This window comes from Thalassophryne amazonica, chromosome 20, assembly GCF_902500255.1.
Source record: "Thalassophryne amazonica chromosome 20, fThaAma1.1, whole genome shotgun sequence".
Classification (NCBI taxonomy): domain Eukaryota; kingdom Metazoa; phylum Chordata; class Actinopteri; order Batrachoidiformes; family Batrachoididae; genus Thalassophryne; species Thalassophryne amazonica.
In genome coordinates this window covers 59,121,917-59,266,095 of record NC_047122.1, presented here as the reverse complement: position 1 = coordinate 59,266,095, position 144,179 = coordinate 59,121,917, and the positions used below count along the sequence as shown (strand labels likewise).

Sequence of the window (144,179 nt, the reverse complement as noted above, 5' to 3'; positions counted from 1 at the left end):
GCACTTGATTCCATCACATGACACACAGGTTTTATATGAATAGTATAATACTAAGATAAATTAGGATAAGATGAATTTAAATATTGAATTAATGTACCAAAAGGTTTAACAAGTGACGTTAATAATAAATAGTTGTATAAGGCAGTGGTCCCCAACCCCCGGGCTGCGGACCGGTACCGGGAAAAGGCCCAGTGAAGAAATTAACATTCATGGAGTGTTTAATAAAAATTTCAATGTTGTGTAGGTATATTTAGATAATAGAGAAAGAAATATGGAATTGCTGGTTCTTGTTGTTTATTTTTTCCACGTGTATTTTTTTTAATAATTTATTTAGGGGGCAGAGAGGATGTTAACAGACTTTGATGTTAAACAGATGTTATGTTGCATACGAGTACACAATGGATTCACGCTTATTATATTCGCAATATAAACAATCTACGTACCCCCCCCAGGTCCCCAGTAAAATTGTCAAACATTGACCAGTCCGCGGTGATAAAAAGGTTGGGGACCACTGGTATAAGGAATATAACGTAGGCGTACATTAATTTGGATGAGGTTAAAATGACTTATTTAAAATATTGAAATAAATGAAACATTTAAATAGGACTAGAGTAACGGTGAAGACAATTAAATACTATGAATAAATAAAAGGGTTCAATGACTCGGTAAAATTGATCAAATTTAAAAAAGACAACTTTTGCATTTAAAAACAGACTTGACAGATAATTGTCTATTACTTGCTAGTGTGATGGAGGCCAGCAGGAGTCACTGTGCATGTGGTAGTCGATTCAGACCCCCACAGCCAAAGGATACTCAGGCTAGAGCTGGGGTTTTTAGTTGACACGTCAGAGCGTCCGCCTCCCATGCTGGAGATCACGAGTTCGTGTTCCAAAGGGAGTGAGTGGGAGGTGTCAAAAAACAACACAACGCATTCTTAGCAGTGACTGCTGCATCTGCAATGAGTGTACAAAAGACTTTGCAGAGGGGATACCAAGGGACATCTGTCCAGAGCAGTTACTATGGTGAGAATGTTGAATCGGTGAAATTGGGCCCCTAGGGGCATTACCAAAGTATGTCATGTATGTAGTTTAACCTCTTAAACCCTAGAGTCCCCAAACTTGGGGACTTGCCTTGTTTTGGAACATTTGAATACTCATAACTAACCAATGCTGACACCAACATACACATATTATACATCAAAATGTCAAGTGAAATCTCCTCTACAAAAGTATCTACTTCAATCACATATCAGCTAACCACAGCTGAAACGCCAAGCAAATAGACATAAATCGGAATTCATTTTTTGGGGGGGAAAGAAAACCCCTCATTTACTCCTACCAAATATTATTTACTTTCAATTTTTTTTTGCATTACAACATCCCTTAGGATCTGTCTTACAGCTGATACAAACTTCTGCATTTTTGACCTTGTACAAGCTGAGAAATAAATAACAATGAAAATAATAAAATACATGAAAATATGTATATAAATATGGTTTTAGCAGCTAAAATGTAGCATAGACAATACATATACATTTAAAATTTAGGTTTATTTTGACTGCTCTTGATTTGATTTAGTACAAGCTTTAATCTGGCTGCTCCAGATCTTTAGGGAGACTGGGGACAAATGGGCTTTGAACCTCAGATCTTGCTGTGAGGAGAGACTGACATATTGCAAGTTTATACTTAAAAAAAAAAAACCAAAAAAAAAAAACCTGATATGATCTATGGTAGCGTCCAAGAACTGTTTCCAAAATGAGGTGAAAAGGGAAGAGATGTTCTTTTGCACACTTTTTTTTTTAAACAGAAAACAACTTGCTTCAATATCAAATTTGAATTTAAAAATGCACAATAAGGATGGAAATGCTCATCTTACAGAAAGTGTCATGCTTCACTTCCTCATCAGCTGCCATGACTGTGTTGCCATTTCTCCCAAAACAAGCAGCTGCAGCTCCGTGGTGTGTAGTGGTTAAGTGCTGTGCTTGAGACTGGAGGATCCTCGGTTCAAACCCCAGTCAGGCTGGAATCCCCCAGTTGCTCCCCTGTCACCTTCATGTACAACTTCCTCCATTTTCAGAGCTCATGAGTAAGTGAACAAACAATCTCAGGGCTGTTTTGAATGCAGTTAATGTGTAGATGACATGATATGTAATGGTTTTTGAGTATTTAACACTAAAATTAAACAGCTTGAAATTTATCCTTTCCTGGTGCGCAGTTACTGTTGAGATATTCAGATTTTGAACTGCGCACCACTAAAAACCAGGAACTCCCCGGCGAGTCCTGACATGGGAGAAGAGGGAGGAAGTGACATCAGCGCTGCAGCGATTATCTTAATAGTCCCATTAATTTATGGATTTTTACAGCCTACTGACAGCCCTGTTTCCATCGAGTGGTTTGGGTCCGTGATGTGTGTTTTTTTTTTATTTTTTTTTTTTATACGTGTCAGAGTGGTTAATTCTCGGTGGCAGAATCCTTTTGATTGGCAGGTGGAACACTTATATTGACGAGCGCGCATGCACGGTGTCTGCGGCTTCTCAACTCCACACAGGCAAAACTGAGTATTTACACTTTATTTTATTTTGTGAGTCATGGGATAATTTTGTCCCATGCAGATTCAGATGTTATGAGCAGATGAGGCGCTGTGAGTCTTAACTTATGGCGCAAAGCGCCCATGGTGGAACAAGAGGATCTATTCACAGCAGAGACTCGATCCCTCAGACGCAATGAACGGATTACATTTATAGTTGACCTTGTCAGTCTGAGATCGGTACAGCAGAGACTTGACGCAACGTGGACTTTTCTTCAGCCAGGACAAAGAATTAAATTATTTTCAGATGTTTTCATCAGACTGAAGATGATCTCACTGAAACGGACAGGTAAGAATATATTATTTACTCCTTGTGTGAATGGTTTTAATATTTAATATGTTACACTACTAATGTACAGTAGACTAATTATTCAAGAAGGAAACTATTTTAAAAATAGCTGATATTTTCAGTCCCTCGTGACATTTTTCAGATTTGAAATGTTTGTACCTGTTTCTCAGGAAAAAAAAAACACTTCCTCATCACTTTTTTCTGATGTCACAGATAGGAAAACTATTTTTTTGTAATCAGTTGATTGTGACCAAAGAGCTGGTAAAAAAGTTTATCATCTCCACCTGCATGCTGAAATCACCTGCTTTATTTATTTTATCATCACCATTCTGTGTTCTGAACTCTGCCAATATCGTCACTGTTGTCAGACTGAAGGTCTTCCTCTGTTTCTTTTCCCTCGTGGTCAAAATACAGCTCAAAACCATAAGGATGTCCCCGCCCCATAGCTGCTTCAGAATCACCTTCAGACTGGACTTAAAAAAAAAAAAAAAAAAAGCTCTAGAAAAAAAAAATGTCTGGGGAAAAAAACTAGCTTGACCATATTTACAATTGATTTGGGCTTGAATCGGCAGGTCCCATTCCAGTGTCACAGACTGAACAGTCTCCCCTAAAAATTGGTCCGCCCTGCCTTCACTGCACATGCGTCATTAGCCGCGGTTAATGAATTATCTTGTTTCTGCTTCAAACTGCACTCTAGTCACCATCTATCTCAGTGACACATCTGAAGCTTTTGTACAACAATCATTTACACATAAATTCAGCATTATTTCATCATAAAAGACAGAGGAAGCAATCAGAGCGACGCGGCTACACGGGGTGCTAGCAGATGCGTTTTCACTGGGCGTCTGTCATTTCCAAGCGTCACGGAATATCGCCTTGTTTCTGCTTAAAACTGACTTTAGAATGATTTAAGAGGTTTTATCGTGTCATGTGATTGTTAATAATCCACTTCATCGCTTTGGATGAAGAGACGCTGGCTCAGACGTGCTGTGGTCCGAAATGACGCATGCACAGCAGAGGCAGGGTGGACCGTTCGGTCTGCGACACTGGTGATGACGTAGCAACAATATGGCCGTGGCTAAGGGCTGAAATAGAGCACAGGCTTCAGACAGCTGTTATCCTTCACCTTTGCACTAATGAACTTTTTTTTCTGGATTTTTTAAAATATCAACATTTCATCATTTTAGTTATTATTTGTGCACATTTTTTGGTGTCACCTAAACTTTAAGTCAGGATGGATAATGAATGTTTTGGAGTCACTGGATATGTTAGGACAAACAAGAAGAAATACAAACTGGGGTAAATTGGAAGTAGATTTTCAAATACAGAGTGACCATGCAAGAAAGACTCATGGCACCTCGGAAGGAGTTTGAGGCTTCTTCTGCGGCTGTGATGGGAGGATTTTCTTCATTAGACGTGAAATATCAAGCTATGGTTTATCAGAAGACGTCTGGGAGACCGGAGCTTGGATTTGATGTTTTCTACTGTTTTGTTTTTGTTTTTTCCCCTCTGAAGCGACATAAAAAGGGCCAAACTGCGTATTATAAACGCACCTGGCAACTCTACCTATCTCGTGACAGGTGACGGGAATCGGTGTGAATACGCTAAACTGCGTATAATAAACGCACCTGGCAACTCTACCTATCTCGTGACAGGTGACGGGAATCGGTGTGAATACGCTAAACTGCGTATAATAAACGTACCTGGCAACTACCTATCTCGTGACAGGTGACGGGAATCGGTGTGAATACGCTAAACTGCGTATAATAAACGCACCTGGCAACTACCTATCTCGTGACAGGTGACGGGAATCGGTGTGAATACGCTAAACTGCGTATAATAAACGCACCTGGCAACTCTACCTATCTCGTGACGGGAATCGGTCACGAGGTAAAAACAAGCCTCGACGCCGCGGCTTCAGCAGGAAGCTGCAGTCTGGACTCGGCGTCGAATCGACCGTTTTATTTTTGCCGTTCGTCACTTCGGGGTGGCTGGAGAAAGTTCCTCCTGACTTGATGCTAGCATGTTAGCCGTAGCTGTAGCCTTGTTGTCCGGCGCTCTGGCGCTCCGGGCCGCGGCTCTGTACACTCCAGACTGGGCGAGTTTGGACTCCAGGCCGCTGCCTTCCTGGTACGACGAGGCCAAGGTGGGCATTTTCGTCCACTGGGGTGTGTTTTCCGTACCGGGCTTCAGGAGTGAGTGGTTCTGGTGGGACTGGCAGGGCCACCAGCCTCCGAACCCGGACTGTGTCAGCTACATGAAGAAGAACTACCGTCCCGGCTTCAGCTACGCCGCCTTTGCGCCCCAGTTTCACGCTCAGTTCTTCAACCCGGATCAGTGGGCTGATATATTCGAGGCTTCTGGTGCCAAGTGAGTCGTTTTCTTCTTAACACCTGACGTTCGGGCTTCTTCTGTTTTTCAGTTTTTAATAACATCCTGTTGTTTGTAGGTACGTCGTGCTGACTTCCAAACACCACGAAGGCTTCACCAACTGGGAATCTCCAAACTCTTGGAACTGGAATTCTGTTGATCTTGGTCCTCATAGAGACCTGGTTGGAGACCTGGGAGAGGCAGTGCGCAAGAGGTTGGTCCGCATCTCTTTAAAGGGGTCACATTGTGCAGGATGTGGTTTTAATCTGCTGTTCACAGGGTAAAAATGCCAACGATCCAAAGGGCCCACTCATAAAAACAAACTGATAACATTACAGTAGCGCAAACACGTGTTATTAGGTTATTATTATGGTGGTCCCGTGATGCCCCAACTCTAATAGCCCAAATAACCCAATGTTAGGGAGATGAACAAGAAATGTTGGTTGACATAAATGGAATGAGAAAATAGTCTCGTTCTCCTCGTCGGTGAATCGAACCCCGGTCCCCCGCCTGACAAGCCGGGATACTTATTGCTGTACAGAGTCACAGAACATCAATTACGGCGGCTGCTGTAAGCATAGCCAAAATTTGGGGGTTACGGCTGCCGTAACTGTAACCACCGCGTTAATAATGGTAAATTCTATTGGAAGGTTAAACCATTATAATAATGTGTGTGAGAAAGCCACCTCTCTGAGATCTTGCAAGATTTTCTCAATGTGTATGTGTAATATATATGTAATTATGAAATTGTTTGTGTGCATACGTGTATATATTTCTTATTTTACTGTTTATCTATCTATTATAAGAGGTGGGTATTAGTATAAGGGTCTGCCCTCACCCTTTCTGCCACACGGTATCTTTGTAAAGTTGTTTTGTTATGAGTTTTTATTTTAATTGTGCGCTGAATAAACTTATTTATTCAATAGGGTGAATTGGTTGCTGGCTACGGAGAGTGTTGCTTTCCGTATCCGTTTAATGGCTATGACGTCTCGGCCAATTCTAGTTATACGTAACACAGTTTACGGGTTAGGGATTATAGTTAAAATAGACAATATTATAAACAGTAAATTTTGCTGAGTAAAACTGACTCTGCCTGGATAACGTTTGGTCCCAGTCTCGAGTAAAATACACTATTATAGAATGAAATCAGCTCTACTGTCTTGTCAAGTGTTTCTACTCCAATAAAAGTTGATTTAACACTGTGATAGAGTATATTAAACGTTTTTTGGACTGAGACCAAGTGTTATCCCAGCAGCGTTAATTTTACTCAGCAAAATTTACTGTGTATGATGTGCTGTACTGACTTTACCTGGCGTAAGGTTGAAACAAGTACATTATAATTGAACATGACGAAACGTGTCATCTGTTTTATATCAGATATAAAAACAGACAGATGACATGCTTTATCAAGAAAAAAGAAAATGAGTTATTTTCTGTAATGAATGAAGATATGAGGTTAATAAGCTTTCACTTTTAGACATCTTGTGAGTTGTGAAAGAGACCGACTGACGGACATTCTCATTGTTTTTATGTACATCTCAAAGAATACAGTAAAATATTTGATCAAATCCTTGTGCTAATATGTCACACATGAAACATTCTTTTGTAAAAGACAATGAATTTCAGGTTGTTTTTTTTTCATGTTTCGTTGAGATTGAAGAGATATGAGCTGCAGAATGACAATACCTGCAGTGATCAATCTGTTGTTGTAAGTGCAACTGTGAGAGGTATGAATACGAAGAGTTTAGTCAAACATTTGGCCATATTTTGCTGTGAGTTTTATTATATATTTTTTAATAAACAGAACGTGTTCACTTGTACTATTTTGCTCTCAAAAGACACCAGAATGCATCTTGGACGGTGTAGATTTTCAACAAAAAATGTTAGGTTTATCAAAAAGTTTTTCTGACCTCACATTCATCACCGTTGTATTGAAATTAATTTTGGAATTAAACCTTTCCTCTGTTCCATCATTTGTTATGATCACTCAGTAATTTGGTACTCATCGATTAATAAACTGTTTCATGGTAAAATTACACTTAAAAAAACAGTTGAGTAGCCTAACCTGTTCGGTGTAATTTTTTTTATCTTCATTGTTGCACACTGATGTGTTTCCTCTTTAGGTCATTGCACTATGGCCTCTATAATTCCTTGTATGAGTGGTTCCATCCGTTGTACCTGTTGGACAAGAAGAATGGATTCAAAACACAGGAGTTTGTGTTCTCCAAGTTGCTGCCGGAGCTTTATAACCTGGTCGTGAGGTATGAAGAATTTTACTTGATTTCACATTTTGCAGCAACAGTGTGTTTGAAAACACTTACTTTTTTCTTTCTTTTTTTTTTGTCTGTCTTGTAGATACAAGCCTGAGTTGATCTGGTCTGACGGGGACTGGGAAGCACCTGACACGTATTGGAATTCCACTCACTTCCTGGCCTGGCTCTACAACGCCAGCCCTGTTAAGGTATCCGTCTTCATGCCTTCATGAACGGAACGGTGCAGTGCTTGGCTGGCTCCATGTGCTCATCAGGACCTCTCTGTTTTAGGACACTGTTGTGGTCAATGACAGATGGGGTGCCGGCTGCTACTGCAAACATGGCGGCTACTATAACTGTGCTGACAAGTATAATCCACCCGAGTTACCCAAGCACAAGTGGGAGAAGTGCACATCTGTGGACACTTTGTCCTGGGGTTACCGAAGGAACATGATGATGGTTGAACTGATGGACTTGAATACAATCATCAAGGTGAGGCTTTAGTTTGTTTACCTAATCTGTATTTGCAGTGCTACATTTAGTGTATCTGTAACAAATATTCTGACCAGGACTTTTTTCTTTCAAGTTGTTGGTTTAGTCATAAAATCTGCATGTACAAGCTGTTATGTTGTAAATGCACTAGATACAGTAGTGTTCAGAATAATAGTAGTGCTATGTGACTAAAAAGATGAATCCAGGTTTTGAGTATATTTCTTATTGTTACATGGAAAATAAGGTACCGGTAGATTCTCACAAATCCAACAAGACCAAGCATTCATGATATGCACACTCTTAAGGCTATGAAATTGGGCTATTAGTAAAAAAAAAAAAAAAAAGTGGAAAAGGGGGTGTTCACAATAATAGTGTGGCATTCAGTCAGTGAGTTCGTCAATTTTGTGGAACAAACAGGTGTGAATCAGGTGTCCCCTATTTAAGGATGAAGCCAGCACTTGTTGAACATGCTTTTCTCTTTGAAAGCCTGAGGAAAATGGGACGTTCAAGACATTGTTCAGAAGAACAGCGTAGTTTGATTAAAAAGTTGATTGGAGAGGGGAAAACTTATATGCAGGTGCAAAAAATTATAGGCTATTCATCTACAATGACCTCCAATGCTTTAAAGTGGACAGAAAAACCAGAGACGTGTGGAAGAAAACGGAAAACAACCGTTAAAATGGATAGAAGAATAACCAGAATAGCAAAGGCTCACCCACTGAGTAGCTCCAGGATGATCAAAGACAGTCTGGAGTTACCTGTAAGTGCTGTGACAGTTAGAAGACGCCTGTGTGAAGCTAATTTATTTGCAAGAATCCCCCGCAAAGTCCCTCTGTTAAATAAAAGATGTGCAGAAGAGGTTACAATTTGCCAAAGAATACATCAACTGGCCTAAAGAGAAATGGAGGAATATTTTGTGGACTGATGAGAGTAAAATTGTTCTTTTTGGGTCCAAGGGCCGCAGACAGTTTGTGAGACGACCCCCAAACTCTGAATTCAAGCCACAGTTCACAGTGAACACAGTGAAGCATTGTGATGCAAGCATCGTGATATGGGCATGTTTCTCCTACTATGGTGTTGGGCCTATATATCACATACCAGGTATCATGGATCAGTTTGGATATGTCAAAATACTTGAAGAGGTCATGTTGCCTTATGCTGAAGAGGACATGCCCTCATGCCCTGTTTCAACAAGACAATGACCCCAAGCACACTAGTAAACCAGAAAAATCTTGGTTCCAAACCAGCAAAATTAATGCCTCACAGATGTGAAGAAATCATGAAAAACTGTGGTTATACAACTAAATACTAGTTTAGTGATTCATTTTCATAGCCTTAAGAGTGTGCATATCATGAATGCTTGGTTTTGTTGGATTTGTGAGAATCTACTGAATCTACTGGTACCTTGTTTCCCCATGTAACAACAAGAAATATACTCAAAACCTGGATTAATCTTTTTAGTCACATAGCACTACTATTATTCTGAACACTACTGTATATGGCAAAGCTTTCAAAAAGCAGAGGTGTTGCAGGATAATCTTCTGCTTCCTGTATTTGAAACTGTGGTTTTTGCAGATATTATTGTAACTTATGCAAAAACTCAGCGGCCTTACAGTCCATATGATGTTATGTGTAGAGGGCCTCACTTAATGTAGTGTATTAATACACAGTATTTCAGTGAACACAAGGCACATTGTGTGTAGAATACACTGATTTCCGCAGACAATGATCTGAGAAAATATAAATATAGACCAGTAGTTTCTTCACAAGCCAGAAAATATTCTCTGCTCATCTTCGTCCTCCGTCACGAGTGTGACAGGAATCTGTGAGATGATTTCAGAACCACAACTCGGTGCTGTTGAAGTGGGAACACTGAGGGTCTGTGACAAGTTGAAGATGAGTGTGTGTCTGAGATGACTTTGGTTGGTTTACGACTTATGAATTTCTGTGGTCTGTTTTGTTTTTCTCTCGTTTCCAGTAGCTGGTTCACTGTTGTTGAGTGTCACATCACAGATTGCTTTGTAATTTTTTTTTTTTTTCCTTCCTTCCATGGACCCACCCACCTGAATCAACTGTTTAAATGTGCATCCCCACTTGAAGTTAGCCATAAAAAAATGGCAGTTTTTTGTTCTAATCTATACTAAAAGCCAAGTGGCCTCTGTGTACGTGCGTGCCAACATCTCCAATCACGGCGATACTGGGGAGAGCTGACGTTTGCAGTTTGGTATTCTTATGTATTTTGGGTCCAAGATGAATGTCGCAAAAACAGAACGTTGATAGGACAAATATTTTTGGAGAAAAAAAAAACAGTGAACAGTGGATGTTTATCACCATTAATCAGTCCCTGGTAACCAATCAAACTCTGAACAAAGGAAATGTTTCAACTTTGCCAGATATAAAACATGACAGCAACTAAATGTGCCATAAATACAATTATTCACACAACTTTCTCATTTTAATTTCCTGCACTTTACGTTAAAATCATTATAGCAACTTTGCATAATTTATTACCACCCTTGAAGAATATCAGCTACCTATTTTACAAATGCTACCCAATGTATCACCCTTGGATCCCCATGGGTGATACACTAGTCATATATGATCACTGATGTGTTTTATTTTCACCTTGTAGGATCTGGTAAACACTGTAGCTCTGGGTGGTAACTATCTTCTGAATGTGGGTCCCACATCTGATGGGATGATCCCTGTCGTCTTTGAGGAGAGGCTCAGGGGCCTGGGCGCCTGGCTGAAGATCAACGGGGAGGCCATCTATGCTTCCAAACCTTGGCGAGTCCAGAGAGACAACACCACCATACCCGTCTGGTAAGGAGGAAGGAGAGCACCCTGGAAGAAGTGAGAGTTAAAATCTAGAAAAATGCAGTGAGTGAAATGTTTCCGGAAAGTGTTGTCAGCCGATTCCGATTGTGCACAGCGTCTTTGTACTCGTTACGGTTGATGCGACCTTCCAAAACACTCGAGTGCGGAAAACTAAACGCTGGATGATTGTATTTCACCAACACTCCTTTAGGACTCAGTTTCATTCCCCAGCCCTAATCAATCAATCAACCAAACAAAACACAGAGGCTCTGTCTGTTTTACAAAATGTCCAGCTCTGTCTACATAAATCATAAAATTCTTGCTTTAATTGTTGGAGGCGTGTCTATTTTTATTACAAACTTTTTTTTAATGGGATTGCTTTCATATGACACAATAAGCAAAGCTGAGCACCCAGCAGCTTGATTGTGATGTTTTATTGTGGCAAAAGCTGTAAAAAAAAAAAAAAAAATTAACTTTTCCTTTTAACCTGGAGTATAGCTCAAACTGTGAGGCAGAGTTGCAAAAGAGGGCCTGGCAGAGGAGTTAAGTTATTTTTCACATTGCTAGAAATGTTTATATATATACACACACGAAACGTTTGGGTAAAGGTTTGTCTTTTCCAAGAATAATTATTTAAAAAATGAAAGGGGCGGAGCTAGGACAGTGATTATGCAGCCTGAATGGGTGATTTCACAACATTGAGTATTAAGGTTTCATATTGCAGCCATATTGGTATCAAACTGTGGCCTTACACGAGCTCTGGTTGCTTTGTCCCGTGCCTGAGTGTGGAGAGACCTGAAAGTACTCATAGGCCGGCCGTATAATTTCCAATATTTCAAAAGTACCCTAATTCCATAGAAAACTGCAGATCTGGCAACGCAGCTACCACCCAAACACTAATGGAGTTAGACCTGAAATGTTGCTGACTTCATATCTTATTTTCAGCCACCACGGCCTCTAGCTTTCTTAACATGATAAATTGTGCAAATGGACTTATCAGTCAATCTTGCTGCACCTATGAGAATGAAGTATTTTGTGGTTTTGCTTGCTGATGATTCACGTTGATCAGAAAAGTAAGAAACTGACTCGCTTTTAATCCAGATGAATTGAAGACTGTAGTAATAATGATATGAGTCGTAAGAGCTGTGTCAGTGACACGGTGTCAGAGATCCATGCTCTGGAGCTGCAGTCACACTCGGTGCACGAGCGCGTACGTTGAAACAAAGGAGCAGTTCCTTTGTTTCAACGTGTGCGCTCGTATGGTCGTGTGTAAAACAGTGTGTGAGTGACCGATCCAAAAACCAATTTGTCGGATTTCTCAAGTTACCCACTCAAGACATTTTGTTCAGTCCAATGACTCTAAAATGCGTTATGTCAGGTAGTCGCGTTTGCAGGGAAGCTAAAGTTGTCCTGCTTGAGTTGACAAAAACACAGAATCACAAACATGTTTGTGCAAGTTTTTCAGGAATGTTAGCTTACCCGTTCAGTAGGATAAAAGCTAACTCGGGGTCTGTGTTTACTGCTCTGCCTTCGCTGTGCATGCGTCATTAGCTGCAGTTCGCCAATTATCACGTCGTTTCTGTTTAAAATTGCCTCCAGTTATCTATCTCAGCCACAGATATCTGAAGCTTTTGTACAACAGTCATTTCCACATAAATTCAGCATTAGTTCATCATAAGACTGAGGAAGTGATCAGAGCGCTGCTGCTACACGAGCTGCTAGCTGATGTGTTCACAGTGTCTGTCATTTCAAAACATCACTGATTATCGACTCATTTCTGCTTAAAACTGACTTGAATGATTTAAGAGGTTTTACTTTGTCATCTGATGGTTAATAATCTCATTAATCCATTTGATTGCTTTGGATGAAGAGTCTGTCTGAGACATGCTGCTAAGCTCTGAAATGAGCATGCGTAGTGGGGGCAGGGCGGACCAATTTTTAGTGGGGGACCGTTCGGTCTGCAACACCGGTATGGGCCAGTATGAGATTTGGACAGTATAATCGTGGGCAAAAATACAGTGGTTTCACAGTATGTATAGCTTTAAAATGTGGCTATTTGCATATGAAGCTCACGTGATTCAGGTGCACTAATTGACGCAATGTCTACCACTACATGTTCACTGTACCACTGATAACTTTAGAGACAATACCAAAATGATAATTTCTCTTTTAGACATGTAGCATCTGCCCCGTGGGAAACATGACTTACTTGCTTAGGGAGAAACGTGGCTGGAATAACGTCCGGAACTCCGGATGCTCAATACTTGGCCCAGCTTCACCAACAAAGTGCTTGGAATATGTCCGTCTTGGCATGTTTGTGAGAGACTCGAGTCCACCGCTTGTACTTCTCAGATTGGATAAAGTTGACTCCTTCCATGTAATCCTTTGCAGGTATCTTGAATCACAGAGTCCGAGTGTAGTTTGAAGGGTTATTCCGTGGAAAATAAAATGAAAAAGCCGGTAACGTTTTCTATTAAATTGGTAGCCAAAGTAATCCCATATAGCCGACTTCGTCCTTTTAGATGGAGGGAAACATTAGCTGCCTGTTTGTAAATGGAGACAGAGGTGCGCACCAGGGGGAAGGGTGGCAGCGGCCACCTCCGCTCTGCTTGTCAAGAATTGTCGTAACCCACTCATACTGTAGGGTCGGTATAACAGAAAATTTTAGTGGTTTTCATACCGCGGTATACCGTGAAACCGGTTATCGGCCCATGTTCCATGTCGGACTATTGGTGTGGAACTGTCTGTCCTGGAGGACATTTACAAAAAAAGGCTTAAGTCCTGGTCTTTGGCTATTGCTAGGGACCTGTTTGAGCTTCTTCCCTCGGGTAGGCGCTATCGGTCTATTAAATGTGGGACATCACGTTATAGAAAGTTTCTTCCCACAAGCTGTGGCAATGATCAACACTCTTTGATTAGTTTTAAATATATCTTAAATTATTTTGTGGCTTTGTTGTTTTTATGGCATTTTTTACGTCTTTTTATTGTTTGTGTATGTCTTGCTAGTGCACTTTTGAGCTCCTTACACCATTTTTCCAATGTGGTTTTAATACTGCAAATGGCAAATAAACTTGAACTTGATGTCTGTTGAGAACATAATTACAGGGTATTGGGTGGGCTGCAGTATGCAGACCTTCCCACTAGATGTCATGGAATCCTCCTTCAGGCCCCTTTAACATACAAGATGTGCTGTCATTTGGGTCTTAACTGGTATCTTGAAAGATTAAATTTTAAAGAGACACATGAATGTGTTAGAATTATTTTTATTTTTTTTATGAAAATGTTATGATGTACAGCATTTTACATAAAGTAGATTAATGAACTCTGAGGTGTTTGTTCCTTCTTCAACAAATATTTGTTGGTGTAATGTTGACAAAATATTTGTTATAATCCCCGTGATGTTTAGGTACACATCTAAAGGCAGCAGTGTGTACGTCACCTTTGCAAATAAACTGCCGAAGTCCACGCTGCTCCTGGCTGATCCCCGCACATCAGCGCACACACAGGTAAACACATATCTGGAAATTCACACACAAAAAAACTGAAGAGCAGAGATGAAATTAATAAAGTCCTCAGTAGGCCACAGCCCTTTTATAAATTTATTGTTCAGCGAGTCATTCTTTGTCTGTGCTCCAGGTGACGCTGTTGGGGAATCCTAATTCTTTACCGTGGGCCCCAGCCGGCCCATCCGGTGGCATTATCATCCTTCTTCCTGAACTTCCTGCTGTTCCCGGTCAGGCCTGGACACTCAGACTGGACGGTATCCAGTGAGCCTGACAGTCACATGTTTTAGATTTTTGACACACTCAGGTTTTGATTCAAGAGGGAAACATTTGCACTATGATTTTACCTGGGGGGGCAGTACAGCTGTAATGGATAAATATGATTGCCAAAATGAAAGCATGGAACACTTGCTCTCAGGGGGTCTCTTGTTGCTCTGTGTGCTTTGGTAATTGTCCTCTTGTAATGATGAAGCGATTATGAATGTAAACTGGAATCTGCTGTCGGGCTCATGAAGCTTTTCTCTCCCACTTTCAGACGGCTAATTGTTCTGTCTCAAAAATGTCTCCTTTCAGAGGGAATTGTGAGGAAAATTAAGTTTCCACACAAAAATGATCTTTACTACATTTTTCCTGTTTGTTTTTTTAAGTGATGATTAAATATTGTCATATGTCTGACATGAAATAAAAGTATAAGTTTCATGATTTGAGGATATGTGTGGTGATTTTTTTTTTTTTTTTTTTTTTTTTTGAGAAATTTTCTGTGTTAATTTACTCTGTCATGCTTGAACCAAATTCCACCAAATGTGCTGTGTGCATGTAGTTGACCCCAGAATTGCTGTTCAGGGGTTTGTTTTGGAAAAACTCCCTAATTATTATTATATAAAAATCATTACAAAACTGCAAGGGTTATGAAGCTGACAATGTTTCAGTTTTACACAATGTTTTGAGCATGAAAATGCTAAATTTTAAATACATTTTAATTGTTGTTCACCCTCATGTTTGAGATCTGACTTAAGCTTTTCAAAAAATTTAAGTTGAACTTTGAAATAAAACTGAATTAGATAGGAACTCTAAAATGGCTAAAGTCAATATGCAATTTTCACCACCTAATAGTAATATTAAAACACGTCACTGGTATTAAATCAGTCAAATTTGAAAGTCTTAAAGACTCTTGGCCATCATTACGGACTTTGGTGGGCTTAATGAAGCTTCCTGGACAGAGAATAAGAACCCCCATTTTGGTGATTAAAAAAAAAAAAAAAGCTGTGTGGAAAAACTCCGAGCTTTAATTGCAATTTACTCCAAGAAGGAAAGAGGGTAGAAACAAATTCAAAGTGATTTTCTGAAAGCTCAAACAATTCTCTTTAGCAGTTGGTGACTTCAAATTTGACCTGTCTTGCTTCCTTCGGGCCCAAAAAATTGGGTTGAAAATATCTTTTGCAAAAAATTCCCACGCTTAATAAGCAGCTTTGGTGACCTTTCCCAACCACCCTACTACACACAGTCAATGATCTGTTAAATGTTGGGTTGCAAAAGGCTGAATGGTTCCTGAGTATTAAGCATTAGATTATGGAACATTTTGCCATCATCCACCCCTGTGTGTACGGATCAATCAATATATGGATCTGGCATCTAACATTGATTTTTCATGCATATGGGGTCATATTTGCCAAATGTCAACCATTGTGGTCATAGCCCTTTAGCTGTTTTCCACCACATTTAGAAGGTTGGACCCCTTATCAACTTATAAATGAAATAAATACATTTTGGGAAAGGGAACGTTATTTTCTGCCTGATTTTGGATTAAGTATGGCATACACTTATGTGGATTCCAAAACTGCACTAGTAGTCTCACCCAGAGGTCAATCATTTTGGTGAAGGTCAAGCTCACTGGTGTGAGATGTTGCCCTCAAGTGTCTGTGCGCCCGAGTATTATTACCTCCTTAATGGATCAGGGAGACAGACACCCTCTCTACTTTTAAGATTAGGCTTAAAACTTTCCTTTTTGCTAAAGCTTATAGTTAGGGCTGGATCAGGTGACCCTGAACCATCCCTTAGTTATGCTGCTATAGACTTAGACTGCTGAGGGGTTCCCATGATGCACTGAGTGTTTCTTTCTCATTTTGCTCTGTATGCACCACTCTGCATTTAATCATTAGTGATTGATCTCTGCTCCCCTCCACAGCATGTCTTTTTCCTGGTTCTCTCCCTCATCCCCAACCAGTCCCAGCAGAAGACTGCCCCTCCCTGAGCCTGGTTCTGCTGGAGGTTTCTTCCTGTTAAAAGGGAGTTTTTTCTTCCCACTGTCGCCAAGTGCTTGCTCACAGGGGGTCGTTTTGACCGTTGGGGTTTTTCCATAATTATTGTATGGCTTTGCCTTACAATATAAGGCACCTTGGGGCAACTGTTTGTTGTGATTTGGCGCTATATAAATAAAATTGATTTGATTTTAACAAAATTTGATGTCCCTAATTGGGTTTGTGCTCAGAAAAAGCTCTTGGGAATGCAGTTTAAAGGAGGTCATGGATTTTGTTTGAAATTGGTCTTCTCTAAAGTATGCGTGATGGCGTTTTAAACGTCTTTCACGTCTAATCCTTACACTATTTTGTGCTCGCTGTTCTCTTGTTCTGTGGAGGAGTAATTACTTCCTCTCCAAATTTAAACTGTTGGAATTTCTGTCGTCTCAGAAGAGCTGTGAAAACGTTGAGGGCTTTACACACGTAACTGCTCACTTGGGGATTAAAGTTCCAGGAACCTCAGCCAGTATCCGTGTAGCATGTGCACGTCTAATGGCGCAAGTACTGCTTGTACAGTAGTGTGCAGAATAATAGTGCTATGTGACTAAAAAGATTAATCCAGGTTGGAGTATATTTCTTATTGTTACATGGGAAACAAGGTACCAGTAGATTCAGTAGATTCTCACAAATCCAACAAGACCAAGCATTCATGATATGCACACTCTTAAGGCTATGAAATTGAGCTATTAGTAAAAAAAAAAAAAGTAGAAAAAGGGGGTGTTCACAATAATAGTAGCATCTGCTGTTGACACTACAAACTCAAAACTATTATGTTCAAACTACTTTTTTAGCAATCCTGTGAATCACTAAACTAGTATTTAGTTGTATAACCACAGTTTTTCATGATTTCTTCACATCTGTGAGGCATTCATTTTGTTGGTTTGGAACCAAGATTTTGCTGGTTTACTAGTGTGCTTGGGGTCATTGTCTTGTTGAAAAACCCATTTCAAGGGCATGTCCTCTTCAGCATAAGGCAACATGACCTCTTCAAGTATTTTGACATATCCAAACTGATCCATGATACCTGGTATGCGATATATAGGTCCAACACCATCGTAGGAGAAACATGCCCATATCATGATGCTTGCACATGCTTCACTGTCTTCACTGTGAACTGGCTTGAATTCAGAGTTTGGGGGTCATCTCACAAACTGTCTGCAGCCCTTGGACCCAAAAAGAAAAATTTTACTCTCATCAGTCCACCAAATATTCCTCCATTTCTCTTTAGGCCAGTTGATGTGTTCTTTGGCAAATTGTAACCTCTTCTGCACGTCTTTTATTTAACAGAGGGACTTTGCGGGGGATTCTTGCAAATAAATTAGCTTCACACAGGCGTCTTCTAACTGTCACAGCACTTACAGGTAACTCCAGACTGTCTTTGGGTGATTCTTAGACTACGGGCACTTATGTCCTTTGATCATATTGTATGAAAAACAGAAAAATGGGGAAATTTCACACTTTTATAGTTATCTTTACAATGAAAGTGTGTTAAGAAATTTGTTCTAGTAGTCTGATGACTTTTTCACCTTTTTTCAGCATCATTATATGCAAATATTGCCGTTTTGTGCTTGTCCCACACCCAGACTTTTGATCCTCAATGATAAAAATGAATGGTAAAGAAACATTTTTTCTAATGTTTTAAAATATCTCTGAATAAAATATCAGTAAAATAATCAAAACATAATTGGGGTATTCAATGTCATACAACTGTTGTGATTTTTTTAAACAAAATGTAGTTGTCCCACACTATTGCCGTAATTTCCACCACAACACTGTAATGTCCCTAAACAGTTTGTATGAAAGATTGTTTGGGTAGTTTCTATGGAGATAAACAGTGACATCAGAGCACATGTATATAGTGCCAAATCACAACAAACAGTTGCCCCAAGGCGCTTTATATTATAAGGCAATGGTGTGGTGGAAATTACATTTACAAGGCTAATAGTGCCCGTAGTTAAAGAATCACCCCATTGATCATCCTGGAGCTGATCAGTGGGTGAGCCTTTGCCATTCTGGTTAGTCTTCTATCCATTTTGATGGTAGTTTTCTGTTTTCTTCCATGTGTCTTTTTTTTTTTTTGTCCATTTTAAAGCATTGGAGATCATTGTAGATGAACAGCCAATCATTTTTTGCACCTGCGTATAAGTTTTCCTCTCTCCAATCAAGTTTTTAATCAAACTACGCTGTTCTTCTGGACAATGTCTTGAACGTCCCATTTTCCTCAGGCTTTCAAAGAGAAAAGCATGTTCAACAGGTGCTGGCGTCATCCTTAAATAGGGGACACCTGATTCACACCTGTTTGTTCCACACAATTGACGGAACTCACTGACTAAATGCCACACTACTATTATTGTGAACACCCCCTTTTCTACTTTTTTTTTTCTTTTTTTTACTAATAGCCCAATTTCATAGCCTTAAGAGTGTGCATATCATGAATGCTTGGTCTTGTTGGATTTGTGAGAATCTACTGAATCTACTGGTACCTTGTTTCCCATGTAACAATAAGAAATATACTTAAAACCTGGATTAATCTTTTCTGAACACTACATGTTCTTCAGTACAACCACTGGAAAAGCTTCAGTGGCCTGCAGAGTAGACAAGGAGGGAAGGAAGTGGAATGTCATGAGATTGTGTTTTTGGATTGTAGATAAGTTTTCTTACACAGAGGCTGAAAATCGTGCACCCATCCCTGAATCACACATTCCCTACAAATCTGAATTTGTGTGGATTTTGCCACCGCTATTATGTGACTGAAATATTTTGTAGATTTGCCAGGTTTTAGCGTGAATGGGGTGTGGAATACCCAAGGGGTTTATCACGCCGAAGAAGCACCACCATCTCCCTGTCCCCTCTGTTTAACCTTTCTTGAGAGAGTATCGGTGGTGGGTTTTAGGATTTGCATTGCAAGATCCTACATACAAAGTTGGAAGAAAATGTGGTAATGAAAATTCTTTGAAAAGCTCCATTTACTTGCAGTTTATAAAGTTATTTAGCCTGATACACTCAAGCTATTTTTATTATTTTTTAAATTTTCTTTTTTTTGCATGACTTTTGACCTTGAACAATCCAACTGTGTCATACACTCAACAAAAATAGAAACGCAACACTTTTGGTTTTGCTCCCATTTTGTATGAGATGAACTCAAAGATCTAAAACTTTTTCCACATACACAATATCACCATTTCCCTCAAATATTGTTCACAAACCAGTCTAAATCTGTGATAGTGAGCACTTCTCCTTTGCTGAGATAATCCATCCCACCTCACAGGTGTGCCATATCAAGATGCTGATTGGACACCATGATTAGTGCACAGGTGTGCCGTAGACTGCCCACAATAAAAGGCCACTCTGAAAGGTGCAGTTTTATCACACAGCACAATGCCACAGATGTCGCAAGATTTGAGGGAGCGTGCAATTGGTATGCTGACAGCAGGAATGTCAACCAGAGCTGTTGCTCATGTATTGAATGTTCATTTCTCTACCATAAGCCGTCTCCAAAGGCGTTTCAGAGAATTTGGCAGAACATCCAACCAGCCTCACAACCGCAGACCACGTGTAACCACACCAGCCCAGGACCTCCACATCCAGCATGTTCACCTCCAAGATCATCTGAGACCAGCCACTCGGACAGCTGCTGAAACAATCGGTTTGCACAAATTTCTGCACAAACTGTCAGAAACCGTCTCAGGGAAGCTCATCTGCATGCTCGTCGTCCTCATCGGGGTCTCGACCTGACTCCAGTTCGTCGTCGTAACCGACTTGAGTGGGCAAATGCTCACATTCGCTGGTGTTTGGCACGTTGGAGAGGTGTTCTCTTCACGGATGAATCCCGGTTCACACTGTTCAGGGCAGATGGCAGACAGCGTGTGTGGCGTCGTGTGGGTGAGCGGTTTTCTGATGTCAATGTTGTGGATCGAGTGGCCCATGGTGGCGGTGGGGTTATGGTATGGGCAGGCGTCTGTTATGGACGAAGAACACAGGTGCATTTTATTGATGGCATTTTGAATGCACAGAGATACCGTGACGAGATCCTGAGGCCCATTGTGCCATACATCCAAGAACATCACCTCATGTTGCAGCAGGATAATGCACGGCCCCATGTTGCAAGGATCTGTACACAAATCTTGGAAGTTGAAAATGTCCCAGTTCTTGCATGGCCGGCATACTCACCGGACATGTCACCCATAGAGCATGTTTGGGATGCTCTGGACCGGTGTATACGACAGCGTGTACCAGTTCCTGCCAATATCCAGCAACTTCGCACAGCCATTGAAGAGGAGTGGACCAACATTCCACAGGCCACAATTGACAACTTGACCAACTCTATGCGAAGGAGATGTGTTGCACTGCATGAGGCAAATGGTGGTCACACCAGATACTGACTGGTATCCCCCCCCCCCCCCCCCCAATAAAACAAAACTGCAGCTTTCAGAGTGGCCTTTTATTGTGGGCAGTCTAAGGCACACCTGTGCACTAATCATGGTGTCTAATCAGCATCTTGATATGACACACCTGTGAGGGGGGATGGATTATCTCAGCAAAGGAGAAGTGCTCACTATCACAGATTTAAACTGGTTTGTGAACAATATTTGAGGGAAATGGTGATATTGTGTATGTGGAAAAAGTTTTAGATCTTTGAGTTCATCTCATACAAAATGGGAGCAAAACCAAAAGTGTTGCGTTTATATTTTTGTTGAGTGTAACTGCTTAACTCAAACAATTTGGTGCCAATATGGTGATGGAAGAGTTGATCTGTTAGTTGAGGATAAAGTGGTTTATCGCTAAAGATTGACCAAATATCAAGGGCCAGGAGAATCATATTTTGGATGTGTAACATGTTTTATTAAACATATTGTATGTATGCAACTTGAGTTGTATGTAAAATCATGCATACGATATACGAGGCAATTGAGAAGTTACCCAGATAACGTAGTGCTTGGTTCTCCATTTTTGGCATTCTGAAAAGCTGACATTTCTCAATATTGCAACCAGTGAGTCAAAACTTCACACATTCTTGAAAAATGTTGGTTTCTCGGACTGCAACAGATGGAGAACCACACCCTACTTCTTTTGGGTCAGGATAAAAACTTCTCAATCGCACCTAGTATGTAGCATTTCTCAAAGATGTAAGATGAGGGTGTTACACCCTAACACCTATTTATTATTTTTATTATTATTTAAATCAATGTAACGATGCCACTTGTCTTGAAATTCGCAATACAAAAGCCGGTGAAAGACAAAATGGCCGGCAGTAGTTCCCATTTTTGGAAGTTGTTGCTTAATGTTTTTTTTTTTGTGCATTCAAATGTCAGAATATACACAGTACTTAAAGCATTTACTGTAATCAGACACAAACAAAGGATAAAAACCACAGTAGTCCTGGTTTTAAGTCGCTAAAATAGCTTTATAATAATCATTAATCATATTAGCTTTTAGAAAATGTTTCAACAACAGAGACAGTGTTACATTCTGTGTTTGGGGTAAACCACGTCACAGTGTGCCATCTTTCCACACATCCAGACCCATAAAACCCTTGACGATAGATAAAGTAATTTGTATGTACACAATGAGAACCGTAACACAACAAACCGAACCGCATCTCGACTTCGCCGTCCTCTGGCGTCCAGCACGTGTTCAGTATGTCGCCTCACTTACTGCGATGTTCTCATGCATCTTGTGTGTCTACCGGTAACGTAATATTTGTTTCTTATGGCATCGCTATTGCTATATGCTTCACTCGTTGTTTATGTAGGTGGTGGAGAATCATAAAAGCATTTAATATTTGTATGTACAGTATGCTGTCTTGGCACTGGATTAAACAAGTACAAAACAAAAGAACTCAAGATCAGAACCGAGCTTATAGACAGAAAAGCCCGCTGTATCAAACCCGTCTGGTTAAAAATCATGGCGGCGTACGAGAAATCGGCAAAAGGACAAGTGGTGGAAAGAAATGAGGGCACAGTTTGCTTTTGCTACATAACAGAGTAGGATACAGAGGAGCGTCTGTCAGTTGGTGGTACTTTTCTGAAACAATTCCGAGTGGAATAAACACACGGATAAGGTGTTCTGACCTTCCAGTCGATCCGTTCTTCTTTCGGCGACCTCATAGGAGAGTCCATCGGGGATCCCAGGTGTTTGAGGGGGTATGTGGGATGGGAGCAGATCTTCTCCATCTCCATAGTAGCAGCAATTTAAGACTCGTCTTCAAACTCTTATTATACAACAAGACTCGCCCTTAAGGACAGTAGTCGCCAATAACTGACGAGACCATTTATTACGGGGTAATGGCATTAATTCATCTTTTTTTAATGGCATAATCATTCTAAGCATACTGTAGTAGGAATAATATGTGTAATACTGAGTAATGTCCATTGGCACGTATTTACATTTTTTGTAAATGTGATAGTGGCATGGTAATTACACAGTAATTGCTCAGTTGTCTCTGATCCACGTGGTTACTGGCATCTTTTACAAAGCAGTGTAACAGTGTAAATACACACACAAAGGCACATCAGAGTTTCAGCCAAACATCATCTCTGGGCAGCTGAAAGTAAACCTGCAAGAGAAGAGCAAAGGAACGCCGCTTCCTCACTCTCGCTGATCTCAACTGAAACTCTGACCTGCTGCTACAAAGTCCTTCCTGCTCGCCTTGTCGCCGATGCATGGCATGCTGCCTCTGTCAGGTCTCAGAAAATGGCTACGAGTGGCTCTGAGCTCAACAGCCATGCTTCCCCTCCCTCTCATTCAGGGAATACGGGCAGGATTCCCACGGGAACGAGCTAGCCATGTGTTTTCAGTGTCTGTCGGTTGTATGGTGTGGTTGGACAGTCCCCCTGAGGACAGAGGCCTGGGTCACCAACGGAGACACTGCTAGAAACTGAGGTACTCTGAGTCGACTCCGGCTGCACACGTGGAGTTTTTGCACTTCTAGAAAGAGGTGAAACAGTTTATATGGTAGTACGTCTCGAGATGCTTTTGTACGTTATTCAGTGTCTTCGTTGAGACTCTGCAGATGGGTCTGTGTCATGGACCAAACGTCTAGAAATTACCACCAAAATTGTCTGCAACAGAACACACTTCAAGGCAAAGGTGGCTGCGTAACACCACTGTTGCTACCGTGGCGAAACAATACCACTTTGATTTCTGGCGTCCCGCAAGGACAGGTTGAAGTGGGAAAAAAAAAAATAGTCTTTGTCTCTGTCATAATGTGAGGATTGTGAGGGTTTAATCAAGAGTTCTTCACAGTGGAATAACAGTATAAAAGCAGGATTTTCCACCTTCTTTTTGTGCTTCGTTTGCTGAGGGTTGCATTGGACACCGGCGAAAAGTTGCCATGTGTGAGCGCAGCAGAGGACGACGACAAGGACAGATGTGCCTGCCATCGCGGTGAATTGATTAAATATAACTTGGCACCTTGTTTTACGTGGAGGACGTTGAATCGAACTTACGTGTTTGAGAGATTCAAATCAATGTTTGGTTGTTGCGTGGTAGCCGGCGCCATCCTCCCGAGGTCATTTTTGTAACAAAGAAATCTCTCATTGAAATAGCTGCGTTGTAAACTGTATTTTTCAATCACACACACAAAAAACAGTTTAGAAACTTCACTGATTTCAAAGTGAAGTTCCACTTCATTGTGTCATAAACATGCAACGTTAATGTCAACTAAATCATCCGGCGCCGATTGCCAAGTGAGAGGGTGAAGGAGATACAAGGTGGTGTGTCGACACGCTAAAAACTTTTTTCTTTAGCAATATTCTCTACTAATATTAGCTACCTTTCTATTTACATGTCTTTATATAGTGTAAACTGTGTTTATAAGAAACCACATACAGCTGGTTAGGCACGTGTAGTTGGTTCTCGAGAGAAAAGAGGCGACGAGGGGGGGATACATGTTAGAACCACAGAGGATATGCAGTAAGTCGAAGAAGAATCATACCCTGTAAACTCAACCCAGCACTCATAAACAAGATAATTTGAACTTCATAGTACATGTACTGAGTCTGGATATGCCACACAATGCTATATGCTATCGTTTTGATACAGTATTACTTCACATCTGATATATTGTACTTGATATTCTCTACTAATCTAGAAATGTAGATTGTTTTATAAAATATACATCTCCCATTAAAATATTTCATTTTTCCCCCAATACATAGTCCTTTTTTTGTTGTTTTTCTTTACAGGATGGTTGAATCGGACCTTTTAACAGTCCTTCATAAGTCGTGACATGGCTCAAGCAAACGCACAGAAGCCCTGCGCGCAACTTCCATACAAAAGGCTCAAATTCGAAGTTCTTGTCTTCACACAAACATGAAATTGAGAGCCAGCTCAGAGCTGTGAAAGAAAAACAAAACATGCTACACGTTGAGTGGAAATAGATTCCACGCGTGACTTTGAGAAGTAAATGAAGAGAAAGTGCCACAACGACTAATATTTGTACTTCCAAATCCACTGACAACTTACCTCGACAACATCTTCAACACAGGAAATTTCACGACTTATAGTTCTTGTCTCGTTTCCGACTCTGGATGGGATTTCAATGGAGCCACAGCAAATTTGCGCATCTCCGCTCTGACTGATGAAAATGACAAGGGGTCAAAAGTGGAATGGGTTGACGAAGAACAGCCATTCGTTTTCAGGTGGGACGACTGTTCTATGCACGTCTTGGAATTGATGGGTTCAAGCAGATCTCCAGTCTGCAGAACTCTGTTTATCATTTGTATGATTGTGACGCAAAAATATCTTTGGGGAAAAGTTCCTTTCAACTAATACTGTATGTTTGTGAAGAAAAACTGAGAAGGGCAAGAATGAAACTTAATTTTCCTTATGGCTGTTTTGATCACATTTGTTCAACCTGACTGACAACTGGTGTTGATTTGGGTCCTTGTTGTACCTCTTGGTGGTGCTATAGTCTCACAGTGAAATGGGGGCGTTTTCAGTAAAGACTTAAAGTTCAGGTAATAAATAGAATTCCTACAAAAAAACCTCCCCCACCCATCTGTGAATACTCACTGTAACTTCAGAAAGACTACGTTAAAAAGCGAACTGCTCTGGTTTTGTGTGTGATGCTCTCCAGCTGCCAAGGCTGTGATGCTACACTGCAGCTCCTTTTTGCAAATATGAGTGTGCACACCATGTACAAGTGTCAGTTGCACATTCAGACAGCCTAGCTTGGGCTATGGGGGCAGCAGGGAAGAAACCCAGGACAGATCTACAGATGGCGCCTGGGAAAAAGGCTGATTGTGCTTAAAGAGCGTCCTGTGGCCGAACATATACGTTTAAGGGCTTTAAACCGAAGGTGCAAGTATCGCCATCCATACCCATGGCATCAGTGAAGGCTGTGGAAAGATCTTGCTCTAATTCACAGGCCGCATAAATATAGTTGTTCCTTATAAATGGCATTAAAATGATGGCAACAAGGAAAATTTCTGTCATGTCTGCCTTTAAGCCCTTTTCGGTGGTGGAGAAGGTGAACACGCGCATGCATGCTACTACTGTGTGAGCCTGCATTGATTATTCTCATAAAAACAATTTATCGGCAGCAAAAATGAAAAAAAAAAGTTTGTAAATTTGATAGCTACCTTTTCAGTTCTACGGCCGCCTCAGTACAACGCCCATATGTCAAGACACGTGATGGCTGTCATTGCTTGTTTGGAGTCTTCCACCAATGAGAACTGAGTTTGCAGTCGCGCTAAGTGCACTGACAGGAATACCGAGGTGAGATAACAGCAGTGACCCGAGAAGATGCAGAACCAGGCTTAGAGAAAGGTTAGTACGTAGGCCGGCTTTGCAGTGGGTAAGGGTAGGTGGGGAACCTGTGCATGTCCTGTGTTTACAGTCGAGTTTGGGCTTCGGGGATGTAGATCTCAATGCTGTCGGCGCTTTCTGTGGCTGAGTTCTGCCTGAAAGAGGTGGTGCGCTTGGTCTGCAGCAGCCTCCTTCTTGCCTCTATCCTCTGACGGTCCCCGATCTCCATGGACTTCTCCCTCATGGGTAGGGTATGACCACCCACACGAGGCACCACCAGACCGGCCGAGCTGCTTCCACCGCCTCTGCCGCCTGCACCATCGCTGACGCTGTCGGTCCGAAGGCTACCGCTCACTCCACCTGCTGGCTTCTTTGGTAAGGGAGGAGGAAGCTTCTTATCCTCCTAGCACGGTGACCGTGATGCGTGGACACAAGATGAAAACCGACAGTGGAGGTAACGTGCCGGGTGGTATAGGGGGGTAAAAAGGTTAATCCCATGATATCACAGTGGAGACATTATTGGGAGAAACCAAGAGGATGACAAATCATAGGACAAAACCAACAATGGATTGAGGGGAAAGAATTCAAGTGCGTTTTCAGGAAAGTGCATGGACAAAGACGTTAAACAAATAAGTCAACAAAAGTTATCCCAGCATGCATTTGGTGATGCAAACGGAAGTAACATGGAGGGAAAACAAGGTAAAGAGAATGTAAATGAAAAAGGAGAAAAGAAACAGCTGTTAGTTGTTGCTGTTAAAAGGGTCATGTATAGGGTGTCTAAATATATATATACAAAAGTATTTTGACAGCACAGAAAAACCAATCAGTATTATCAGACATTTTCTGCATGACCATGTGGCTGAAGCATGTAATTTTTTTCTCCCCAATGCACAGTTTTTAGTTCAGTCTTTCCTTTTTTATGTTTCAACCCTTTATCTTTTACACCACATGATCAATGTCACCTCCTCGTCTGAAGTTTCCTAAGAAACAAATAATCCGTCCCAGTTTTTTGGAAAACCACCTAGAAAATTCAAGTCTTCTTGCCATTTGCTGGGGAGTTAGTTTGCTCTGAGACTGAATTTTGTATGTAAAGAGATGCAAGTCAGCCCTTAGGATGCGTTGCACAGATCTCGACAATTTTTGTTCTCTGAATTAGGTTCAATGACACCATTTTTCCTGGACTTTGTCTTACACAACAAATTTTTTTAGGGTTCCTGAAATGAGAAAAACACCATTATTTCCCAGTAAAACCATTTCCTGGTATTCATATTTGGGTACATTTTTTTTGAGACACCCTATATAGAATCCAAAATAGGGTACAAAACCTTTTCTGCGCATGTACGAATCTTCTGCTGAAAGCAAAATCCAGGCCAAAAGTAAGTCATAGATACCTGAATAAAATTGCGACTCTAAGTTTATACACACTGTGGTTAATGGTGCATTCCAGTTATACTCAGAGGTCTTGATTTCTCAGGAATGCCCTGAAAAGTTGGAATTCTCATTCATACACCACATACCCCAAGTGAACAATCCCGAATGGCTGCTTCAAGTATAGACAGTAGCGAAATCTGTAGTTATTAGTTAAGTCATAACGTGTTATCAACTGGTGCTGTTAATATTGGAAAACTCAGCAGAAGTTTGATTAGTCTTTCACCTCTATACCCAGGTTGGAGGACTGATTGGCCCATCAGAGATACTGTGATAGAGTGTTGGCCTGTCTGTTGTAAGGCCAACATACTCAGACCTACAGCCAATTTAGAGTCATCAATTCACATAACCTGAATGCCTTTGGAACTGGGAACCAGAGCACCCGGAAACAATACACACAAATGCAGGAAGAACATTCAAACTGCATACAAACAGGGCTGGGTGGGAATTGAAGATGGGACCTTGTCACTGTGAGGCAATAGTGCTAACCACTAAGCCACTGTGCTGCCCCCCGAAAATACACACACACAAAATTATAATGAAGGCTCTGCATTTTTTAAAGTTGATTTTCAAGTAATACCTTCACGGTGGTCACGGTGATAGAGTGGACTCTTAAATGTGGAGGATTTCATTTCTAACAATTGCCTCCAGCGTTTTCAACAATGTCTTAGTTTTGATTCAGAGGTTCTGCTGGACCTTCAGAACAAAGGTTTGTAAATTTGTGAGTGTCCTCAGTGAGGTAAAGTCTGTATGGCCCCAGTGCTTACCCATTCTGCCCTTTCTCCTCTGACCTCTGACATCAAACAAGGCATTTTCGACAACTGCGCTTACTGGATAGTAAGCAGTTTCTGAAATACTCAAACCAGCCTGTCTGGCACCAACAACAAGGGGGGCAGGGCTAGCAGCAGCTCCTCTCCATTTAAAGCAACAGGCACAGAAACAGATCACTTAAAACACACACCTTTTGTTTGCTTTTTTTTTTTTAAGAGATGCATCACTTCAGTACCTGAGGTATTTTTTGGCTGTAGACCTGATTTCCTCTTAATTCACACAATCAGCGATACATATATAATCTGACCCCTTTAAACTGGTGGAACATAATGTCAGCAAGTGTAGTCATTCAGCGAGAACGCGAACCTGCTCTGTGGTGCCATCACAGGCATCACCGTTGCAAACAATAATATAACAGACAAATGCCACCAGTTGCAATAAATAGGAAACAAAATGTTTGCGCTCCATAGTGTTTCGAGCAGTTCAGCTCAGTTCCTGTTGCTGTTCTGTATTTCCACAGCATATAAAGGCTTAGAGGGCACGGCCATGTGTGCTACTCTCCTGCACGCTGCCATGTTAGCTGTGGGGACGCTCTGAAAGGAAACCAAGCCTGCCCGGACCCCTGGAACTCTCACCTTCTTTTCGAGTGGGAGCCGCCAACCAGAGTCCTTGAGCTTCTGCAGGTCCTGGAACTTGACCCTGACGTCCTCTATGTTGAGCTGCAGCAGGTCCCAGACGCCTGCCAGGTCCTGAGAGCTGGGCTGGGGGTATGCCGAGGAGTCCTGGATCCATGAGAAGGTAGAATTACATGCACGAGACTGAACACCAAGGACTTACCAGGACCAGTCTGGTGCTTCTGCAGCAGAGCTGAGGTACCACAAACCGTGTCTGATGTGCGTTTTCGTGCAGTCGCTCAACACTTACCATATTTTGTTGGCACAGGTGGAAGAACTGCTGGACTTTCTGTGACATGAGCATCTGGGCGCTGCCAACTACATTACGGATCAGCTCAAGAACTACAGACAAAAAGACACGCAAATGAAAACCCACAAAGCGCAGACATAACCGGTGTTTGAAGCAGTGCTGGATTGAAAAGATCGATTCGCTGATTTTAAATCGAATTTCATTTAAATTCCCACAGATCGATTCATACATCCAAAGATTGATTAATATATATATATATATATATATATATATATATATATATATATATATATATATATATATATATATATATATATATACTCAACAAAAATATAAATGCAACACTTTTGGTTTTGCTCCCATTTTGTATGAGATGAACTCAAAGATCTAAAACTTTTTCCACATACACAATATCACCATTTCCCTCAAATATTGTTCACAAACCAGTTGAAATCTGTGATAGTGAGCACTTCTCCTTTGCTGAGATAATCCATCCCACCTCACAGGTGTGCCATACCAAGATGCTGATTAGACACCATGATTAGTGCACAGGTGTGCCTTAGATTGCCCACAATAAAAGGCCACTCTGAAAGGTGCAGTTTTGTTTTATTGGGGGGGGGGGGGGGGATACCAGTCAGTATCTGGTTTGACCACCATTTGCCTCATGCAGTGCAACACATCTCCTTCGCATCATCCGTGAAGAGAACACCTCTCCAATGTGCCAAACGCCAGAGAATGTGAGCATTTGCCCACTCAAGTCGGTTACGACGACGAACTGGAGTCAGGTCGAGACCCCGATGAGGACGACGAGCATGCAGCTTCCCTGAGACGTTTCTGACAGTTTATGCAGAAATTCTTTGGTTATGCAAACCGATTGTTTCAGCAGCTGTCCAAGTGGCTGGTCTCAGACGATCTTGGAGGTGAACATGCTGGATGTGGAGGTCCTGGGCTGGTGTGGTTACACGTGGTCTGCGGTTGTGAGGCTGGTTGGATGTACTGCCAAATTCTCTGAAACAACTTTGGAGACGGCTTATGGTAGAGACATGAACATTCAATACACGAGCAACAGCTCTGGTTGACATTCCTGCTGTCAGCATGCCAACTGCACGCTCCCTCAAATCTTGCGACATCTGTGGCATTGTGCTGTGTGATAAAACTGCACCTTTCAGAGTGGCCTTTTATTGTGGACAGTCTAAGGCACACCTGTGCACTAATCATGGTGTCTAATCAGCATCTTGGTATGGCACACCTGTGAGGTGGGATGGATTATCTCAGCAAAGGAGAAGTGCTCAGTATCACAGATTTAGACTGGTTTGTGAACAATATTTGAGAGAAATGGTAATATTGTGTATGTGGAAAAAGTTTTAGATCTTTGAGTTCATCTCATACAAAATGGGAGCAAAACCAAAAGTGTTGCGTTTATATTTTTGTTGAGTGTATATATGAACTTCTTGCCAGCGTTCTAATAGCGTGCCTGAAAAATTACACTGCACTTTGGCCATTATGCTGTAATGGTATCATTTGCCTAAAGTTATTGTGGACGCACTGGTTCTGATTTAGAAGCAGTGCGTCTACAATTTATTCATCAACCTCTGTCAAAGCCACTTAAAGATATCAATCATGACTACCAGGACTGTTGTTGCAGAAAAGAGAATCATCCGCCGTTTATAATTCACACATAACGTTTCGTTTTCTGTGGGACAGCCTGCGAAGGTTCTCTGGATTCGACTATGGGAGAACTTTTCCCATAGCCACATTCTCCTGCTGCAGGAGAAAAGTTCTCTGGCAATGTTCCAATCAGCGAGTGCTGAAGTCATGAGTTTTGTAGGGGAGACCAGGGCCATTATCCCCTGGAAAATTTTTAAATTTATAACTCTCTGAAACACTACTGCCTGCATTTTGAGGGCGAAATTTCGTTAAGTAATATTATGTTGCAGAACTAGACAATCAGGTAACAGCTCAAAAAACAGTTTTAATAACACAATCCCAAATCGATATCGGATTGGATCGAATTGACTCGAATTAATCAATTCTGAATCTTAAGAATCTGAATTGAATCGATTCTTGAAATTTGAAGCCTTCAGACAAACTCACCGTCCTCCGGCAACTCGTTTTCCTCGGCCTCTCTCTCCATCGTCTGGCACCAACCCTCCATCCTCTCCACCTCAGTCTGCAGGAGGCGTAAGAAGAACTCCCCATCTCTCATGCAGGGCGAGGCTCTTCCTGAGTCAGGCAGGCTCCTGGGTCCTTCCAGCGAAGGTGTCCCCACCCATGCCCGCTCTGTGGTGATGGGCAGTGGGGAGTGGGCACGTGGAGGTAAGTGCGGGTGCTGGTGGGGCCGGGGGTCTGCTGGGCACGGCTCAGTGGAGTATCCACTCTGGATAAAATCCTGGGAAGTGATTAAAACTCTTAACTGTAGCTTTAAAAGCAGATTTTGCAATGTAATGCACCAGGGTGAGGAAACATAACAAGAATTCAGATCTACTCTAACACTGAGCCCATTTACATGACCAAAATAATCCAGTAACAGAGTAATCAGATAACAATAATAATCTGATATGACTTATTTACATGCACTTCAGAAATGCGATGATCGGAAAAAGCGCCATGTCTTGAAGAAAAAGATATCTCTCTCTCTCTCTCTCTCTCTGAGGTGTAGTGGAGTTGTTTCATGTCCTCACGTATGAACAGTGAGGAAATATGACGTCTTGCTTTTAGACCACGGCAAGCTCCACTTAAATCCAGCATATATATCCATAAACCACAGGGATCATCACGAATTTTGTCCTTTCAAATGCTTAAACAACACTCAAGGGATGTGGAAGCACTTACACAGAAAGGTGTTTTTGCATCCCTTGTAAATCTGCTTTTAAAAACCGCAGTCTGTAGGTTTTGCTGTCATCTAGTGGTGACATTGCAAATTGCATAATGCTGTTTCACCTCAGATTTTTGCTTCTATGGCGACTGGGATTCATGCAAATTCCTGGCAAATTTTTTGGACGCACAACAGACTTTCAAAGGTCACCATCCTGTGTAAGGGACCTGGCACGATGTGCATTCAGCGTAAGGACTAGTGGGAAAGAGTGATGCTCAAGGAATTCACAGACGTACAATGGACTGAGAACATAAGAATATCTCAGAAAGCATTCATGGAACTTTGTGATCTGATGAAGGATGGTATAAACCCCGATGAGATGACAGTGCGTCACACTGTACCTCTGGAAATATGAGTGGCAATTAGTTTCACACATATGCAGATGTAAAAGAACAAAATAAATCATATTAACGGTATACATAGGCTGAATAAATCGGACTACTGGGGAGAAATCTAAGTGCATTAATCCACTTTCACATAATGAGATAACAGTCCTTATATGATAAAGCAGATCATATTTTGCCGTTTACATGACCACTTGAATAATCAGATCACTCCAGTAATCAGATCAGGTTTTTAATGCGCATGCAAACAGGCTCATTAACGTTGATGTTAATTTATGGAAAACAGAACATATTTTCATGGCGCATTTCTGAAAACAATGCAAAGCAGATATTTGAGAGTATAGTTTTGTATCCCATCATTAGCAGATTAAATAAAGACTAACATTAAAAAGACACATATCACAAAATCTATACATCACTACTCCAAAACCCCCTGCCATCCATATGTGTGAAGCCTCATGAGTGTACTTACCAATCTGGCTGTGACTCTTGCCAGATTGTCAAGTGCATTTGAGCCTCGCTTTGCAGCCTTTGTTATGGTTTTTGACTTGTTGCCAGGTCCCTGGATCTTGCCCTTGGATGCTTCCCTCATTCCTGCCTAACCTCAACCTGGCTTGGTGGACACTGTCATCAGCCTGTTCTTTGATAAGTGACCTTAACTTTGCCTGTGCTGCTTTTACAAAACAATGTCTGCTGTGTGCTGCTGTTAATGTGTCACTGTGCTCTTGCTAAGGTTAAGTCTCCATTTCTCTTATCGGTGTTTACACCACTTTTAAGACTTCTTGTAACTGCCAGTAAGACTCCACTTCTCTTATCTGCATGAGTGGGTCACTGTGCTCTTGCTATGGTCTCTTATCTGCATGATGAGACACAAAAACAGGATACCAGTGTGATGAAGAATCAACTGAATCACCAACCAAAGGTCCTGTTTTAGTGTGTTCCAGTTTGAAATAGTTTAGTTACATGGCATTTAGTTACATAACATACCACCACCATATGATTCAGTATGTTTCTGATCACGCGCTGAGCATGCGATATGGGTGGACCGCCCCTCTGTCACTGTGTATCCAATAGGAACCGGTTGCGTGAACAGGTTTATCCATTGTAATGCGGAGAAGACTCCCACACTCTAAAAAACAATGTATTTGTGTTCAGGGTTCTTCATGAAGCAGTTCCTATGTGAGCTACGTTCATGAAGAACCCAGATCTGTCTGACTCTACATGAGATTTCAATAAATTGTCTTTTCTGCATTTAAATTATAATTCTAATTTTATAGGGGAGGTGATTGTCTAGTGGATAAGGCGTTGGGCTTGAGACCAGAAGATCCTCTGTTCAAATCCCACCCTCACTGAAAAATCACTAAAGGCCCTCGAGGAAGGTCTTTAATCCCCTATTGTCCCGGTATGTAGTGAGCGCCTTGTATGGCAGCACCCTCACATCGGAGTGAATGTGAGGCATTATTTGTAAAGCACTTTGAGTGTCTGATGCAGATGGAAAAAGTGCTATATAAATGCAGTCCATTTACCATAACCGCCTGAGCCCTTTGTTCTGGACAGTTCCACTAAAGGACTAAAGAGCCCAGTATTGTAGGCTTACCTCTCTGTAGGCCCACTGTCCCTGTGTGTGCACGGTGCGGTGGCACTCTGTGTACTGACTGGCTGACTCGGGTTCTGACGAGTGCCTTTGGAACGAACAGCCGAACTGCAGTCCTTTGTCCTGTGTTGGCACAGCGATGCTGAGACCAGGGAAACCCTCAGGGTCCAGGTCGGCTTGCACGCTCGCTGTCACGCTGTTTGAGCGTTTGAAACGAGCCCACCTGCAACACACAGCAGGGTCAGAGCCATCTAGTTAGTCAGAGCATTGCATGCAAAACGTCTTTATAAATCCGCTTTTACATTTGAATCACTGCATATTCCGAGTGCTGCTGTGATGACAGTCACTGCCCACTTTCTTACGAAAAGTCCTGTTAAATCCTCTGGCATATGATGGACCCATGTGTGGTAATGTCATGCCAGTGGACTTGGTAATTTGCAATTACTCAGTTGCAAGTTTATGCCCGACATCCACTCGTCCTTCTCTTCTATCTGAGGAGGCGTGAATCAGATTTGTCTTTTGTCTTGATGGCATACTGTCATCTCAGATGATTGCAGGAGGTGGGGGTGGATGATCAGGTACTGCTTCAGCCACGGTGTGAGAACCCGCACGCGTGTGAAAAACCTAACCCCTACGTCGTACTTAGATATAATTAGGAAAGCTGGGGAAAGTCATGCTGAGTGTTTGATTTGCAGTCGCCATGGATACAGAAAAACAAAGACATTATCGGAATACAGTTTGCATTCACGCTGTGAAGTCTGATGAAATGTTAAATGAAATAATAGGATCTAACCTAGAAATCAGAAAGAGGTGGCTACACTGTTGGGTGCCCGTTTTCAAGTTATAGATCAGGATTAGTCACATAAATTACAAAAGATGTTGATGAGCACATATTTTTGGGTGCATAAATAAATTACTAAATAAATGACGATTTTTCAAACAGTAGCATCTTATTAGTATAAGCTGTGCTTGTTCACAGAACCAAATATAATTTTTTATCACGATACAGCCTTTTCTTTCAGGCAAAAATAAATAAATAAATAAATAAAAATAAAAAGAAATTAATTTGTTTTTGAGTGATGCAGGTGACATCCAATCAGAGCCAAGCTGCACCATGACATCAGTCGCTGGTCTCTTCAAAACTGTTTTGTTTTGTGTATTTATATACATATTTCTCATATATTATGTAAAAGCTAGCAAAAAATAAGCACTTCTAAAACTGAAAATGCTGTTTTTTAATCTAATAACACCTCTGAACTTATTTACAAAACATTTCGCAGAGGTTAGCATGGTGATATCACTTCCTGTTGTAGCTACTTGCTAACAGCTTTGTTTCTGCTATTTTATGTAAAAGCTAGTGAGAAATAAACACTTCTAAAACTGAAAACGCTGTTTTTGTAACCTGATAACACCTCTGGAGTCATTTACAAGACACTTTGTGGACGTTAGTTTGCACACTAACTTTCGCTAACTCAATACTAACCTATGGAGTTAAATTTGTCTCATTAATAACTGCAAATGCACAGAGGCTGATCTACAAATATTCCTTGATTTGCACAACATGAACAAATCATGGTTTGATTTGAACTTGTACAAATTTGTACGCAAGACAATAGGATCTTAATAATTAATTAACCCTCTGGGGTCCGAGGGCATTTTTTAGACAGTTACTGTTAACAGCTCTCCCTGCATCCCACAATCAAGTTTTATGTCTCTTTTTTTCAGGACATCCTGTGCTTTCATAATATATATGCTTTTGTTGTGTTTTATAAGTGTAATAAAGGTTTACAATCAAAAATAAGGAAGGAAAAAGTAAAGCGGAAAATAATTTTCCACACACATTTATTCAAAACACACAGCAAACTATAATAAACAACTGTTTTGACACTTTATAAAGGTAATTTGAGGTCTTGTGTGAAAGACTGTACAACAAAAAAGTTCAAACAATAAACATAAATGCACATTTTGAACAATATATACAAAATGGTCTATGCGTTTTTTTTTGTCTTCATGGTAAAAGCAACAGAGTTATCCAGTAACATTCACATGCAAACTAGTGGAGCAATCCTGATAGTTACACACTCTTTGTTTGAGCACGTGAGATTGTCATCAGAGGCTCTCCGTGTGCTCCTGCTTTCACTGATCGCTGTGCGTAATGGCGCAGGGTGCATTTGGAGCCCAACAGTATGTACTCATTAGAGCACCCAGGGGGCTATTCAAACAGGCCAACTAGTAACATATCACTCCTGAAAACGATCTTGGGCTTTTCACATGAGGTGAATCTGCCCTGCGATTGGATTTTGGAAAACCATGTGACAGTGAACCAATTCCAATTGGACACTCACATTGCGCACGTCATCACACAGCTTCTATGAGGAGTACAAACATGGCCCATGGCTGGCTTGAAAGTCAGTGGAGTTAAGTTTTCAGCAAAAACATGTATGTTTCTATCTCATATCATTAAAAAGTTATTTAGAATTTAGTAAAGCTTGGTCTTAGCTGTCATATATGAAGGCGTTGGCCCCAGAGGGTTAACAACTGCAAATTATAAAGAACACAATGCTCATACGGCTGAGGGTATTTTAGCATTGCATTATATTAAAAAACAAACAAACATATATTTACTCAAATGTTAAATTCAGCCACCGATGCAACAGAGTGCATGCTGAGTGCCTGTACCAAGAGTGGATAAATGAAGAGGACTGTGTCAGGAAGGGCATGCTACATAAATTGTGGTAAATCAAAAATGTACATCACAAATCATGCTGGACCGGACCCGCCACCAGTACTGTTGCCCAGGAGGAAACCAGCAGAAACTACACTATGTTTAGGCAAAGGAGGAGAAAGACAAAGGGGTATGCATGTTTGGAGGTAGTTGGAAGAGGACAAAATATAGAAATGAGAGTCAGAACTTTGAATAGGAGCAGTATGACTGATAAAGGGAGGGGGCTGGCAAATAGGGGAAGAGAAAGGTCAACATACTGTGTTAACAAGAACTAGTTGGAAGGGCAGTAAGGCCAAGAGCATTGGGGGCGGGTTCAAATTGTTGCATCAGATTAGGTCAGATTAGTCAGGTAGGTCAGAGTATCAAAGTGAAAGTAAAAAGAAAAACAGTTTGCAAATGTAAATCCACAATATAAATCCCAGACATACTGATCAATCCCGGTTTACTGGCTACTACTGTTCCTCTCATTCCCGACCTCTGTCTTCCTGTTACTCCTCCTCCCCCGAGTGAGTAGTTGGTGTGGATGGGAGGAGAAATGATATTGGAGCAATCCTGAAGGAAAAATACATTAAGAGTGTGTTGGAGGTCAAGTGAGTGTTTGCCAGTGATGAGTGTGAAGCTAGAAATTGAAGGGGTGTTGATTTAATGTCACAAGCGCATATGCCCTGTGAGTGGGTGGGGAGATGAAGGAGGAAGAAGACTTCTGGAGTAAGTCCAATGAGGTATTAGAGAGTGTACCCAAGGAAGAAGGAGTGGTGATTGGAGAGGACAACAATGGGCATGCTGGTGAAAGTAATATAGGTGTTTTTTAAAAAGGATGGAAATGGCGGTAGTGAATGTATATTTCAAGATGAAAGAGGAGTACAGGGTGACATAAGAGTGGTCTGATGCAGAGGATGCATGCAAACCTGAAATAGACTAGAGACTGTAAGGTAGTGGCAGGGGGAGAGCCTAGCTAGATAGCACTGGATGTTGGTTTAATGGACAACTTTGGAGATGAAGAAGAGGAAAAGAGTGACTGCTGATCCAAGGATCTGATGGTGGACACTGAAGGAGGAAGACTATCTTAGGAAATTGTGTGACGAGGTGAGACAGCCCTGGATGGAGGTGATGTAATGCTAGACAAATGGACAACTACTTCAGAAGTGATAAGCAAGACATCCAGGAAGGTAGCGGGTGTAATCTGGGCAGATGTAGGAAGGAAAAGAGACTTGGGGGTGGAATGAGGAAGTGAAAGAAAGTTTAAGGAGAAAGAGGTTGGTTAAAAAAGAAATAGGATAGTTAGATGATAAAAGTAGATAGGTGTGCAAGGATGTGCAACATATGATGGAGAGAAAGGTGACAACAACATAGCATTTGAAGTTGGAGACTAAGGAAGGAGAAATCCTTGTACTTTGGCCAGACAGAGTAACCAAGATGGAAAGGCTGTGCAGCAGGATTGGGTAATAAAGGATGCAGGAAGAAATGTCCTGGCAATCTTGGAAAGTGTGTTGAGAAGATGGAGGGAGTACTTTGAGGAGCTGATGAATTAAGAAAATGAGGCGGAGAAAAATTTGAATGATGTGGAGAGAGTGAAATCAGAGCAGGATAAAATTAGGACAGCTGTGAAAAGGATGATACATGAAAAAGCGGTTGGTCAAGATGACATACCAGTGGAGACACAGAGATGGTATCACTGAAGACAAAATCAGGAGAGATGATCATGGAATTTTTAACCAGACTGCTTCATAAAAGGTTAGAAAGAGAAAGGACATCTGAGGAGCAGGGAGGTATTGATTTCCAAGAAAATATTTTTTTGTTCTTTGGCAGAGCTGTAGTATCCACAGAGGCATAAAGATGATCAGTCATAGCATGAGGTTATGCGGAAGAGTAGTGGAAACTAGAGGAGCTGTGAGCAGCAATATGGTTTCATGCAGATAAAGAGCATTAAAGCAATGTTTGCTTTGAGAGTCCTGAGGGAGAAGCATGAAGAAGGGCAGAAGGAGTTACGTTTTGTGTTTGTGGATTTTGAGAAAGTTTATGAGAGAGTGCCAAGAGTTACTGTGGCAGAAAGGTATCACAGTAGAACAGTTTGGAGACAAAGTGAGAGAGGCGAGATTGAGAGGTTTTGGGCATGTGTAAAGGAGGGATGTGAGGTATATCTGGAGAAGAATGTTGAAGATGATGCTGGCAAACTATGAGAAGAAGGAGGACAAAGAAGAGCTTTATAAATGTGATGAAGGAGTACATCAGGTTGTTGTGACAGAGGAAGATGCTGAGGACTGGGACAGATGGAGGCTGATGATCTTCTGTGGCCCCCAAAACAAGAACATTTCTTCAAATGCCATTTGCTGCAGGAAGTCAGAATGTCAAGTTATTATCATTTGTTTTCCTCCAAATCAACATCCACTGTCTGTCGCTCTCATACTGTGTAAATTCACCGCGCGGCTGCACCTTTGTGCAGCAAGAACTCGGTCACAGTGTGGAACTGTGTTAAAAGTGATCACGTTCCATTCACAGAAACAGGATACCTTTCTGGAAAGCATGATGCTGGTGGCATGGCTGTGAGGATGATATGGTTGTCATGGTGACGCCTCCAGATTTATCCCATGGCTGTTACGTCATGCATGATAGATTGGAAATATATTTTATTCATGTTTAAAATAAAAGGCACAAGTGTCCAAATTGCCAGGGTGCTTAAGGGTTAAGGTCAATGTCAGGCCTCTACTGGTGGTTGGCTCTCACTGCGGTATTGTATCACTTCCTGTTCCGGAGCACAGCGGTGTTTTTCTGTATCTGTTAGCTGTTTAATCTGCGCAGTTAGATTGATCTAGTTATCTAGATTACGATTTGTTTCCCAGTGTAATCTTTACGTGCCTTAACTAAAGCACTCCTTCTGCTGAATCACCTCTAAATTATTTACACATTATTCACTTTGCGTGTTTTTAGGAATCCGCTAGCTTAGCGTAGCTACTAGCTCTTAGCCGATTTAGCATGGCGGCTTCTCCTGTCTCTCCCGCACTTTTCTGCTCTGGGTGTGAAATGTTTAGTTATTCCTCGGCCTCCTTTAGCAGTAATGGTACTTGTAATAAGTGTAGCTTATTCGTAGCTTTGGAGGCCAGGCTGGGCGAATTGGAGACTCGGCTCCGCACCGTGGAAAATTCTACAGCTAGCCAGGCCCCTGTAGTCGGTGCGGACCAAGGTAGCTTAGCCGCCGTTAGTTCCCCCCTGGCAGATCCCGAGCAGCCGGGAAAGCAGGCCGACTGGGTGACTGTGAGGAGGAAGCGTAGCCCTAAACAGAAGCCCCGTGTACACCGCCAACCCGTTCACATCTCTAACCGTTTTTCCCCACTCGACGACACACCCGCCGAGGATCAAACTCTGGTTATTGGTGACTCTGTTTTGAGAAATGTGAAGTTAGCGACACCAGCAACCATAGTCAATTGTCTTCCGGGGGCCAGAGCAGGCGACATTGAAGGAAATTTGAAACTGCTGGCTAAGGCTAAGCGTAAATTTGGTAAGATTGTAATTCACGTCGGCAGTAATGACACCCGGTTACGCCAATCGGAGGTCACTAAAATTAACATTAAATCGGTGTGTAACTTTGCAAAAACAATGTCGGACTCTGTAGTTTTCTCTGGGCCCCTCCCCAATCGGACCGGGAGTGACATGTTTAGCCGCATGTTCTCCTTGAATTGCTGGCTGTCTGAGTGGTGTCCAAAAAATGAGGTGGGCTTCATAGATAATTGGCAAAGCTTCTGGGGAAAACCTGGTCTTGTTAGGAGAGACGGCATCCATCCCACTTTGGATGGAGCAGCTCTCATTTCTAGAAATCTGGCCAATTTTCTTAAATCCTCCAAACCGTGACTATCCAGGGTTGGGACCAGGAAGCAGAGTTGTAGTCTTACACACCTCTCTGCAGCTTCTCTCCCCCTGCCATCCCCTCATTACCCCATCCCCGTAGAGACGGTGCCTGCTCCCAGACTACCAATAACCAGCAAAAATCTATTTAAGCATAAAAATTCAAAAAGAAAAAATAATATAGCACCTTCAACTGCACCACAGACTAAAACAGTTAAATGTGGTCTATTAAACATTAGGTCTCTCTCTTCTAAGTCCCTGTTGGTAAATGATATAATAATTGATCAACATATTGATTTATACTGCCTAACAGAAACCTGGTTACAGCAGGATGAATATGTTAGTTTAAATGAGTCAACACCCCCGAGTCACACTAACTGTCAGAATGCTCGTAGCACGGGCCGGGGTGGAGGATTAGCAGCAATCTTCCATTCCAGCTTATTAATTAATCCAAAACCCAGACAGAGCTTTAATTCATTTGAAAGCTTGTCTCTTAGTCTTGTCCATCCAAATTGGAAGTCCCAAAAACCAGTTTTATTTGTTATTATCTATCGTCCACCTGGTCGTTACTGTGAGTTTCTCTGTGAATTTTCAGACCTTTTGTCTGACTTAGTGCTTAGCTCAGATAAGATAATTATAGTGGGCGATTTTAACATCCACACAGATGCTGAGAATGACAGCCTCAACACTGCATTTAATCTATTATTAGACTCTATTGGCTTTGCTCAAAAAGTAAATGAGTCCACCCACCACTTTAATCATATCTTAGATCTTGTTCTGACTTATGGTATGGAAATAGAAGACTTAACAGTATTCCCTGAAAACTCCCTTCTGTCTGATCATTTCTTAATAACATTTACATTTACTCTGATGGACTACCCAGCAGTGGGGAATAAGTTTCATTACACTAGAAGTCTTTCAGAAAGCGCTGTAACTAGGTTTAAGGATATGATTCCTTCTTTATGTTCTCTAATGCCATATACCAACACAGTGCAGAGTAGCTACCTAAACTCTGTAAGGGAGATAGAGTATCTCATCAATAGTTTTACATCCTCATTGAAGACAACTTTGGATGCTGTAGCTCCTCTGAAAAAGAGAGCTTTAAATCAGAAGTGTCTGACTCCGTGGTATAACTCACAAACTCGTAGCTTAAAGCAGATAACCCGTAAGTTGGAGAGGAAATGGCGTCTCACTAATTTAGAAGATCTTCACTTAGCCTGGAAAAAGAGTCTGTTGCTCTATAAAAAAGCCCTCCGTAAAGCTAGGACATCTTTCTACTCATCACTAATTGAAGAAAATAAGAACAACCCCAGGTTTCTTTTCAGCACTGTAGCCAGGCTGACAAAGAGTCAGAGCTCTATTGAGCTGAGTATTCCATTAACTTTAACTAGTAATGACTTCATGACTTTCTTTGCTAACAAAATTTTAACTATTAGAGAAAAAATTACTCATAACCATCCCAAAGACGTATCGTTATCTTTGGCTGCTTTCAGTGATGCCGGTATTTGGTTAGACTCTTTCTCTCCGATTGTTCTGTCTGAGTTATTCTCATTAGTTACTTCATCCAAACCATCAACATGTTTATTAGACCCCATTCCTACCAGGCTGCTCAAGGAAGCCCTACCATTATTTAATGCTTCGATCTTAAATATGATCAATCTATCTTTGTTAGTTGGCTATGTACCACAGGCTTTTAAGGTGGCAGTAATTAAACCATTACTTAAAAAGCCATCACTTGACCCAGCTATCTTAGCTAATTATAGGCCAATCTCCAACCTTCCTTTTCTCTCAAAAATTCTTGAAAGGGTAGTTGTAAAACAGCTAACTGATCATCTGCAGAGGAATGGTCTATTTGAAGAGTTTCAGTCAGGTTTTAGAATTCATCATAGTACAGAAACAGCATTAGTGAAGGTTACAAATGATCTTCTTATGGCCTCGGACAGTGGACTCATCTCTGTGCTTGTTCTGTTAGACCTCAGTGCTGCTTTTGATACTGTTGACCATAAAATTTTATTACAGAGATTAGAGCATGCCATAGGTATTAAAGGCACTGCGCTGCGGTGGTTTGAATCATATTTGTCTAATAGATTACAATTTGTTCATGTAAATGGGGAATCTTCTTCACAGACTAAAGTTAATTATGGAGTTCCACAAGGTTCTGTGCTAGGACCAATTTTATTTACTTTATACATGCTTCCCTTAGGCAGTATTATTAGACGGTATTGCTTAAATTTTCATTGTTACGCAGATGATACCCAGCTTTATCTATCCATGAAGCCAGAGGACACACACCAATTAGCTAAACTGCAGGATTGTCTTACAGACATAAAGACATGGATGACCTCTAATTTCCTGCTTTTAAACTCAGATAAAACTGAAGTTATTGTACTTGGCCCCACAAATCTTGGAAACATGGTGTCTAACCAGATCCTTACTCTGGATGGCATTACCCTGACCTCTAGTAATACTGTGAGAAATCTTGGAGTCATTTTTGATCAGGATATGTCATTCAAAGCGCATATTAAACAAATATGTAGGACTGCTTTTTTGCATTTACGCAATATCTCTAAAATCAGAAAGGTCTTGTCTCAGAGTGATGCTGAAAAACTAATTCATGCATTTATTTCCTCTAGGCTGGACTATTGTAATTCATTATTATCAGGTTGTCCTAAAAGTTCCCTAAAAAGCCTTCAGTTAATTCAAAATGCTGCAGCTAGAGTACTGACGGGGACTAGAAGGAGAGAGCATATCTCACCCATATTGGCCTCTCTTCATTGGCTTCCTGTTAATTCTAGAATAGAATTTAAAATTCTTCTTCTTACTTATAAGGTTTTGAATAATCAGGTCCCATCTTATCTTAGGGACCTCGTAGTACCATATCACCCCAATAGAGCGCTTCGCTCTCAGACTGCAGGCTTACTTGTAGTTCCTAGGGTTTGTAAGAGTAGAATGGGAGGCAGAGCCTTCAGCTTTCAGGCTCCTCTCCTGTGGAACCAGCTCCCAATTCAGATCAGGGAGACAGACACCCTCTCTACTTTTAAGATTAGGCTTAAAACTTTCCTTTTTGCTAAAGCTTATAGTTAGGGCTGGATCAGGTGACCCTGAACCATCCCTTAGTTATGCTGCTATAGACGTAGACTGCTGGGGGGTTCCCATGATGCACTGTTTCTTTCTCTTTTTGCTCTGTATGCACCACTCTGCATTTAATCATTAGTGATCGATCTCTGCTCCCCTCCACAGCATGTCTTTTTCTTGGTTCTCTCCCTCAGCCCCAACCAGTCCCAGCAGAAGACTGCCCCTCCCTGAGCCTGGTTCTGCTGGAGGTTTCTTCCTGTTAAAAGGGAGTTTTTCCTTCCCACTGTAGCCAAGTGCTTGCTCACAGGGGGTCGTTTTGACCGTTGGGGCTTTACATAATTATTGTATGGCCTTGCCTTACAATATATAGCGCCTTGGGGCAACTGTTTGTTGTGATTCGGCGCTATATAAAAAAATTGATTGATTGATTGATCACACTGCTTCTGAGGTGTTTAGGACAGTTTCTACCAGACCTGCTAGGTGCATGTTGGTTCACCTCAGAATTTCCCTTAATTGTTGGGGAGGTGGGTGTCCGTTTGTTCTCCCACTCCTCCTCCAGGGTCCTTTGGCTGATTTCCACCAAACTTGACATTGACAATCAACAATAGAATTGACCTTAAATGGATTTTTTTTTGGCGATGATTCAAGGTGACTGGGGTCCAAGGTCAAAATTGAAGGTTATCACCAATCCCCGCACACCTATGGAGCTGGGTTCTGGAATTATGTGTCACAGTCAAGTCTGCCGGTCTGTTTGTTGTCAGACTTCTCTGAGGTCCTTTTGGTGATTTCTATCAAACTTGCAAAATTACCAAAATTGCATTTAAAAATTGATTTGGGTCAAGGTCAAAGTTAAAGAATTAGATTTTGAACCTGATCTGGACCAAATGTGGCAAACATTTTAGGTTTATTGCAGAATTGTCCTGGCAAGGTTAGCCAGAAGACAATCATTTGAGTGAAGGTCAAAGTCACTGGGGTCAAATGTCAAATTGCTCTAGCCACGACAGTCTTCACGCCGGAGGGTACTGTTACCCAGTATTCAAGAATTTTCCAACCATCTGCAGAGATATTTTTCTCTGCTTGTAGTTTCTTTTGATACCTTTTGTTGTCTTCCACTTGGACTCCTATAGAGTGGACTTCTGTAAGAGTCTTTCCCTCTCCGTCAGAGTCCGACAGTGTCTCCGAGCTGTCAACCTGCAACAGCAGAATTCACAAAGAAGCACATCCACTCCACAGAAACCACCCGGCACAAACATGAGCTTTGACCGTACTTTGATAAAAAACACTTTTCCTCACCTGCACAGCTATAGATGGTCTCCACTTTCTGCCACTACGCCCATCATCCTGCCCTCCTCCAATTTTACTCAACACCATGCTGTTCTGGATCAGAGAGGACGACTTCCCTAGGCTGCCTCCAGCCCTACCATCCCTCTCCCTGGCTGGTCTCGGATGTCCCTCCAGTAAACTGTCAGCCGAAGTGCTGTGTTTAGCTCTCACCCCGACTCCCGGTCCCGCTCCGTAGGGCACCAGCTCTCGTGAGCTCCTTATCCCATCTAGGCTCTCTGCCGAGTTGCTCTGCTGTCGGGAACGTCCGGGTCCTGCCGCGGTGTAGTAGCCTGCTCTAGAGGAGCGACCGGAAGTTACGTCAGAGCTGCCCAGGTCCACGGAGTTGCTGTGCTGTTTGGGGTGCCCTGGACCGGAGACCGAGGGCATCTGTCCACTGTTTTGAAAGTAGGCATCCTGGGTAGACTCCGTGCTGCTCTGGGCTCGTACTGACAGTGAAGACTTGGACATGCGAGGTGGGAGCGGTGGAGGAGCACCTTTACGATAAGGAAAGACTGAAGTGTCAGAGGAGGAGGAGAGAGGAGCACAGAGGCATAGCGGGCTATTAAAAACAAAATGGACAGTGTGTGAACGGGGAGCTGGGGTGGATACTTACAATGGGGAAACACTATAAAGAAAAGGTGGTTGAAAAAAGAGGGTTGAACCAACACAGAGAGAAAGAAAGAAAGAAAACAACAAAATCACAAGAAATTTATGGAGTTGCCAAATGTGACCCATTTTACACCCAGTGGGTTAACTTTGAAACCCATTAGCAGACCGATTACCTTAAAGTTAGTTGACGTAAAAAAAAGTTTAATGGTTAAAAATGGTTCAAAACCATAAATCATAAATGTTTGTTCTTGTTGGATCTTGTACACAAATCCAATAAGTGAAAAAGCAGTAAGCATCGCCTCAAGAGTCTTTTGTCAAGAGTCCATCCATCCATCCATCCATCTATCTATCTATCCATCCATCCATCCATACCCGCTTATGTCAATTAAGAGTCACAGGGAGCCTGAGCCCACAGTGGAATAAAAAGTATTTAGTCAGTCCCTGATTATGCAAGTTCTCCTACTTAGAAAGATGAGAGAGGTCTGTAATTTTCATCATAGGTACACTTCAACTGTGAGAGACAAAATGAGAAAAAAAAAATCCAGGAAATCACGTTGTAGGATTTTTCTGTTTGTTCTGGATTTTTCTGAAGTTTTTCTTGCTTTTTACGATGTGTTGGGGGGGCACAAAATGTATTTATCTTAGGTGGGCATTTAATAAACTTTAATAAAAACATTTAATTTCAGGTGGGCGTTTATCCAACTTTCTTCAAAAAAGGGGGTGGGCTGGTTCACCCTGGGCATGCCAACTGCATATGCTATTTCTTACTTGTTTAATACTTTCGGTACTGGGAATAAAAAGTAAGTCCCTTCGGCTGCTCCCTTGTTTTATACTCGGGGTCGCCACAGCAAATCCAAGGTGGATCTGCATGTTGAATTGGCACAAGTTTTACGCGGGATGCCCTTCCTGACGTAACTGGAGAAATGTGGTAGGGGCGGGATTCGAACCGGGAAACTTCTGCACTGAAACCAAGTGCATTAACCACTTGGCCACCACCCCTACTGCTTTCTGTACTGGGAATAAACTGTTGAATATAAGCTACAGTTTAATTCCATTTGTTCATTCAGCTATTTATGTGCATCTTAATCATCATGTGATCTTGGCATGCTAAACACTTTCAGAAACCTCCATATTTTACATGACAACATAACATATTAGAATTTCAGCTCTTTAGACCTGTTTTAAGGGTTCATGCTTCACAGTTTGTGGTTAGCGGTTAGAGGTAGCCTCAGCTAAATGTTTAATCAGAGCACGATTTATCTTGGTTTCAGTGAACGTCTCCGTTAACGGATTAGCAGTTATTGACGCTAACTTTTAGCTTAGCTCTGCTTGTTGCTCACATGCACACACACAAAAGGGTATATACAGTATAGTCTCAATGAATAAAGGCAAAGATTCAGTTTTATTTCCACACTTCATATCTTCCTATCAGCTTGTGTCAAAATGAAAAAGCTGTAACTTGTGGGAAGCTCTTGTTTTGTGTCTATATTGTAGAGGTGTGAGATTGGTGAACACAATGCTTTACAGAGGCTCTGAAAAAACCTCAGGGGGGATTTGCAAGTCTAAGCCTGGACATTTTAATTCTGTAAGGCACCAAGGCGGCTCTGCAGTGTAAGAATTACAGCATTTTTTTCAATTTGGTGACAGTCTGCCAATGTTAAAGGGGGGATCATTATTATGGCTCCACTAAAAAGCTCCACTAGCACGCTGCTCTGCCGCTAAGAGGCTTCTCTGTTGGGCATTACATTATCCCAACATCCAGCTTGATGGGCCTTCGGAAAAATGGGCCTTCAGAATATTGAATAGTCACCTTTCTATAAGGACCAACGGTAACTGGACGATGGCTGCTTCATCACATGGGGTTTGACATTCTCAAATCAAATTTAGGTTGAAGGCTCACACATGACCTCTGACAAATTTTGCTCTTGCAGTGATTTAATTTATTGTTTCTAACAATGCATTTATTTGCCCTACTAAACCACAGCATTGTGACTGGTGGATCAGCAGGTAAAAGTGGTTGTATGCACAGTTTCTATACATTTGCTCTCCTTCCAAGATTCCAATTGGTGTCTTGGTGGCTTCCGTTACTGGTGTCTTTCCTGTGGAGTCACTCAGTTTCTGAAGACACCCTCTTCTAGCCAGATTTAACATCTTGATTTCACATAGCGAAATGCTCCAAGTTAATTAATCAGGCATAGCATTAAAATTATAAATACTAGGATGTGTAGGAGATTAGGTGGGTTTTTTTTCTTGGGGGGGGGGAGCACTATGTTTTGTGGAATGAAGCACACAAATACTTCACATCACAGAACAGTCTGGTCTGTAGCATTTGGTCTAAATTCTGTTTTCAATAAATGTATTTCTGTGTTTTCCGTTATCCACATAAACACACAATAATGTCTGGCAACGGATACAAAATGAAAATATCACAGAAAGCACCACCTTTTCTCCAGCAGATGAACTGGAAAGTGCATTTAGATCGGATGTCGTAAATACTGACTCAGAATTAACACCTTTCAGTGTGCAATTTAATTCAACATTGCTCATGCGCATGCACCCACTCACCGGCCCCGCCCTTGATGCTGCCCTGGGGGCCTGACATAGAGAAAACTGACAGGCAGTCGTCATCCTGGGAACAGCCGGCCTGGATCGCGCGGACGTAGCTGTGGCTCCGGGTGCGAAACACCCCCGGAAGATCCAGGGCCTCGACCGCCTGAGACTCCACCTCCCCAAACATGGTCTCACACACCGCCTCAAACTGCCGGTTCAAACTGTCACCAATCTGGAAGGCGTAAAAAAGTGAGGGAAAACAGAAATAAGTGTATTGTCTAATTTGGCTCCAGGTCCATCATATTTGAATCCACCAGAGTGTGAATGCCTGGAAACAGTGCACAATTTCACACAAGGGAAGGTAAAGATCAGCCAGTTTTTAGCTTCTCTTTAAAGGCAAAAATTCATCAGTCAAGAGTCATATTTAGGGTTAAAAGTTTTTAGATTGCTACCATTCATTGATTCATTGACAAAGACAACTTACTTGATCAGCTGGTCTCTGAACGCTATTGACACCATTTTTCAACAAGGAAATCAGGGCTGGGGGACCCTGCATGCCCAGATGGAACCTACCTTGTGGGCTATGTTCTCGACACCTGGGAGAAGTGGTGCGTTGCGTGCTTGGTCCCACTCTCGAAGACATTTAAATTTGGTTTTATTGTGGGAGGGCTGCCTTGACCTACCGGAGAATGGGCAAAATGGCTGCTACCAGAACCATGACCCCTCACCTGTCCATCATGATTAATGAGTTGGGCAAGGCGATACATTCTCAGACTGCGTTAACCCTTGAATTTAGATGTAAGTTGGAAAACATCTCGGCGCAAATGTACGCCTTGCAAAGGAAGATGTCGGAGACCAGGGAATACTCAAATTGGATTTGGTCGGTCAGAGAAGCTGTAAATGTGTTTCTCTGCTTAACCATAAACATGGCAGGCTTACCAGCCTCTGACGGTCAAAACGCCCCGCTGTTTTCCTCCAGAAGAATCTCTACGGCCTTGGTGAACCATTCGACTGCCTCTCTTATCTTTCTGCCCTCCCCTACAGTCTGATGTTGTCAAAGCAACTCCAGACATTATGAACACACTGACAGAAACTGATACAAAGTTATCTGACTGATACAGACTCAACTCATCTGCTCACATGACTTTGAATCTTGAATCTTATGCTACAACACACAGCAAAAACAAAAGGAAATGTATCAAATACAAGGATGCATTGTGAAATGAATTAAAGTTGAGTTTCTTTTGTTTGATTTTGAAACATCAAAGGGGGCATGCAAACTCCACCTGTTGGATTTGATATCTCACTCAAAAACACTTTGGCGAAATGACTGCTTATAAAGTCTGTAAGCATATCTTTCCATTTAAAGGGTGACGAATAATGCAGTAAAAATATAAAACAAACCCATGAATAATCAACTAAACATTAGAAGTTATCAAGCCAAGTGGCAAAACTTGCAATTCCCTGAATGACCACTTGAGGCTGGCTGCAAAAGCAACACAGTTCTCCACACAATCCCATGTTAAAATCCCTTTACAGTGGAAATATGCATGCAGAAAAATCACAGGTATATAGAACCCAGTTTTCATATCGATTATCATTAAAGTTGAAATTCATCACACATTTATTTATGAATATTTATCAGGTTTTCATCATTTTTTATACTTTTATGATGCATTAAAATCACCAAATACATTTGCACAGTACTGTGCATATTGTCTGTGGCACTTACCTGTGAGCTGGTGAGAGAGCGGGTGTAACTACGAGAGCGGGTCTGATTTTTGGGTGCTGTTCTGGTGTTGGGGAAGGAGTCCGTACACTGCTTACACGAGTACCTGGATTAAAAAAAAAAAACACAACTGGCAAAGATTGCAAATGTACAAATACATCTAATAAAATTCAGTAAGAGCCTGCAGTTCAGTATTTGTTTAACCCAAACTATCCAAGAACATTTATTAATATTCTGTGAGTTGTTATGGGTGTCATCTGGTTTCATCACACTTTCCTTCACTTTCATGCTAATGCTGGATTTCATGAAAAATGGAAAAGTCTGTCAGTGTGACTGATACAAACCTGCTTCTTTTTTTTTAATTAGTTTGATCTTTGAATGTTTCTGACAACAAGTTATTTTCACACCAGATACAATTTCACTGTACCAAATTATGCATCTGTTGATATTTGCATGATTTGAAACCAATCTGTACAGCTGCATGCAGGTGTTTCAGAGTTTATTACAGCACACTGTCAGGTAGATGTGACATTCTGAATGTGATACCAAGCTGATGATTCTATGTATTCAGGATTTCAAACTGCTGTGCAACCCACCACCATTTTTTTCATGAACCAAAGCAAATTCTGCAATGCACCGTACTGTCACCAATATAAGACGGGCTGCACTAGACATTTACATGCCATATACATATAAACCAGTAGGTGCTGACCAAAAATCACTGAAAAGCACATCTACAGTCCTCCTCCTCCTACACCTTTATTAACTGTTGAAGCCCTCTTCTGCATCCTGGTCAACCTTTCATCATATTTTTATTAATAGCTGATATGTTTACAAAGTGTTTTACACATATATGTCTCACATTTGAGAAAGTTGAGATTGTTCTGAATATTTTGATATGGAACACCTATACTTAAAAACAAGTCTCTTAAAAGGAGAATTTTTTAGTTCTAATTTCTTAGTACCTGCAGCACTATTATCTATACCATGTGTATCCTGTCAGATACACACACACACACACACACACACACATATATATAAAATTAGGGATGGGTATCGAGAACCGGTTCTTTTTGGGTATCGTTAAGAAATGATTCGATCCACCAACATCAATAACCTTTTTACTTAATGGTTCCCTTATCGGTCCTTCAGAGTGGCCGTTGTTTTTGGGGGTGTTTGTCAGGAAAATTATAATTTCTCTACATTGATTACAGACCCTGCAGCAGGTCTGTAATCAACTTTTCTGCAGCACGGCTTTGCTTTGAACCTTGAACCAATCGAAGCAGTGATTCGCAGATCGAACCAGTGCTTCGATCATTGCTTCGTTGATTAATTTTTTTCTTTCGCTTTCCCCCGGTAAAACCCTAAAGAGCATATGGCTGTGAGTATTATTTACCTTTTTTATGTTAAAGCGACCTGTTATGGTCTTCTGAAACAGTTAATAGATGTAAAAACGGGACCGATGCTAACACATTAGCATGTCTATGGCATTTTCTATGTTAATGTTAGCATTAAGCAGTTGCAGCTGTCAAGCGTTTGTTGTCGTAAAAGAGTCAAATGTATTACAAATTGTAACATTTTTTCAATTTATTTTGTTTATATATAAATAATAATAGCAAGCACAACAATAATAGTAATAATACCTAATCTAATGATTATATATAATTTTAGAGAAAGAGACAAAAAGAACCTGAATAAAAACACAACAGAAAATATAAAACCAACTATCAATGAACATACATAAATAAATAAATACATACATACATACATACAGAAATAAGTGTTTCCTGTGAACACCTAGTGACTCTCACACCTCCATTTCATCCCTGTCTTATTTAAGTTTAATGACAGTTTGTTTCGGTCAAACCATATTTTCAATGTGTTAATTTCTTCAGTGATTTCCTCCAGAACTATCTGTCAAGTTAGAAAACTGCTGCATCCTAGTAAGAGCAGAATACTACTGGAATGAATCTGAATAAGGAAAGTTGTTTTTTTTTTCTCACCTAAATGGATGCTGCACTCGCTCCAGTTTATTGTCTGGAATAGTCCCAGATTGCATTTCAGAGCTTCTAGAATTCAAACATTTTCATGCAGGTGGTGTTTGGGGGGTAATTTTGTGTTTCAGCTTTTTTTGTTTTTCACCACTTTCATCCCTGAATATGTGAAATCGTGAGTCACTTTTGTGCGGATTAAAGTTTCTAACTGGGACTCCTGTCTTGTTGCGAGAAAGAAACGAGAATCGTCCTCCGTTCTGTTCACACAGCTCCAAACGCTGCGCGGCTCTCTGACAAGTCAAGTTAGAACGATACAATCCAGTCAGAATTAATAACTTCAAAGTGAACCACCGTTTTGTTTATTTTTATTTATGTCCAGAGATCAAGGATACAGTGACTAATTTCAGATTTATTTACTTTAAGACTCAATGAAATAAATAGAAAACATGTAAAGCCTACTTTTAGTACAAAATTCACAAGAGGTATCGATAAAGGAATCGATAAGGAATCAGATCGATAAGCAGAATCGATAATGGCATTGATATGGATAAAATCTTATCAATACCCATCCCTATATATAACTGTCAAGGATAACACAAAAACACTTATTTTCTTTGTGGTTCTATGCATTTTAACACCACAATCACTTATCTACACAACTTTAACAAACTCACCACAAGAACCAGCGTAATAAATAACACAATATCTCAGAATTATTTTCCACTATTTACAATCCTCTCACGAGCTTTTGCACTCTTGCATCCTCGTGAACACCTCTCCCAAACTTATTCTTAAGTAGGTATTGGTTGTTATGAGCTTTTGATGGTATGATAATCTTAGGGGAAAAATACTGCAGTACACTGTATAATTTAGGATTGCATATCTCCGCTTCAGTGTTGCAGCACATATCCTCTCTCTCTCTATCTGCATATCTATTTTGTAACTCTGACAAAAATTATCATTTAAATGTATGTTTTTACTTTGATAATTCCACGAATTTACTGAATTAACCACAGCCAGCTTGTTGGACTTAAACGATCACAGAGTAGCATGTTGTTTAATTGTGTTAATTGCATTTGAGGGAAAAGGTTCACTTACTGCACATCAGATACAAATTATTTTCCACCAACAGATCACAGGAATCTGTCATGATTCAAAAGCATAAAGCAATTTGTTAAACAGCTCTGTGGTATTTTATTTTAAACTCTGACCACAGCGAGCAAAAAGAGGAAAAAATTGCTCATGTCTTCTTCTTTGTCTTTCGGCTGTTCCCGTTAGGGGTCGCCACAGCAGATCAATCGTTTCCATCTCACCCTGTCCTCTGTATCTTCCTCTGTCACACCAATCACCTGCATGTCCTCTCTCAGCACATCCATGAACCTCCTCTTTGGCCTCCCTCTTCTCCTCCTGCCTGGTGGCTCCATCCTCAGCATCCTTCTCCCTATATACCCTGGGTCCCTCCTCTGCACATGTCCAAACCATCTCAATCTCGCCTCTCTGACTTTGTCTCCAAACCGTCCCACCTGAGCTGTCCCTCTGATATGTTCTTTCCTAATCTTGTCCATTCTTGTCACTCCCAAAGAGAATCTCAACATCTTCAGCTCTGCCACCTCCAGCTCTGCCTCCTGTCTTTTTGTTAGTGCCACTGTCTCTAAACCATACAACATAGATGGTCTCACTACTGTTTTGTAAACTTTCCCCTTCACTCTTGCTGATATTCTTCGGTCACAAATCACTCCTGCCACCTTTCTCCACCCACTCCACCCTGCCTGCACTCTCTTCTTCACCTCTCTACCACACTCTCCATTACTTTGAACAGTTGACCCCAAATATTTAAACTCATCTACTTTCACCACTTCTACTCCTTGTAACTGCACTATTCCACTGGGCTCCCTCTCGTTCACACACATGTACTCAGTCTTGCTTCTACTGACTTTCATTCCCCTTCTCTCCAAAGCATATCTCCACTTCTCCAGACTAGACTCAACTTGCTCTCTACTCTCACTACAGATCACAATGTCATCTGCAAACATCATAGTCCATGGGGACTCCTGTCTGATCTCATCCATCAACCTGTCCATCACCACTGCAAACAAGAAAGGACTCAGAGCTGATCCTTGGTGTAATCCCACCTCCACCTTGAATGGGTCTGTCATTCCGACTGCGCATCTCACCACTGTCACACTATTCTTGTACATGTCCTGCCTGTAAATTAACAGTTCACACTGCAGAACGAGAGATTTTATTCTAAGAAGGTGAGCGATGGAGTTACTTCATCTCGTGCCCTGTTTTACTTCCTCTCTTTATCCACCTCTGACCAGATTCTGCAGCAGGGGCTGGTGCTTCACTGACATTACAGAACAACTCATTGTCCTGTATGCTTCTGGCCACTGGAGAAGTTAAAGATTTTAAATGTTCAGCAACAACACCTTCTCTTCTCTCATCCTTTCACTGGAAAATCTTAAATGCTGGAAAGGTCCTCAGAGCATGCTGTTGAGTGCACACAGAAAGTTCTGCCTGTACAGGACAATCTGACTGGGTGTTTATATAGCTAATACCGCCGTATCTAATGGACAACCTCCCCACCCTTCGTTGGGGAGAAGCTCGAGCATTTTGGCTTTTTCAGATAAAACCTGGAAGCCATTTCTTGCAACTTCAGCTTTACATTTTATCTAAAATTACAAACTAAGGCCACGTATACACAGAAAAGGATACCATCTTTTTATTTGTCATTTTCAAAAAGTGTTAACTGAAAACGCTTTAGTATATATGCCAGGACTGTTTGTGGCGCTGCAACGCTCCCACAAAAAAATGGAGATGGAGGTGACGTGGAGCATGCATATAACCGGTGTAAAGAGCAAATCACTGCAGCAGCAGAAGCTACATCTTTACAAAGCAGCACACTGAGTAAAATAAAGTTATTCCACAGGGTGCCATTCGACTACGATCGCTCACGATCCAAGAAAGTGCAAAAACGGAATGAAACACCTTAACTGGGTTTGGCTTGTAAAGCACAGACCTGGTAACTAGCTGGCTTATAAAGTGCAGACCTGGCAACCCATCACAAGAATGAAATAAAGGAGCTGCACCCTCGGTCAGACATAAACAAAATCTCAACAAATGCTGCTTCAACTTCAAATTTTTACCCCGATGGAGCACGATCAAACAAGCTCCAACTCATAGCCTCTACGAATTCCCCGCTTAAGGAAATTTGAAAATAACTGATTCGTTAAGACTATGAATACCCCAGTGTTACCACATACTATCAACAATTTCAAGAATTGGGATCAAATTTTTAAACAGTTCAAAAATTGGAACCCGATTTCAAATCTGGTGCTGCTGATGGCTGTGACTACTACATATGCCAAGTTTGTTCAAGATTGACAAAGACGGCTCAAGAAATTACTGTGATGCTTCAAAACACGCCCCTGTTTGCTATTCGGGATTACATGGGAAGTAACAGCCCTCTGTGCAATAGCTCCATAAAACCTTTAAAGAGAAAGATGGTTTGCTGGCTGTTCTTATCGACTCCATGCTGATCATCTGAAATAGATTTATTGTGTATTTAAAGTGAAGCATTGTGTTTGTGTATTTTTAAAAAACATGGCGTGGTGTGTTGGTCCACTGGTTGCTCACCACCTCACAGATGAAGCAAAAGTAGCGCACTTTCAGTCAATCGAGCCTAACTATTCAAAAAAATGCCTTTATTGGTCTGATTCTTGTCGGATTCAATCAGAGTTTTCATGTATTCTTCAGGAGGGTGCAACGCGGATTCATCAATTCTTTTGCGGAAAAACTGTACTCCACAGTCCAGTTTTTCATGCGACTGAGGATTTTGATGACCACTGGTGCTTATGGTCCGGGATAACCTCTGAAATTCATAACAACACAAAAATTAATTATTATGTGGGAAAACAGAGAGAGAACACCCTAAATGTGAAAATCTGCATGATGGCATTGACATACAGTAGTGTTCAGAATAATAGTAGTGCTATGTGACTAAAAAGATTAATCCAGGTTTTGAGTATATTTCTTATTGTTACATGTGAAACAAGGTACCAGTAGATTCAGTAGATTCTCACAAATCCAACAAGACCAACCATTCATGATATGCACATGCTTAAGGCTATGAAATTGGGTTATTAGTAAAAAAAAGTAGAAAAGGGGGTGTTCACAATAATAGTAGCATCTGCTGTTGACGCTACAAACTCAAAACTATTATGTTCAAACTGCTTTTTTAGCAATCCTATGAATCACTAAACTAGTATTTAGTTGTATAACCACAGTTTTTCATGATTTCTTCACATCTGTGAGGCATTCATTTTGTTGGTTTGGAACCAAGATTTTGCTGGTTTACTAGTGTGCTTGGGGTCATTGTCTTGTTGAAACACCCATTTCAAGGGCATGTCCTCTTCATCATAAGGCAACATGACCTCTTCAAGTATTTTGACATATCCAAACTGATCCATGATACCTGGTATGTGATATATAGGCCCAACACCATAGTAGGAGAAACATGCCCATATCATGATGCTTGCACCACCATGCTTCAGTGTCTTCACTGTGAACTGTGGCTTGAATTCAGAGTTTGGGGGTCGTCTCACAAACTGTCTGCGGCCCTTGGACCCAAAAAGAACAATTTTACTCTCATTCTTCCATTTCTCTTTAGGCCAGTTGATGTGTTCTTTGGCAAATTGTAACCTCTTCTGCATGTCTTTTATTTAACAGAGGGACTTTGCGGGGGATTCTTGCAAATAAATTAGCTTCACACAGGCGTCTTCTAACTGTCACAGCACTTACAGGTAACTCCAGACTGTCTTTGATCATCCTGGAGCTGATCAATGGGTGAGCCTTTGCCATTCTGGTTATTCTTCTATCCATTTTGATGGTTGTTTTCCGTTTTCTTCCACATGTCTCTGTTTTTTATTTTTTGTCCATTTTAAAGCATTGGAGATCATTGTAGATGAACAGCCTATAATTTTTTGCACCTGCGTATAAGTTTTCCCCTCTCCAATCAACTTTTTAATCAAACTACACTGTTCTTCTGAACAATGTCTTGAACGTCCCATTGTCCTCAGGCTTTCAAAGAGAAAAGCATGTTCAACAGGGGAGACCTGATTCACACCTGTTTGTTCGACAAAATTGATGAATTCACTGACTCAATGCCACACTACTATTATTGTGAACACCCCCTTTTCTACTTTTTTTTTTACTAATAGCCCAATTTCATAGCCTTAAGAGTGTGCATATCATGAATGCTTGGTCTTGTTGGATTTGTGAGAATCTACTGAATCTACTGGTACCTTGTTTCCCATGTAACAATAAGAAATATACTCAAAACCTGGATTAATCTTTTTAGTCACATAGCACTACTATTATTCCGAACACTACTGTATAACATGATAGCACAAGCGCCATTGTGTCATTTGCTGAGGGAGATCCCTGGATCATAAAAGGGCCGAACTATTGTCATTACAGTTGGATGATTATTATGATTATTAAGAGATTATTAGTGTCTATGTAAATGTAGGTAGCCACTCTTCAAACACACTCTTTGCAGACTGAGTGGCTTCCCTCCTCTCAAGAGATTTCATCTATTTTTTAAATAATCAATGACCTTCAGTGATTATGGGTGTTCTATTGGAACAAAGAGAAACTTGGGGTCTCTGGGTAATTTAAGTCCAAAATCTGCTGAGATCTGAGCAATGGGTGAATTTTGTTATTTTTGTCCTTTCCATAGTTTCTATCAAAATCATAGTAGAACCTAGAGAAAGTTGCATCTTGAGTAGATTTGACAATAACGATTATGTGCCCACCAATTCATATGTAATAATATTCATAGCAAAACACAAGGACAGATGGAATATAGTGGACTTCCTCTGTTTGTGTGGGTTTCAGAATTTCTGGAACTCGACCGCAATAAATAAACATCACGTCAAAACCCTTTGGCAAAATACCAGCTATCCATTTGAGTAACCTGATTTGTTACCAATTGGAGGTAATAAAAGGGCGTCTAGAAAAGGGAAGGCTGTGTTCATGCAGAGCTTGAGTCTTGTTTTCCATCATTCCATAATCACCTTTGATCCATGCTGATAGATCGCCGGAAGGCGTCCCTTTGTGCAATCAGCGTGGACTTTGGAGAAGCTTTGGGGCTTGCGTCTGATTCACCGCTGTCATCATCACCCATGGCCTTTATGTAGCTGCCACTCCGCATGCGCCGGCAGGGAATCTCCCCTCCGCTGTCAGCTGTGCCACCTCCGGCATATCCGCCTCCCCAATCTTCTGACGGGACCTGAGACAGTCAGAGGAAAGGGGTATCAAGGACGAAGACTAAGGAAGGTTGAGCAACTCTCTGTGCTGTTAAAGTGAATGCAAAGTAAGCACAATTACAACCCCAAATCAGAAAAAAAATGGAACATGTGGAAAATGCAAAACAAGCAAACAAATGCACAAAAACTAAACCAGTGATTCTCATATTTACTTTGAATGTAATTTCATTGCAGACAGCATGAAACCAAGACATTTCATGTCTTGTTTGATCAGCTTTTCATTTCTTCATATACATCTATTCCTGCACTTAAGGCCTACAACACATTCCAGAAAAAGTTGGGACACTAAAGCATTTACCACTTTGTACCATTGCCATTCTTTCTCACAACACTTAAGACATTTTGGTATTGAAGATACCACGCAGTGAAGTATTTCAGGTGTTATTTTGTCCAATTCTTCCTGCAAACATGTCTTAAGGTGTGAAACAGCATAAGGTCATTATTGTTGTATTGTTCATTTCAAAATTCTTTACACATTCTGTATTGGAGAACAGCACCCATACGCTGTTCTTCTGCAACCATGAATTTGTAATGTGTGCAGAATGTGATTTTGCATGGTCTTGTTGAAAAATGCATGGACATCTGTGGAAAATTGGATATGTTGCTCTATAATCTCAACATACTTTTCTGCATCATTTCACTGAAATGTAAATGACAAACTAATCCCCTGCCCGTGTGGTTATATCAGCTATTAATGAATACCTGTTGGTGTTCACCTTTGGTTTGCGCCCTGGCCCTTTATGCACTTTTTAATGTTATTATCCATGGTAGAGGCAAAATGTCTTTGAGAAACATTGTTTTTAAGCATTTCAATGATTTTCTTACCCATTTGTTGACAAACTGGAGAACATCTCCCCATTTTTGCTCCTCAAAGACTCCTCAAAGCCATTTTTGAATACTGCTTTTCTATCAAATCATTATTACAATCACCTGTTGACATCATCTGTTTGAAACAATATCATTATCTACATATTTATTGATTTATTGATAGGAATGGATGTATTTAAAAATTAAATGAATTTGACTACACAGAACATGAAATAGAAGTCAAAGTAAATGTTACTCCATTTTTTATTTTATTTAAACATTTTTTTTTATTTTGCCTTGTCCATACAGTCTGATTTGGGGTTGTATTTAGAGCAGATTAATGGCCAAAGTTTTAGTATGATTTTTTTCTACTCCATAGATGGGTTAAAGTGAAAATGAGTTAAAGGGGTCATATTATGCAACTGTTCAACAAACTAGGGAAAGACACCAGGTTCCTTAAAGCGGAAGTCTGGGGTTTTTCAACTTAGGTCCTATTTTCAGATGTTTTTGGATTCAAATTTCCTTGTAGGGAAGAAGGCTAAGGTAAGCCACTGCCTGTATAATTAGTCATTTTAAAAAGCTTTCTTTACATTTACTGAGGCAAACATGTATCATGTACAAGTCTGTAGTAAATCTCCATGCAACAAAATATTTCAAATGACTTTTTGCCTATTCAGTGGTGACAAGAAGCAGGTCACTTAGCTTGCTCCAAAGGCTTCCATTGTATCGCTGTTTAGCACGTGGTGGTGTTAGCGTTCTAACAGTACTGGACTGATTATCATCATTTTTGTCCTGAATGAAAAGATGAACCTATAAACACCCAAATATATTGAAAAAGCCTAGAATTCTCTTTAAAAAAAAAAATTAAAAACAGATTTTTTTTTTTTTTTTTTTTTGGTTTCTGTATCTGTCACTTTAAACTGAAAGGACTTGCTGCTGACCACGCCCCCTCTGTGTTTTGAGAAGGTGTGTCTTTTTATCTCACAGACCATGTGGGGTATCACAAAAAGACCTGATTCGTGGGTGTGTCTCAGAGAGAAAGTAGGAGTGCAGAGATGGACTTCTGTGACATATGTCACAGAGATTTACACCAAGCTATTTTAGCACAAAATGTTTGCTTGTAGCGAGAGAGTTACCACAAGTACATACAGAGATTTATGGGACTTTGAAGATTCCACATTTATGTGTAAACAATACAGTAGCTAAAACTCAACTGTGCACAATATGACCCCTTTAAAATTAAATCTGTATTCTTCCTTTACCCGACTGTTAGTAGAAAACCATGTAATCACAATGTGAACAAATAAATGCTGAGATATTGAAGATCTGACCAGATCACAATATCCATCCATAATTACATATATTTTGAAATATTTTTCAAAGATGAAATATATTTCAACTGCACAAGCAGGACGCCATAATCGTCATACGTGCACGCAACTTTGATGACACTGCAAACTTACGATTGCCCACATGATTAGCGCTCACCTACACATGCACATACACACGTGGATGAGAGATTATGTCAGAGGAGGAGAGAAAGCGACAAAAGCACTTACAGAAAGAGAGAAACTCTGACGGCTGGAAAAACACTGACACAGAGGAGGAAAAACAGTTTGAGCCAGAAGCCGACAGACGGAGAGCAAACAAATTAACACACCGAAAAGGCAGGTATCAGGAGACGGGACTGACAGGCACAGCCAATGTAAATCCCAAAGACCAGGACGGAGGCAGACAGAGAGACGGGCAGATGTACAGGATGGCAACATGACAAACAAGCAGACAGGGAGACAGATGGAATGACAAATTAAAGGAAAGACTAAATACACACATGACAAACATGATCAAGACAAGATGGCATGAAATGAAGAAGAAAAACAAAAAGATGAGGACAGAGAAAAATGTACACAAGTCACAATACTTTAAGGAAAACTCATTGTTTTTTTCTCCCTAAAGATAAAACAGTGAAATTCAATGAGAGAAGTTGCCAGATATTTTCAGGTGTTCTCCTGTAAGTCATTTTCCATATTTCATTTCAGAACTGACCAAAGTTGCTCGGAAATTACAGCGACGGTCCATAAAATCGTGGAGTTTTTGAATCCCGATCACGACTGAAATCATGGAACCCCTGTGTAGAAAATTTCATTTCTCTTGTGGACCGTCAGTAGTGAAACTTTTATTCGTGTGTGTGTGTTGGTTGCTGCACTCTAATTCCAACTTTTATTACACGATTCGTGCACGGAGAGACCCCAGTGTTGCCTGCAGCCTTTAAGCCTCAGGGGTCCATGAACTCACCAGCACTTCTACATCACTCATCACTCATCTTCAACCGCTTATCCAGAATTGGGTTGTGGGGGCAACAGCTCCAGCAGGGGACCCCAAATTTCCCTTTCCTGTGCCTCAATGACCACCTTTGCCTGGAGGATCCTGAGGTATTCCCAGGCCAGTGTGGCGATATCATCTCTCCACCTAGTCCTCGGTCTCCTCCCAGATGGACGTGCCTGGAACACCTCCCTAGGGAGGCGCCCAGTGGGCATCCTTACCAGATGCCCAAACCACCTCAGCTGGCTCCTTTCAACGCGAAGGAGCAGCGGCTCAACTGCGAGTTCCTCACAGAGGATCAAGCTTCTCACCCTATCTGTAAGGGAGACACCAGCCTCCCTCCTCAGGAAGCCCATTTCAGCCGCTTGTACCCACGATCTAGTTCTTTCGGTCATGACCCAAGCCTCCTGAGAGAGGAGCTTCTACGTCAATGTTTCTTTATCTTTATGGGCTCATAGGGACTAAATACGAACTCTTTATTTCTTTTGGCTGCACACTCCTGAACCATCCAGCAGGTGGTGTTGTAATCGAGGAGACAGCAGGGCATTGATGTATTCCTTTCATTGAGTACTGCACAATAATGTTCAAAGGATAGGGGCCTCAAAGGATTGGACTTTGAATCTAAGCCTCGTTTCCTTGGTCCAGGTCGTCACGGCACGGTATGGAATGCTATTTTGTGCATTTCCACATTCAAAACAACAACAAAAAAACAACCAAATACAAAAATAACCAACCTGTACTGTACCACTTTTTAGCACCCTTCACTTGGGTACAAAATAATGGAACGGTAACAAAAGCGAGGAGCTAACTCACTGCTGTCCATTGATTGGCTCATAGCAACATCGGAATGCATCAAGAATATATGTGGCATTTTAAATATCCACATAACGAAGAATGTCAGGAAAAAACAGCCACGTTTGGTCAAACAATAAATGGACTGTATTTATATAGCACTTTTCCATCTGCATCAGATGCTCAAAGTGCTTTACAATAATGCCTCACATTCACCCCAATGTGAGGGTGCTGCCATACAAGGTGCTCATGACACACTGGCAGTAACTAGGGGATGAAGGACCTTGCCCAAAGGCCCTTAGTGATTTTCCAGTCAGGCTGGGATTTGAATGGATTTGTCTGGATTCAAGCCCAACGCTTAACCACTGGACCATCACCTCCCCTACACAGATGAAGTGCAGACTTTCCCGGTGATCAAGGAAACGATGTACCACCGTCCATCTTGATAACATGTATGTCAACATCTACCATGCTTCACCTACCAAACAAATGGTACTTGCTGGCAGTGGAAACGCCAGTCTAGCCACGCTTAAACGTTCCAAACCGCTCCGTACCGTGCCGATCCGGACCGTTCGGTGGAAACGAGGCTTCGACTGACATGGTTGAAAATAAATTAGCACACCAAGAACTGTAAATGGAAGACATCCAGGGAGGACAAGGAACAGAAATGGATCATATTATGGCACCGTTTCTCTTCCTTAAATACTTTGGGTTACTAGGATTGTTGTTGTTGTCCATTTTGTTCGGGGTTGCCACAGTGGATACAGCCAGATCCGCAGTGGTATTTGGCACAGGTTTTACGCCGGATGCCAACTCCAGTTTTACCTGGAGAAACACACACAGCCGCTGGCATCCGAAGAGGTCTCCCATCCAAGTACTAACCAGATCCAGCACAGAGCAGACCGGCTGCACTTTGGGTTACTAGGAATCATTTCTTTCTTTCCTTTCTTTATGTAAGAGTTATACTCTAAATAACTGTCAATAAACTGCTAGTCGTAAAGGTCTCTCTCTCTCTCTCTCTCTCTTTCTTGACTGGAAAATGAGACATTTGCTGCATTGACGCGGTTTGCCTTTGATCAATTACGTGATATATTTCCTCTGTTTGGGAAGGTGGCAGCGTGATCGAACACAAGTCTAATAAATATCAATGAAGCTTTTTTCTTCTTCTTTTCTTCCTTCTGTTGAGCTAAGAGGGTTACCCATTGACAGTATTTTAATGTTGCCTCACATGCATGTAATCACATAAACACCTACGTGTACACACTCACACACACACACACACACACACACACACACACACACACACACACACACACACACACACACACACACACACACACACACACACACACACACACACACACACACACACACACACACAGTTAAGGCCCTTGGGCCAAACATCCAGCTGAGTGTGTGCTTTTAAGGTCATCACTTAAACGATGATTCAGCCTAATCTTCCGATCCCCTGGCCTTTCTACAATCGCTCTCATTTTCTCATCTTGCTCTTTTTACAGCTTTCTCTCACTTTGCCCCTTGGCTACCATCACCTTCTTTATCTCAATCTATCCTTCAGCTTCCTTTTCTATCTCTACCCTTCAATTTTGCTCTTTCTTCCCCACCATTATTTCTCCCTCTCTCCCTGCATATATATATATATATATATATTTTTTTTTTTCCCCCCCGTTCCTTATCTGGCAGACACAGGCCAAGAGAGAAAAGGATGAGACTTTTGTAATAAAGGAGAGTTTGGAAATAGAGGCCACCAAGTTCTAATAGTGCACATCATGACTGGTTGACACCACAGTGGGGAAAACCTGCACACATCCCGTTGCCTTTTCCCAAAGTAATTCAAACTTGTGATGATTCATTTTTGTTACTTTAGGTTTCCTTTAACACTCTTCCAGTTGTTTCACACTTTTCTATGGGAAAATTAATTCATGACCAGTGTGGATTTGTAAAATCCATAAGCAGCATAAAGAATGTACCTTTTTTGTACAATAAGTTGTGCTTTAAAAAAAAAAAAAAAAATTGTATTCATCTAAGGCCGCAATATGATAACTGATTGCTGCTCCTCTACACTGATCTGAATAAGGAGAAGGGGCCGGGTCTTAAAGAATGAGCCCCTATTTAGCACTCGACTTCTTTGCAACTGCAGCAGAGGAGGACGGCTAGGCTAAGGTAAGTCTAATTGCACAACTGGTCATTTTAAGAAGTTTCTTTACATTTAGTGAGGTAAAAAGGCACACGTATAGCTTCACTTTGAAGCGATCTCTGCATCAATTTCAATTTAATTTACTACCTCCGCCAAGGAGGTTATGTTTTCAGTCACGTTTGTTTGTTTGTCTGTCTGTTTGTCAGCAGGATAACTCAAAAAGCTTTGACCGGATTTTGATGAAATTATGTGGAGTGGTTGGAAATGACAAGAGGAACAAGTGATTAAATTTTAGTGGTGCTCTGGATCATGATCCGGATCCAGGAATTTTTTAAAGGATTCTTCACCATTGTGGGATAGGGGGAATTTTGACATTGTAGTTTCTAACTCCACAAAAACAAGGCAGAAAGGCTTGAAAAAAATTAGGGTGTAACATTGTCAAATGTTCTATCAAACAACAAAGTCTGGTGATGATCGGATCCAGATTCCAGATCTGGTGATCCAGAATATGCAAAAATATAGGGAAAATAGAAAATGTGTCAGTGTGAGGTGACAAATGAAGCTAGAGATGCACAGCTAACACCAAATTGTAGCTGAATCTGTACTGATTCAGTAAGGTGTCATCAGATTTGATGTATCTTCAAATGTTATGGAGCTAGATCCAGAAGAAAACCGCCATTACCGAAAAATCGTTTTTATACAATAACCTTTGAACGAATAAAGACATAAAAGTGATTCCAAGTTCTAGTGGTATGTTTTCATGGTCAGGGATGTCAAATATAAAGGAAAGAAAAGTGTATGTATCATAGTTTTGGTTGTAACACTGAATTGTTGAATAGATCACTGTGCCAAGGAGGGAATCTCTTTAGGGTCAGTGACCCTATGGCCTTGTTTAGAGAAGTGTTTCATAAATGTTAAAAAATTCATATATTTGCAGTTTAGTTGAATAATAAATTGAATTTTGTCTCATTTGTTTTTGTCTATAAGCACATGCAATATCAATATCAGTGCTCAGAAGACAGTAGCTTCTGGGAAAGGTGCAAGGTGCAATAAACTGTGATGCCAAGCGCTAAGGATACATGCTATCCAGTCACAGCAGATTAAACTTTTTTTACTACTGAGCAAACATCACTGTTAGACTTTTTTTAGGTTAAATGATTCCACGGCGTGTAGATGTTATGGTGTCAGTGACCCCATGGCCTTGGCGGAGGTTTGCACTCTCTGAATGCTTCTCGTTAATTTATATAGCCCCAACACACGACAAAGTCGCCCCAAGGCGCTTCACACAATTCATAACAACACAAAGTAAATTAAAATCAAAATTAAAATCAAGAAAAGCACAATAAAAAGATAAAACACAGTAGAATAAAAAGAATTTACAAAGCAAACATAAAAACGAATTAGATTAATGATAAGACAGCCTAAAAAAATGGGTCTGCAGTCTTGATTTAAAAGTCTCCACCATCTCAGACTGCCTAATAACTGCAGGCAGATTGTTCCAAAGAGTTGGACCACAGTAGGAGAAGGCTCTATACCCCACAAATGTCTTGTTCACCCTCAGAACACACAGAAGTCTTGTGCCCTGCGAACACAAGGGCCGCGCAGGTATGTAGGGCTTAACCAAGTCCGCCAGGTAGGAAGGTGCCAGGCCGTGAACAATTTTATAAACCAACAATAAGACTTTAAAATCCGATCTGGCAGAAACTGGAAGCCAGTGAAGGGATGCCAGAATGGGTGTAATGTGGTCAAACCTTCTACTTTGTGTCAGAAGTCTGGTAGCAGCATTCTGCACCAATTGAAGACCCCGAATGCTAGACTGCGGCAGACCAGAAAATAAAGCATTACAATAATCCAGTCTGGAAGAAATAAATGCATGCATCCAGGCACTTTCAATAATGTTTTCATCTCTTCTTTTTGCACAATAAGACTAATTAGCCCATTAGTTTCTGCTTGCTAACATGGTGTTAACATAAATCGGTAATAATAGGCCTCATTCACTAATATGTGTGCATACATGTTCTTTTCCTCCATGTAAAATAAGTGGGTGCACAAAATCACCTCCAAATTCATGACATGTGCATATCAGCCAATTTTGTTCTCAACACCTTGTGTGGATCAGAATCATTCTAAATTGACAGACGCCTGCATGTGGGCTCAAATGTAGATATTGCCATGCCTCAATTTCTTTATACAATGTAATCCTAAATAATGTATGCCGTTTAATATGTTACTAATTAATAAATTACTAATTATAGGAAAAAAATACAATTTAAACAAGCCAAAACTAGTATGTTACAATATGAACATTCTCATATACTCCATTATAAAGTAATTAGACAAACTCAGCCGGTATAGCTGAAGATTTTAATTCTGACAATAAATGATGAGGATGAAAGGGCATCCAGCTCATGGTTATGTAATACATTTGGCAATGCATTAGTGAATTAAATTAGTAATAAACCCTTCTGAAAACATGACTATCATGTTAATACACTATGTATTTAGTTTAAAGGGTGTGCTTTTAACTGGGTCTTTGTGCATATGCATGATCTGAAGAAGCGCTAAATTTGTTCATATAGTACAAACAAATTTAGGTAGGAATTTAGGAATACATTGATGAATTCCAGATTTATGTGTCAAATGTGTGTACTCACAGTTTAAGCACAGATTTGTGTGTACAAACTGTTTGTGAATGAGGCCCAGTGTCAGTGAAAGGATTACTTTCAAAACATCTGATAAGAATACTGTTAAAGTAACAGACTGATAAGCAATAACGTTAAACGTAGTAGCATTGTTAAAATTTTACTGATACCCATCCCTACTTATGGTTTTTCCATTAACTATACAGTCGAAGTTCTCCGGTTTCCCTCACTCCATTCACTGCTAAGTAACTCAGTCAAATGTGCTCAGGCAATTAAGAGTAAGGAAACACCAGATTTGACTAACTAACTGTGTTTGCTACAGGTAGACATGGAAAAGATGCAGGACAGGTGATCTCCAGGAGAAGGGCTGGTGACCCTTGTGTTAATGACTACCTTAGACATATTTTACTATTAACTATAAGTTTCAGGCATGCATTCCCAATAAGGTTATATAAGGTCAAGTTTCACTCGGTCAGTATGTTCTTGCACAGTAACTCACTGTATTCTTGTTAAGATTTTTTTATGTGCTCAGAAAAGTACAATTTGTAAGCTTAGGAAGCTGAGGAAGCTTCTGTGATTTGAAGCGAAACGTCCTCACATCAAGCAACCCAGTCCAGTCGAAGATTCAAGCTTCTCTACTATGGAAACCACCTGGACAACTGAGAGCCTACACAGATACAATTTGTAACTGCTATTTTGTTATCATGTGAAGGCGTAGTGGTTCTCCAGTCAGCCGCCAACCCAAGGTCCTGTTTTTGCATCTTTCAAGTTTGACCGAGTTAGCACATGGCCTAACATGACATAACCTTTTTGATCACATGTTAAGCACATGACATGGGAGGGCCACCTCTCGGTTGCTGTGAGCCAATAGAAATCCGATAATAGAGTGGGTTCACCCATTTCAATGAGAGCAGTCTCCAACTGTACATAAAACATGACTGTATTCTGTGTTCTGGGTTCTTTTTGAACAGGTTCCTGTGTGAGCTCTGTTCGATAAGAACCCAGATCTGTCTGACTTCACATGAAAGCAAAATAAACTGTATCTTTGTACTTAGAGTTTTTTTACTATTCTGGACAGCACTGTTAAAGATCCAGGGTTCACACTTGTTTCAGTTTCCAAAGAAGGTGCTGAATAGGTGCTGAATATGCTTTTTGCACATGCAAGACATCGTACAACAATTAGTTTTCTCAATTAATTGCACAGAATAGGCATTCATTCATTTTCTATATAGAGTTATTCCAATTAAGGGTCACAGATTAGCTATCCCAGCGGTCACTGGGCGAGAGGTGGGGTACACCCACGGACAAGCTGCCAGTCCATTGCAGGACTACAAATCAACAGACAAATATGGATGTAAATACAGAAGATGTAATACTTAGTAAATAAATAAAAGTAGTTGGTTTTTGGGAGTTTTCCTTTTGTTTGGCTAAAAATTGTTTGCTTCCAGGGAACAGGAAGGATTCAACCTGACATCCATGCTGTTGTATGCTCAGAGGTCGAGTGACCCACTGAATAACTTTTTTTTTTTAATACCTGGGGCTCAGGGCAGTAGCTCATTATAATACGACAGATCATTCTGGCTGACTTCAGTACACCTACGTACCTCTCAAAATTCTCTCCACACACGGCCCCTTCTACCACAATACTGCAAAAGACTCCTGGAAAAGCTCCTTTTGTGTTCAAATGTGTAAATGTGATTGGAGCCTGAAGCACAGAAGCAAATCTTGTGTGTGTGTGTGCGTGTGTGTGTGTGTGTGTGTGGGGGGGGGGGTCTTTTGAACAGACAAACAGTTACTTTCTCTCTCCCATTCTCTTCTATCAGCAAACCTCAGCTGTGTCTAATGGATGAGAGTTGGAAACACACCAGGGGCTCCTGAGGATACCTGCCGTTTCCGTAGAAACGCAGCCTTCCTGTCTGTTCTGTCTCAGCACAGCAGGAGGTTTGTGGGTGCGCGCACGAGAGCATGGCTATGTGTGATCTTTCAACGACCTTCATATGTACATACTAACAGCTATTATGGTGTGATTTTGGAGAATTTATGGAAGCAGTATGAGGGAGGTAGACGAGGGTGGCACAGGGAATATCTAGCATGTGTTTCACTGGGAGAATCTGTGAGCAATCAACTGTTTATTCTCTCCTCAGTTCCTCGAGTTCTCAAAGGAGAACAAAAGTCAGTTTGGAATCAAAGACATTTTTGTGATCTTATGTTGCGTTTACACATAATGACGACAAGTCACGAATGCCACGAAGTACACATTCTTGCCCACTGATCACGAATGTGATGATTCGGGGCAGAGGCGTCAGGTGTCCTCAGGAACTGCTGCAACCTGTTACCGGCCGTTACGATTAATGGCACGTGTTGCTGGAGAATTATCAGGAACAATTACGCACGGTCAAGAATAGTGTTCCGCGTTGTTGCGCGCTATTGCGCGTAACAGCGCATCAAGTTCTGTCACGTTGTGAACGAGGTGAATTGTCTCCACACACACACCCATATTCATCTAACCGAATTCAGATCGCTCCAGTTTTTCAGAAGAACTTTGTGACTGCATGCGTAGTTGTGCTCTGTGCCGTGGAGTGGCGCAGAGAGGAGGAGGAGGACAGAGCCAGATGTGTGGCTTCATGCGGCTCTCGTCTCGTGCATTTTCCCAAACATCAGGCACATGCAACAGGTGGAACACCTGCAGGAGCGCGCTGAAGAGCACTGGAATTAGACTTTTAGCCGTCTTGGTGTCAGCAGTCAAACTGAATGCGGTGCAGCAGGGTTTAACTGTGCGCGCGCTTCTTCCTCCGCCAGACTGGAGGAGGTGCAGAGATGTCTGGCAGCACGTGAGTCTCCTCTCGCTCCTCTGGCTCAGACTCATTCTCCCGCTCATCGGTTACAACAGCAGGTGGAACACCTGCAGCAGCATCCTGAGGAGCTTCAGAAGGAACTGTGGAATGACATTTGGAGCCGCGTTTAATTGTGTGCACGTGACAAAAAACTGATTCGTCATGGCGCACAGTGAAATGTGATGCTGCGTTACAAGTTGTGTCAAAACTTGACAGTTTCTGTGTCACGTCGTAATAACGCGTGACAGTTTGGGCTCCAAGAACCATCACAGGAACCACTACGAATGTTGTCACGTTCTATTAAGGATCAATACTCATCAAGATGGATCAATATCAAATCAAGTTGTGACCTCTTCTACGTGAGACGAAATGAGGGTGGTGTGTGACATTCATGGAAGATTTTTTGACAGGCAAAAACATGCTCCACGAATATCAAGAATATCACGCACCAACACGCACTATTAAGAAACCTATTCAGATGTGTTAAGTCACATTAAGAATGTCAGGAATGTGTCACGAATGACAGAAAAATGACATTCGTAACGCGTCTTGGTTATGTGTAAACGCACCTTTAATTTGACTGGGTTTCCAAGCCAAAGTGTACCAAGCCAGCTTCCATCATGCTTTGGTCAACAATAAGCAATAACGTAACCTCCCCCCCCCAAACAAAATGTACAGAAAGAGGCTTTAACATGATATATCCATTCTCTTTCTCATTTTAATCGTTAGATTAGATAGAACTTTATTTATCCCTTAGGAAGCCTCCCTCAGAGAAGTTGAGGTTCCAGCAGCATTATACGAGGTCTGTGAGAAAAGTATCGTACTTTTTTCAGGCTTTTTGCCTCTCTACTCATTTAGTGTAGCAGTTTCAGAGGTCCAGGAGGCCGGCCGCATCACATATCGGTTCAATCAGTTCTGACACACACACAGGCTGAAATAGATGACTTGCTGTGACTAATGATCCACACATCACTGTGTGTATGTGTCATTTAAAAAGTTGCTAAGCAATGCTTCAGCTTTATTGGCGGTGCAATCAAAGTGAGCCTGACATCATCAGAGGTGATCAACATCGGGCAACTGCAGTAAAGTTAGAAAGCAGCTCCCTGAGAAATAATGCTGTAGAAAATCAAACAAGTTTCTAACCTCAGGAAAGTAGACGAGATACAAACTCAATTTTACAAAAGCAAAACAAAAATGTTGGCCTGAATGTGCAGGGAACATCTACAAAGTGCAACCCCCTGCCAAAAAAGAGAGACATTCTAGGAATATTCAAAATTATAAATTCTAAAAATATAAATTTGCATAATTTTACAGATTTTTTTAATTGAAAAATTATACAATAGCTTCATTGTTTCAATGCTGAGTGTCACCAAGTTCACTATACCAGTGATTCTCAACCGGGGTGCCGCGGCACCCTAGGGTGCTGTGATCGATCGTCAGGGGTGCCGTGGGTATTTTTCATATTCGCGATTATTTTTCATATTCGCGATTACCGTGAATTATTTATTTTATCCACAAAGCATAAAACGACTCAGAATCTGACGTCATTGTGCTGCAGCCTCGCTCTCGTCTTAAGGCGGGACAATAACAAGGAGGCTGACGGCCGATTAAAACAGTACCGTCTCCTTCAAAAGCCGTCTAAAATGCGGAGCTGTCGGTGTGTGTGTGTCTGTGCCTGTGTGTGCACGCGCGCGGAGTTAACAGGCTGCAGACTGCGAGGGAGGGGGTGGGTCAGGGAGGGGAGGGGGTGGGTGAGGGAGATTCCTGAATGCAGGCGCGACACGTTCAGTGCGCAGCGAGCGCGGAGCAGAGAGAGGATTTTAAACCCGAGTGAACCTTAACAAAACGGAAACGTGAAGCTGCCTTTACTTCTCTCTGAACTTTCTCTAAAGGTGTGATTCTGCCGTTACCGTCCTGTTCACACCATGTGCGCGTCGTATGCTGAATTTATGAGATCATGAGATGAAATAAACGGTCAAATATCTTTAAAAACATATTTAAAAAATGAGAATATATGAATGGAGAGCCACAAAAAAAAAAAATGTTCAGACGCACAGATCACAAAAAGCAGGTGAGAACTCTGAACTTTAACAGCTGTTATTTTCCAAAGGTATTTATTTGTTCAGTCTTAAGCTTAATGTAGTGTTTAAGCACAAAACGTGACTGATGAGGAGAAACAATTTCAGAAATGCAACAGAAACAACCACAAATCAGAAAAAGTTGGGACTGTATGTAAAATGAAGATAAAAATAAAAATGTTGCACCATTCCCAGTTTCTCCACTCACAGAAGCCAAACGTTCTTCCAGAGTTGTGTAATTATACTACAATAGTAGAATATAAAGAAGGGGGGAAAAAAAAATAGACAATATATTCATCAATCGCAATTATTTGTCTGACAATTAATCGTCTCCAGAAATTCCTAATCGTGACAGCCCTACTTGAGATCAGAGCGCAAAATGCTTGAGGATTTTCAAAATGCGATGTTTTCTGTATCGATTTTCTACTGCGATAATTGGGTTTTGCGCAAAACCAGAGGTAATAGCATTATAATATTATTTTAGTTGGTGGTGTGCCGCAGGATTTTGTAAATATAAAAAGGGTGCCGCGACTCAAAAAAGGTTGAAAAACACTGCACTATACACATCAAAGCTCAACAGAACGTATTTTTGAAAATGTAATTTTGCACAATTTTATAGATATTTTTTTTACTGATAAATCATTCAATAGCTTCATTATTTCAATCTTGAGTGTCACCAAATTCACTTTACACATCAAAGATCAACAGCACTTATTTTTGAAAATGTAATTTTGCACAATTTTATAGATATTTTTTACTAATAAATTATTCAATAGCTTCATTGTTTCAATGCTGAGTGTCACCAAGTTTTCTATACACATCAAAGATCGACAGAACATATTTTTGAAAATGTAATTTTGCACAATTTTATAGATATTTTTTTACTGATAAATTATTCAATTGCTTCATCGTTTAAAGGTATAGTGTCACAAATTCACTTTACACATCAAGGATCTACAGCACTTATTTTGAAAAATGTAATTTTGTATTATTTTATAGATTTGTTTATTGATAAATTATTCAGTCGCTTCATTGTTTAAAGGTTTAGTGTCACCAAGTTCACTTTATACATCAAAGATCAACAGCACTTATTTTTGAAAATGTAATTTTGCATAACTTTATAGTTTTTTTGAGAAATTATTCAATAGCTTCATTGTTTCAATGTTGAGTGTCACCAAATTCACTTTACACAAAGATCTACAGCAGTTATTTTTGAAAATGTAATTTTGCATAATTTTATAGATATTTTTTACTGATAAATTATTCAATAGCTTCATTGTTTCAATGTTTAGTGTCACCAAATTCACTTTACACATCAAGGATCTATAGCACTTATTTTGAAAAATGTAATTTTGCATAATTTTATAGATATTTTTTATTGATAAATTATTCAATCATTTCATTGTTTAAAGGTATAGTGTCACCAAATTCACTTTACACATCAAGGATCTACAGCACTTATTTTGAAAAATGTAATTTTGCATTATTTTATAGACTTTTTTATTGATAAATTATTCAATCGCTTCATTGTTTAAAAGTATAGTGTCACCAAATTCACTTTACACATCAAGGAACTACCACAATTATTTTGAAAAATGTTATTTTGCATAATTTTATAGATTTTTTATTGATAAATTATTCAGTCGCTTCATTGTTTAAAGGTTTAGTGTCACCAAATTCACTTTACACATCAAAGGACTCCTGTTTGTTAATTTGTAGATGTTAGAATAGAAAAATGTCATTGTGTAGAATTTTGGGAGATGAAAAAAAGAAAAAAATACACTACACTTTATAAGTTATAGAATATCTTATCAATGAAAGATACTCTTCAAAATGATGGAAAATGACAGTTTTTCAAATTGAGTGCCGTAGTTTAACATGCAGAACTCCTTTGATGTATGAAGTGAATTTGGCGACACGACACCTAAACAATCAAGCTATTGAATATTTTATTATTTTATTCACACCAATTCGATTTGTCCAGCTGACGGTTTGTTTGGATAAAAAACGAGTTTGTCGCTCGTCGTCTGCTTTTCTGAGGTTAGAAACTACTGTTGCTCTTTTTTTCTACAGCGTTTCTTTTATGATTTATTGAGCAGGCGACTCGGATTCTGCTTTCTAACTTTACCCAATGCTGGTCACCGATGTCTTTTTAAATAACACACACACACACACACACAGTGATGTGTGTATCTTGCTGGTCAGAGCATGTCATGAAGCTACTTCAGCCTGTGTGTGTGTCAGGCTTTGATTGAACAGATATGTGATGTGATCGTTCTCAAGTCCCTCTGAGTTTGTCGGGCATAACGTCTGTTTATTCCAGTAGGAATCTGATCAATTTTCTTGTTATCTCGGGACAACAAAATACTGTTTTCTCGAGATAACAAGAAAGTTTTATCTTGCTATCACGAGAAAACAGAAGAAACTGTAGCACCGTGCTTGTAGAGCGGAAATGTCCGCCAACACTAATTTTACAGTTCTGCAAACTTTTACATTGGAAAACAATTTCAAGGTCAAAGTCCTGTTAGAAGTCACTTTTCACAAGCTAAAGTAGATGTGATCACATGTCAGGAGTATGTATTTACTCTAAGCACTTGAATTAAACTTTTTTGTGATGTCATGTTTGTTTGTTTGTTTTTTAACTTTTTCAGTTTCTGAATTCTTTTTCTGATAATTTGTACAGAACATTGGTTATCTCTGCTATGCACAGTTTGCCGTTGCTTTTTGGCACTTGGTTTCCAACTGATAACTGGAAGACAAACAGGCATAAAATTGGAACCTCCATCCAATTTTGGTGGTGTAACTAAATCCATAACAGAAAAATGAGAGTGACTGAGGCACTTTTGATTGAGATATAATGCAAAATGTGCACCAAATGGGATTTTCAATATTTAATTCAAATGTCCACAAAATCCACAATCCGGATCAAACTTTGCCAGGTGATAGTGAGTGCCAGTCTGCACCTCAGGTTCACATACGAGAGTGATTGGGGCGCGTTTGAGTAAGATATAATGTAAAATATACATTAAAAGGGGTTTTCAATGTTAAATTTAAATGTCCACAAAATCCACAATCTGGATCAGATCCGGATCAAACTTTGTCGGGCAAAAGTGAGTGCCAGTCTGCACCTCACTTTCAAATATGAGAGCAATTGGGGCACGTTTGATTAAGATATAATATAAAATATACATTAAATTGGGTTTTCAATGTTCAATTTAAATGGCCACAAAATCTGTAATCTTGATCGGACCGGACCAACTTTGTCAGGTGATAGGGAGTACCAGTTTGCACCTCATGTTCAAATATGAGAGTGATTGGGGAATGTTTGATTAAGACAAAATATAAAATATACATTAAATGCGGTTTTCAATGTTACATTCAAATATCTACAAAATCCACAGTGTAGATCAGATCCGGATAAAACTTTGCCAAGTGATAGTGAGTGCCAGTGTGCATCTCACTTTCAAGTATGAGAGTATTGGGACACGTTTGATTAAGATATGATGTAAAATATACATTCAATGAGATTTTCAATGTTTAATTTAAATGCCCACAAAATCTGTAATCTGGATCAGATCCGGATGAAACTTTGTCAGGAGATAGTGAGTGCCAGTCTGCACCTCAGGTTCACATATGAGAGTGATTGGGGAATGTTTGATTAAGATATAATGTAAAATATGAATTCAATGGGGTTTTCAATGTTACATTAAATTTACATGCCCACAAAATCTGTAATCTGGATCAGATCCGGATCAAACTTTGTCAGTCAATATAGGATTTCATCCTACATAACGCTCTCAAATATGAAAGAATTTCAATCTTCTTTGATAGAGTTATGACTTTTTGAAAGTTAATTCAATGTTAAAGGATAGGGATTTTCCAATTTTTCAAGATTTTTCCTGACTTTGCCCTTTGCCCTTAAAAATTTAATCCATTCTTGCCTATCAGGATATGAATCTATAGTAAAATTTTTATAATGTTATATGAAAAGTTGTGGGCTCGAGGATGTTCACATCAAACAGATAATCAAATGAACAAACAGGGGTGAAAACATAACCTCAGCCCACCTTTATTGGAGGAGGTATTAAATTAAATGTATCCAGCGGCCCCCAAGGACATCCGTACACATGGATTATTTTATGTCATCAAGTCTACTAATAGGACAACAAACACCAGTCTTCAGTGATTTGCTTTTTTTTTTTTTTTGACATTTTTTCCGGATTACTCAAGAGCATGAATACACCCTCGATATGCACAGCTCACCTGCAGGTAGTGGAAAGATCTCTCCTTCAGCTTGCTGTCCATTGGTACAAGCGCTTTGTCATAGGCTCCCCCCCGAGCTGAAGGGTACACCTCCCTAGCCTGACTCACTGTCATGGCCGACCACGTGCTCCTCTTCAGGGAGTGTCCGTGGTGCCCGTGGTGTCCTCCTCCCTCACTCCCAGCCAGCGCCATTGCGGTACAGGCCATGCACTCCCCGTGGCCAGGCCCGCTAATGCGCTCCTTGGGTTTCTTCATGGTGAGTTCCTGGATGGCCGCATCCAGGCTCTCGTGTCCGATGGGATAACCCTGTCTGCCCCCGCCCACCAGGAAGCCACTGTCACTGTCCAGATTGTCGTCAGAACTCCACCAGCCCGCCGTCCTGCTGCGGTGGCGTCGGCCCGGTTCATGGCGTGAGTCTCCGCTCTTGCTGCGCTCTCGCGACTTGCTTCTTCTTGTTGAGCGAGACTGGTGGCCTGAGTAGTAGCCTCCCCCATCCTCTCCTCCGGTCCGGTGGCCTCCTCCCCTTTCACTGCGGTAGTCCCCACCGCCTCCTCTTGTGTCATTGTACTCCCGTTTGGACGGTGCCTCTAGTGAATGAGACTTGGCAAAAAGGCGTTGTACTGAGTTGACCAAGTGGCGGATACGGGAGGGGCTCTCACTCCGCTGTTCAGTTCCCCCGCTGGCTGTACGTTGGTACTGCAATGTGTGGAAGCCATCAGGATGAAAGGGCACCTGCTTCTCAAACTGGTCCATCAGGTTGGGGGGGACACGGTGCATTTTGCCCCCGTGTCCTGAGGACAGGCACTCCTCGCATGAGTCATATGATGGGAGGGGCGGGTGCTGACTGGGGTGTGAACGTGGGAAGGTTCCCCCTCCAGAGTGACTGTGGGAATGGGAGTGAGAGTGATGTCTCTCCAGTGCCAGAGCCTCAGATGGGCCCCCTGGAGGAAAATAGTGGCCATCGCTGTGACCGTGATAGTAGTCTCTGCATGGGCCATCGCAGTCGTCCGGCGTACAGTGGCAGGGTCCGCCTCCTCCACCACTGGAGGAATGCTGGGACATACTGCGACTGACATGGTAGCCTTTCAAAGGCGCCGGAGCGTGGTGGGCCGTCCGGGCCGAAAGGGGGCGCTGTGGACGCGACAGGGCTGCACCAGTCTCACCTGGAGGCACAAAAAGAAAAATTTGGAGCATTTTAGCTGAATGCATTAAAAAAACATTAAATAAATATACACATTTAATCATGCTAATAGAATTCACTGACAAATTTCTCAAGGTTCCATTCTTTAAAATGTCTCTGTGCATAAAGTGACCACAATTTATAGGAAAAAAACCGCTTCCTGACCAGTGAATGTCATTTGCAGTTCATTTATTATGTCAATCAAATTTCGAGATCTCATGTTTTCTGATGGTATACATGACTTGTAGTACAATATTTTAAAGAGTATAAGTCACACTGTTTTTCTGAGTTTAACCATGGGCAAGATCTTAATGTAACACGTGCACACCATGGCGTGTGCTGTTACTTATCATAAGGGCCTTTAAATTCCAGTAACAAGCACAATGGACAAATACGGTGCAACTGGAAAGTATTCACAGTGCTTCACTTTTTCCACATTTTGTTATGTTACAGCTTTATTCCAAAATGGGTGAAATTCATTTCTTTCCTCAAAATTCTACACACAATACCTCATAGTAACTATGTGATTTTTTTAAAAAGATTTTTGCAAATTTATTCAAAATAAAAAAAAAAAACCTACAAAATCACGTAAGAAATCTCAAAATTGAGCTCAGGTGCCTCCTGTTTACACTGATCATCCTTGAGATGTTTCTACAGCTTAACTGAGTCCACCTGGAGTAAATTCAGTTGACTGGAGATGATTTGGAAAGACACACACTTGTCTACATATGAGGTCCTACAGTTGACAGTCAGAGCACAAACTAAGCATGAAGTCAAAGGCATTGTCTGTAGACCTCCGAGACAGGATTGTCTCAAGGCACAAATCTGGGGAAGGGTACAGAAACATCTCTGCTGCTTTGAAGGTCTCACTGAGCGCAGTGGCCTCCATCATCTGTAAATGGAAGAAGTTTGCATCCACCAGGACTCTTCCTAGAACTGGCCGCTCCTCTAAGCATAGCTGAAATGCACCTGAAGGACTCTCAGACCATAAGAAACAAAAATCTCTGGTCTGAAGAGACAAAGATTGAGCGCTTTGGCATGAATGCCAGGTGTCATGTTTGGAGGAAACCAGGCACCATCCCTACAGTGAAGCATGGTGGTGGCAGCATCATGCTGTGGGGACATTTTTCAGCAGCAGGAACTGGGAGACTAGTCAGGATTGAGGGAAAGATGAATGCAGCAATGTACAGAGACATCCTGGATGAAAACCTGCTCCAGAGCGCTCTTGACCTCAGACTGGGGTGACGGTTCATCTTTCAGCAGGACAATGACCCTAAACACACAGCCAAGATATCAAAGGAGTGGCTTCAGGACAACTCTGTGAATGTCCTCGAGTGGCCCAGCCAGAGCCCAGACCTGAATCCGACTGAACATCTCTGGAGAGATCTGAAAATGGCTGTGCACCGATGCTGCCTATCCTCCTGATGGAGCTTGAGAGGTGCTGCAAAGAGGAATGGCCCAAACTGCCGAAAGATATGTGCACCAAGCTTGTGGCATCATATTCAAGAAGACTTGTGGCTGTAATTGCTGTCAAAGGTGGATCAACAAAGTGTTGATCAAAGGGTGTGAATATGTATGTACACATGTACATAATTATGGTAATAATATGGTATTTACTATCTACAGATCTTTGTTTTGGGTACTAGACCAAAGACAGGAATCAGGGAAAATGTTACAATGTTGCACCTGTTCTTTGGTTCGATTTCCTTTCATATGACAATATTTCTGTATCACATACTGTTTGGATATTTGGTCATGTGGTTCAGACTGCATTCTCACCACAAGTGAGTTATAGGACAGTCCACCTGGGACAGGTGAAGTGACATCCATTTCCTTGTTCTGCCGCCGAGTTTGAATGTGACCGAAACTACCAGAAGAAACAGACCAGGTCTGACTGAAACAGGTGTGAAAGCACATTTTCAATCAAATACTATTGTGCTGTTTATCTCTTAGCCAGTCATTCACAACAACCCCCCCCCCCCCCCAAAAAAAAACCCCTCCCCAACGGCAAGACTTGTAAGATTGATGTCCACGTTGATTTCTCTCTTCTATTGAGTAGCCTGACAAATTGAAAGTGAAAAATATGCTTTTCCCCGTTTCTGATTAACATTGTTATTGATGCTGCACTTCAAATATAAATTTAATTTCTGCAGAAACAAAGACAAACAGTGAGCATTCATCCCAAAGGTTGCAAACATCAGTCAGGGACTGATTTCTCTTCCTCACTCATCTTCAAAGCTGCACGGCTGATAAATCCGGTATTAGTTTATTTGTTTTCTCTCTCTCTCTCTCTCTCTCTCTCTCTCTCTCTCTCTCTCTCTCTCTCTCTCTCTCATCACCTTTTACAGTTTTTTCTGGATTTTCAGTATTCACACCACCATCCCATTTACATTATTTTCCATCAGCCAACATTTCTTGTGTGCTCTTTTTTTTCTCAGCTTTTGACTCACGTCCACAGAGAGTTGGAGCATTCACATGATTTATAGTTGAGAAAAACACCATGTTTATTGATCACATCCCTCTGAATGTGGGCTTTGCAATTATCTGTGCAATCAGCTGTGAACCAATTTCACCACTGCAGGAGAAGAATGCCTTTGCTGTTATTATATATTGCATACAAGGAAAGGGTCCACTTCACTGAACTCACCCCGACTAGAGAGCTGCAATCAAGCTCACAAAATGATACCACAATTATGATATATACATACATACAGGGGTGCATATAAATGGCACTCATGCTCATGTGTGCTCAACATCATTGATGCACAGCAGAGGGAAACACTTTTCCTACAATCTGTCATTGCTTTCCTCTTATGAAGCACTTTCATTGTATTTTCTTCTGCGCACCATTTGTTTTTAGCACTAGTACCAGTTATGTGCATGGCTGTATATATATATATATATATATATATATATATATATATATATATATATATATATATATATATATATATATATATATATATATATATATATATATATATACACACGAGGTCTGTCAATAAAGTATAGGTCCTTTTTATTTTTTTCAAAAACTATATGGATTTCATTCATATGTTTTTACGTCAGACATGCTTGAACCCTCGTGCGCATGCGTGAGTTTTTCCACGCCTGTCGGTGACGTCATTCGCCTGTGAGCACTCCTTGTGGGAGGAGTCGTCCAGCCCCTCATCGGAATTCCTTTGTCTGAGAAGTTGCTGAGAGACTGGCGCTTTGTTTGATCAAAATTTTTCTAAACCTGTGAGACACATCGAAGTGGACATGGTTCGAAAAATTAAGCTGGTTTTCAGTGAAAATTTTAACGGCTGATGAGAGATTTTGAGGTGATACTGTCGCTTTAAGGACTTCCCACGGAGCGAGATGTCGTGCAGCGCTCTCAGGCTGAAAACCTCCACATTTCAGGCTCTGTTGATCCAGGACGTCGTGAGAGAACAGAGAAGTTTCAGAAGAAGTCGGTTTCAGCATTTTATCCGGATATTCCACTGTTAAAGGAGATTTTTTTCATGAAAGACGTGCGGGCGGATTGCAGCATCGGCTCGCAGCCGCCGCGACGCTCCGCCACAGGAAAAACACCTCTGTTGGAATCCTTAAGGACAAGTTGGAACATGTCCAGATGTTAAACAATTTCTCATATACTCACTCCACTGAAAGCCATCAAAAGCCGCCTGGATTTTACAAATGGTTATCAACACGGAGGTGTTTTTCATGTGCCGCCGCACCGCGTCGGCTGCGTCCCGACGCGCGGACCCGTCCGCACGTCTTTCATTAAAAAAATCTCGTTGTGCGACGTCTCGCACCGTGGGAAGTCCTTAAAGCGACAGTATCACCTCAAAATCTCTCATCAGCCGTTAAAATTTTCACTGAAAACCAGCTTAATTTTTCGAACCGTGTCCACTTCGATGTGTCTCACAGGTTTAGAAAAAATTTGATCAAACAAAGCGCCAGTCTCTCAGCAACTTCTCAGACAAAGGAATTCCGACGAGGGGCTGGATGACTCCTCCCACAAGGAATGCTCACAGGCGAATGACGTCACCGACAGGCGTGGAAAAACTCACGCATGCGCACGAGGGTTCAAGCATGTCTGACGTAAAAACATATGAATGAAATCCATATAGTTTTTGAAAAAAATAAAAAGGACCTATACTTTATTGACAGACCTCGTATGTATAGTAGAGCCTTTGTCTGTTGCATTACCGGTTACAGAGCCAAAGCGAAGTGGAACAAAGAAGGACTTTCTGACAAAGAAGGTGTGAAATTTCCGCTCCAGTTTGACAGGAGACTCCAGCTTAGGTTTATTGTATTTTCTTGTACAGATATCATTCTCTCTGCCACCTTACCATGAACGTGTTACTGGTGGATGCAACAGACAAAATTTCGACAATGCACAGTTTCTGCACAGAAGTCTACAACTCCTTCAGATTTGTTGAGGATGTGTCTTGACGGCTTCCCTCATTAGTTTCCTTCTATCACAGTCACTCAGGCTTTGAGAACTGCCCACTCCAGACAGATTTACCACCTAGTTTGTACTTTTGACCTCTGATGTAGGCACCTCGGGGCCGTTGTTTCCCTCCAGATTCTCTTGTATGATGCAGATGAGAGCGGAAAGGATGCCAGGTTACTTCCCCACTCAAGGCTGGCACCTATGTATAGTTAGGTGGACTGAGACAATACAGCTGAAGTGGCTTTTAAAAGGACACAGACAGGTAGTGTGACTGGGAATCAAACCATCGACATGTTGGTATACCAGTTCCTTATGTAAATCAAGTAGAGGCTCTTGCTTGCCTCTACTGGTGGTTGGCTCTCACTGCGGTGTTTTGCTGTATCTGTTAGCTGTTTAATCTGCGCAGTTAGATTGATCTAGTTACCTAGATAACGATTTGTTTCACAGTGTAATCTTCACGTGCCTTAACTAAAGCACTCCCTCTGCTGAATCACCTCTAAATTATTTACACATTATTCACTTTGTGTGTCTTTAGGAATCCGCTAGCTTAGCGCAGCTACTAGCTCTTAGCCGGTTTAGCATGGCGGCTTCTCCTGTCTCTCCTGCACTTTTCTGCTCTGGGTGTGAAATGTTTAGTTATTCCTCGGCCTCCTTTAGCAGTAATGGTACTTGTAATAAGTGTAGCTTATTCGTAGCTTTGGAGGCCAGGCTGGGCGAATTGGAGACTCGGCTCCGCACCGTAGAAAATTCTACAGCTAGCCAGGCCCCTGTAGTCGGTGCGGACCAAGGTAGCTTAGCCGCCGTTAGTTTCCCTCTGGCAGATCCCGAGCAGCCGGGCAATCAGGCCGACTGGGTGACTGTGAGGAGGAAGCATAGTTCTAAACAGAAGCCCCGTGTACACTGCCAACCCGTTCACATTTCTAACCGTTTTTCCCCACTCGACGACACATCCGTCGAGGATCAAACTCTGGTTATTGGCGACTCTGTTTTGAAAAATGTGAAGTTAGCGACACCAGCAACCAGTCAATTGTCTTCCGGGGGCCAGAGCAGGCGACACTGAAGGAAATTTGAAACTGCTGGCTAAGGCTAAGCGTAAATTTGGTAAGATTGTAATTCACGTCGGCAGTAATGACACCCGGTTACGCCAATCGGAGGTCACTAAAATTAACATTGAATCGGTGTGTAACTTTGCAAAAACAATGTCGGACTCTGTAGTTTTCTCTGGGCCCCTCCCCAATCGGACCGGGAGTGACATGTTTAGCCGCATGTTCTCCTTGAATTTCTGGCTGTCTGAGTGGTGTCCAAAAAATGAGGTGGGCTTCGAAGATAATTGGCAAAGCTTCTGGGGAAAACCTGGTCTTGTTAGGAGAGACGGCATCCATCCCACTTTGGATGGAGCAGCTCTCATTTCTAGAAATCTGGCCAATTTTCTTAAATCCTCCAAACCGTGACTATCCAGGGTTGGGACCAGGAAGCAGAGTTGTAGTCTTACACACCTCTCTGCAGCTTCTCTCCCCCTGCCATCCACTCATTACCCCATCCCCGTAGAGACGGTGCCTGCTCCCAGACCACCAATAACCAGCAAAAATCTATCTAAGCATAAAAATTCAAAAAGAAAAAATAATATAGCACCTTCAACTGCACCACAGACTAAAACAGTTAAATGTGGTCTATTAAACATTAGGTCTCTCTCTTCTAAGTCCCTGTTAGTAAATGATATAATAATTGATCAACATATTGATTTATTCTGCCTTACAGAAACCTGGTTACAGCAGGATGAATATGTTAGTTTAAATGAATCAACACCCCCGAGTCACACTAACTGCCAGAATGCTCGTAGCACGGGCCGAGGTGGAGGATTAGCAGCAATCTTCCATTCCAGCTTATTAATTAATCAAAAACCCAGACAGAGCTTTAATTCATTTGAAAGCTTGACTCTTAGTCTTGTCCATCCAAATTGGAAGTCCCAAAAACCAGTTTTATTTGTTATTATCTATCGTCCTCCTGGTCGTTACTGTGAGTTTCTCTGTGAATTTTCAGACCTTTTGTCTGACTTAGTGCTTAGCTCAGATAAGATAATTATAGTGGGCGATTTTAACATCCACACAGATGCTGAGAATGACAGCCTCAACACTGCATTTAATCTATTATTAGACTCAATTGGCTTTGCTCAAAATGTAAATGAGTCCACCCACCACTTTAATCATATCTTAGATCTTGTTCTGACTTATGGTATGGAAATTGAAGACTTAACAGTATTCCCTGAAAACTCCCTTCTGTCTGATCATTTCTTAATAACATTTACATTTACTCTGATGGACTACCCAGCAGTGGGGAATAAGTTTCATTACACTAGAAGTCTTTCAGAAAGCGCTGTAACTAGGTTTAAGGATATGATTCCTTCTTTATGTTCTCTAATGCCATATACCAACACAGTGCAGAGTAGCTACCTAAACTCTGTAAGTGAGATAGAGTACCTCGTCAATAGTTTTACATCCTCATTGAAGACAACTTTGGATGCTGTAGCTCCTCTGAAAAAGAGAGCTTTAAATCAGAAGTGCCTGACTCCGTGGTATAACTCACAAACTCGCAGCTTAAAGCAGATAACCCGTAAGTTGGAGAGGAAATGGCGTCTCACTAATTTAGAAGATCTTCACTTAGCCTGGAAAAAGAGTCTGTTGCTCTATAAAAAAGCCCTCCGTAAAGGTAGGACATCTTACTACTCATCACTAATTGAAGAAAATAAGAACAACCCCAGGTTTCTTTTCAGCACTGTAGCCAGGCTGACAAAGAATCAGAGCTCTATTGAGCCGAGTATTCCTTTAACTTTAACTAGTAATGACTTCATGACTTTCTTTGCTAATAAAATTTTAACTATTAGAGAAAAAATTACTCATAACCATCCCAAAGACGTATCATTATCTTTGGCTGCTTTCAGTGATGCCGGTATTTGGTTAGACTCTTTCTCTCAGATTGTTCTGTCTGAGTTATTTTCATTAGTTACTTCCTCCAAACCATCAACATGTCTATTAGACCCCATTCCTACCAGGCTGCTCAAGGAAGCCCTACCATTAATTAATGCTTCGATCTTAAATATGATCAATCTGTCTTTATTAGTTGGCTATGTACCACAGGCTTTTAAGGTGGCAGTAATTAAACCATTACTTAAAAAGCCATCACTTGACCCAGCTATCTTAGCTAATTATAGGCCAATCTCCAACCTTCCTTTTCTCTCAAAAATTCTTGAAAGGGTAGTTGTAAAACAGCTAACTGATCATCTGCAGAGGAATGGTCTATTTGAAGAGTTTCAGTCAGGTTTTAGAATTCATCATAGTACAGAAACAGCATTAGTGAAGGTTACAAATGATCTTCTTATGGCCTCAGACAGTGGACTCATCTCTGTGCTTGTTCTGTTAGACCTCAGTGCTGCTTTTGATACTGTTGACCATAAAATTTTATTACAGAGATTAGAGCATGCCATAGGTATTAAAGGCACTGCGCTGCGGTGGTTTGAATCATATTTATCTAATAGATTACAATTTGTTCATGTAAATGGGGAATCTTCTTCACAGACTAAGGTTAATTATGGAGTTCCACAAGGTTCTGTGCTAGGACCAATTTTATTCATTTTATACATGTTTCCCTTAGGCAGTATTATTAGACGGCATTGCTTAAATTTTCATTGTTACGCAGATGATACCCAGCTTTATCTATCCATGAAGCCAGAGGACACACACCAATTAGCTAAACTGCAGGATTGTCTTACAGACATAAAGTCATGGATGACCTCTAATTTCCTGCTTTTAAACTCAGATAAAACTGAAGTAAGACTGCTTTTTTGCATTTACGCAATATCTCTAAAATTAGAAAGGTCTTGTCTCAGAGTGATGCTGAAAAACTAATTCATGCATTTATTTCCTCTAGGCTGGACTATTGTAATTCATTATTATCAGGTTGTCCTAAAAGTTCCCTGAAAAGCCTTCAGTTAATTCAAAATGCTGCAGCTAGAGTACTAACGGGGACTAGAAGGAGAGAGCATATCTCACCCATATTGGCCTCTCTTCATTGGCTTCCTGTTAATTCTAGAATAGAATTTAAAATTCTTCTTCTTACTTATAAGGTTTTGAATAATCAGGTCCCATCTTATCTTAGGGACCTCATCGTACCATATCACCCCAATAGAGCACTTCGCTCTCAGACTGCAGGCTTACTTGTAGTTCCTAGGGTTTGTAAGAGTAGAATGGGAGGCAGAGCCTTCAGCTTTCAGGCTCCTCTCCTGTGGAACCAGCTCCCAATTCAGATCAGGGAGACAGACACCCTCTCTACTTTTAAGATTAGGCTTAAAACTTTCCTTTTTGCTAAAGCTTATAGTTAGGGCTGGATCAGGTGACCCTGAACCATCCCTTAGTTATGCTGCTATAGACTTAGACTGCTGGGGGGGTTCCCATGATGCACTGAGTGTTTCTTTCTCTTTTTGCTCTGTATGCACCACTCTGCATTTAATCATTAGTGATTGATCTCTGCTGTCTTTCACAGCATGTCTTTTTTCCTGGTTCTCTCCCTCAGCCCCATCCAGTCCCAGCAGAAGACTGCCCCTCCCTGAGCCTGGTTCTGCTGGAGGTTTCTTCCTGTTAAAAGGGAGTTTTTGCTTCCCACTGTCGCCAAGTGCTTGCTCACAGGGGGTCGTTTTGACCGTTGGGGTTTTTACGTAATTATTGTATGGCCTTGCCTTACAATATAAAGCGCCTTGGGGCAACTGTTTGTTGTGATTTGGCACTATATAAATAAAATTGATTGATTGATTGATCTTACAGGTAAGGTTTTGTTGAACATGCACATGAATTGATTTGTAAGTACACATGAACTAATTATGCATAACCTTCAACTTCTTTTCATATGTTTACAAATAAACACACACACACACACACACACACACACACACACACACACACACACACACACACACACACACACACACACACACACACACACACACACACACACACACACACATATATATACACACACACAGTGGTGGCACAGCTAACCAAAAAGTTAGCTTTGATAACAGTTAATCCGCTAACTAAAAAGTTCTTTTATGAAGCTAAACTGAAAATTTTAGTATTGATTTCAGTACACTAGGAGCTACTGACACAACAACAAGCCAGCGCTTCTGTGTCAGATGAGCATTCTCTCAGCAAAAGAGACCTAGTGACTGAGGCAGCGAAGGAAAAATAAAGATAATTTCTCTTTACACCACAATGACTTGCCAGCATATCACGTAAGGTATCAACAGGCATACAGTTTTAACTTATGGTTAAACTTTTAACTAAACTAATTCCAGACAAGTTATTTAAATTAATGCCACATCTTGGTTTTATAAAGTGAAAATATCAGCTATATGTTTTAGTTTTAAATTACTGCACTAATTTTCAAGGTTTTAGTGTTTGGACCACATACGCTGCAGTGCATTATGGGTAACGTTTCATGACAGAAGATGCATTGAGATGCTCTGATGAGGCTGCACTTTACCGCTGCACACGGACAACAGCTTTAATCTCTCTGTATACTTTGCCTAAACTCGCATGAATATATTCTCTGGGTGTATAGATGTTGTTATTGTGTTTGTTTTATGCCAGAAGCTCAGGATATGTGAGCTGCAATCGCTTCCTGTTCATGTCATTCTTGGGGAAAGTGACGTCTGCTAGATAGATAGATAGATAGATAGATAGATAGATAGATAGATAGATAGATAGATAGATAGATAGATAGATAGATAGATAGATAGATAGATAGATAGATAGATAGATAGATAGATAGATAGATAGATAAGATATCTGAAATTCGGTTTGTGTTTATTAAATTCCACGTAGATTAAATGTAGCAGACAGATTATTTGGAATATTTGTTTTAGCAAGTTTTCAGGGTCTCTGCACAAGTCACAAGCACAAGTCAGTGCTTCTGTCTCAGATCAGCCTTGTCTCAGCAAAAGAGACCCGGTGACCAGAAAGGAGAGAAAAGGATAGAAGTGAAGAAAGGATGGAGAAAAGAAAAGATAATTTCTCTTCACACCATACAGACATGCAGGCATATCACATGAGTTATGCACAGGCAGACAGTTTTGACTTCTGGTTAAAAATTTAAACAAACTAATTCCGGACAGTTTATTGAAATTAACATCACCTCTGTCATTTTACAAAGTGAAAATATCAGATATATGTTTTAGTTTTAAAGTAATGCACTAAATTTGAGAGTACAGACACACATGCCATAGTGCATTATGGGAAAATCAGGTTCCTGTGGTTGGTCGGTATATAACACACAACTGTAATGTGTGATGGGTTTTCCCAAATAAATCTGAATTTGTAAATATGTCATTTTTTTCATTTGTAAAAAAAGGCAATTTGAAAACTGAAAATTCTGTTTTAAGTGATTCAGCACTTTTTGCGAATGTGTGGCAATTGCTCTTCACACTGCAATGAACACTGCCATCTACTGCCAGTAGATAGCGGTTAGTGGATTAGCAGAACTATGCCCACCACTGTATATATGTTAGTATACAGCACATATTTCATATTTAAACAAATTTTTGGTGTATAAGATGTCTTGTTTTTTTGTGGTGCACAGTAGTTCTGCGGGAGCACCCCCAATTTTGTTGCACCCCCCTGTACAATGACAAGAAAGACTATTCTATTCGATTGTATTTTCTCATGAAGTGAAATCAGCATTTAACTAGCAGGCCTCCAAGATTCCAATACGTCAGGTCTGAGAGCATGGGCGGATGTGGCGCAGAACCACTTTGGGTCCCAGATAGCAACCACACAGGCAGACAAACAGTCCATCCCCATCTCCTGAAAGTAACCATCCATCTGCCACAGCCAGGTGAAGCATGGGCTATCTTCAGGTACCCAAGGATCTTTTGAATTGACAGAGACTTCAAGCTGTCAACCTCAGATCTTCTTGGGGCGGTCTGCTGTTGCCAATTTTTTCCTTAATTTGAATTCTGATTCCAGAATTGAGGAAATCCTGCCTGTATTTGCTGCTATTATGTGACCACTTACAAACAAGTGTCACCAAAAAACACCATTTTGGCCACTTATTGCCAAACACACCAAAATATGGACAATTCCCATTGCACAAGTCTTTGTGCACAACAATAGTAAGTCCCTTCAGTTTCACCCTTGTTTCACTCGGAGTCCCAACAGTGGATCCGAGGTGGATCTACATGTGGATTTGGAACAACTTTTTTTGCCGGATGCCCTTCCTGAGACAACGCCATAAGACAATATTGTCCTGTTATTCTCACACATTCCACAATGCTAAAATGTAACTGTTCACATCTCAAAACTGTCTTTCAAACAGTTTGCCAAGTAAATGCTAGACCAACCAGTGTCATGTGATAACCCCACCTGGCTGGATTTCAGGGTTGCCATTCCCAGAATCTTGATCAGCCAAACCTCACTAACAAAGAGAAAGTCGATGTGTCAGACACCTGCCTTACTGTTTGATTGTGTATGGTCTGATTTTCATGAAAGTCAACGGTTTGCTTGGGCATAGATCAATGAAGAACCCATAAGGCTTAGGAAGAGATCCAAGAAGTTTGACTTTATAATTGTAGGTTTTTTTTTTCCATTTTTCTTTTACTTTTGGTAAAATTTTCATGAAAATGTGTGGGAAAATGTATGGAAAAACATCAAGGTGGCAAGTTGGAATATGGTTTACATTTAATATGAAGGAAGGGTCTATTTTACCTATCTAAAACCCCATTGGTGACAAGATGGCGCCGGTGTGTCTGTGTCGCCGCTTGGCTCTTCTCAGTTTTGTTTGTTTTATGTTGATTTTAACATTTGTCAAAAGGACTACTGACTCACTGCTGGTGTATAATCGCCTGGAGCTGTTAAAAATTGAAGATACAGTGCAATCATGTGCTGTTTCAGATGCGAAGTGGTCACATTCTTTCTATCTGGCGGATCTGCCTAAGTGCCTTCTTCGTGTGAAGACACCTTTGCCCAGAAAGCGCAAATGCAGTGGGGTGCCATCTGGCCAGCTGGTAAAGCTGAAAGCCTTGCTGGCACTTTCTCCTGATGTGGTCTGGTCCTCTTCTCTTCCACGGGACTACAGAGATTGTTTTCGCCGATATGTCTCCTGACGCGCACTTGCTCCAGTCGGTGCTTGGCTGGTGCCCATTATTGGACTCCAGGGGAGGACGTCTGTGCGCTGCACCCTCGCCGCGTTTCTTTCCGGGGTTTTGGCGGCGTGTCCCCGGCTGACCTCAGGCCGCTGAGCCGGGCAGCTCAGGCGGCTAACCTGGCAACGGCTTCTACGAGGTGTGCACCCGTGAATGCACGATCTGTGGTGAACAAGACTTTTATTTTGCAAGAGTTTTTTACTTCGCGCAGTTTGGATTTATTGTTTTTAATGGAGACTTGGATCAACATCGGTGAGTCATCTGCCTTCTCAGAGTTACTACCTCCTGACTGTGGTTTTATAAGCACACCAAGAGCTACTGGTCATGGTGGACGTATAGCGACTGTTTTAAAGAACTGTATTTATTGCAAAGTGATGTTGGAGTGGTCCTTCTGTTTGGAACTGAGCTGCTTTGAGCTGAGACAGACTGTCCCAGTGCTGTGTGCTGTCATATACAGACCACCCAAATACAACAAAGACTTCATAGAAGAGTTTTCTCACTTTGTTGCTTCGATGGTGACACGTTATCACAAGATTTTAATCATCTGGGATTTTAATGTACATGTCTGTTGTCTGTCAAAACCTCTGGCCAGAGAGTTTTTGGACTTGATCGCAGCTTTCAGTTTGACGCAGCATGTCACTGGCAGTACACAAGTGCATGGACACACACTGGATATTATTTTATCTCTTGGTCTTCCTGTCCAAAATGTTGTTATTGGTGATGCTGTGTTCTCTGACCACAACCCCATCGTGTTTTAGTCTGGACATCGACATGACGATGCCTGTCGTGCGTCACGGGCGTGTTATTAAGCCTGACACCGCTGCTGCTTTTATTCCTCTTTTTAGTGCATCTGAGCAGAATTTGTTAGATTCTGCTGCTTTTGATGAACTCTTATTTCCACTTGCAAAGAAGGTTCTGGATGTTGTTGCTCCCTGTAAGGTCATGCGTTAAGCAAGAACCGTGGCTTAATGACATCACGTGCGCAGCTCGGCGTGACTGTCGGAGGGCAGAGCGCAGGTGGAAAAAAGACCGTTTGGAGGTTTCAAATCAGATTCTTAAAGAGAGCTGGAATAATTATCAGAAGGTGGTTAAAGCTAAAAAAGAAAAGAAAAGTATTTTTCAGAATTGAATTTAAACAATCGGAGAGGTCTTTCGCCGTCAGGCTGGGGGACTCCACCTCATCATCAGCCCCTCTTCATTGTGGAGTCCGCCAGGGTTCTATCCTGGGACCCATCCTCTTTGCTCTTCATCTCCTCCCACTCAGAGAGATTTTTAAAAAACATGACGTGGCCTACCATTTTTATGCTGATGATTGTCAAATCTACATGCCTATTGCTAAAAACAGCCTTTGCCCCCTGACACCCCTACTCAACTGTCTGTGTGATGTCAGGGCTTGGTTGTCACAGAATTTTTTGAAACTTAATGAGGGCAAGACAGATGGTGTTTTATGGTGTTTGGAAGTCCCCTCGTTGACTTGGGACCTCTTAAGGATTTTGTATGTCCCAAAGTCACCAGCCTTGGCGTCACGATAGACAGCGATTTTAAATTTGATAAACAAATCAACAGTGTTTTGAAATCGCACTTTTATCATCTTCGTCTTTTATCAAAGGTAAAACTGTTTTTATCTTTCAACCTTTTTGAACAAGTTGTGCACTCTTTTATTTCAAGTCTTCTGGACTACTGTAACGCACTTTATTTCGGCATTAGCCAGCGGGCTCTTTCCCGTTTGCAGTTAGTCCAGAACGCTGCAGCACGACTTTTAACAGGAGCCTGGAAGCGTGAACACATAACCCCGATTCTTGCATCTTTGCACTGGCTTCCTATTAATTTTTAGAATTGATTTTAAGATTTTATTGTTTGTTTTTAAAGCTTTGAATGTAATGGCCCCTCAATATATCACTGACCTCCTACAAATTTACTCTCCGGCGCGTGCTCTGAGATCTGAGGGCCATTTCCAGCTCGTGGTACCCAAGACAAGACTTAAAACCAGGGGGGACAGGGCTTTCTCTGTGGCAGGCCCCAGACTTTGGAACACTCTGCTCCTCCATGTCCGAACAGCCCCCACAGTGGAGTGTTTTAAGTCTTGTCTGAAGACCCATTTTTATTCTCTGGTTTTAAACACTGTGTGAGTTGTGTGGTCCTCTGTTTTATTGGTTTTGTTTTATTGTGGTAGATTTTATTGGTTTTATCTTTTGTATGCTGTATGTATTTATTTATTTATCTTGCACATTTGAGTTATTTTTATTGTTAATTTTCTTATTTTTAATTTATTTCTTGACTGTTGGGGTTTTATCTATCGTGATTCTACTGTATGTGCAGCACTTTGGAACATTTTTGTTGTTAAATGTGCTATATAAATAAAGTGGATTGGATCTAGAGGTTTGCAGTCTACTGAGTACATCTCTACTGTTATGAATATTTTTATAGCTTCAATGGTCTAAATAAGAAATTTTCTATTGCTTTTTTATTAGTACAGCTATTATAACTGCTCTTGAGTCCATTTTAAGACATACAACTATACTCCCAGTACGTTTTTTTTTGAGATGCAACTGCATATTTTCTCAACACTCTTCTAAAAGTTTAGAGAGAAAAAAACCACACCTCCACCCAGGCCCACTGACGTGGTTATCTCGTTCTGCACCCTGGGGTCACCTGGATACTGGGTCGCAATTGGTCTGTTCATATTTGTGACACAGCAAAGGGAAATAATCTTTGCTCATGACAGAATTGTGATAAAAAAATATATAGATATATATTATTGTGACGTATACAGTGTTTCATAATCAAGAAAAATCCCCTGGAGATGTCATCATAAAACGTCTAATCATTGAGTGATGAGTATCTTTAATTTAAATTTGCCATTATTGGTATAGTGGGAACTAACTGCACTGACTGTGCTCCATACTTTATTTTCTTTCCTTTCCACGTGGGTTTATTTCTGATATTTGTTGGACCCCCCCGGGTGTAGGCAGAAATACTTCGTTGCTGCCCTGTAGGGAGTTGGAACAACATGCTGTCATTGTTTAACATTGCTTGGCTTCAGCCATGATTGTAACTGATCTGTTTCATGTTAAATATTCATGTCATGATGCCAGCTGCTCTGACCCACTTTACTAACAGCTGAGCCCGTCCGCTCTGTTGTCTCTCTGAGTCACGGGTCAAAGGATGTTTCACATGTGGGAAAACGACCAAAACACTGAGAAATTTGTATGTTTTTACCCTCTGAAATGGAACGTGCGTCTCTTCCTGGGAGCACATAACAGACTTTAACCGACCAAAGCACCTTCGGGAAATGTATCATAAACATTTGGTGGTAATCCAGATATGAAATGCCCCATTAAAGATATTTGCTGAATTTCAACCTTGGAGAAGGGTTGTATAAAATCTGAAGATAAACTTTACAGGTTGAAGAAATATATATATATATTTTTTCCTCCAACACTCTCTGGAGAGGTGAAAGATGTTATTCTGCTTGGGCATAAATGGCAGATGTACAACCCCTGGCAAAAATTATGAAATCACCGGCCTCAGAGGATGTTCATTCAGTTGTTTAATTTTGTAGAAAAAAAGCAGATCACAGACATGACACAAAACTAAAGTCATTTCAAATGGCAACTTTCTGGCTTTAAGAAACACTATAAGAAATCAAGAAAAAAAGATTGTGGCAGTCAGTAACAGTTACTTTTTTAGACCAAGCAGAGGAAAAAAATATGGAATCACTCAATTCTGAGGAAAAAATTATGGAATCACCCTGTAAATTTTCATCCCCCAAATTAACACCTGCATCAAATCAGATCTGCTCATTGACATTGACCCTATGTGTCTTTTTGCAAGGAATGTTTTTGCAGTTTTTGCTCTATGGCAAGATGCATTATCATCTTGAAAAATGATTTCATCATCCCCAAACATCCTTTCAATTGTCCAAAATATCAACATAAACTTGTGCATTTATTGATGATGTAATGACAGCCATCTCCCCAGTGCCTTTACCTGACATGCAGCCCATATCATCAATGACTGTGTAAATTTACATGTTCTCTTCAGGCAGTCATCTTTATAGAGCATGCCATAGGTATTAAAGGCGCTGCGCTGCGGTGGTTTGAATCATATTTGTCTAATAGATTACAATTTGTTCATGTAAATGGGGAATCTTCTTCACAGACTAAAGTTAGTTATGGAGTTCCACAAGGTTCTATGCTAGGACCAATTTTATTCACTTTATACATGCTTCCCTTAGGCAGTATTATTAGACGGTATTGCTTAAATTTTCATTGTTACGCAGATGATACCCAGCTTTATCTATCCATGAAGCCAGAGGACACACACCAATTAGCTAAACTGCAGGATTGTCTTACAGACATAAAGACATGGATGACCTCTAATTTCCTGCTTTTAAACTCAGATAAAACTGAAGTTATTGTACTTGGCCCCACAAATCTTAGAAACATGGTGTCTAACCAGATCCTTACTGTGGATGGCATTACCCTGACCTCTAGTAATACTGTGAGAAATCTTGGAGTCATTTTTGATCAGGATATGTCATTCAAAGCGCATATTAAACAAATATGTAGGACTGCTTTTTTGCATTTACGCAATATCTCTAAAATCAGAAAGGTCTTGTCTCAGAGTGATGCTGAAAAACTAATTCATGCATTTATTTCCTCTAGGCTGGACTATTGTAATTCATTATTATCAGGTTGTCCTAAAAGTTCCCTAAAAAGCCTTCAGTTAATTCAAAATGCTGCAGCTAGAGTACTGACGGGGACTAGAAGGAGAGAGCATATCTCACCCATATTGGCCTCTCTTCATTGGCTTCCTGTTAATTCTAGAATAGAATTTAAAATTCTTCTTTTTACTTATAAGGTTTTGAATAATCAGGTCCCATCTTATCTTAGGGACCTCATAGTACCATATCACCCCAATAGAGCGCTTTGCTCTCAGACTGCAGGCTTACTTGTAGTTCCTAGGGTTTGTAAGAGTAGAATGGGAGGCAGAGCCTTCAGCTTTCAGGCTCCTCTCCTGTGGAACCAGCTCCCAATTCAGATCAGGGAGACAGACACCCTCTCTACTTTTAAGATTAGGCTTAAAACTTTCCTTTTTGCTAAAGCTTATAGTTAGGGCTGGATCAGGTGACCCTGAACCATCCCTTAGTTATGCTGCTATAGACGTAGACTGCTGGGGGGTTCCCATGGGGTTCCCATGATGCACTGTTTCTTTCTCTTTTTGCTCTGTATGCACCACTCTGCATTTAATCATTAGTGATCGATCTCTGCTCCCCTCCACAGCATGTCTTTTTCCTGGTTCTCTCCCTCAGCCCCAACCAGTCCCAGCAGAAGACTGCCCCTCCCTGAGCCTGGTTCTGCTGGAGGTTTCTTCCTGTTAAAAGGGAGTTTTTCCTTCCCACTGTAGCCAAGTGCTTGCTCACAGGGGGTCGTTTTGACCGTTGGGGTTTTACATAATTATTGTATGGCCTTGCCTTACAATATAAAGTGCCTTGGGGCAACTGTTTGTTGTGATTTGGCGCTATATAAAAAAATTGATTGATTGATTGATTGATTGATAAATCTCATTGGAAAGGAACCAAACAAAAGTTCCAGCATCATCACCTTGCCCAATGCAGATTCGAGATTCATCACTGAATATGACTTTCATCCAGTCATCCACAGTCCACAATTGCTTTTCCTTAGCCCATTGTAACCTTGTTTTTTCTGTTTAGGTGTTAATGATGCCTTTCGTTTAGCTTTTCTGTATGTAAATCCCATTTCCTTTAGGCGGTTTCTTACAGTTCGGTGACAGACGTTGACTCCAGTTTCCTCCCATTCGTTCCTCATTTGTTTTGTTGTACATTTTTCAATTTTTGAGACATATTGCTTTAAGTTTTCTGTCTTGACGCTTTGATGTCTTCCTTGGTCTACCAGTATGTTTGCCTTTAACAACCTTCCCATGTTGTTTGTATTTGGTCCAGAGTTTAGACACAGCTGACTGTGAACAACCAACATCTTTTGCAACACTGCGTGATGATTTACTCTCTTTTAAGAGTTTGATAATCCTCTCCTTTGTTTCAATTGACATCTCTCGTGTTGGAGCCATGATTCATGTCAGTCCACTTGGTGCAACAGCTCTCCAAGGTGTGTTCACTCCTTTTTAGATGCAGACTAACGAGCAGATCTGATATGATGCAGGTGTTAGTTTTGGGGATGAAAATTTACAGGGTGATTCTAAAAAAGTAACCGTTACTGACTGCCACAATCTTTTTTTCTTGATTTCTTATAGTGTTTCTTAAAGCCAGAAAGTTGCCATTTGAAATGACATTAGTTTTGTGTCATGTCTGTGATCTGCTTTTTTTCTACAAAATTAAACAACTGAATGAACATCCTCCGAGGCCAGTGATTCCATAATTTTGCCAGGGGTTGTATAAACCCGTGGTTGTGTATATTGTCTCCGCTGGTAACGGCGTCTGGCTTGGATGTCAATCAAAACCTTTAAATGATATCATCTTATAAGTTGTCAAATTAAAAAGTGAACTTAGATCACTCCCAGAAGTTTTGTTTCTGAAAAATTCCATCAATGTGTCATGCTAACGAACAATGTTAAGATAGTAACCACATAGAGAAACGAGACCAGCCTCACATTTGTTTGTTTTTTGTGATACCGTCACAAAAATGTAATACATTTCATGATGCTGTCTCCCTTCTGCAATAAATTATAACCTTAACCACAAACACAACCCCAACACCCCCCAGTCCCATGCCATCATGACACCATCATGAAAATCTACTCTGCTGATTACTCAGTCTTAAGATCTTAAGTTAGATTGCTGGTTTCTTCATTAGTTACATTCAGCAGCTGCTGACCAATTGTCCATAGTCTGAAATAACTCAAAAGTAACTGTAAAATGTAACTGTAAAAAGTAAATAATAAAGTAACTGTTCAAAGTAACTGTGGCAACAATGACCATTTGTCTAATTTTAATTAGAAAAAGTAACTATTAGTTACCTTGCTGATTACTCAATCTTAAGAGTAACCAAGTTAGATTACTAGTTACCTTATTAGTTACATTACTTATTAGTTCCAAATTATCGGCAGCTGCTAATAAAGTAACTGCATAAAGCTGCTAATGAAGTAGCTGTATAAAGTAACTTTTCAAATTGTAGAATTTGTCTAATTTTAACTGGGAAAAAGTTTAAAAGGATCTATTAGTTACTTTGCTGATTACTCAGTCTTAAGAGTAACCAAGTTAGATTACTAGTTACCTTATTAGTTACATTACTTATTAGTTCCAAATTATCGGCAGCTGCTAATAAAGTAACTGCATAAAGCTGCTAATGAAGTAGCTGTATAAAGTAACTTTTCAAACTGTAGCATTTGTCTAATTTTAACTGGGAAAAAGTTTAAAAGGAACTATTAGTTACTTTGCTGATTACTCAGTCTTAAGAGTAACCAAGTTAGATTACTAGTTACCTTATTAGTTACATTACTTATTAGTTCCAAATTATCGGCAGCTGCTAATAAAGTAACTGCATAAAGCTGCTAATGAAGTAGCTGTATAAAGTAACTTTTCAAACTGTAGCATTTGTCTAATTTTAACTGGGAAAAAGTTTAAAAGGAACTATTAGTTACTTTGCTGATTACTCAGTCTTAAGAGTAACCAAGTTAGATTACTAGTTACCTTATTAATTACATTACTTATTAGTTCCAAATTATCGGCAGCTGCTAATAAAGTAACTGCACAAAACTGCTAATGAAGTAACTGTATAAAATTACTGAAAAGTAACTAATAAAGTAACTTTAGCAACACCGGCCATTTGTCTAATTTTAATCGGAAAAAGTTTAAAAGTAACTATTAGTTACTTTGCTGATTACTCAATCTTAAAAATGTTAGATTGCTAGTTTCTTCATTAGTTACATTCAGCAGCTCCGACAAGTTGTCCGTAGTCCGAAATAACTCTAAAGTAACGGTAAAATGTAACTGCAAAAAGTGAATAATAAAGTAACTTTTCAAAGTAACTGTGGCAACAATGACATTTGTCTAATTTTAATTGGAAAAAAGTAACTATTAGTATTAGTATTAGTAACTATTAGTTGCCTTGCTGATTACTCAATCTTAAGAGGAACCAAGTTAGATTACTAGTTACCTTGTTAGTTACATTACTTATTACTTCCAAATTATTGGGAGCTGCTAATAAAGTAACTGCATAAAGCTGCTAATGAAGTAACTGTATAAGGTAACTTTTCAAACTGTGGCATTTGTCGAATTTTAACTGGCAAAAAGTTTAAAAGAAACTATTAGTTACTTTGCTGATTAGTTACTTTGCTGATTGTTATGTGGGCCGCTGAAGAGGAGGTACTGCTGGCCCACCACCACCAGAGGGCACCCTGCTTGGAGTGCGGGCTCCAAGCACGAGAGGGCGCCAGACCCAGAAGAAGTGACAGCTGTCATTCTTCCTCTGCACCAGCTGTCACTCGTTCATCATCATCATCACCATAAAGGCTGGACTGCAACTCCACCTCCTCGACGAGAAATTGACTACCAGTACCAAAGTAATTTCTCTGCTGACTAACACTGTGTGTGTAATAACTTGAACTTCTATTGCAGCCGTTTTCCTGGAGTGTTGCCTTATCTGGAGGATTGGCATTTGGTGTGACAGCGACGGCTTCGCCTCACACCCCATCTCAGATAAGTGGTTGACCAGGAGCTGCACGAGTGTGTGTGATTTGGAGGTGGAGGTGCTCCCTCCTAACTGTATTTGGACTGTGAATTACTGAGTGTGCGGACTCACACTCACACATCATATCTCTGCTTTCTACCAGCAGTACCAGGGTCGACAGCCGAGGACAGAGGCCACCTGGGGACTCGGGACTTGGCGGCTCCGGTGTTCTTCAGACCGTTGGTGGTGGAGGCCGTGTAGGACGCGGCTTCTCTCTCGTCAGGGGTCTTCTATCTTCGAGCCTGCCCACACGTCACCTGGTGTTTATTGACTCTGCAAATTCTGTGACTTTAGTTGTGTATTATCACAACATTAAATTGTTACCTTTTGGCTTACTCATTGTCCGTTCATTTGCGCCCCCTGTTGTGGGTCCGTGCTACGACACCTTTCCCAACACTGATTACTCAATCTTAAAAGTAACCAAGTTAGATTGCTAGTTTCTTCATTCGTTACATTCAACGGCTGCCAACAAGTTGTCCATGGTCCGAAATAACCTTTTCAAAGTAACTTTGGCAATAATGACCATTTGTCTAATTTTAATTGCAAAAAGTAACTATTAGTGACCTTGGTGATTAGTTACTTTGCTGATTACTCAATCTTAAGAGGAACCAAGTTAGATTACTAGTTACCTTATTAGTTACCTTACTTATTACTTCCAAATTATCGGCAGCTGCTAATAAAGTAATTGCATAAAGCTGCTAATGAAGTAACTGTATAAAGTAACTTTTCAAACTGTGGCATTTGTCTAATTTTAACTGGCAAAAAGTTTAAAAGGAACTATTAGTTACTTTGCTGATTTCTCAATCTTAAGAGTAACCAAGTTAGATTACTAGTTACCTTATTAGTTACATTACTTATTAGTTACACATTGTTGGCAGCTGCTAATAAAGTAACTGTATGAAGTCACTAAAACGTAACAAATAATGTAACTTTTCAAAGTAACGGTAGCAACACTGCAAATGGTACACAAAAATACACATCCGGGGTCATAAATGAGCCCACTCCAGGGTCATATTGTGCAAAATCACTAATACTGTGATTTAAATAACAGTCACCATCCTAAAAATGAAAAACAAAAACAACAACAACAAAAAAAACCCTCACTGATATTACTTTTAGGTCATATTGCCCAAACCCTGTCATAATGTATTGTGGTTCCTCTATGGTGAGATTGATCATGAAGTCTTTGCCTGTGCCCAGCTTCATGTAGCCCCGAGAATAAATACACGAAAGAGCAGCAGACGACCATTTGAGCCGCATTTATTGGGCGTTTGTGAAAAGCAGTGGGCATTGTGCACATTTATACTGGCTTTTGTTTGACTGCAGACACAATGAACCCAGGTACAACATGGTCAGGGGCAGATATGTCAACGCATTTAAGAAGAGGAGAAGATGAACGGTGCACACTCCTTATAGAATTTTACTCAAACAAAGGCCGTGTCTGCATCGGGCCCGTATCTCTCCGTATGTGCCAACTTGGCCAACGAGAAAAACGCTATTAACAGCTTGAGCTCTGCACGTTTGTAAAGGAGCGCGGGGACAGACAATTGTAAAAATGTCTAAATATGTAAGAAGGAAATGAATAGACGTTTGGCTCGGCTGTGTGTTGGCGTGCGCTTCCTTCTCCGCCAGCCAGAGAGACATTCATGCTGAGAAACTGGCAGAAGAGCTGATTCGCTCGACTTCATTCTCAGCCATGAATAATCTATTTTCTTTTTCCTCTATCTGTCATCCACACACACACACACACACACACACACACACACACACACACACACACACACACACACACACACACACACACACGCGGTGACTACCGTAGAAAACCCATCAACACCCAGGAAGAATTGAGGATGATGGGAAAGATGGAACATTTGAAGGGTGACCCGTAGAGGAGCACCCGTACAGCAGCACTGGAGCGCGGTGCCGGGCAGCCTCGGCAGTTCGGCTCCGTACACACAGGAAAAGAGAAGCCACCGATAAAGCAGAAAGAGATATGAAGAGCGGAACAAAAAGTAAAAAAAAAATTAATGGCTTTTGGGTTTTAAAAAATTCAAAGCACCTGCTGGCCCGGTACATACTTTCGTATCTATTTTGGATGAGAGTTTTGTGGTTGTGGACTTTGGAGAGAATTTGGCAGGATTTACTGTACAAACATGGCGGTGCAGATGGAAGCGCTGTGCGTGCGCGGCCGCAGGCACGTAGAGGTGGCGGAGGTTGACAATTGATAGTTGCACAAAGTGGGGAGAGGAGGAAAGTGTTGTGCAAAAGTGGCAAGGAGGAAAGATAAAGCTAAAGAGAGAACCAAGAGAGAGAGAGAGAGACAGAGAGAGAGAGAGAGCGAGAGCAAGAAGAGCGATGACGGCCGCTGCACAGGGGAAATATTCTCCTATCATGAAGGCAAATTTGAAAAGTACCTTGGGGGCAATTCTTCTATCTTGCGATGCCCTTCTCCTCTTGCCCTGTTTGCTCATCTCTCTTCCTTCTCATTTAATCTTCACAACATTTTTTTCACCTTTTATACCATCTCAAGTTTTTTGCGCACTCAGCACACGGTTTTTCACAGTCTTGTGCTAAATGTGACAAGTTTCTCCTCGCTGAGCAAAAATCACAGCCACAGTTATTTTGGGTAAAAGTGAAATGAAGAAACGTTTACTCACTGACTTTAGAAGCATCCTGCATTTATTAACTTATTCATTCATTCATTGCTTTTTATCTCCTCAGTATGAAATACGGGGAGATGTCACGATCAGCATGTCCATATGTGTGTTTTTGTTTTTTAGCGCAATACCCCAAGAAGCAGTTGACCAATTTCATTCATATTTAGCATAAGTATGTACTTGGATGATCCCTCGACTCTTTGTATTCCTGATTGTGGGGACCGGAGGGATATGTCATCTCCCGAGGACTCTTGTTATCCGGCTCCAGGCTTGGTCTGCGTTTATGGAACTTAAAACAAACCCTTGCATTTTAACTGTAGATTTTCTTAAAATATAACTTCAATTCTAAATATCATTGAACTGAAAAACAAATAAAAAGTTGGGTTTAAAGAAGTGGAGTATGGCCAAGACTGGTGTGATGATTGAAGCTAGGACACAGCCCCCCCAATGGTGTAGTTATCAAGAAAACTGAGACCTAACAGGGCTATTCCACAGGGTGCCCCCCCCCCACCCACACACACACACACACACACACACACACACACACACACACCACACACACACACACACACACACACACACACACACACACACACACACACACACACACACACACACACACACACAAATGTGAAACATCATCAAATCAGGAAGTTCTTTGTGAAACTGTGTATGTGTGTGTATGTGCCGTTTTAGCTAGATGGGTACTTTGGTAAACCGCTACGTGGCTTTTGATGAGTACATTGGTCCTTTGACATGTTTGAAGATTAGCCTCACGCCTTTATCATTTACAACTAACAAATTAGTAGTTTTTCTATTCAAAACAACCCTCAGTTAACAGTATTTAACATTTGGCGGAGTTGTTTTTTGTTGTGTTTTATTTTTTATTTTTTTACATAATTTCCAAGTGAGGACTAGGACATTTTCTAATATTTATTGGTACATATGCATGTTCAAATCCGAGTACATAATAACAACTCAACTCATCGCCACTTTCTCGGAGTGGTGATGATGAGACACAATTTTATGTGATAATTTTAAACACCATTTGACAATCTGATTCTGTGATTATGGTGTTGAAATGCATTTAGCTTAAAGCTGGATGTTTATGCCACAAAAGCAGCCTGAGAGCGCTTCTGACTGTGAATTAATGAGAAGGAAAATACCAACACAATTCGGCAGAGTAGCTTGCTTCTAATTAGACTGCGATTATGCTCTCAACTTCGACAATCACAAGAGGGCATTTAATGGGCATAAATACTTCAAAAGCAGTGGCAGAATGCCGGCATACCAGCCTAACTCACAGTTAGTCCATAGATGTTCAACTTTAGAAGGACAGCGACCTTTATCGCCCTCTAGTAGCTAATGAGAGACCAAGTCAATTGGATACATCTCAAGATGAAGATTCAAAATGGTGGTTTCCACTGCAACAAGTATTTACAAGCAACTTAGCCTCTACAGCTTCATTGCGCCACACTTTAGACATCCTCACAACAGGTTTAGAGAGTTTAAGTCTCTGTCTGTACGTGGAGATCAAGTGGACCATCACGTGATCTGAGAGTCCCAAAGCTGCACGGGCCACTGCGCGGTAGGCGCCGCTCACTGTCGTGTAACAATGATCTAACTAGTCAATGAATCAATGATATAACTAGTACGTTGTCTGTGGGGATCCATGGGTTCTAGACTGGGTAGTGTTTATAAAATAGGTAGCTGAGATTTTTCAAGGGTGGTAATAAACTATGCAAAGTTTCTATAATGATTTTAACGGAAAGTTAAGGAAATTAAAATGAAAGTTTTGTGAATAATTGTATTGATTATTTGGTAATAGTAGTTGATGTCATGTTGTGCAACTGGCAAGGTTGAGATACTGTCTTTATTCAGAGCTTGTCTGGTTACCAGACACTGATTAGTGGTGATATCAACGTCTATTGTTCACTGTTGTTACTCAATATCCCTAATTTCTCCAAAACATAGTCCTATCAACTTTCCATTTTCATGGTGTTCATCCTTGATCCAAAATACATAAACATAAGTAAGTCCCTTCGGCTGCTCCCTTGTTTGCACTCAGGGTCGCCACAGCAAATCCAAGGTGGATCTGCATGTTCAAGTGGCACAGGTTTTACGCCGGATGCCCTTCCTGACGCAACTCCACATTACATGGAGAAATGTGGCAGAGGTGGGATTTGAACCCGGAACCTTCTGCATTGAAACCAAGCGCATTAACCACTTGGCTACCACCCCTGCCAAAATACATAAACATACCAAATGGCAAATGTCGAAGTACACTTGGTCGTTCTTTTGTAAACAGATTATACCATTCAGTAAACCACGTCCACACGCACACAGAGGCCACTTCACTTTTAATATACAGATTAAAAATTACATATCGTGTATTAGACAAACACACAACAAAACAATAAAACCCATAGTTACTTATGCCGGTCTATAATTAGTTAGCAAACACCGATCTAGGTTGGGTTTCTTAAGAATAGGTTTATTCACTGCAGATTTAAGGCATGCAGGAACAGAGCTGACTGTAAGTGACAGGTTAATAATTTTCAGCATAGTGGGTTCAAGTGAAGATTACAGGTCCTTAAACAATTAAGTTAGTAACTTCTAAAAGAGACAAGTAGTATTTTGGTATTATCCACAATTTGCAACAGCATACCTAGAGAGGTAGTGCCAAAATCAGTAAAGCTTGGTTTTGTATCAATTAATGCTTTCCATAGTTACACAATCACTTAGTCTGCCTAAATATTGCTTGGATATTCTTAACCTAAAGTCCTCTCTTTTCTTTTCAACATACTCTAATATTAGACTGTAAATGGGAAACTGCTTGCAAAAGGTTGCACTTGAATAAGTTTTGGCTCGGTGCCAAACAGGAATTTTGGATTTTGCTAATTCGGTTAGACTAATAAGCCTTCTTTACAGCAGAAAACATATGTTTGTACTCCAATATGCCATCATTCCATGCAAGTTGAAACACTTCTAATTAGAGCTATGCCATTTAAGCTCCAGACGCCGACACTTGCGCTTGAGATATCATGAGTGTTAGTTAAACCAAGATATTTTCAAATTGAGGTGATGAGATTTATAAGAAAGTTGTCCAAACAAATCCAATAGATTAGTGCGTTCTGTTTTCAGGTTATCTACAAGACTGTCCACAATGCTCAGAAAGAGACTGTGGAATCTCAAATAGTCTAGCATTAAATTCAGTTATGGTCGAGGAACTAATGGGATGCTTAGATGCAGTGCAGGCATTCAGTCTCTTCGGGTAGAAGAATGATGTCAAACTTAATGAGTGAATTATCCAAACCTGCTGATGTAACAGGATACATCAATATCTGAAAACAAAGACCAAATCCAAAGTATTACCATTGCATTGAGACAAACACTGGATGAACTGAAGAAATCCAAACATTTTCAAAACATCCGGAACTGCATAGTTGAGGGGATCTAAAGGCGTATTAATATGGGTTTTAAAGTCACCAACAATTACGTTCTTATCAACGTGTGTTGCCAAATCACAAATTAAATCACTGAATTCATCTCAGAATTTGGATTAAGAGCCAGGAGGCCTATAAATAATGACAAGATAATGTGACTAAAATCAGTCAGTTTGATCACAACTGCTCCTAGTGGCCAGAGAAAGGCAGAAAATAAGATGCTTGAATTTGTTAAATTTAGCACCTCTGCAATTCATTAAACTAAAGAGATGCATAGATTAGCAATACCTCCACCTTATTTATTATCACAGGCAACATGAGGAAACATGGAGGCAGGTGGACAGCTTCATAAGGCAGGTGTACATTTGGCTTCAGTCATGTTTCACATAAGTCAGGGAGGTGACCAAGAACCTGATGGTCATTCTGTCAACGCTTCCTTTGTAGAGAGAGGAGAACATTCCAGAAGGAAAACCATCTCTGCAGCAATTCACCAAACAGGTCTGTACGGTAGAGTGGCCAGACGGAAGCCACTCCTTAGTTAAAGGCACATGGCAGTCTGCCTGGAATTTGGCAAAGGCCAAAGGCAAACTCCAGGCGGACTCTCAGACCATGAGAAACAAAATTCTCTGGTCTAATGAGACAAAGATTGAACTCTTTGGTGTGAATGCCAGGTGCCATGTTTGGAGTAAACCAGGCACCATCCCTACAGTGAAGCATGGTGGTGGCAGCATCATGTTGTGGGGATGTTTTTCAGTGGCATGAACTGGGAGACTAGTCAGGATGAAGAAAAGATGAATGCAGCAATGTACAGAGACATCCTGGATGAAAACCTGCTCAAGCGCACTCTCAACCTCAAACTGGTGCGATGGTTCATCTTTCAGCAGGACAGTGACCCTAAGCACACAGCCAAGATATCAAAGGAGTGACTTCAGGACAACTCTGTGAATGTCCTTGAGTGGTCCAGCCAGAGCCCAGACCTGAATCCGTTTGAACATCTCTGGAGAGATTGAAAATGGCTGTGCACGACGTTCACCATCCAACCTGATGGAGCTTGAGAGGTGCTTCAAAAATAAATGGGTAAAACTGCCCAAAGATAGGTGCACCAAGCTTGTCGCATCATATTCAAGAATACATGAGGCTATAGTTGTTGGCAAAGGTCAACAAAGTGTTGAGCGAAGGGTGTGAATACTTATGTACACCTCATTTCTTTTTTTTTTTTTTTTTTTAATAAATTTACTAAAATTAAAATAAAAAATATTTTCATGTTGTCATTATGGGATGTTGTGAGTACAATTTTGAGGGGGGAAAAGGAATTTAATCCATTTTGGAATAAGGCTGTAACACAACAAAATGTGGAGAAAGTGAAAGTGTCATACGAGGCTAACAGTGGAAACTTGGTCAAACTTATCTGCATTATGATACATGTTTAACCCTCTGGGACTGACGGCGTCATATATGACGGCTAAGACCAAGCTTTACTCAATTATAAATTATAAATAACTTTTTTTTTATATGAGATAGAAACTTACTTTTTTTTTTGCTGAAAAGTTAACTCTGCGGACTTTTGAGCCAGCCATCGGCCATCTTTGTACTCCTCATAGAAGCTGTGTGATGATGTGCACAATGTGAGTGTCCAATCGAATTGGTTCACCGTCACATGGTTTTCCAAAATCAATCGTAGGGCAGATTTACCTCACGTGAAAAGCCAAAGATAGTTTTCAGGAGTGATATGTTACTAGTTGGCCCGTTTGAAAAGCCCCCTGGGTGCTCCAATGAGTACATACTATTGGGCTCCAAATGCGCCCTGCGCCATTACGCACAGCGATCAGTGAAAGCAGACAGAGAGCCTCTGATGACAATCTCACGTGCTCAAGCAAAGACTATGTAACTATCAGGATTGCTCCACTAGTTTGCATGTGAATGTTACTGGATAACTGTGTTGCTTTTACCATAAAGAAAAAAAAATGCATAGACCATTTTGTATATATTGTTCAAAATGTGCATTAGTGTTTATTGTTTGAACCTTTTTGTTGTACAGTCTTTCACACAAGACCTCAAATTACCTTTATAAAGTGTCAAAACAGTTGTTTATTATAGTTTGCTGTGTTTTGAATAAATGTGTGGAAAATTATTTTCCGCTTTACTTTTTCCTTCCTTATTTTTGATGGTAAACCTTTATTACACTTATAAAACACAACAAAAGCATATATATTATGAAAGCACAGGTTGTCCTGAAAAAAAAGAGACATAAAACTTGATTGTGGGATGCAGGGAAAGCTGTTTTCAGCAATAATAAAACATTTATGCCAGGCGAGTGAACTGTCCAAAAAATGCCCTCGGACCCCAGAGGGTTAATTACACTGTCATTCAGAAGTTGTTACATTAATATACCATAGCTCACCACAGGCCCTCAGAAAAAAACAACAACAAAAAAACAAATAAACAAACAAAAAAACATGAGCTCAATCTGTTGATTCAACTCCACACCTTGCTCATCAATACACAAAATCTAAAGTCAAATATTCAGATCAAGATCATCTTTTGTACCACATTTGGTGAAAAATATCATTATGTTTTGAGCTATTTTATTCACAACCGAACCAACAAACGTGCAGGTGAAATCATAACCTCCTCAGCTGATCTTTGAGACAACTAAGGGAAAAACAATTTCCATGGTTGAGGCAATAGCTCAGGATTTAAAATGTTGTTCTAATAATTAGAATTTAATTTCAGAATTTTGGTGGCGTCAGACCTTTTCTCAGCCCTTTTGACCTTCACTGCTGCATTTGGATAGAAACTGCATCTCTGTCCAGCGATCTCAACCGTGATCGTACAGACAGAGGATTGGACACAGTCACGTTTAACCAGCTGACTCATGTTGCTAGGTTACTTGTTGTAGAACACGTAGAATGTATTTGCATAACTCGTGTTTTCTTGCAACATGACAAAGAAAGAAAGAGAAAAGGGAGAACTGAAATTAATAACTAATAGATTTTGTTTTGTTTTGTTTTTTTTTCCAAAGATGCAATTATATTAGCAATGCGGTAAAATTAAGAATTCTCTTCAGCTCAATGCACAACAAAGATAAAAATGCAAGTATGTTTTTAAATGTATATATTAATAATGTATATGTGCACCTTCAGGCTGTGCATTTCCCCTTATAAAAAGACATCATATATATCTGGATACATGGGATATGATATGATTCAGCAGTGATACCTTTTTATGTTTTGATTTGATGTGATACACTCTAATCCCATACAATTCTTTGTTTAATGTAGACATTAGTTTTCTTACCTTCAAATATATTTAATATCATACAGAGACCTTTTCAGTTTTTTACTAGTGTGCTGCAGCATGTTGGCATAGTCTCTGCTCACTTTTTCTTCAACACTGGGGGCAGCACCACACACAACAGCAGAAAATGAATCACAGAAAAAGCCCAGAAGAAGAAGAAGAAGCCAACTGTTGTTAGCATAGCGTAAAAAGCATAGCATAACTTTCCTGTTCTGAACTGGTGTGTTAGTAAGAAATTATGAACTGAACATCAAGTCCAACAGGCAGTGGTGGGCCCAGTTCCACTAATACACCGACCGCTAATTAGCAAAGCTTTGTTTTTCGTTCACCCTGCTCAGCGTGCCGCTCTCGTTGGAGCAACAACACACAGAATGTGTCTCTTCCCAGATAGATCTCTTTCAGTGCAGCTTCTTGTTCTGACTTTAACACCCAACTCTTTCATTGCCAACTGGAACCAGGAATCAAAACATTCCAATCGTATCTTTCTGAACTCTTCCGCGTCAAACTCCATCTTGTCAATGTTTACAGTGTGCTTGGGCAATAACAGGCGAAGTTGCTCATAAATTTTAAGTTTCTTAAATATTTCTTACGGCTACTCTTCAGTTATCTTTGTAATTTTATTACTAGTAAAGTTTAGAATTAATTTAGATGAGATATACTCATTATCTCACAGGAATTATCACAATTATCTGGGAACTACTTTTTGCGCAGGAATTCATCCAGCATGTCGGCCGCGGGCGCGTACTAACACAGAATACCCAGAAAATGGCTAGAAGTTTGGCCAAAATGAAAGCGTCCACTTTTAGCTTGCCATAAACTAAGCTAGTGGCGCTCGTGAGAGTGTGTTTTTCGTTAGTAGCTTATCTTCTCAGCTAACTTTGAAAACCATCAGCGGACAAATTAGCTTCCGCCAAATTTAGTTCCGCTAACTTTTAGTCCACTAACATTTTTTTGCTGGTAAAGTGAGTAAAATTTAATGGTCAAAAACGTTTGTCAACCCTAAAATCATACACGTTATTTCCTGTCTGTTGTGTGTCTGCAACAGTCAGGCCGCTGTAGGGAGCTCAGCCCTCCCGCTTCTGAGCGCTCTTCACTGCGCACGTGTCATTTTGGAGCGTCAGCAGCAATTCACAGATTAGCGCCTCGTTTCTGCTTAAAACTGCACTCCAGTCATCATCTCTCAGCGACAGATATCTGAAACTTTTGTACAACAATTATTTGCACATAAAATCAGCATTATTTCATAATAAAAGACGAGGGAAGCGATCAGAGTGCGACGACAGCAGCACCAGTGTTCTGTTGAGATGAGCTCCCGTAGCGTAAATAGACAGTGTGTCTGCTTTAAAGACAGTCTTTACTTTTTAAAGTGAAAAGACAGTTATTGCTGTATTTTTATGTAAAGAAAAAACGTTTCTTTGGTGGGGAAGCTTAACGCGATGACTGAGGTGTAGATTTTACCAGTCGCACTGAATGCTACACAGATGAGCCATCCCTGTGTTTATAAATTTAATACAGAGATAAACTGTGACTATTAATATAGCGATTTATAAAGACACTGACCGTGTTTTTTTTGTTTTTTTTTAATTCCTTTCTTTTTCGTGCATTTGTTTTGTGTTTGTGAACACAGCTCGGTTAATGGTTTATAAATATATAATATAGAGAAAAACTGTAACTTGTAATAGTGCGATTTGATGATGACAGGGTTTGGTGTTTTATTTATTTATTGTGTGTTTGTTTTGGGTTTGTGATCGCCTTTGAATTTACCCAGCAGCCCCTGCAGTGCTTAAACTTGAAACTGGCTCATAAGTAGCCAACAGTGTACCGAGCCAATAAGAAAAGTTAGAGGTTAGATTAAATTTTTTAGCGGTTTTGCGTTCTAAAAGTTAACTTTTCAGTTAGCGGTTTAAAGGTTATCGAAGCTAACTGTGCCCACTCCTACAAGCAGGCACATTTATCCATTATACCACCTCTCGTTATCTGATGTAAATTTTTTTTTACCCCACAAGGTTAAACATTCCTGTGACCAGTCTCGCTGATTTTTATACTTTTAAAAGAGTTTCAAGATGTGGACGTATCAGTGAAACAAGATATATTGTGAATTCCATTTGTACTCAGGTTGGAATTTCCCAGTTACGCCCCCAGAAACACCCCCTGAAGGCAACTTGTACGAACCCCATATTTTCAGAGTTCACATCCAGCAGAAACAGCAGTGAAACATGTAGTTTTAAGTGATTTTTACCAATTCTATTGTTTTTTTATGTCCATTTAATAAATTGTGCAATCCTGCTGCTGCCTGGGGAAATGTCGCTGTAATATTTCTATACCTGAAATACCACGTAAAGTATAGTTTATCAACTGGTGCTGCTATACCAGTGACTATCCCAGTAGATCTTGACAACTACAAGGATTTTCTACAGAACCCTACAAACAGAGCAGTAAATTAAAACACTAATGGAACTTTGTTTTCTTTCATAAGGACTCTGTGGTGGACCAAATGTTTTATTTTTGTTGTAACAGTCTGTACTCCACAGCCTTGGAGGCATCCAGCTTATTTTCTGACTTGCAGTGTTGTGTGGAAAATGAAGGAATTGACCTCAGGTGTGAAGTCATTCCCAGTTATGGCTCCTGGCTTCAAAGGCAAAATGGAACGTGTTATAATTCAGCCGATTTATAATGTTAAAATGGAGCCATCTTCATTGGTCAAAGGGTCTGTGTGTTGATGTAGTTATATCAGTTACTTAAATAGATTTTTTATTCTTATGGGGCAATTGTTGCACACAGAGTCCATCTATATCTGCATTATAAACTGTGTATAAAAAGTGTTTATCCGTTGACAGGATTTGGGGCCATATGTTCTGTTCGCCTGGCTAACCCCTGTACTCGCCATGACTGTCTGCCACATCTGTTTCCCATAAGTAATCAACCATTCATTTGCTCAACCTGCTTATTCAAATTAAGGGTCACGGTGTTGGTAGCGGTTGGGAGGGCTGGGGGGGCAGCTGGAGCCCATCCCAGTGGACACTGGGTGAGACGTGTGGTGTCACCCTGAACAGGCATACGCAATCATGAACTCCATTATATCACTCACTCCCTTTCTGTTTGCTGGTGGTAAACTGCTTTAGTCTTCCCATGTCCCAACCATGTTTTTCCAGATTCTGATCTTTGGATTGTTTGATTATCATGAAGTCACTGATTGTGTTTATTCTGCTCTCCCTGACATTTTCCTTCAGTGTTCTGCGTCTGCTGGTTCACATTTTTTATATGTGTTTGTAAATTCTGTTTTTGTTCCTCTGTTGTTTTCCTGGTGTTCTTTGTGTCCCATTCTATACCCAGCAAACATGCCCACATTGGCCCCATGTGGGTTCCACATGGGTGGCCCAAATGGCGCCAATGCAGTTTTGTCCGGGAGCTCCACCTGAGGCCCAGATGGTTGGAGGTGGGCTCGGGCTAGCCCTGTTCAGCCCCATGTGCGTAGCCAACTGAACTAGCCCAAGCCCACCTCCAACCATCTGGGCCCCAGGTGGAGCTCCCGTACAAAATTGCATTGGCCCCATTTGGGCACCCATGTGGAACCCACATGAGTGCCCAAATGTGGATGTGTTTGCTGGGTAGTTAATAGTTGTTATTCATTTGGATTTAGTGGCTTCTTTGGTTTGTGAGTTCTTTGTTTGGTTTATCTTGTGCTCCAGCATTTTGCTTAGATTAATTTGCTCTGTTAATTTCTCATTGAGTGTTTCATTTTTATTTGGGAGTTGTTAAATATATTTGTTCATTCATCACATGTCCACATCCTGCATTTGGGTCTTGTCCTCCTCTCTGGCCCTTGACAGGATGCTCTGCCCACACCGTCAAACCCACAGACATTTCCCGTGGCGAACTTAAAGTCAAATCATTCCTTCAGATCTACGTATTTTAACCGCGATCACACCACAGACACCTCAGGAGTGGAGGGACGCCATTTTTTTGGCTGCCCTCTATCGCTGGTTGTGTCCCAGTTCAGCAGCTGCATGCTTCAAAGGCTGTTGACATCACAAGTGGTGTGACCGGGCTGTCCCATTTCAAAGGCTGCTTGTGAATCAACAGACGGACACAATCATCTTTCCTTCAAAAGCAAAGGACACAACAGGTGTATCCTTCCCAGCCCAAACAATCCCACAAGACAAACGGTTGGTATACGGATCTCACTGGATGCCTTTGGTACCAGGTCTTGAGTACCGCTGGAATGACTGTGCCAAATGAATGGTTACTTAAGGAGACTAGATGAGAACGGCCACTTGCATTGAGAGGAAACATCAGCTATGACAGTTTGTTCATGTGGAGTGTTTCTCTGTGCCTCATTGTTGAGGATCCCAGTGGCTTGAGAAGGTCAAGGGGATGCCCCCGTTTCACCTGAGTGCAGCAGATGGATGGTTCAAGAGTTGAAGATGGACTGAATGTCTGCTTGGGTGGTTGCCTTTAGAACACTAGGCAGCTTCTGTGGTGTAGTGGATATAATTTGAGAGTTCGCAGTCCAGCAGCTGCACACAAGGTGGAAATCTGGCACTGAATGGGTGAGTTATTTGTGATTTATTTCTTAATTTGTGATGAAATTAGACATTTTATTGAACTGTGTGAACATAATAGTGGCTGTGCTCGTGTGCACCCCCCCCAACCTTGTTTTCATGCAGAATACAGTACATACCAGCAGGGTATCTGGGTGACTGCCAGGTGTGAGATTTCAGACATTAATCACTACTTTAATATACAAAGGTCCGTAAGTATTTGGACATGTTTTAATAATGTTTGAGTAAATCCATCAATGAGTGACATAAAGGCATGTTTAAAACTTTCTTACCGAAATTGGATGTTGGCTGATCAATATTTTTATTGAGTTAACATAAGGAGATAATGTTTGCTCTGTATTTGTACATCGTGAACAAACAGGAGGGAAGCAAGAAAGTAAGTAAGTAAGGATTACATTTTGCATATTACATCATAGGTACACACACACACACACACACACACACACACACACACACACACACACACACACACACACACACACACACACACACACACACACACACACACACACACACACACACACACACACAGCACTGACTTTGATCTAAAATATATAAAAGCGCATTGTATATTTTTCCTTTCTTTTCCTGATGGCTGTATTAAATCTCGTAATACTACCTTTTTCCTTTCTTTCCTCACCCCTCCAGTATCCATCACTCAAAACAGTAGATACTGTAGCACGTTTCTGCATTGTGACTCTTTCAACATTTCATCAGTATGTGCACCCAGAAGGCAGCCAGCATCATTTATAGAGACGTGCAGAGAATTGGACTTTCTGTGAACAGTATGAGGTCATGTTTTATTTGACTACTGTTAGTGTTATGGGAAAGGTGGCATGCATGGAAGTGGGTTGGTTTGAGTGACATTCACCACGCCTTTGCTTTTTTCTCCTTTCCAGTAATTGACCAGTTGAGTCGTACCAAATGGTTATACAAGTCACAATGGATAGAAATAGTTTCTTGAGGGAACTCATATAAAGAGCAGCAGTGAGGATTCTGCTGGGAGAAAATAGCTGACAGACAGTTTATGAAGATTTATCTGAGTAAAGTCAACACCCAAAACTCTGAGGACCATAAAGGATGTGCTCCCGCTTATTTGCACAACACTCATAGTATCTATGTACAGGTTGGCTACGATGTCCAGCAATCTCTTGAGGATGGAGGATTTTGACCTCCACATTGGAGATACTACAAGAACTGTTTTCTTCCACCTGTGAAATATAGTGAAGATTTGTCCCATCCTGTCTATGGCTGATGCTGAGACCCTGATTCATGTGTTTGTCTCTTCTAGATTGGATTACTGCAATGTTCTATTTTCTGGTTTATCACAGTCCAGCATTAGGGGTCTCCAATTGGTTCAAAATGCTGCTGCAAGACTTTTGACAGGAAGCAGGAAGTTTGACCACATTACACACATTTTGGCATTTCTTGACTGGCTTCCTGTCCCAGTGAGATCAGATTTTAAGGTTCTGCTACTAGTCTATAAAACTGATCATGGACTGGCATCTCCCTACCTAGCTAACCTAATTAAACCCTATGTACCAGCTCAGGCTTTGCATTCTCAGGGTGCAGGACTATTTTGTGTCCCTAGGATGAATTAAAAGTCTGCAGTTCAGAGCTTTCTTTCTCTTATTGTGCCCCTGTTCTGTGGAATAATCTCCCTGCTTCAATAAAACAGATTCTGTAGAGACTTTCAAGTCCAGACTTGAGATGCACTTATTTTCCTTTTCGTATGGCTAGCATACTGGCATAGTATGTTACTCAGTGAATAACCCCGTTGTGTCTGATGATTTACGGACATTCATGCTGGTTATACGGTTTCAAATTGAGCTTTAAAAAGGAGTTTTATGGCGACACAGTAGCAGAGCCGTAAAACAGCTATTTGCGACCGTATAACAGCATGAACATCCGCAAATCATCAGACACAAGGAGGTTATTCCCATTCTAATCCAATTCCATCATTTGCACGGTTTATTTTTCTGTAGGTAATTCGCTCGGAGAGGTTTACCTTTGAGTCGAGGCAACGTCGCTCCAACAGTGGTCAGGGCGCGGAGTAATCCATCAAATGATCAAATCCATCAAGTGTGAAACAGTAATTCTGTATCAGAATCCACGTCAATACTTTCATATGGTAGCGGTGGCAGTTGCGACAATCTCTCGCTCTCAGCTAACAATGCTAACAGCTAGCAGCGAATTGTGCATCTTGCCGCATAAATTGACAGTTCCGCATCTCGACAATACTGTGCATGTGTAGTTGCGGAGGACATGAATGATATTTCACAGGAATGATATCTCGTCAGAACACTGGTCAGGGCGCGGAGTAATACATCCAAATGTGAAACTGTCAAATATTTTGCCACTGTTACCCCAATATTATACGGCCTGAAATCTCACACGATCAGACAATCAAATTTGCATAAAAAATGTAATTGGATTATAATATACTTTAAATTTTTAGTAAACAGCATGGGTCACGGACTCAACTTTATCTAAAGTTTGGGTCTTTGAAGTTTAGGGCTAGTGGCCGGCGATCACCTTAATATTTCTTCTGATTTCTTGTTGCTTAATGCTGACAAAATTATACCTTATTTGTTGTCTTTCTGTCAACTGATTCTGTTTTTTCTCTCTGTTTGAGGTGTGGCTCCATCCAGAAGTGGGAGTGAGTGTCTTCTTCTGCAGGCCTCCTGTCCTGTACACCACCATGGACTCCCAAAATTTCCTGTATATTTGTATTGTCAAGTGTGTCTGTACATGGCCCAAGCAGTGGGTCACCCCTTTGAGTCTGGTCTGCTTGAGGTTTCTTCCTCAAATCATCACAGGGAGTTTTTCCCCTTACCACTTTCGCCTGTGTCCTTGCTCTGGGGGGTTGGTAAGGTTAGACCTTACTTGTGTGAAGCGTCTTGAGGCAACTCTGTTGTGATTTGGCGCTATATAAATGAAACAAATTGAAATTAAACCACAAAATCTAAATGGTTAATGTAATAAACTCCCTGAACTAATGCTGAGAGGCTACACATCAATCACCTCTTGATTACTTCATTTCAAATCCATTGTGGTGTTGTCGAGGGAAAATTACAAAAATGGTGTCATTGTTCAAACACTGATGTACTTTCCTCTATAAAGACTGCTCTTTGCCTCTCAATTAATATAACTGGATGTTATGAGTCACCTGAATGACAGAAAAATTAGGAAAATATGCCTTACAGCCCAAGTGAGCTCAGGTGCTTGACCACATATGAGCAATAGACCAAGTTCAGTGTGACATCATTTCCTTAGCAGCATTGGCTTCAGGCTGTGAACATTTATATTATTATAGTCACAAAGGCAACAACTTGGCCTAATTTTCTGACACACACTGGCTCAGTAGATTAAATGACGTCAGCCTCCGTAAGATCAGCACATCAGGGATGAGGATCAGCACCTCTAAATCTGAGGCCATGGTTCTCAGTAGGACACCGATGGATTGCCTACTCCAGGTAGGGAATGAGGTCTTGCGCCAAGTGAAGGAGTTCAAGTACCTCGGGGTCTTGTTCACGAGTGAGGGGACAATGAAGCATCAGATTGTTGCAGCAAGGGGTGGTATTGCATTCACTTTACAGTAGTGTTGTGACGAAAAGGGAGCTGAGCCCAAAGGCAAAGCTCTTGATCAACTGGTCAATCTTCATTCCTCCTCTCAGCTATGGTCATGAAGGTTGGGTCATGACCGAAAGAACTAGCTCACGGGTAAGAGCGGTCAAAATGGGTTTCCTCAGGAGGGTGGCTGGTGCATCCCTTAGAGATAGGGTGAGATGCTCAGTCATCCATGAGGAGCTCGGAGTAGAGTCGCTGCTCCTTTGCGTTTAAAGGAGCCAACTGAGGTGGTTCAGGCATCTGGTAAGGATGGCTCCTGGGCACCTCCCTAGGGAGGTGTTCCAGGCACATCCATCTGGGAGGAGACCCTGGGGAAGACCCAGGACTAGATTGAGAGATTATATCTCCACACTGCCATGGGAACATCTCAGTATCCCCCAGTCAGATCTGGTTAATGTGGCCTGGGAAAGGGAAGTTTGGTGCCTCCTGCTGGAACTGTTGCCCCTGCGACCCAATCCCAGATAAGCGGTTGAAGATGAGTGATGAGAGCCTCCACAAGATGAGTAAAGCTCGACCTTATTTGAACATTGTAGGCTTTAATTTACAAAGTGTCTTGGACTTTGACGTTGATGGATGCATTCTTAGCAATGTGTGAAAATGCAATGACGTGACTGCATGGGTCCTTCTTCTTAGTCCTCTAAAGGGTTATTTGCCGATTGTAATCCTGTTGGTGTATTATGGCCACAAACAACTAGAATCTGAAATATCAGACTCACAAATGAACCATAAAATTCTTTCAATTATTGTCTGAACCTGCCTAATCCTGGAGCCTATCCCAGTTGTCACTGGGTAAAAGGTGGAGTACAACCTTGACAGGTCAACTACAAAATAAAATAAAACCCAGCCATTACTGAGCACAATAATGATTTTTTTCCCCCCATACCCCTAAAAAAAAAACCCTAATGCAGCTCGGACACTTGCTGACCAGGCATTCTCACACTAATCGCACCCTTTACTGGTTTCCAACTTGACTTATTTCTCTCTTGACTTCACAATTACTTCAATGTTCTGTGTCCTTCTAGTAGTTTGTGCTGAACCCTTTATATCAGCCATAAATAAGATAAAGTTTATATCACTTGACTTGCCCAACTACAAATTCCATTGCGTGTCCTTGTTCTCCATATATTGATGGTTTTAGAGTATCCCAGAATCCTTTATGCGCTGGGGAGGGAGGCTTGATAATGGCTCATCTTAATGCTAACTTTAACAATGAAACCCCCCCCCACACACACACACCCTAAAGCAACTGGTGCTGTCCTGGACGCCTGTATGGACTCAAAAATTTGATGTTCCTCTCTATTGATAAAAATGTTTTTTGTTTTTTTTTTTATTAGTATGACCTAAACAGTGGGTCACCCCTTTGAGTCTGGACTGCTTGAGGTTTCTTCCTCAAAATTATCAGAAGGAGAGTTTTTCCTTACCATTGACGCCTGTGTGCTTGCTCTAGGGGTTGGTAAGGTTAGATATTACTTGTGTGAAGCACCTTGAGGCAGCTTTGCTATGATTTGGTGCTATATATATATATATATATATATATATATATATATATATATAGACACACACATATACACACAGGGTGGGCCAATAAAATGTTACCACTTTTTGATCGTATACAAGTTTTTGAAATGAGAACTTATTCTAAACTTTTATTGAGAGACTTGTAAGAGAATCAAATTAACATTTGAAACCAAAGGTTTCCCACATTGTCTGTTGTTTTCTACACAGTTCAATAATTGATGACATGTTCAATCCACGCTCTTCTTCTTTGGATTACAGCTGCAACACGCACATTGAAGTTTGTGATGAAATTGCCACACATCTCAAGAGGGATTCTCTGAATTTCTTTTTCATCCCTCAAAAACTTGTGTGCAATCAAAAAGTGGTAACATTTTATTGGCCCACCCTGTGTGTGTGTGTGTGTGTATATATGTGTGTATATATATGTATATATGTGTGTATATATATATATATATATGTGTGTATATATATGTATATATATATATATATATATATATATATATATATATATATATATATATATATATGTGTGTATATATATATATATATATATATATGAAATACATAATTCTTCCTTCAGCTTTCTCTAATACATTACCAAGAAATGCTTTCAATCAGACAAGGTGTTCTTCGGTTTTTGCACAGAAACCAAAGGTTTACAGATGGATGCCTGGACAGAGACAGTAGAATCATAATGGCCCCCAACTTCAGTGAGAGGGAACATAAAATGGAAAATCTGATGGAAAAACACAAAACTTTAATAATTCTAGTTTTCTTCCTCCCCAGGTTGGTGGAATGGAAACACCAAGCTGAGGCTTGCTACATAATCCAAGTGCAACAAGGACAATGGTGTGCCTGCACGTGGTGGGATATGAGGGGACTGAGTGATTAGAAGAGAATGAGATGGAGGAGATGTTGTGCAATAACAAACTTAAATGCTTCACCTCCGACAGCTGTGGTAAATGATCAGCCCTCACCTAGACTATTTTCCTCACCAGAAAACCTCTCACTTCTGCATCTTCCATCCAAACAGCAATCTGCCAGATGCTGGAACACTTACGTCTTCACGGGAATAACAGATGACAACCTGAATAGTTGATTTCATGTTATGTCAAAAACACACCCATTTTAAAAAAAATTACAATGCCTTCGCACCCGGCGCTCTGCTTTGTCTTTATATTATGTGCTGTGTAAAGTGTAAAGCAGAGTGGAGTTGGACACTGGTGTTGTGTGCTTTAGACTGTGTGCAATAGATCATTAAACCTGAGCCTAAAGTTTCAGTGGTTACTGAGAAAAAGTGAGGTCTGATTGAATTGGGATCAAAGGTCAAAGCGAGCATTCACTCAGACCCAAGTGAAAATTGGGGTCTGTGAATAATTTAAGACCAAAATCTGCTTTCTAGCCTCACTGCTTACTGCGTTAATAAGGGACATTTCATCAAGGTCAAAGGTCAACACTGCCATTTCAGGAAAAAAATGCTTAAAACAATCCAACAGAAAGTTGGGGGTCTGCAAGTAAGTAAACCAAAAACTCTGCTCACTCACCTCAGTAGTTAGTGAGATCTGCTTTTGGGCTGTTACCCCGGTAACACACCAGTTTCTGTAAAAGTGTTATATTTTCAATCTGTAGAAAACAGCATTGTTCAAATAATTCAATGCCCGCTCCAAGTGTAAGTTTTTAAAAATGATTTTTAGTCATATTGATGGATAATCCAGGTTATGCAGTTGCTCACAGAAAATACGGGAGAGAAAGACTTAAAAAACAGCGACAGCCAAAAGTCATCCACTGAGGATGCAGACAAAAGTACTCTGCCATTACTCCGATCTCATTGTTATGTACAAAATCGGTGCAATCCAGAAAACAATGAAACCAGATGAAAAGAGGGAAAACAAGAGATAATGAAGACGTCATTAATCAGTGCTGATTCAAGCTCTCATTAAAGAAAGCCGTGATAGGCTTTCTTTAACCCAACAAAAACACCAGACTTCCTTAAAACAGCCCAATGGCGGGAACGTTTCCATAATCATGTTCATATTTTATAATTCACAGGCGGTCTGCATGTTAACTTTCCAACTAGTTCACTAGAGTCAAACAGGCACATCTGTATTCAGGAGCAAAAAGAAAGAGAACAGAGAGTTTCTCTAAACTGATGAAAATGTTTGTAGGAATTCTCCTTTGAGCACTACATTATAAACATGTCCGCTAAATGGTATTTCAAAGCTACACAGCATTATCTAAAAGGACACAGTCACCTCCTTCCGCATTGTTTCAACTACTTATTGATATGCGCTGTGCTTCTGGCTTGTATTATGTCCTGATGGTGATAGTTACATCCACAGCAGTGTACTATCATGAGTGTCCTCAGGCTTCTTCCAACACGTTTCATCCACTGCGGTTGAAATAATTCACTCCTAGAAATGACTGGATGGCTTTCTGTCCATTTTCTGTGATGGAAAAATGTGATGATTTTTGTAAGCTTAGAATGTATCATAAATAGGGTTCAGATTAACATTCAATATCATCATCAATTTATATGTGAGATATTTTTTTGAACATTCATCAGTTAATTGAAATTGGTGGAAACTGGGCTACTCTTGGGCAAAGATCAAGAGGTGGAGAATGTATCCAGAGGCAGTAGGAGACAAGAAAAGCTTTAAAAGTGTGGAAGTAAGAGTTGGAACATTGAATCAGTTGGCTGATATGACTGACAGGAAAAGGGTAGATATACTCTGTGAACAAGCAAGTGGAAAGGAAGTAAAGTCAGGGGCACTGGGATGAAGGTTCAAACTGTTGTGTCATGGTGTGGATGGGAGGTGAAATGGTGTTGGGGTCATATTAAAGCAAGAGTATATTAAGAGTGTACTGAAGGTTAAGTGAGTTTTTGACAGGGTGATGAGTGTGACGCTGGAAACTGAAGGGGTGATGATGAATGTCATCAGCACATATGCCCCACAGGTAGGTTGTGAGATGGAGAAAGACTATTTGTCAAGTGAGTTTGATGAGGTGGTAGAGCGTATATTCAAGCATGAAGGAGTGGTGATTGGGGTGCCAAAGACAAGGTTTATGGACATAGTGAGGGCAGACATGCAGGTGGTTGGTGGGATGGAGGAAGAGGCAGTGGACAAGGTAAGATGCAGATGGATAATCTGCTGTGAGCAGATTGAAAGAAGAAAAAATATACCTATATATTCATCTAGAAGTGAAATTAAAAGAAAAAAATGTGAGGCCTGCCTGTAAGCAAACATGATACCATGTAACTGCACATTATTGTCAGATTTGCATAAAAACTGGAACAAATATTGCATGATTTATCCAGCACTGATACAAAAAGGCGCTGGTCCCTTTGTGCCACTGATGAAAACTCCACCACATGCAGTAATAGTTTAAATGTCTTCATTGATTTGATCAAATGCTTTCCTGGAAGGTGAGGAGGAATCAAAAACATAATTTAGCAGCAAACGTCTCAGTGATGAGCGTTAATGATCAGAAAAAATATAATAGAGTCGCTCACTTCATAAATGCAGTAGGCTTTTTTTTTTTAAGAAGTCTGGTCTTGCTCAACAAAGTTTGTCTCTGCAGATAATCAGAATCATGGAAGCGGTTGAGCAGAAAATGCTAATGAGTTCTAATGAGGAAAGAACTCACGGAAACAGACACTTGATTATCTGACTCACACTGATGTGAGACAATGAAGCCATGACTGTCTTTCCAGCATTAGAACTAAAGCGCGCACGCACATGGCATACGTTAATGTGCACGATCAGACATCGTGATCATGTCAAGGATTTTGTAAAAATTGCACAGTTTCACAGGATTTCAAAGGCGTAAGATGGAAGAAGGAATATGAACGGACGCACCGTAGGTTTTATGTGCACTTTATCTTGTAATTTTTCCATTTGCGGACGAGTGTACAGAAGGATACGCTTTAGACATGAAGAAAATTGTTGTCCAATTTGACACCCAATTAACCTAGTCAAGAGCTTTTTAATGTTCTTCCCAACACTGTAAAATAAGATGGAGCCCTAGTCTTGTTCTATTTTGGCTTGTAGACAATAAAAAAAAAAATACTTTTTTGGTGTTAATCTGACTCTATAAATTGCGGTTTCTAGTTGTACTTGCAGGTTGTGTTTAGGGTTGGGTATCGAGAACCGGTTCTTTTTGAGTATCGTTAAGAAATGATTCGATCCACCGATATCAATAGCCTTTTTGCGTAACGATTCCCTTATCGGTCCTTCAGAGCAGCCATTGTTTTTGAGGGTGTTTGTCAGGGAAATGATCATTCCTCTACGTTGATTACAGACCCTGTAGCGGCTCTGTAATCAACCGTTTCTGCAGCGCGACACCACTTTGAAGCATGAACCAATGAAACAATGCTTCGATCCACTGGCTCATGGTTCTTTGATTCGCTGCTCTTCAGAAATGGGTTTAGGTTAGGGTTAGTCCATCTTGTTTGCAATCAGAAGAAACAATTAATGTCTTGTGATATTTCTTTAAAGATATATATATATATATATATATATATATATATATATATATATATATATATATATTATTATTTATTTATTTTTTTTATTTGACGGCAAAATATAGAGGTTACCTTACTGGCAACAAGTTTTTTTTAACGTAATATAGAAGAAGAGAAGGTAACAGCGCTTGTATTTCCTCAGTGCCAAGTCTGGATAGGCTATTAAGTTAGAAGGCAAAGCAAAGGCACCGCCCCTTTGCAGAATTTTCGTCTACTCACTTCAAATTGTCCCGGGGAACGTGACGTGTAAATAAAATGAGCGCTTATTGACTGTAATTGTATTTTCTCCCTTTAAAAGGCAGCCATCAGGTGTCCATCACTGCAGAGTGCACCGTATGTCCCACCCCCTGTTCGCTCTGATAGATAAGAGTTTTAATTGGCTCATAGATAGATGGGGTGGGGCTACCAGCTAATCAGCGCGAAAGCTGCACACAAACAACAAGAATGCTGGAGAAAGTATCGATGGTGATTTTTACCCAAAAAAATGAAAAGAAAACAGGCCTCGGTTTTAGGTTTTTTCGAAAACATCCACCTGCTGCTTCAGGGCCGATTGATGAAGTTTGCACCCTGAGTGAAGGAGATAAACCTGGGGCTGTCTGCATTGCTGGTAAATGGGCTAGCCTATGACAGCTAGTTTTTTATTTGTTCACTAAGCTAATGGGCCTTTCACACTGAATACGTCACACGTGTCACAAAACGGTCTAAAAAGCATTATTTTCAATGAGACACGTTGCTTTTTAGATGCATCAGAAGCGTCGCCTCAAAAGCCAAGCTAAACTGACGCTTCTGACGGGAGCGCACATTGTCACTTGTCAGCAGGCTGACGCGTCAAAGTTTAGTCCAATCCAACTTTCGATGCTCTGAGCCGTGACATACCTTTGCGTTGTCCATTAGGAATGACACGTCGGGCCAAAACACGGAAGACTAGTGGCAGAAACATGAAAATATAGACTGGAATGGACGTCACGTGACTTGCGGCGTGCCACACGGCGGCCATTACTAAGGGTGGAGAGAGTGCCTTGAGCCAGTTAAGAAATGAGGGTAAAAAAGGCAGCCAGAGCTTCACCATCAACTACACTAACTACAAAAACAAATTCTCGAATACTAAAGTGTACTGTACAAGAGCCTTAATGTAATTATGTAAAACAAATGTCTATTTTAAAGTCGTTATGTCACAATTTAATATCGATATACTGAGACTATAACTCAACGCCATAAGCTCTTTTCATTAAGCTGCGTTCACATGCATACAAATACGCAATATCACCATTTCTCTCAAATATTGTTCACAAACCAGTCTAAATCTGTGATAGTGAGCACTTCTCCTTTGCTGAGATAATCCATCCCACCTCACAGGTGTGCCATACCAAGATGCTGATTAGGCACCATGATTAGTGCACAGATGTGCCTTAGACTGCCCACAATAAAAGGCCACTCTGAAAGGTGCAGTTTTATCACACAGCACAATGCCACAGATGTCGCAAGATTTGAGGGAGCGTGCAATTGGCATGCCGACAGCAGGAATGTCAACCAGAGCTGTTGCTCGTGTATTGAATGTTCATTTCTCTACCATAAGCCGTCTCCAAAGTCGTTTCAGAGAATTTGGCAGTACATCCAACCAGCCTCACAACCGCAGACCACGTGTAACCACACCAGCCCAGGACCTCCACATCCAGCATGTTCACCTCCAAGATCGTCTGAGACCAGCCACTCCGACAGCTGCTGGAACAATCGCTTTGCATAACCAAAGAATTTTTGCACAAACTGTCAGAAACCGTCTCAGGGAAGCTCATCTGCATGCTCGTCGTCCTCATCGGGGTCTCGACCTGACTCCAGTTCGTCGTCGTAACCGACTTGAGTGGGCAAATGCTCACATTCGCTGGCGTTCGGCACGTTGGAGAGGTGTTCTCTTCACGGATGATGCGAAGGAGATGTGTTGCACTGCATGAGGCAAATGGTGGTCACACCAGATACTGACTGGTATCCCCCCCCAATAAAACAAAACTGCACCTTTCAGAGTGGCCTTTTATTGTGGGCAGTCTAAGGCACACCTGTGCACTAATCATGGTGTCTAATCAGCATCCTGATACGGCACACCTGTGAGGTGGGATGGATTATCTCAGCAAAGGAGAAGTGCTCATTATCACAGATTTCGACTGGTTTGTGAACAATATTTGAGGGAAATGGTGATATTGTGTATGTGGAAAAAGTTTTAGATCTTTGAGTTCATCTCATACAAAATGGGAGCAAAACCAAAAGTGTTGCGTTTATATTTTTGTTGAGTATATATTCCAATTGTAAGGTGAAACTATGCTAGTATATAAAGGTATATCTACGAGATCTGTCCAAAAAGTATTGGACCTTTTTATTTTTTGCAAAAACCATATGGATTTGAATCACATGTGATTACATCAGCCAAGCTTGAACCTTCGTGCGCATGCGTGAGTTTTTTCACGCCTGTTGGTTGCGTCATTTGCCTGTGAGCAGGCTTTGTGTGAGCAGTGGTCCACCCCTCTCGTCGGATTTTTATTGCGAATAAATGTCTGAATGATTTGGAGCTTTGCTGCATCAATTTTTTTCAAGAAACTGTGAGAGACCTCCAGGTGGACACCGTTCGGAAAATTAAAATGGCTTTCAGAGACGATTTTGTGGGGATTACACAGATTAAGGAGTGTTACTGCCACTTTAAGGACAGCCCACAACTGCTGAGAGCGCGCCGTGCTCCCAGCGACGATCGACAGGCTGACACCCCGCTGAACCAACCAGGTCATTTCCAACGTGAAGGCTTTGTTGATCCGGGACGTCGTCTGACTTTCACAAAAAGACAGGAGGCATGGACATCAGCACTTTTTCGGCACATTCCACTGTTAAAGGAGTTTTTTTCATGGAAAGAAAAGCGGACGGATGCCCCACCGTGCCGTTTATGGCGCGGGACAAAACCACCTCCGTGTTGGTCTCACAGGATGGCTTTGAGATGGCTTTCAGACGGCTGTCGGTGGGTTTTCAGTCATGTGACTAACCGAGAAATTGTGCATGAGCTGGACATGCCAGAACATGTCCTGTGAGGCTTCATCACGGCGTTGCTTTGGGCCATGCGGCTCCACCGCGACGCGCGGAATTCCTCCGCTCGTCTTTCCATGAGAAAAACTCCTGTAACAGTGGAATGTGCCATTCATTTCTAACCTGGACGCTGTCTTGATCTGGTATGTCGTCTGACTAGCACAGGAATTGTGAAAAGACGTGGACATCAGCATTTTTTCGGCACATTGAGACAGACGTGCGGAGGAGTTCCGCGAGTCGCGGTGGAGCCGCATGGCACAAAGCAACGCCATGATGAAGCCTCACAGGACATGTTGGGGCATGTCCAGCTCATGCTCAATTTCTCGGATAATCACACGACTGTAAAGCAACCGACAGCCGTCTGAAATCCACCTGAAAGCCGTCCTGTGAGACCAACACAGAGGTGGTTTTGTGCCGCGTAATGAACTGCTCCGTGGCGTGTCCCTCCACTTTTCTTTCCATGAAAAAACTCCTGTAACAGTGGAATGTGCCAAAAAAGTGCTGATGTCCACATCTTCTGCCTTTTTGTGAAAGTCAGACGACGTCCTGGATCAACAAAGCCTTCACGTTGGAAATGATCTGGTTGTTCCAGCGGGGTGTCAGCCTGTCGATTGGCGCTGGGAGTGCGGCGCGCTCTCAGCAGTTGTGGGCTGTCCTTAAAGCGGCAGTAACACTCCTTAATCTGTGTAATCCCAACAAAATCATCTCTGAAAGCCATATTAATTTTCCGAACGGTGTCCACCTGGAGGTCTCTCACAGTTTCTGGAAAAAAATTGATGCAGCAAAGCTCCAAATCGTTCAGACATTTATTCGCAATAAAAATCCTACGGGTGGACCACTGCTCACACAAAGCCTGCTCACAGGCGAATGACGCAACTGACAGGCGTGAAAAAACTCACACATGCGTACGAAGGTTCAAGCTTGGCTGATGCAATCACACGTGATTCAAATCCATATGGTTTTTACAAAAAATAAAAAGGTCCGATACTTTTTGGACAGACCTCGTAAATATCTAAAAAGGAAGAGTAAAGTAGGAGAGTAGAAAAGGGTAGAGCATAGCCACTTAGGTGCCTGGTCTTGAGAACCAGGGATGGTGAATGGCTTTATATCTACTTGTAATAAAATGTTAGTAAAAATCAGATATATATGTTGTTGTCATTAAAAGACTAGCAGTAATATGACAGTGGAAAAAAGCAGCAAGGTAAATCACCACAATGGCAAGGCATACTTCAGATTTATATTTTAATAGATAAGGATTTTTTATCCGAGCTTTTAATCAGCTTTAATACAACTTACAAGGCTTCATTCATAAAAATCCACTGAGAATTATGACGATGGGAAAAAACACAGTAAATTCCTCAAATTTCCACACTTTACATAAAACATTTTTTGTACCCAGGCATGTATGGGTAGATTAGAAAGAGCAATTAAATGGCTTTAAAACAAGCCTACTTTTATTCAAATCTGTTACAAATAGCGAGAATAGAGAGAAAAGCAGCACAGTTTGTCATAATATTTTTTTACTCACACATGCATAGGTTCATTGGAAAGAGCTTTCAAAGGGCTTTAAAACAAGCCTACATTTATTAAAATCCGTTAAGAAATAGTGATGCTAGTGCAAAAAAGCAGTCAGTTTATTATTGATGATCGGCACATCTCCACCCTTAGTAATGGCGCCTTCCTGTCCTGAGCGATGCTAATAGATTGAGGTGCGCACGTCCATTCCAGGTCTATATTTCCATGGGCAGAAACCACTGATCTGTACAAAACAAACATGTCACAGGACTGCTCATTTATGAGCAGTTTTCTGAAGAAAAATCATGGGAAATGTTTTTTGTTGTTGTTTACCTCAGAATTTCTGATTACTGTTAAAAAAAAAGTTTAGAACACTTGTAATTAAAATAGCTAAATAAATCAATAAATGGTTCTTTAGAAACCTTTAATCTGTAAATTAAAACCACCTGTTATTTCAGATTAGATAATTTCTTGTTTAACATAAGGAACCTCGGACATTTACGAAGTATCCGACCTTATTATTTAAAAAAAAACCCATATGGATTTGAATCACGTGTGATTACATCAGCCAAGCTTGAACCCTGGGCATGCGAGAGTTTTTTCACGCCTGTCAGTGACGTCATTCGCCTGTGAGCACGCCTTGTGGAAGGAGTGGTCCAGCCCCCTCGTCGGAATTCCTTTGTCTGAGAAGTTGCTGAGAGACTGGCGCTGTGCTTGATCAAAATTTTTTCAAAAACTGTGAGGCACATCTGAGTGGACATCATTCGAGAAATTCAGCTGGTTTTCGGTGAAAATTTTAACAGCTGATGAGAGATTTTGGATTGTTTCTATCGCTGTAAGGACTTCCCACGGAGCGGGACATCGCGCAGCGCGCCGAGGCGACGTCGTCATCCTGTTTCAAGGTGAAAACCTCCAAATTTAAGCCTCTGTTGACCCAGGACGTAGTGAGAGAACAGAGAACTTTCAGAAGAGGTCGGAATCAGCAGTTTATCCGGACATTCCACTGTTAAAGGAGATTTTTTTAATGAAAGACGTGCGGATGGATTGGCGCGTCGGCTCGCAGCCGGTGCGGTGTGCCCGCCACAGGAAAAACACCTCTGTTGGAAGCCTTAAGGACAAGTTGGAACCTGCTGTTAAACAATTTCTCAGATACTCACTCAACTGAAAGCCACCAAAAGCCGCCTGGATTTTACAAATGGTTATCAACACGGAGGTGTTTTTCATGTGATAAAAATGTTAATAACCGGAGGCGCAATGCACGAGGTTGATGACGGGCAAAAAACACAGTCTACCCACTTCAAAAATGTAGACTACACCACTGGATTTCTCTCCCGTGAAAACCCAGAAATCATCAACTTGCGTAGGTGAGAGTGAGAGAATTTCTTCGTTGTGGGAGGAGTGTGCAGACACGGCGCAGATGTGTGTTGGAAAGCAAAGCGCTGAGGTTCATGAGCCTCGTTAGTTCTGCCTCTCACAGGAAGCTGATCTGTCTAATCAGAATGAGCAGCTTGTCAGTGCACACCGCTTATCATCTAATTAATCACAATCAGACAGGATCACATTAGCGCCACCTCAGCGACACAAATCCGTAGAGTTCCCAACGCGGACGGTGGCATAAACCCGGCCTGGCTGTCCGTAAGTTTACGCACACCTTCGCCATGCACGTGGTGACCTCAGCAAGCTTCAAGGACACCAAGAAAGTGGTGCAATTTGTACTCGTCACATTGACACGATCCCTGATGGCTTTAACTTGGCAGCCGACTGTGACAGGAAGAGAGTCAATCGAATGAAAGATAAAATCAGGAAAACTTGGATTTGCAGAGAGAGGGGAGGGAGAATCACTCCAGTGAGTGAGGAGAAGGAGCGATTTAAAGGAGCCTCTCATTCCCATTCTGGACTCCTTCAGGATCAGAGAGAAGCTCGGTGTCATTCGCCTGGCTGCGCTTTGATGTGCGCTGTGTGCGAGGCGAGGCTCCGCGCCTTTCATGTCATACTTTGCATTCAAGCGTTCCAACCTTGGTGGGCGTTACAGTTGTAGATAGCGATTTAGTTCAAGCTCATCATACAGTCAATTTGCTTCAGAAGCATTCGACTGCGTTCACGTTAAATCGCCGCCCACTTCTACCGACAACATCCAATTCTGCTCCACGGGAACAAAAGCACGGGGTGGGGGAAAAAATATCAAGAACTCTACAAAATTACATTTCATTCATTCAGTGATTCATTTTCAGCTCTATCAAGGAAAAGAAAAAAGAAAAAACTGGACAGAAGTAAAGGAAGGCGCTGGCATTACGAGGAAAAGGTTGCTTTGGGATAACAGGTTTTATCTGAAGCAACGTTAGATGGTAAAGTTCATTTCTTTGCTTCCACTCAGAGTTCATAGACGTAGACTGCAGGGCAGCTATCAAGGCAAAGTTGGAACTCACAAACATTTTTATCAATCAGCCCACGTGTGTCTGTCTATTTATCCATCCATTCACTCATCAATCAATAACAGTGTTGTTTAAATAAAATACTACTTTTTTCTTTCTTGGAAATATGTCTGGGAAAAAGGGGTCGTCGTCTTATATTCAGGGTCTAGACTTTTTGATGTAGTATATATCTACAGTAGCCAGCACATGTTCCATCTATCCATCTATCTATTTATGTATCCACTCATCCATCCATCCATCCATCCATCCATCAATACACATATATACATCTGGAAAAAAAGGATCATCTTTTATTCAGGGTCTGGACTTTCTGATGTGGTAAATCTGCAATACTCAGCCCACATTCTTTCTTTCTATCCATCCATCATTTAGTGCTGTGAAAGTGATGAATTTTTTTTCTTGGACGTATATCTAAAAAATGGAATTTTCTTATATTCAGGGTCTAGACTTTGTGATGTGGTACGTCTGCAATAGTCAGCCCACATCATTTCTTTCTTTCTTTCTTTCTTTCTTTCTTTCTTTCTTTCTTTCTTTCTTCTTTCTTTCTTTCTTTCTTTCTTTCTTTCTTTCTTTCTTTCTTTCTTTCTTTCTTTCTAACTATCTATGCATCCAGTCATTCATCCATCCATCAATAATGTAGTGTTTGGAATACGATAGCTTTTTTTCTTTCTTGGAAATACATGTGGAAAAAAGGATCTTTTATTCAGGGTCTAGACTTTATCTGCAATAGTCAACACATGTTCTATCTATCTATCTATCTATCTATCTATCTATCTATCTATCTATCTATCTATCTATCTATCTATCTATCTATCTATCTATCTATCTATCTATCTATCTATCTATCTATCTATCTATCTATCTATCTATCTATCTATCTATCTATCTATCTATCTATCTATCTATCTATCTATCTATCTATCTATCTATCTATCATTTATTGCTCTGAAAGTTGTGTATTTTTTATTGAATGTATATCTAAAAAATGGGACTCTCTTAAATTCAGGGTCGAGACTTTATCAAATCAATCAATTTTATTTATATAGCGCCAAATCACAACAAACAGTTGCCCCAAGGCGCCTTATATTGTAAGGCAAGGCCATACAATAATTATGGAAAAAACCCCAGCGGTCAAAACGACCCCTTGTGAGCAAGCACTTGGCAATAGTGGGAAGGAAAAAGAGAAAGAAACACTCAGTGCATCATGGGAACCCCCCAGCAGTCTAAGTCTATAGCAGCATAACTAAGGGATGGTTCAGGGTCACCTGATCCAGCCCTAACTATAAGCTTTAGGAAAAAGGAAAGTTTTAAGCCTAATCTTAAAAGTAGAGAGGGTGTCTGTCTCCCTGATCTGAATTGGGAGCTGGTTCCACAGGAGAGGAGCCTGAAAGCTGAAGGCTCTGCCTCCCATTCTACTCTTACAAACCCTAGGAACTACAAGTAAGCCTGCAGTCTGAGAGCGAAGCGCTCTATTGGGGTGATATGGTACTACGAGGTCCCTAAGATAAGATGGGACCTGATTATTCAAAACCTTATAAGTAAGAAGAAGAATTTTAAATTCTATTCTAGAATTAACAGGAAGCCAACAAAGAGAGGCCAATATGGGTGAGATATGCTCTCTCCTTCCAGTCCCTGTTAGCACTCTAGCTGCAGCATTTTGAATTAACTGAAGGCTTTTCAGGGAACGTTTAGGACAACCTGATAATAATGAATTACAATAGTCCAGCCTAGAGAAAATAAATGCATGAATTAGTTTTTCAGCATCACTCTGAGACAAGACCTTTCTAATTTTAGAGATATTGCGCAAATGCAAAAAAGCAGTCCTACATATTTGTTTAATATGCACATTGAATGACATATCCTGATCAAAAATGACTCCAAGATTTCTCACAGTATTACTAGAGGTCAGGGTAATGCCATCCAGAGTAAGGATCTGGTTAGACACCATGTTTCTAAGATTTGTGGGGCCAAGTACAATAACTTCAGTTTTATCTGAGTTTAAAAGCAGGAAATTAGAGGTCATCCATGTCTTTATGTCTGTAAGACAATCCTGCAGTTTAGCTAATTGGTGTGTGTCCTCTGGCTTCATGGATAGATAAAGCTGGGTATCATCTGCGTAACAATGAAAATTTAAGCAATGCCGTCTATTAATACTGCCTAAGGGAAACATGTATAAAGTGAATAAAATTGGTCCTAGCACAGAACCTTGTGGAACTCCATAATTAACCTTAGTCTGTGAAGAAGATTTCCCATTTACATGAACAAATTGTAGTCTATTAGATAAATATGATTCAAACCACCGCAGTGCAGTGCCTTTAATACCTATGGCATGCTCTTATCTCTGTAATAAAATTTTATGGTCAACAGTATCAAAAGCAACACTGAGGTCTAACAGAACAAGCACAGAGATTAGTCCACTGTCTGAGGCCATAAGAAGATCATTTGTAACCTTCACTAATGCTGTTTCTGTACTATGATGAATTCTAAAACCTGACTGAAAGTCTTCAAATAGACCATTCCTCTGCAGATGATCAGTTAGCTGTTTTACAACTACCCTTTCAAGAATTTTTGAGAGAAAAGGAAGGTTGGAGATTGGCCTATAATTAGCTAAGATAGCTGGGTCAAGTGATGGCTTTTTAAGTAATGGTTTAATTACTGCCACCTTAAAAGCCTGTGGTACATAGCCAACTAATAAAGATAGATTGATCATATTTAAGATCGAAGCATTAATTAATGGTAGGGCTTCCTTGAGCAGCCTGGTAGGAATGGGGTCTAATAGACATGTTGATGGTTTGGATGAAGTAACTAATGAAAATAACTCAGACAGAACAATCAGAGAGAAAGAGTCTAACCAAATACCGGCATCACTGAAAGCAGCCAAAGATAACGATACGTCTTTGGGATGGTTATGAGTAATTTTTTTCTCTAATAGTTAAACTTTTATTAGCAAAGAAAGTCATGAAGTCATTACTAGTTAAAGTTAAAGGAATACTCAGCTCAATAGAGCTCTGACTCTTTGTCAGCCTGGCTACAGTGCTGAAAAGAAACCTGGGGTTGTTCTTATTTTCTTCAATTAGTGATGAGTAGTAAGATGTCCTAGCTTTACGGAGGGCTTTTTTTTATAGAGCAACAGACTCTTTTTCCAGGCTAAGTGAAGATCTTCTAAATTAGTGAGACGCCATTTCCTCTCCAGCTTACGGGTTATCTGCTTTAAGCTGTGAGTTTGTGAGTTATACCACGGAGTCAGGCACTTCTGATTTAAAGCTCTCTTTTTCAGAGGAGCTACAGCATCCAAAGTTGTCTTCAATGAGGATGTAAAACTATTGACGAGATACTCTATCTCACTTACAGAGTTTAGGTAGCTACTCTGCACTGTGTTGGTATATGGCATTAGAGAACATAAAGAAGGAATCATATCCTTAAACCTAGTTACAGCGCTTTCTGAAAGACTTCTAGTGTAATGAAACTTATTCCCCACTGCTGGGTAGTCCATCAGAGTAAATGTAAATGTTATTAAGAAATGATCAGACAGAAGGGAGTTTTCAGGGAATACTGTTAAGTCTTCAATTTCCATACCATAAGTCAGAACAAGATCTAAGATATGATTAAAGTGGTGGGTGGACTCATTTACATTTTGAGCAAAGCCAATTGAGTCTAATAATAGATTAAATGCAGTGTTGAGGCTGTCATTCTCAGCATCTGTGTAGATGTTAAAATCGCCCACTATAATTATCTTATCTGAGCTAAGCACTAAGTCAGACAAAAGGTCTGAAAATTCACATAGAAACTCACAGTAACGACAGATAATAACAAATAAAACTGGTTTTTGGGACTTCCAATTTGGATGGACAAGACTAAGAGTCAAGCTTTCAAATGAATTAAAGCTCTGTCTGGGTTTTTGATTAATTAATAAGCTGGAATGGAAGATTGCTGCTAATCCTCCGCCTCGGTCTGTGCTACGAGCATTCTGGTAGTTAGTGTGACTCCGGGGTGTTGACTCATTTAAACTAACATATTCATCCTGCTGTAACCAGGTTTCTGTAAGGCAGAATAAATCAATATGTTGATCAATTATTATATCCTTTACTAACAGGGACTTAGAAGAGAGAGACCTAATGTTTAATAGACCACATTTAACTGTTTTAGTCTGTGGTGCAGTTGAAGGTGCTATATTATATTTTCTTTTTGAATTTTTATGCTTAAATAGATTTTTGCTTGTTATTGGTGGTCTGGGAGCAGGCACCGTCTCTACAGGGATGGGGTAATGAGGGTATGGCAGGGGGAGAGAAGCTGCAGAGAGGTGTGTAAGACTACAACTCTGTTTCCTGGTCCCAACCTTGGATAGTCACGGTTTGGAGGATTTAAGAAAATTGGCCAGATTTCTAGAAATGAGAGCTGCTCCATCCAAAGTGGGATGGATGCCGTCTCTCCTAACAAGACCAGGTTTTCTCCAGAAGCTTTGCCAATTATCTATGAAGCCCACCTCATTTTTTAGACACCACTCAGACAGCCAGCAATTCAAGGAGAACATGCGGCTAAACATGTCACTCCCGGTCCGATTGGGGAGGGGCCCAGAGAAAACTACAGAGTCCGACATTGTTTTTGCAAAGTTACACACCGATTCAATGTTAATTTTAGTGACCTCCAATTGGCGTAACCGGGTGTCATTACTGCCGACGTGAATTACAATCTTACCAAATTTACGCTTAGCCTTAGCCAGCGGTTTCAAATTTCCTTCAATGTCGCCTGCTCTGGCCCCCGGAAGACAATTGACTATGGTTGCTGGTGTCGCTAACTTCACATTTCTCAAAACAGAGTTGCCAATAACCAGAGTTTGATCCTCGGTGGGTGTGTCGCCGAGTGGGGAAAAACGGTTAGAAATGTGAATGAGTTGGCGGTGTACACGGGGCTTCTGTTTAGGGCTACGCTTCCTCCTCACAGTCACCCAGTCGGCCTGCTTTCCCGGTTGCTCGGGATCTGCTGGAAGGGAACTAACGGCGGCTAAGCTACCTTGGTCCACACCGACTACAGGGGCCTGGCTAGCTGTAGAATTTTCCACGGTGCGGAGCCGAGTCTCCAGTTCGCCCAGCCTGGCCTCCAAAGCTACGAATAAGCTACACTTATTACAAGTACCATTACTGCTAAAGGAGGCAGAGGAATAACTAAACATTTCACACCCAGAGCAGAAAAGTGCAGGAGAGACAGGAGAAGCCGCCATGCTAAACCGGCTAAGAGCTAGTAGCTGCGCTAAGCTAGCGGATTCCTAAAAACACACAAAGTGAATAATGTGTAAATAATTTAGAGGTGATTCAGCAGAGGGAGTGCTTTAGTTAAGGCACGTGAAGATTACACTGTGAAACAAATCGTTAACTAGTTAACTAGATCAATCTAACTGCGCAGATTAAACAGCTAACAGATACAGCAAAACACCGCTGTGCTCCGGAACAGGAAGTGATACAATACAGCAGTGAGAGCCAACCACCAGTAGAGGCAAGCAAGAGCCTTCCAAATCCTTTATCTGCAATAGTCAACACACGTTCTATCTATCTATCATTTTGTGCTCTGAAAGTTGTGTATTTTTTCTTGGATGTATATCTAAAAAATGGGATTGTCTTAAATTCTTAAAAAAAAGCATAAAAATTCAAAAAGAAAAAATAATATAGCACCTTCAACTGCACCACAGACTAAAACAGTTAAATGTGGTCTATTAAACATTAGGTCTCTCTCTTCTAAGTCCCTGTTGGTAAATGATATAATAATTGATCAACATATTGATTTATTCTGCCTAACAGAAACCTGGTTACAGCAGGATGAATATGTTAGTTTAAATGAGTCAACACCCCCGAGTCACACTAACTGTCAGAATGCTCGTAGCACGGGCCGAGGCGGAGGATTAGCAGCAATCTTCCATTCCAGCTTATTAATTAATCCAAAACCCAGACAGAGCTTTAATTCATTTGAAAGCTTGTCTCTTAGTCTTGTCCATCCAAATTGGAAGTCCCAAAAACCAGTTTTATTTGTTATTATCTATCGTCCACCTGGTCGTTACTGTGAGTTTTTCTGTGAATTTTCAGACCTTTTGTCTGACTTAGTGCTTAGCTCAGATAAGATAATTATAGTGGGCGATTTTAACATCCACACAGATGCTGAGAATGACAGCCTCAACACTGCATTTAATCTATTATTAGACTCTATTGGCTTTGCTCAAAAAGTAAATGAGTCCACCCACCACTTTAATCATATCTTAGATCTTGTTCTGACTTATGGTATGGAAATAGAAGACTTAACAGTATTCCCTGAAAACTCCCTTCTGTCTGATCATTTCTTAATAACATTTACATTTACTCTGATGGACTACCCAGCAGTGGGGAATAAGTTTCATTACACTAGAAGTCTTTCAGAAAGCGCTGTAACTAGGTTTAAGGATATGATTCCTTCTTTATGTTCTCTAATGCCATATACCAACACAGTGCAGAGTAGCTACCTAAACTCTGTAAGTGAGATAGAGTATCTCGTCAATAGTTTTACATCCTCATTGAAGACAACTTTGGATGCTGTAGCTCCTCTGAAAAAGAGAGCTTTAAATCAGAAGTGTCTGACTCCGTGGTATAACTCACAAACTCGTAGCTTAAAGCAGATAACCCGTAAGTTGGAGAGGAAATGGCGTCTCACTAATTTAGAAGATCTTCACTTAGCCTGGAAAAAGAGTCTGTTGCTCTATAAAAAAGCCCTCCGTAAAGCTAGGACATCTTTCTACTCATCACTAATTGAAGAAAATAAGAACAACCCCAGGTTTCTTTTCAGCACTGTAGCCAGGCTGACAAAGAGTCAGAGCTCTATTGAGCTGAGTATTCCATTAACTTTAACTAGTAATGACTTCATGACTTTCTTTGCTAACAAAATTTTAACTATTAGAGAAAAAATTACTCATAACCATCCCAAAGACGTATTGTTATCTTTGGCTGCTTTCAGTGATGCCGGTATTTGGTTAGACTCTTTCTCTCCGATTGTTCTGTCTGAGTTATTTTCATTAGTTACTTCATCCAAACCATCAACATGTTTATTAGACCCCATTCCTACCAGGCTGCTCAAGGAAGCCCTACCATTATTTAATGCTTCGATCTTAAATATGATCAATCTATCTTTGTTAGCTGGCTATGTACCACAGGCTTTTAAGGTGGCAGTAATTAAACCATTACTTAAAAAGCCATCACTTGACCCAGCTATCTTAGCTAATTATAGGCCAATCTCCAACCTTCCTTTTCTCCCAAAAATTCTTGAAAGGGTAGTTGTAAAACAGCTAACTGATCATTTGCAGAGGAATGGTCTATTTGAAGAGTTTCAGTCAGGTTTTAGAATTCATCATAGTACAGAAACAGCATTAGTGAAGGTTACAAATGATCTTCTTATGGCCTCGGACAGTGGACTCATCTCTGTGCTTGTTCTGTTAGACCTCAGTGCTGCTTTTGATAGTGTTGACCATAAAATTTTATTACAGAGATTAGAGCATGCCATAGGTATTAAAGGCACTGCGCTGCAGTGGTTTGAATCATATTTGTCTAATAGATTACAATTTGTTCATGTAAATGGGGAATCTTCTTCACAGACTAAAGTTAATTATGGAGTTCCACAAGGTTCTGTGCTAGGACCAATTTTATTCACTTTATACATGCTTCCCTTAGGCAGTATTATTAGACGGTATTGCTTAAATTTTCATTGTTACGCAGATGATACCCAGCTTTATCTATCCATGAAGCCAGAGGACACACACCAATTAGCTAAACTGCAGGATTGTCTTACAGACATAAAGACATGGATGACCTCTAATTTCCTGCTTTTAAACTCAGATAAAACTGAAGTTATTGTACTTGGCCCCACAAATCTTAGAAACATGGTGTCTAACCAGATCCTTACTCTGGATGGCATTACCCTGACCTCTAGTAATACTGTGAGAAATCTTGGAGTCATTTTTGATCAGGATATGTCATTCAAAGCGCATATTAAACACATATGTAGGACTGCTTTTTTGCATTTACGCAATATCTCTAAAATCAGAAAGGTCTTGTCTCAGAGTGATGCTGAAAAACTAATTCATGCATTTATTTCCTCTAGGCTGGACTACTGTAATTCATTATTATCAGGTTGTCCTAAAAGTTCCCTAAAAAGCCTTCAGTTAATTCAAAATGCTGCAGCTAGAGTACTGACGGGGACTAGAAGGAGAGAGCATATCTCACCCATATTGGCCTCTCTTCATTGGCTTCCTGTTAATTCTAGAATAGAATTTAAAATTCTTCTTCTTACTTATAAGGTTTTGAATAATCAGGTCCCATCTTATCTTAGGGACCTCGTAGTACCATATCACCCCAATAGAGCGCTTCGCTCTCAGACTGCAGGCTTACTTGTAGTTCCTAGGGTTTGTAAGAGTAGAATGGGAGGCAGAGCCTTCAGCTTTCAGGCTCCTCTCCTGTGGAACCAGCTCCCAATTCAGATCAGGGAGACAGACACCCTCTCTACTTTTAAGATTAGGCTTAAAACTTTCCTTTTTGCTAAAGCTTATAGTTAGGGCTGGATCAGGTGACCCTGAACCATCCCTTAGTTATGCTGCTATAGACGTAGACTGCTGGGGGGTTCCCATGATGCACTGTTTCTTTCTCTTTTTGCTCTGTATGCACCACTCTGCATTTAATCATTAGTGATCGATCTCTGCTCCCCTCCACAGCATGTCTTTTTCCTGGTTCTCTCCCTCAGCCCCAACCAGTCCCAGCAGAAGACTGCCCCTCCCTGAGCCTGGTTCTGCTGGAGGTTTCTTCCTGTTAAAAGGGAGTTTTTCCTTCCCACTGTAGCCAAGTGCTTGCTCACAGGGGGTCGTTTTGACCGTTGGGGTTTTACATAATTATTGTATGGCCTTGCCTTACAATATAAAGCGCCTTGGGGCAACTGTTTGTTGTGATTTGGCGCTATATAAAAAAATTGATTGATTGAAATTCAGAGTCGAGACTTTCTGATGTGGTACATCTGCAATAGTCAGCCCGCGTTCTTTCTTTCTTTCTTTCTTTCTATCTATATCTATCTATCTATGCATTCATTCATTCATGCATCCATCAATAATGTAGTGTTTGGAATATGATAGCATTTTTTTTTCTTTCTTGGAAATACATGTGGAAAAAAGGATCTTTTATTCAGGGTCTAGACTTTATTTGCAATAGTCAACACATGTTCTATCTATCTATCTATCTATCTATCTATCTATCTATCTATCTATCTATCTATCTATCTATCTATCTATCTATCTATCTATCTATCTATCTATCTATCTATCTATCTATCTATCTATCTATCTATCTATCTATCTATCTATCTATCATTTAGTGCTCTGAAACTTGTGTATTTTTTATTGAATGTATATCTAAAAAATGGGATTGTCTTAATCCCTTAACGGCTGAATTTACGAGGGCTGTCAATAAAGTATAGGTCCTTTTTATTTTTTTCAAAAACTATATGGATTTCGTTCATATGTTTTTACGTCAGACATGCTTGAACCCTTGTGCTCATGCGTGAGTTTTTCCACGCCTGTCGGTGATGTCATTTGCCTGTGAGCACTCCTTGTGGGAGGAGTCGTCCAGCCCCTCGTCGGAATTCCTTTGTCTGAGAAGTTGCTGAGAGACTGGCGCTTTGTTTGATCAAAATTTTTTCTAAACCTGTGAGACACATCGAAGTGGACACGGTTCGAAAAATTAAGCTGGTTTTCAGTGAAAATTTTAACGGCTGATGAGAGATTTTGAGGTGATACTGTCGCTTTAAGGACTTCCCACGGAGCGAGACGTCGTGCAGCGGTCCCAGGCGCCGTTGTCAGCCTGTTTCAAGCTGAAAACCTCCACATTTTAGGCTCTATTAATCCAGGACATCGTGAGAGAACAGAGAAGTTTCAGAAGAAGTCAGTTTCAGCATTTTATCCGGATATTCCACTGTTAAAGGAGATTTTTTTAATGAAAGCCATGCGGATGGGTCCGCGCGTCAGGACGCAGTCGGCGCGGTGCGGCGGCACAGGAAAAACACCTCCGTGTTGATAACCATTTGTAAAATCCAGGCGGCTTTTGATGGCTTTCAGTGGAGTGAGTATATGAGAAATTGTTTAACAGCTGGACATGTTCCAGCTTGTCCTTAAGGCTTCCAACAGAGGTGTTTTTCCTGTGGCGGAGCGTCGCGGCGGCTGCGAGCTGACGCTGCAATCCGTCCGCACGTGTTTCATTAAAAAAATCTCCTTTAACAGTGGAATATCCGGATAAAATGCTGAAACCGACTTCTTCTGAAACTTCTCTGTTCTCTCACGACATCCTGGATCAATAGAGCCTGAAATGTGGAGGTTTTCAGCTTGAAACAGGCTGACGACGGCGCCTGGAACCGCTGCACGACGTCTCGCTCCGTGGGAAGTCCTTAAAGCGACAGTATCACCTCAAAATCTCTCATCAGCCGTTAAAATGTTCACTGAAAACCAGCTTAATTTTTTGAACCGTGTCCACTTCGATGTGTCTCACAGGTTTAGAAAAAATTTTGATCAAACAAAGCGCCAGTCTCTCAGCAACTTCTCAGACAAAGGAATTCCGACGAGGGGCTGGGCGACTCCTCCCACAAGGAGTGCTCACAGGCGAATGACGTCACCGACAGGCGTGGAAAAACTCGCATGCGCACGAGGGTTCAAGCATGTCTGACGTAAAAACATATGAATGAAATCCATATAGTTTTTGAAAAAAATAAAAAGGACCTATACTTTATTGACAGACCTCGTATATAGCTGTATATAAAAAAAATGTTTTGTGCCTTTAAGTAGATGGTAAATAATGTTGAGATTATTAATTTCACTTTTGCACAAAAAATAAATAGTAATTTTGGTATTTTGGTAATGACTTTATGTTATAATGTTATAATAATAATAATGGTATATTGCAAATTTGCGACAACAGGCATACTGGTCAATTTGGTATGTTGCATATTTGAGTCAAATATTGTAGCATACATGCGACGATAGGCGTTAAGGGGTTAAATTCAGGGTCGAGACTTTCTGATGTGGTACATCTGCAATAGTCAGCCCATGTTCATTCTTTCTTTCTTTCTTTCTTTCTTTCTTTCTTTCTTTCTTTCTTTCTTTCTTTCTTTCTTTCTTTCTTTCTTTCTTTCTTTCTTTCTTTCTTTCTTTCTTTCTTTCTTTCTTTCTTTCTTTCTTTCTTTCTTTCTTTCTTTCTTTCTATAAACGCATCCATTCATTCATCCATCCATCCATCAATAATGTAGTGTTTGGAATATGATAGCATTTTTTTTTTCTTTCTTGGAAATACATGTGGAAAAAAGGATCTTACTCAGGGTCTAGACTTTATCTGCAATAGTCAACACACGTTCTATCTAGCTATCATTTAGTGCTCTGAAAGTTATGTATTTTTTCTTGGATGCATATCTAAAAAATGGGATTGTCTTAAATTCAGGGTTGAGACTTTCTGATGTGGTACATCTGCAATAGTCAGCCCATGTTCTTTCTATCTATCTATCTGTCATGTCGTGCTCTGAAAGTGATGTCTTTTTTTCTTGGAAGAATATCTAAAAAAATGGGTTTGTCTTATATTCAGGGTCTATACTTTTAGATGTGTTAATAGAGCTGCAATACTAGGTCATAGACCAGTTCTGGAATCACTTGCTGGTGCCATGCATACCGCATCCACCACACCACGAACCACCATGGGTCCGGAACGGAAACCATTTAGGTTCAAACATCATACTAAATACAAAGCAAATCCACAAATCCATTTGCTGAGATATTGGAAAAACTACTGAAAAAGTCAGTCTCACATCCAGAAATTTGCTTTCTTTCAAATTGTGACAGAGGCCAAGCCAGGTCCAGCTGTCAGTACAAGCATGAAGTAAGTCCTGCAATGGTGCGATTTAGCTCCAGATGGACAAGAACATGCACAGGCACATGACTATTTGTAATGTTCCCCTATATGGGCCTTTACTCAAATGTGGGATAACATTTATCAAATCTTATATTTGCATTTGATTTTTCTATTAGCACCACTTCGATAAATAATATGGATATATCATGCAACATATTTTTATTACATTTCATTTATTTGACTTCTATGATGTAATCTTTATCCGTAATATCCCAGGTATCGAAAAACATACTTGACCTTTAAATTGACAACACAATAAAGCATAAAAACTCACCATGCGAGTCTGACCTGCACTTTGTAATCCAGTGGAAAGGTCGCTGAGCTGCAAGCTGACTCATAGTCACAGCACTCACAGACACTCGCACGTCTGCACGCCAACGCTGTGCACACGACCAAGCGGGCGAAAAGCACTCTTAGTATCTGAAAAGGTCAAGGGTTGTGGATCAATTATGACAGGACCACTGGGATGTGGACACAGATGGTGCATAATCGCTCTTCCCTTGTGAATTATGCAGCATAGTTCCTCGCTCTCTGTTCCCCTTGTCCGACCAAAACCACAGATAAAGGCCAAGTGCCTCTCTGCTAACAGCTTGCGCGTACTGACAGGAACACTGAAGTAAATTTCACTGTACTTGAGGGCCGACATTATTTTCTTGCATCCTTATAACAGAGTTCTGCCTTCATGATTCCATCTCCCGACTTGTCTGAAGAAAACTAGGTGTAATAGTAATAATTTCTAGAAAGAATGATCCTTATATTTTGTTTTTTTCCTTCCGATCACTTATGGCCTCTGAAAATAGAGGGATTGTACAAAAAATGGATGTAATTGCTTGAAGGTGATGTAATATTTTTGTTAAACCTACTGAAATAAAGCTTAATGTCTGCACCATGAGCACATTTTGATTGCGTCATTTCAACTCCACTGAGATGGTGTATCTGTAGTCGACTGGCATCCTGTCTAGCGCGTACCCTGCCTCACACCCTATGACTGTTGGGATAGGCTCCGCCCTCCATTTTCTATACTAAGAGTATAGAAAATGGATGGATGGATAAGTTTGGCGTCAACGGTGCAAAAAGTATCACTGTCCATATACCTATGGACCTTTCACTATACGAGGTCTGTCCATAAAGTATCGTACCTTTTTATTTTTTTCAAAAACTATATGGATTTCATTCATATGTTTTTACGTCAGACATGCTTGAACCCTCGTGCGCATGCGTGAGTTTTTCCACGCCTGTCGGTGACGTCATTCGCCTGTGAGCACGCCTTGTGGAAGGAGTGGTCCCGCCCCCTCGTTGGATTTTCATTGTCTGGAAATGGCGGAATGAAAAGGACTTTTTTCCATCAGAATTTTTTCAGAAGCTGTTAGAGACTGGCACCTAGAAACCATTTGAAAAATTTATCTGGCTTTCAGTGAAAATTTTACGGGCTTCACAGAGAATAAGGACTTTAACTACAGCTTTAAGGACCCCTTTAAGGACAGTCGGTGCGCCGCGCTGCGACGATGCGGCACAAACCACTGGATCATTTCTAAGCTGATGGCTCTGTGGATACGAGACTGTCGTGTGCTCTTTCTCTGGTTATCACAAGACCTGGACATCAGCCATTTTCCGGCAGATTTCACTTTTAACAAGAGATTTTGTCATGGAAAGCCGCGCTTAGGCTTCGCGCATCACGACCGATTCGCTGATGAAGCGAGACAAAGGAACACCTCCGTTTCGGAGTGTTAGAGGACAAGTTGGGACATGTCCAGCTCTCCACAAGTTATTTTATACTCACTCGACTGGTAAGCACTGAAAGCCGAGATAGACATGCACCGACCGTCCTTAAAGGGGTCCTTAAAGCTGTAGTTAAAGTCCTTATTCTCTGTGAAGCCTGTAAAATTTTCACTGAAAGCCAGATACATTTTTCAAATGGTTTCTAGGTGCCAGTCTCTAACAGCTCCTGAAAAAATTCTGATCGAAAAAAAGTCCTTTTCATTCCGCCATTTCCAGACAATGAAAATCCGATGAGGGGGCGGGACCACTCCTTCCACAAGGCGTGCTCACAGGCGAATGACGTCACCGACAGGCGTGGACAAACTCACGCATGCGCACAAGGGTTCAAGCATGTCTGACGTAAAAACATATGAATGAAATCCATATAGTTTTTAAAAAAAATAAAAAGGACCGTTAATTTATGGACAGACCACATCTTTGTCACTAAGAATATTCTAAATCTTACAGACTGATTTCTTGTTTAAAAAAAAAAAAAAAAAAACAAGATTTGGTACACGAGTAGGGCACAGATTGAGGCATAACGCATACAATCGAGATAAAGGTCTACATCTAGCAAAATTTTGACACGTTGCAAGATCTGTCGAAACTTTGAAGATTGGCACATTGGCCAAGGAAGCAATTGTCAAATTTTGGAGCAGGTATAATGCAAGGGGTGGATCCAAAAACAGTTTTGAAAGGATCAAAGTCCAGAAATCAGGATCAGGAAAAACTAACCTGTCTCATGACGGTCTAGTCCCAGCTCACGTTCCAAATTAGTGGGTGAACAATCCAACGCTTGGTGAATTCTGCTTCACAATGATAGCAAGAGCAGACATCGAAGGATCAAAAAGTGACATCGCTATGAACGCTTGGCTACCACAAAACAGTTATCCCTGTGGTAAGTTTTCTGACACCTCGTGCTTAAAACCCAAAAAGCCAGAAGGATTGTGAGGCCCCG

At 40.8% G+C, this 144,179-nt stretch overlaps 2 protein-coding genes across 2 annotated transcripts; one reads left to right on the top strand and one right to left on the bottom strand.

The window, feature by feature from the left end:
• The first annotated feature begins 4,737 nt into the window (after positions 1–4,737).
• Positions 4,738–15,016, top strand: LOC117502499 (tissue alpha-L-fucosidase-like). The gene is made up of 8 exons (XM_034161561.1): positions 4,738–5,245; positions 5,325–5,459; positions 7,369–7,506; positions 7,601–7,706; positions 7,789–7,989; positions 10,622–10,812; positions 14,213–14,312; positions 14,443–15,016. Exons 1-8 carry the CDS (start codon positions 4,899–4,901, stop codon positions 14,575–14,577), a joined length of 1,353 nt encoding a protein of 450 aa, XP_034017452.1. The 5' UTR covers positions 4,738–4,898; the 3' UTR covers positions 14,578–15,016.
• Positions 15,017–25,355: 10,339 nt separating this feature from the next.
• dlgap3 (discs, large (Drosophila) homolog-associated protein 3) lies at positions 25,356–77,421 on the bottom strand. Its single transcript, XM_034161559.1, has 12 exons — positions 76,360–77,421; positions 58,215–58,429; positions 50,147–50,249; positions 48,430–48,646; positions 45,226–45,767; positions 45,029–45,123; positions 34,296–34,515; positions 31,574–31,868; positions 29,480–29,571; positions 29,191–29,337; positions 25,773–26,759; positions 25,356–25,716 (listed from the first exon to the last, which is right to left on the bottom strand). The coding sequence occupies exons 1-11, from the start codon at positions 77,419–77,421 to the stop codon at positions 26,442–26,444; spliced, it is 3,306 nt and encodes a 1,101-aa protein (XP_034017450.1). The 3' UTR covers positions 25,356–25,716; positions 25,773–26,441.
• Between the last annotated feature and the right edge of the window lie 66,758 nt (positions 77,422–144,179).

Coding starts and splice junctions, on each gene's coding strand:
- LOC117502499 (XM_034161561.1), top strand. CDS start 4,899: ATGTTAGCCGTAGCTGTAGCCTTGTTGTCCGGCGCTCTGGCGCTCCGG. Junction 5,246..5,324: donor TTCGAGGCTTCTGGTGCCAA/GTGAGTCGTTTT, acceptor TGTTGTTTGTAG/GTACGTCGTGCTGACTTCCA. Junction 7,990..10,621: donor ACTTGAATACAATCATCAAG/GTGAGGCTTTAG, acceptor TTCACCTTGTAG/GATCTGGTAAACACTGTAGC.
- dlgap3 (XM_034161559.1), bottom strand. CDS start 77,421: ATGTCCCAGCATTCCTCCAGTGGTGGAGGAGGCGGACCCTGCCACTGT. Junction 31,869..34,295: donor GACAGTGGGCCTACAGAGAG/GTAAGCCTACAA, acceptor ATCACTTCCCAG/GATTTTATCCAGAGTGGATA. Junction 29,572..31,573: donor AAACGAGTTGCCGGAGGACG/GTGAGTTTGTCT, acceptor TTTTGTCTGTAG/TTCTTGAGCTGATCCGTAAT.